We start from the raw sequence: 144,179 nt of genomic DNA, 5'->3' as shown, positions 1-144,179 counted from the left end.
TGTGGCTGCAGGCTTTAACTGTTTTATGTCTTTGAATTTTACAACTGTGCTGCAAAGTAGGCACATGTGTTTTCCTCATTTTATAGATGAGACCATGGAGCATCAGAGAGGTTAAGTTGCATCCCCAAAGTCACAGAGCTAATAAAATGCAAACGTGGGATCTGAACTCAGATCTGCCTCCAGAGTCACTTATGCTGGACACACTGTGAATTATATTTTCCATAGTCCTTCTGCTGTTTGTTTGAAACAGTTTGGTTCTCCTTTTTGACCTTATTTACTCCATCTGAGATCATTTCCACTGTTTTTTTGAGTGTTCAGGACTTATTGTCACAAACTAGTGTTCTTCAACTGCACAATTCTACTGGGGCTAACTGTCCCCATTCTCTGTGTTTCTACAATTATTGCTTTATTCCCTTCTTTCTTTAAATTAGTGGGCTGTGCTTTGGACCAGGTGGAAGTCAGATATCTATTATATCATTTAACCTCTCTGGGTTTTAGAGTTCCATTTCTAAAAGAAAAGTTTCAATATAAAATCCTTACTTAAATGATCATACAAGTTATTCCTGTTTTACCCTATTCTCTCAATGCTTATCCAAAAACCAAAAAAAAAATTATCCCTGGAAATTAGGAAAAAAATAAAGACATACATAGCAAAAGCAATTTACCTGTGAGACTTTGTATGTCCATTCTGAATAATAATTTCTCTATTTAGGCATTTCTATAATCATAAACTAAATGGTCTTGATATTTAAAGCCTCAAGATACAAAGTGTATTTCCTCCAACACTGTAGATTAGTATGATTGCCCTTATATTTTCCCTCCCCTTTAGAAATGCCAACAAATCTAACTCAGGATCTCATTTCAGGTTTAGTGACTCACTTCAATCCTATGAGAGGGGTTTTGTTCACCTTGATTTTATCTTCTTTGTTATCACAAATAAAATTACATGTTCACAAGCTTAGTTTGCACACTTTACTGATTAGCATGACACCTATCAAAACTGTTTTCCTAAAATCTTCTGTTGACACTTACTTTTGACACACTTAATTTATACAACTAAACTGTAACCAGTAATAATCTAAGAGTTTAATTCTCCTCTTTCCCTAACTCCCAAGGACTGGGATAGGGAAATCAAGGTTATAAAAAGGACTTTCAAAACTTCTCTCGGAAGTTTTATGGTTCTTTGACAGTCACCTTTTGCTGTCACCCATAAATTCTTGAGGTTCTATTGATAAGTTAGCTGGCCAGAGTTAAAAATGTATTCTAGAACTTTACAATATACTTCCCCTCCATAAGGAGATTCCTAGTTTCATTTGTCTCTTAAGAAATTCAATTAAATTGAATGCAGAAGTTCTCAAAACTTTTGATTTCAAGGTTCTTTTATGTTTTTAATAATTATTGAGGACGCTGAAGTGCTTTTGCTCATAGGCTATATTTATTAAGAATTACCATATTAGAAACTGAAGTTAAGAAAACTTAATATGCATTTATTAATTTACTCAAAACAACCAAAATAAATCATGACATGGTTACATGAATAGCACATTTTTTTAAATTAAAAAAGTAACTATATTTTCAAAAGGAAAAAATAAAAGAAGATTGACATTGTTTCACTTTTTTTTGCAAAATTCCTTAATGTCTGTTTTTATGGAAGACGGTTGGATTTTGACATCTATTTCTGCATTCAATCTGTTTGGAGCTGGCTTTATGCAGATATATAATTGGAAAGGGAAAAATATTTGAATAGTTTTTCCAGATCATTCTGAATAGTCTTCTAAGATACTACATCAAAACTCAATAAATTGTTGTTTCCTAAATGTTTGCCGTGATATGGAATCTGAAACTATATTAATAAACTCTTTACATTTGATTACATTAATTCATCTGCTTATCTTGCAATTTGACTTTTACTTATGTATGGTTTTATAACACTAGTCATTTGGAAACTATTGGCTTGATAAGTTATTCATATCTTCCAAATGATATATTTCATTATGTAATATCAAAAAATTATCGCATTTGTAAATAACACCACCAATCTAAGTCTTTAAATACTGGGAACACATCAAGCTCACAGTGATGGCTAAAAGTTTTCCAAAAATCAAATTTCTGCTTCAGAGATTGACTTTTATTATTGGCAACAAATACAGTTAGTTGTTTCCTTACAGTTACAAGTTCACTTGATTCACTTTTTTTCTTAGAGCAAGCAGGTAGAAATTTATTGAGCACACATGATAGGACATGCAGGCACTCTTGCAAAGACAGGTAAGAAAACTGAGAAACCTTGATTCATTTTTTAAAATACTCCATATCCGAGTCTGAATGGTCATAGTTTGTCTATGATTCATCCTTTCAAATAAATATGATATTCCTTTGAAAAGGGGCTCATTCAGCTGTCAACTCAAGTAATTGCATGTTTGCTTTCCCTAAAGACAAGCATTGCATTTTGATATGCAACAGGTGGTTTATGTGAAATTCCCATTAAATTACACAATGTTAAAACAACTTGTTTAAAACCATTGAGACTTTCTAAAAATATTTTTACTTTATTGATTTTATTAAAATATTTCTTGTGCTTTCATTCTGAATGAAACCAAGTTTTTCCTGCTAGTTTGTGCCATTGAAGAACACAATGACAACTAAAACAATTTGGTGCCACAGCTTTGATTTGTGGTAAGAACTTCATCCACCATTGTCTTTGCACCATCAGTGCAAATGTCAACAAAGTGAAAAAGGCAAATAATCTTTTACATTTTTATGAAAATACTTTGTCATCATGGACCAACTCAAAGTATCTTTGGGGACCACAGGTTTGTGGTCCACACTTTGAGAACTGGTCTATTGAAAAGAGCTTTAGTCAAGAGTTAGGAGGCCCATGTGGTAGACCAAGTTTTGCCAAAATTATTTTGTAATTTCATGTAAGTTTCTTAACTGGTCATATCTGTTTCTTCATCTATATAAAGTTAAGGGGTTCATGGCTAAGTTCCTCAGATAACTAAAATATTGTCATAAATATGTATATATTAATTACATGGTTCTCATTAGAACCAACTAAATGAGTGATTTACTACAGAGCCCACATAAGGAAAAAACTGAATAAATATTTCATGTGCTTAATTAATGAAGTATACCTTTATTTGCTAAAGCATGAGCATAGATATTACTGATAATTCACCCAAATTACATGAAAGTTAATAGTGTTTTTGTTATATTCAAATGGAAACTTTACATTATTTCAAATTAGTAAGTAGAAATAGGATTAGTATGTAGTACAGTGCTGCTTCTCCATCTTTTATTTAATTAAAAATTTAATGAGAATCTATTATGAGAATCTTATTTCCAAAACTGCTTAGAAAAAGTGGTAGTAGCATTTTCAAGTTAATTGAATTCTATTGCTGGATATGATTAGTATTAAGAAGTATATCTAAGACTTCAGTCTATGTTAGCAGTGTACTAGTGCACATCTCTTTTCTAGGTCTATTGTTAATCATAATTTTTCCTTTTGTAGGTGTAAAAGAAAGGGTTAACTTGGTGAGCTAAGGGATAGAATCCTGCACAATCCAAGGAAAGACTGGGCTTTAATATCTCCTGGGCTAGAATCTTTGAATCTCAGAATATGCTGCCTGAAAAGTGTCTTTGTATACCAGAGAACTTAGGCCAACCCACATAGTTTATGCTAAGAATGTGATTTATAATGAATGCCTGTTTTGCTCTCCTAAGGCAATTTATGCCTTTGTGACTGACCCTATCAAAAACACTGGATACCAAGATTCAAGTGAGCTTTCCATGGTGGACAATACTTCGTATATGTTGTTACACACTGTTGCTAGGAGAATTAAGCACTGTCTGTGCAACTCTTACCTTTTTCCTTCACTGATTTGGTCCTTTTGTGAACATCATCTTTTCTGAGTTTTGTGAGTCTTTTAGTGAATCCTCAGACATGAGTGTGGACTTTGGGACACCTGATACAGTAGGTTATTACAAAACACACAATGAGTGAGCACCATCATTTGGAACCTACATCACACTACAGAATTTATCCCACTATAGAACTTTACTCAGTATTAGTAGATGAGACTCGCTTGAATTCCCAATTATATACCTTGTGGACTTCAGAACTCTGTAATAGTTCTGTAAGTATTGTGATACTTTAGGTTTCACTTACATTTTTAAATTCTACTCTTACACATAGTATCTATTCTGTATCAAGTCAATTTCAGATATTTGTTTTAGAATCTTTATCTCTTTTAATTAAAATTCTTTTATACCTAGCATTCTTAGTATAGTAAACTACAGCAACAAAACTTCTCTTTCCATAAATTTGACATCTAAGCTAATGCAGAAAACCTCTCCTTTATTCCTAGAAACAATTAGAAACACTGAATATTGTAAATTACTCATCTGGATTCTCATGAAAGAAATGAAAACTCTCAGTCCCAGTGCCACAGAGGGTATCAAACTAGAATGTTAAGAATATAAGTTGATCCTGTGGTTAATTTGGGGCAGCAAATTGAATCTGAGACCCTCATAATAAATTTAAATCAACAGAGGGCTTCCCAGTGGATGAAAGAGGAACTAGACACATTCTTTTCATCAGAGTGGTCAAAACGTTTCCTTGCTGTGGCTTTAGGTAAAGAAAAATATCTTCCTAAGAGAAATCAGTACCTGTTATGCTAAATGAACACAACTCTATGTGCTACAGAAAGTCCTAGATTAAAGATTCCATGTAAGTTGTCTCCAGACCAGAGATATTCTTGAAAAAATGAAACACCACTCTACAATAGCCCTTTCAGATGCTGAAAGGAATTATGAAGAGCAAAGAAAAATTCACATGTCCTGAAAAAAGAGGAGCGTGCAATTTTAAAATAAATCACAGCATAGATGAATGAACAAGGTGCCATGAATAAATCATCAGTTATAATGAAAAGAATCCAAATTCTTGCATGATAGAGCTAAAATTAAAGTGATAAAACAAAACTAGTATTTTTTAATGACTGAAGTGATAAAAGAAGGCATAAAAATTATAAGGATAGGACAAAATAATATAAATATATATCATTTTGGAAAAATAGATACTTGGGAAAAGATTTGGAAAAGAGTGAAATAATTAAATTAAACTTAAAAATATAATTGAAATAAAACAAACATTCAATAAATGGGTAAGTGGTACCTCAGACTCAGCTAAAGCAATAATTAGCACTCTGAAAAGTTGTTCTAAGGGAATTATTTGTAATGACTGCACAGAAGTATAAAATAATGAAGAATTTAAGACATGGCTAAGCAATATGAAGAAAAAAAAATATTACATAAGAATTCTGAAAAGAGAGGCTAGAGAAATTCTCAGAGAGAAAACTTCCAGATATATGAGAAATGTTTTCCAGAGCTGATGAAAGGTAAGAAACCTCATTTTGAAAAACCAGACTCAAGCACCAAGCAAGAAGAATAAATATAAATTCAAATCTATACAAATCACTGTGAAACTCTAGAATGCCAAAAAGGAAGAAAAATAAAATTTTCTTTAAATTTAAAAGCAATATTAAATAAAATAAAAATTAGTCTGCGGGAGGACTTCTGAGAAGCAGCACCAGCAGCCATACAGATAACAGAATAATATTTTCAAGTTGCTGAGAGGAAATAATAGAAAACTTAGACTTTTTTACCAAATTAAGTTGGATTTCACAAATTAAGTGACAAATAAGGGTATTTTCAGCAAAGTGTGAGAGAATATGCCACCCAAATGCTCTCACAAGAGAAATTCTTAAGTATATACTGTAATAATAACCAAACTCAGGAAAGAGAAGAATTTGAATAACAATACTTAAAGAAATAATTAGTAAATATCCATATCTACATGAAAATATACTGGCTGTAAATAATAACAATACAACACCAATAATAATGTGACAAATTTTGGAGGTTTAAACAGGGTAAGATAGCATACTAGATAAAATTAAATGAGATATAAGTGTGATGAGAGCTAAAGATTGACATTGTGGTAGAGCTATTGATTCATTTTAGACTTCATTAAGTACATACATAAGCATGTAAAAAATTTTAACTGTAACCCCTATGTAAATAGAAATGACATGTATATTTCCAAATCAATAAAAATGGAATAAAGCAACGTAAGCTAAAATAAGAGAATTTAAAAAATGAGTGGGCTTAAATATATAAATAAAAAATATCTTGGTAAATAGAAATCACAAAATAAGATGCAGAAGTAAATCTGAATATATTGTTAATTATAATAAATAACAGAGGAAGAAATTTTCCAGTTACAAATCATAATTCTGAATTTGTGCTAATATGTAAAGGCATTCAGTTAAATGAAATTTTTAAAAACTAATTCAACAAATATTTCTTGAGACCCTACTATTGTGACAGACACTGTTTTAAATGCATTCAGCACATCATTGATCAAACAGACAAACATTTCTGTCCTCATGGAATGAAACTTTGAGTGTGAGAAACAATGAATTGTAAATAAATATGTTATATAAAAGGCAAAATATATTAAACATAGACCACATTTAAAAGAGAGAACACTTAAAGAAAATAATTAATGTAAAATAACATGTCGAGTAGATACTTTTCAAAAGAAATTGATATATCTGAATGAATATGAGAAACATTACTAGGGAAGAAATAAGTATTTCTACATGTATGATTTAAAAGTTTTACTAGAAGGAATAAAAATCCCACACCTCAATGAACTTAGCAACATCAAAGTTCAAACTTGCAGAGTAAAAATTAAAATAATTAAAATGAGATAATTATAATTTTTAAGTTTTTGAGATCTTAGTCTGACTATTTGAAAATTGCTAAAGCAAGGGCAGGCCACGGTGGCTCAGCAGGTAAGAATGCTTGCCTGCCAAGCCCGAGGACCTGGGTTCAATTCCCGGTGTCTGCTCATGTTAAAAGAAAAAAAAATTGCCAAAGAGGGCCACAGTGGCTCACTAGGTAAAGTTCTCACCTGCCATGCTGGAGATCCGAGTTCAATTCCCAGTGCCTGCCCATGTCAAAAAACATTATTTTAATTTGCTAAAGCAAATGATGATTTCAAGGACTATTATTTGAGGAATACAATCATGAAAACAAATTTGAGCCAATGGATATGCCCCCAACATACAGTAAAAGTGTTTTTTGTTCTTATTTTTAATGCATTTATACTAGATTTTCAAAACCTTGAGGGAACAGATAATTCCATTGTGCATAAATTTTTCTAGAAAATGGAAAAGAGAAAATTTACCAACACTATCATGAGGTTTAATATAATCTGGACAGCAAAAACAAATCAACAAAAGATTAGGAAAGGGAAAACTATAGTTCAACTTTATTTTATAAAATTTAGGGGAAAAAATCTACTTAAAATAGGAACCAGGGAAGGTATGAAAATAAAATTGCTTCTCATAATCCAGTAAATTTTAACCCAGGACTGTTATAACATTTATAAACCTATTGAAGTCTTTTTACATCTTAACTGTCAAGTAGAGGAAAACTATATGATTATTATAGTAGAGGCAGAAATTTTTTAACTAAAATTTTACACTTAATTCAAGATAAAAACCCTTAGCACACTTGGGATGTATGAGAAACTCCTCACCCTACTAGTGTATCTAACAGAAAGATGTATATACATTACACAAAGGTGAACTATTTAAAACATTTATATGTCTGCAAGGAATAAGATAAGGAAAACTACCAACGTAACCTTCTAATCAATATAGCACTGGAGGTTCTAGTTTTCACAATAGGATAAGAAAAAGAAAAGATAATTGGATGAAAGAATACTTGTCATACTCTTATAATGTGATAGTCTCTATAGAAAGGCCAAGGGATTCTACAAACAATTAGAATAAATGAAATATCGCCAAAATTCTGGTCGCAGAGTAAACATAAAAAAATTAAATGTTCCAGTGTTTGAAATGAACAACTAAACAGGTAATTTAAAATGCAGGTACCATTTGCAACACAGAATCATTAATATTCTTATGAACAAATATGAGGAAATACGTCATCACTACAGAGAAATCTACTGTTGACAAAATAAGACATGTTATCAGAGTTATCATTTGTTGTGATGTAAACACTAAACATCATGAAGATACCAATGTTCCTCAAATTAAACTACTAAGTGAATGCAAGTCTCATTAAAAATCTCTCTACATGTTCATTCATGAAATTTGATAAGCTTCTCTAAAATTCATTTGGAAGGACAAAGGGACAAGCCTGGCTTAGATAAATATGAAAATAAGAGTTACATAAGAAAAGCTTAAATATCCATATTTCTAGACTAAATGTAAATATAGTACTATAGTAATTTAAATAATATGGGTTTGAGTAGAGCTTGAGATATAAGCTAATATGTATGTATAAATATATATGTATATAAACTATATATGCATATAAGCATATGTTTATGCATATGTATGTGTGTGTATGTGTGATTGTGTGAAAAATGTAGTGGTATTACAAAACTACAAATTGATGGTGGAAAATGGATTGAGTCTTCAAGTGAAGGTAATTGGCTATATTTACAGAAATGGATGAATTTATGTTCCTTCTTCACACCACATGTGAAGCAGTATCTATATAATTAATTCCTTAAATACATAAAGTTCCTTAAAACATTTAGATGAAGACCTTTTAGGTAAAATGTCTTACACAAATAGGTTAATGAATGATTTCTTAAGGAAGGTAGAAAAATCACAATTCTTAAAAGATTATATTAGAAAGGACACTATAAAGTAAAATGATCTGACAAAGACAAGGAGGGATTTTTTCCTTTACATTTAATTGACAACGGCTTAGTATTAAAAGCATGAAAAGAATATAACTAAATGAAAAAATAGGCAAAATATATGAACAAGCAATTCACAGAAGAGGATTTTGACTGAGGAATAATCACAAACAAAGCTGTTCAACATAACTCACAATCTGAGATATCATACCACAACCATAATATTTTCAAACACTTAAAACTCTGGTCACAAGCATTGCCAAAGGTAGAAAATAGGTACGCAAACATTACTAGTGGAAGTGTATATCATTAAAATTACACCAGAGATCCATTTGATTTAATTATCACTATGATACTCATACCGTATGACATATTAATTTTGCTTTTAGATATCAGCAGTTGGTGATGTTCCAAAGATGTTTGAAGAGAAATGAGGCAGGATATTTATTGCAATGTGCTTGTGATAGTGATAAAATATAAATGGCTAATGGTATGCCAGTAGGGTAATGAATAAATATAGTATTTATATTTAAATAAATGAACTAGATTTTTATATATATAAATAAAAAATAAGAAAATATAATCTTAAGTGAAAAAATTGGTAAAATATCCCTGTAGTATAACAATTCTGTACATTCTAATTACTGTAAGCCAAATTGTGGATATAGCCATGTATAGTTAAAGTATGAAAAATATTTAGAGGAATATGCACATTAACTTCAGGATAGTGGTTCCCTGTGGGGAAGAAGGAAGAGGGAAAGAGATGAGAGTGTGTTCGGTTTTAACTATATTTGTATTTTTTTCTTTTTAATACGAGAGATATATGAAACAAATATGGACGATATGGTACTGTCTGTTATACTCAGTGTGCACACTCATACTTGTTGCATATATTCTGTATTTTCTGCATGCTTTAAATATCTATAGCATAATCCTTTGGTCGACGACTTTGCAGCCAGAGAAGAGGAAGAGTTGTTATGCAGCGCTCCCGAGCCCTCTTGACCACCTCTCCGCTGGTATTTTCTGCCGATCCCAGTTAAAATGCAGAGCAACCTACTTCTCTGGTCCTCTTGCTTCCCATCACTTCTCTGTTTCCCTTTTTTTTCTGAGGAAAAAAAGATTAAAAATATCTCTTGTTTTAATTTGGCGCTTCTGAACTATTAGGTTTTGCTGCCTGTCATCACGCTTATGCCAAGCAGCTTATTTATTGAAATATTTTTCAACACAAAGTACTTTTCCTCGAAGAGGAACTCTGGTATCATACTTCAAGATAAAGATTTTTTTAAAAACTCTTTACAGTTTTTTTAGTAAAATACTGAGAAACTTTCTTATGATTTGCTTTGCTCCTCCAAGAATTCAAATGCAGAAAAACATTACGTGGTGGTCTGACGATGAGTAAAGTGGAAGTCAGTCAAATCATTAAACGTGAATTCTATTTCCCCAGCATTCATTAGCCTCAGTGTCTAGCATTATAAAATAGTAAAAGCAATATTAGTGAAGGTGAAAATAAATCATGTGGAATAATTATATATTCTCTAATATTAGGAAAGTTTGAATATTTAAATGATAAATCTTTACATAGGGAGGCATATTATCATATTTTCATGTACTTATTTTACCTTTTTGATGTTTAAATTTGATTTGTTGATATTTTATACTACTACTTTGGGTTTGCTAACTATAATCAAATAGCTTGGGTTTCCTCATTTCAAATTACTTCCAATTGTGATAATTAAAATTTTGAGTCATTTTAGTGATGCTAATATAAGATGATAGTTTTATGTACACTGAATTCTAAAGACTTGCCAAAAGAAATACCATGAAGGAAAAGTAATAACAGGACCACTATTTTTAATTGCTTAATCTCAGTCCTTTACTGTTTCCTTGATCTAAATTTACTTTCAAAATGTATGTGAGATCATTATATTTCAGATTTACCAAGAATATTAATATATAAGTGGAAAACTTCAGAGTATGCTTGTTGATATTCATAGTCATGGATAAAGTGTTGGCTTCAGCTCCAATTTTTAAAGAAAGTTAAAAATTAGTTATCCTTTAAGATAAGATAAAATCAGATTGAAATGGCATTTATTTTTTTTTAGAGCCTGGGTTTAAATTCATTGTTTTCACAGCCTTCAATATTCCCTGTTCCTTCTTTGTAACCCTTTCAAATTCCTGCAGACTTCCTCTGGAGGACAGTATTAGCATAACTAAAGGAATTAGCTGGCTGGGAGTGAAAGGCACTGTGTATTTGTTGGTGTTAAGCACCTCATTTCAGCTCTGAGTGTTCAGCGTGACTTTACCTTTTCCATCTCCTTAGGGGAAAAATAAACTGTCTGTCCCTTTTGAGGATTATGAAAGTCATCCCCTGTCACGTTATACCCAACTTAAAAACAAACACCATTTCTACCCTCCTTTTGGCTTCTTGATAAAACATCCTGGAAAGGTAAAATGTGATTTCTGTGCAAGAAATTTTGACACAATTGCTTTAATAAAAGGAAAATTTCAGGCATGTAAGTACAGAATAGAAATCAGCTAATCATAAAATCACATCCAAACTTAATTCTCAGCATAATCCTTTACTCACTAAATGAGAGAGAATTTAAGGCAAAAACATGACAGCAGAGGTCAAAGATGTATTATGTTTCTTTTTCTTTTTTTTTTTCAAACATCAGTTTTATTTGGTAATGCTAGTGATCAATGAAAGGGAGGGATAAGGGGTCCAGAATGCTTAAATTCTTTTCTGTTTTCTTTTTATTTCTTCTTCTGATCAGATGCAAATGTTCCAAGACATGATCATGATGATCAATATGCAACCACGTGATGATCTTGTGAATTCCTCATTGTATCCACAGAACGGAATGATCGAAATAGGAATGTTTGCATTTGTTTGGTGATTTCTGAATTTTGGTTTTGAAAAAATCCAATTCCTTCTTCACACAGTTCTTCCCCTTGAACCAACTTTAAAGCTACATCTGGTTTACAGACTTGATATCCCACTGAGAGCAGGTGACTGATTTTCTCCAGCATCACATCTCTGAACAGCCTTCTCTGGGATGAATCCAGCATGACCCACTCTGCCTGAGTAAATTCTATAACTACATCTTTCAATTTCACTAACTCCAGTGGCTGCATGGTCAACAGCTCAGCTGAGAATTGTCTTCCTCTGGGTTTACACTCACAACAAGATAAGCACTAGGTAAGCAAAATGATGATACTTTCATCAAATTCTACACTCAGATGTTCTTTATCAGTTGGGAAAAGGTAAAATTTTCATGGAGGACTCTCCTTTAATGCAGCTGAAAGTGTGATCATCTGTCATGCTGGAGCCCTTGGTTCAATTCTTTGTGCATCCACGTGGCCCAAGTACTCCACGAGCTATGGGCACCTCCTCCGTGGGTCTGTATTATGTTTTTAATATGTCTTTAGAGAATACTTGTTATTTTAGGAAAGTGAGGCTGTTCGCAAAGCTGTATTTGAAGACTATAACCTTGGTAATCAGTTCATTAAATAATTTATGTGATCCCACTCAGACTTCCAATTGAAAAGGAATGCTTTTCATTGAAAGCCAATTGAGATAATTACTTCTATAAATAACACCTGGGTCACTGTACTGTGTCTTTGTAAGTGTATCTTTGAATTTTCTGAAAATTTACTTTGAATTTTACTAAAAAGTAAAACAAAAAAATATTAGGAAAGTTTATAGGTTTTTTACAGCTTTTAAATTGCAATACACCTTCAAAAGCAATTAAAATCTTTTCAAAAATAGGGCTGTGCGGTGGTGGCTCCATGGTAGAATTCTCACCTGCCCCGCAGGAAGCCTGGTTTGATTCTCAGTGCCTGCCCACGCGAAAAAAAAAAAGAAAAAAGAAGCTTTTCAAAAATATTCTTTAATTTCAATGATATTAGCATAAAAGCAATGCAACAACTATAATTTGTGATATTTAAAAATAGTTTGAGAAGGGAAGAAGAAAAAATTATAAATAAACAATTGGAAAGGGATAACATCTCTCTTAATTTTCCCAAATTATACATACTTCCTAGGTACAATCCACATCCATCTATTTTCATTTCTGAACTATTTTGCCAATATGACTTTTACATTGACTAACCTGTCCAAGTCAACCATAGCATATCGATGACATTTATGTAAAGTCAGCATTTTTTTCCTTCAAAGAGAATGATCTTTTACTGGTTCCCAGCAGATCAGACAGTTGTGTTTATCAATGGCTGATCTCAGCATGGACATTTACTCTAATTAAGATGGTTCTAGGTTCCCGGCCTGGGGAAACACGTTCTGCTTATGCAGGTTTCCTAGTAGAGCATTCTAATCAAGTGATCCCACACAGCGTGGAGTGCTTCCAGTGCCTACCTGTCCTCGTAAGAATTCAAGTCATTCTGGGTTGTACTCTATATGTAGCCATACTTTTTTCAAAAGAAAGGGAATATCCAAAACATTATGACATGTTTATCACTTACTTCAGTATTCTTGGGATTCCACTGTGAAAGCCATATTTGAGAAGCAAGGGAAAGAACAGGCATTTTTAATTCAAAACTGGTTCAGTTTATTGCTTACTGGAATTGAACCATGTACACATTATTAAATTCTCTGAACCTCAGTTCCTCCCTGTAAAATGCAGTTAATGTTAAAATTAATATTAAAGCGTAGCACCAACAAATAATATTTGTCTAATATTAATTAATATAGAATTAATATTAGACATAAATAGCAAATTTGCATAAATTTGCTATTTATGTAAAAATGGTAAAGTATTGACAATTTCTTATTGTTCAACCTAATAATAGCTCTGCCACACACACACACACACACACAAAGATAATATATATAAAGCTCCCAATAAAGTGATTGACTCACAGTAATTTAAGTTATTGTAAGGAAATTATTTAGGGCTCCATTTATGCTAATTGTATAAATAAAAATACTCTGTATAAATAAAAGATACTCTATTGGAATACACAATACAAAGTCCATTGGAATTAGATGGCAGTTCCATTTTTACTACTTAATAGCTATGAGAGGAAACATTTTCATATCATAAAAAACTAGTTAACATGGTTGTTAAAATGATTACATGAGATCATGTGTTTGGGCATGTCAGTTATGTGTACTTATTCATTAAAGAAAAAGTAAAATAGAACCAATAGGTACATGTAGAAAAAGTACAAACAAATATCATGTCAGGTTCTGTTTTAGATTTGGGAATACAGCAGTGAACAAGATAAAGTACATTCCATCTTGAAGCAAATACATTAGTAAGAGACTGATAATAAGCAGGTTGATAAATTCAAAGGTAGAAGAATTTCAGATAGAGATGAAAAAAATCTTAGCATGTAGTAGGTACATAACAGATTTTTTAAATTCAACTTTGTTTCTTTCATCATTATATATGCATGTCATTTAATCACAGCATAATTCCTTTCTTTTGGAGCTTTATTTCTATGAATATATTATAAGGGGTTCCATACATTTGGACAATCTAAAAGATTCCTAATTATTTATTAGCTTCTCTGTATAGCCTATGAAAAGCCTCTCTCTCTTTTTGTTCATTAATCCTTTGGCAATAATATTTGGATCTGGTTAAAGGAAGTAGCACAATAAAATGTCCAGGCTAAATCTAATCTAAGAAATACAGTAATTGTCACCTAGCTATCTGAATTACATTTCCCTAAACAACGAACCTTCTTAGGAGAAACGTTTTACTTCACCTTCTCTTTTTATAGCTGCATCCCTTTGGAATCTTTTATCATTTTATTGCATTTGAAGTGCTTCCTTTTTTGGGAAAAAAGAGATCACTTTGAACTTTACAAACAGACATAAATGGAAAGGAAAAAGGGGAAGGTCAGATTTTGGGTTTGCTAACCTTGGCAGTGTCCTTTGAAAATAGTCCCCAGGTAGCTTTAACTTCTGCAGGAACCTGTGAGCCTGAGATCACCCCTGGGCCCGGCCCACTTGGCAAACTGACAGAGCTCAAATTTTCACCAAAATGAACAATTTCCCAGATAAAGTGAAACTGGTACTTAAGCACAAGCTCTAATGAGCAGCCCTCTGTCTTCAGCTCCCACTTTCAAGTATCCCCAAGGTTTCCAGTACAATTTCATTTGACCTTTAGCTAAAGACCATCCATATTTTACTAGATCACTGATGCCCTCCTTTCCCTGGAGTGTGTGCCTATGTCAGCACTTAGGAAAAACCACGAACTGCACGTTATCCCTCTTTAAGAATGCCACTTTGCCTCTCACCCATTTCCCCTGATCTTCTCTCTCCTTTGAAGGAGAAGCTTTTAGATTGTTTCTTTGAATTTCCCAAACAGCACACTTTGGGTTTATATGTATTGTTCTGGGGACAATTATGGACTTTGTGAACTACTATTCTTTTTTTTTTTTTGACAATCTAAAAGATGTGTGGTCTTTCGTATGGTTATATAGTGAGCAAAGAGTATTTGTATTCTAGGAATCTCAAATAATTTATACAATTGCTCTTTTCCTACCTTGTTTCATAATTAGAATTGCATAACAAAATTAGTTGTCATATTGCTATTTGTCTGGTTGTTACTGCCTTTATCAGACAATATTAATATCAGTAAAATGAGACAAATATCATTCAACAGACATAGAATACAATTAGATTATCAGGGAGAAACCCTCAGTCCCCACTAATCATTTATCCACAGAGGGGAGGGATTTCTATTGCACTACCAAGAGGCAAAAGCTCCGAGAGACACCTTTATCTTTTCTTTACCTCACTCACTCCTGCCAAGGGAATGGGACTGAGGTATTAACTCAGTGCCTGTGGCTACTCCCCATTCAGAATCTGACTGACCCCAGGGAGCAAAGTGATCTGTTGTATGATAATCATACTGAGGCAGGCTTTGTCTCGGTGAGAATGAGCCTTGCAGTTTGGGAAAGTAGGTTCATTCTGGGGTGAAATATTAGGAAGCACATTGTAGCTGTACAAGGAAGCTCTGTCCAGCAGTCCCGTTTCTAGCACTAAGAAAGTGGAATCTTGATCTTCATCTATCTCATTTGGGCATGTCTTTCAATCAGTAGGAAATGTGGGAAAGAAAGTGAGGGTGTTATTTATCGGTGTTCTAAAGACACAACATATATAAAAATGTCCTCTAATCTGTAAAATGGTACAGATTAAGTTATCACTACCACCATTATTATTACTATTCATTCTAATCCATTTGAAATTTGTAACAACTGAGTATTCAGTTGAGTCAGGATTTAAACTGGTTATGTGTTTAGATCTGGAAATACATAAGTAATAAATGCAATTATTTGGATATTTGAAACAGATTTAAGGAAACAAATATTGTGAAAATTTTGTGACTTTTAGAATCTATACATTTATACAGCCATTGGCAATACAAATTCAAATAAAAATAACTACTGGGATTTTTCAAGGATGTGCTACGTGATACTTTTGTTACTAAATGCCTAATTAGTAGTATCTTATTTAATTTACAGAAATCTAGATAGGTAGATATTATTGTTTCTATTTCACAGCTGAACTTCAGAAATGATAGACATATTCTAAGGTTACATAGCTAGTAAATCTTAGAATTCAAATTCATGGCTAAGATGGTCAATTACAAGAACCCAGTGTGCTGATTGCTATATTTTCCTGCCTTCAGAAGGAGGAGGCATGACTTAAGCCTTGAAGGAAATGTGCCCCTCCTTTAGAATAATTTTGTCAGAAAAAGATAATTGCTATCTGACTCTTAGCTTCAGTAAAATTATATTTCATTAACATTAGAAAATATTAAAAACAGTTTAATCTTTTTCAATATTTACTAAAAAATATATTGCCAACATACATGAATTACAAATATATGATTGTTTTCTCCACATGATCCTATTAACCAAATAAGTAATTAGCTTATGCAACCAGCAATGGCAAAGCATTTCAACAATTTGGATAGATTATTTGAAGAGTTGAGATGAACCGTTTCGTCAGAGTAAAAGCAAAATTATATTTATAATATATAGGAAGAAAGACAAATTTTTGTATGGCTCCTATTTCCAGGAAGAGTTGCATTAGGATGCAGAGTCTAATGTCTAGGCAAGAGCTACTCTGGTCATAGGTTCATTCAGTTTTATTCGAGCACATTAACAGCAGGGGCACATGCCAGATGGATTTTCTACTTCCTCCATTCTATCAACAGATTATCTGCCAAAGTCATCCCATTAAAAGTAAATATTCATCCAAAAATGTGTATTTTTCCAGAACAGGAGCTCATAATTTGGTATGTAGGGTGCGGCTTTGGGAATAGAGGGTACCAAAAAAAAAATCACTAAGTACTTGGAGTTGGGGAAACAAAATGATGTTATACACACACACAGAATGTGTGAAGTTCTGTGAAAAGAAGCATGCATAGCTATGAAGCAATCTGAGGTAGAAATGAATAATTGTCTTTTTTTTGTCTGAGACTGAGGGATTTCTCTGGATTCCAGACTTTCAATGCTAGAACTGGGACAGTTCTAGACAAACCGGGACAGTTGAACAACCTAAATCAGAAAATTATTCAGTAAGAAGAGATATTTGAGGACAAAGATTTAAAAATAATGCTGACTATTACCATTGTTACTACCATTATTTCTAACACTCACTAACCTTATGGGATGTCAGACAATTTTCTAAAACAATGCATATGCCCAGTCTATGATACATGAACTGGAAGCATACGGAAATGTGCCAGGAATATATAAATATGTTTGAACCAGGACAGAGTAAGATATTTGGAAATAGTGGGACCTGAGGACATTAGAAAGTAAGAGCATGTCTAAAGTCATTAAAATGTAATTTATTCTAATGTTGTGCTTGTCCTCAACAAGTAACATTTGCAGACAGTGTCTGCTCAACAGCTACCAGTTTGAAATTCTGAGGGATCAATAGATTATTTTCCACAATGAACACAAAGGAAAACATTCCAGGGAAAGAGAAGACCATGTGCTATGGAACAGAAGTATAAATGAGACAAGTGCTGAAATGTTCAGTATGGCAGGAATATACATTTTTGGGAAAGGGGAGAAAGCAGTGGGAGTGGGGGTAGTTAATAAAATAGATTAGAATCAGATTATAAAGGAATTTCTTGTTTATGTTGCAGGCAGTGGTCATCTGACAGGTTTTGAAATAGGGGTGTGACACTATTACAGCTAGATTTTTGAAAGGTAAATTTGATGCAGCATTAACAGTAATTTGAAGAAAAGGAAAGAATCAGAAAGAGCAGTTGAAAGGTTGTGGCCATTTTCACCTAAAAATCATAATGCCCTGAACAAAGTTTGTAACAGTAGGGTTGAAGAGAAAGAATTCAAAGGATGTAGGAAGTCAAATTGAGTATCTTGGTATATGACTAATGATTATAGTAGTCAAGGAGAAACAAAGAATGAGCATGATTAGAGGTTTCTTTGCTTTAATGGGTAAATAAAATATGATTTATTAGGAGTGATTTGAAAATTCAGAAAGTGGAGCAGAATAGAACTGGGGGGAATCAGGGAATATGGTCATTTTTAGTTTAAATATGTACGTAGTTCTCTGTGCTGTAATGAAGCAATGAACTGGGAAGTTTTTTAGCATTCTTAATAATAATCCTATGTCCAACAACATTTTGATAGGAATGCTTTAAATTTGGTAGAATGAACATGACTTTAAAGCAAATAAATGTGTAGAAACTGGCAAATGGCTAAGTAGACCTCTGGCAAATATAAACTCATTTTATCCTAAGATGAAAAAAAAATTTGGGAGGGATTAGTGTACTAGCAGCCTTTATTTCTGACTTCAGAACAAGTCATCTTTCATAGTCTTATAGGATGTTATTTAGGGAATATTTCATCAGGCTAATTCATCAACATTAATTACTATTTATTACAAGTTTACAGTGCAGCACTTTTACTAAATAATTTGCTAGATAGGAAGAGATACAATTGTTTTCACCCCCCAAGGAAGTTATACTGCAAAAGATAAATGCCAAAAACCACTATCAATTATGTTAAACTTTTCAGCATAATAATTTATTGATTAAGTCCTAGTGAAGTTATAGAAACTACCACCACCAGCTCCCACTCACACAGACACGTACACAAAGTTACATACAGCAAGTGAATGGCACTACACAAACCACAAATATTTATTTTACAACTACTATGTGCAAAGCTTTGTCATAGATATTGGCTAGTGAGCAGTAATAACTAACAGCTTATCTTTTTTTGCCTCCAATGAGTATATATTCATTGACGATGGTGAAAAATTATATAGTGCTTTTGGTAACAATATGTCTTTACGCTTTGTGATAAAGAAAATTTGTTGGTTAGACAAATGAGTCAGCTTCAGAAATGAGGGGGGGTAAAAAAACAGAGAAAGGGAAAAGTGAAATTGAGATGAGTTTGTGGTCTGCAGTGGAAGTAAACCTCATCAGTGTCAGCAAGCACACAGCATTAGCTCCACATGCCCCATTCTGTTGCCCACTGCAAGCCTGTTTCTTCTATGCTGGAATTAACCTTACACTCCTATTTAAGCAGCACTGAAAGCAGTCATTATCATCAATCACAAGTGGCATTTGTCTTCATAGATTTTTGCAATAAGACAATGACAATTTAAAAGCTAAAAAATACCAATGAGGAAGTAAACAATGTTTTGTATAATAGCGTGTCTGTAGAAGGCATTCAGAACATTTATTTCTGGAATTGTTTTGAGAAGCATGTGGTCCAAACAGTGAGGAGATAATTAAAACAGTAGACCGTCACTCATGGGTTAGTAGGGAGAATGAAGGGATTTAGAACTCTAAGGAGAAGATTAGAGTAAAACTTATGAATGTGCATCAGATATGGGTCAGCCTGCCTTTTGTCCTATACAAAGGTCATACTACCTCCTCCCCTCTTCTTCCTTCCCTTCATTCAGAGAGAGACTATTTCTTTTTCCTTTGGAGAAATTGGATAGTAAGTATTACTGGACTTGTAGACGCCAAGTACTCAGATATGGTGAAAGTTAACATGAGAAATTATTAATCCCCTTGCCCCCTATTCACATCTCTACTCTCAGAGAAGAGGCAGCTGAATGCTTGCTCAACCCCTTCCTATTCCTCCTAAACCAGGAGCAATTGGAAAGGCCCTTCTCTGAAGAACCAGACTCCTCCTAAAGAAAAAAATCTCTACAACCAGCCATGATGGAGTGGCCCTGTGAACATACACCATCTATTTGCAGATTCTAAAATTAAGCTAATGAGGGAATTTGTCCAATGCTTATATGTACTCCTCCAAGCAAGGATCACTAGGGAATTCATGAATCAGCCAACAACAAAAAAGAGAAATAACAATATAAAAATGGAAAAAAATTGATTCTGAAGAAACATAGGTGAAACAGAAGAAAACTTCAAAGAAAATTTTCTCTCATACTTTCTCAGAAATAACACAAAAACTTTCATCCATAAAACAAAAGCAGGATAATACTTATAAGAAATGAGAATGAAACAACAAAAAACTCTTTCAGAAATAAAAATGAAGAACAGAAATGAAACATTCATAGAAATCTGAAAGGAGGTTATCAAAGCTAACTCCAAAAAAGTAGAAAGCAGGGCTGTGGTGGGGGGTGGGGAAAGGACTGAGGAAGGTAGGAGAAGAAAGAAAGAAAGAAAACAAAATTAGAAGATCAATTTCTGATTTTAAAGCTTCCAGAGAAAAATAACAGAAAAAGTAAAAGAAAAAATGTTAGCAAGTAAGTAAAAGAAGAAGAAAATCCTTAAAACATGAGAATTTAGCTTAAAGATACCCTCTCAATAGCCAGCCAGCTGAATGAGAAAAATATCTGTATTAACACAGAAAACCATGAATATTTAGGACTTTAAAGATTAAGGTGGATATGGTAAAAACCTAAAGCAGAAAAAGCAAGTAATATATGTAAAAAGAACGAATGATGACACTTAAAAAAAAACATGCTAGAAGACAATGGAATAATTCTTCAAAATTCTGAGTATCAATCTGTAATGCTAGACTCAGACAACTGATTACTCAATTATGTGATTAGAATAAATCTGTATACATTGAAATTTCAGAAATACACCCTTCCTCCCCTTAGACAACTACTAAGTGGGTACTATATATAAGGAAATAACAAAGAAAAAGGAAGATAAGAAGCCCAGGAAACAGATATCTAACACAAGAGAGCAATAAAGGGAAATTTCGGGCTAACAGATGTGCAGCAGGTCTTGAGAATAGTTGGAAATTAGAAGATAAGGAAAAAAGAATCAATATCTGATGAGTTTTAATATTTGGGGGAAACAGATTTGAAAAGTGTGTGCTGAATATGATTGGGCTGAATTTAGGGATAGGTTTATAGAAATGTAAGCAAGTTAAAAATTAAACAAAGTCTACATATTTAACTTTTACAATAAAGTTCTTGACAATTCGCAATTATCTTAATAGGGTAAACACTCATTAAAATTCAGATAAAATTATATTGATTGAATGAAAGAGTGGGGTATGTGTTGTAAGAGAGGTTAATTTCATCTACAGGAGAAGAAGCCAAAAGATAATATCCCAAAGAGCTAACTATATATCAAGCAATAGAAATATGAAGGCGGTAGTTAGCAGAAGTGGCTAAAGGTATTTAAAGCAATTGAGACACAGATGAAGGGTTGGACATGGTCTCTTTTTAAATATAAGCTTTTTTTCCTCACAATTCTGTCTTTAATATTTGCTCAGCAAATCATCAGCTGCACTAGGGCAGTCTAAAAGTGACTAAGGACTGGTGATGCCCTATGCTCTTCCATTTCTCCTCAGTAAGGAAACACCAAGAGACCTCTCGGTGTAATGTAGTCTCTCTCTTTTAATGCTAATGGTTATTGTGAATTTTTTCTATAGGAATTTATGGTAAATAAGATTCTTCATGTCATTATAATTTAATCTTCAATTAGCTAGACTTCTCTGGTCAGTCTTTTTAATATGACCTTACTACCATACTGCAATGCTCTTCATTTAAGATTTACTCCAATTGTTACCATTCAATTTTTTTTTCACAATCACACAGTCACAATCATTGTATAATGATTCTATATCATTATACAATCATCTTCAAAAAACATGGCTACTGGAACACAGCTCTGTTTTCAGGCAACTCCCTCCAGCCTCTCCATTACACCTTAGCTAAAAAGGTGATACCTATATAATGAGGAAGGTATAACCTCCAGGATAACCTCTTGACTGGAATCTCTCAGCCATTGACACTTTATTTTGTCTCATTTCACTCTTCCCCCTTTTGGTTGAGAGGGTTTTCCCAATCCCTTGATGCTGAGTCCCAACTCATTCTAGGATTTCTGTCCCACGTTGCCAGGAAGGTCCACACCCCTGGGAGTCATGTCCCATGTAGACAGGGGGGAGTACAGTGAGTCTGCTTGTCATGTTGGCTGAGAGAGAGAGGCCATATCTGAGCAACAAAAGAGGTCCTCTGGGGTGACTCTTAGGTCTAATTTTAAGTAGACTTAGCCTATCTTTTGTGGGGTTAAGTTTCATATGGACAAACCCCCAGATTGAGGGTTCCGCCTATTGCTTTGGTTGTCCCCACCACCTGTGAGAATATCAAGAATTCTCCACTTGGGGAAGTTGAGCTTTCCCCCTTTCTCACCATTCCCCCAAGAGGGAAATACTTTTTTATTCACTGTTCAAATCACTCTGGCAGCTGAAGGGATACCATTCAACATTTTATTACCACAAGAAGGCATTTTCTCAAGCTGTTCTCAGAAGCCTGGAATGTACTTCCTATCCCCAATATCTGCCATAATTCTCCAACTTGCTTGGACCAGCAAAGGCCGTACTTCTCTGGAGAATTTCCATGATATTTCTTCAGTAATTATTTAGTTCTTTTTTCCATAAACCCATTGTATTCTCTATAACAATTATCCCAATATACCTGGTATTATTAAAGCTAAATACAGTTTTCAGTTGTCTTTCCCACCCAGTATCTACATGCATGTTGATACACACATAAGAACAAAACACACACACTGGATTGTGAATTGTTGTATATTGAAATGACATTAATGATCTTGAATCACAAAAAGCTTTAAAAACATGTTGACCACTATTACAATATAAACTTCTTGAGAAAACATGTTATTGTAAAGTGATAACCAGATATTTGTGTGAGACTATGACATAGAATGGTTTGATGCTGGCCAGAACCCAGAGCAAATGCCACTTTGGTGAGTATCAGCTTGAGGAAGATTGACACCCAGTCACTCTGACTCTTGGCTTCAATACCTATATTTTGTTGTGAAGAAGTTCACTGTTGCTCCTGCTGCTGCACTCAGACCAGAGCCTTCCAGAATTGGCTTTAGAACCTCCACTGATGACCAATTCCTGGGACCACCCCTTACAGATGTATTTTCATTTTTGCAGCCCTTGGGCTGATGGGCTTTTGAGAAATTGGTATCCTCACTTTTAAATATATTGTGTTCCTTTGACCTGGTCATCACATATTGTTGTATTGGCAGCTTACGATTAAACAAGCCAATAGGTTGAACTGAGCATTCAAACTATAGTTAAGTGGAATCTGCTTTCAACCCCTGAATTTACTTCAATTTTGATATGCTTTCAATTTGTTTCAACAACTACATTTACACAACATTATTTCCTGCAGAATTATGAATGAATCTTATTCATCTTTGAATATCCCAAAGAATTTGTGGTGATAATATGTATTAGAAATTCAATGACTAATATCTGACTAAATTGAACTAAGGAAACCACATCATGTCTACTTCTGAGTGAAAGAAAATTAATTGATCAATATCAGGTATGTGAAAATCTGGTTCACTTTAAATTAATACAATACACAATTTCATGCAGTTTTCCAAACAATTTCTAACTAGCTTTTCATTAGTACCTTTATTTTAGCTTCCCGCTGTTAAAACAAATACCACACAATGGGTTGGCTCAAACAATGGAAGTTCATTGGCTCATGGTTTTGAAGCTGGAGCAAGTCCATAATCAAGACTTAGCAAGGCAATGCTTTTGCCCTGAAAATGGTGACCATCTGGGGCTGACTGCCAGCTATCTTTGTTGGGTTTTTTTTGTCACATAAAAATAGACATAGCAACAATGTTCTGTTCTGGGTTTTCTTCTAGAAAGCAGCTTCTGGCTGCTTCCTGTGGCCTTCTCTATAAGACCTCCAGTAACAGGATTAAGACCTATCATTGTCAATAGGGCCAGACCTTAAATGAACTAACTTCATAAATAGGTCCTATTTAAAATGATTTCATACCCACAGAATGAGTTAAGATTAAAAAGATGTTTTTGTGGGGTACACAACTTCATGCACACCTACAACAGCAAGCATTTCACAGCAGATGTCCAAAATAATTACTCTTTCCAAATCTTCCTTGCTAACCTAACCATAGATATTCTCCCCTGAAACCTGAACATCTGCTTTATGCTGATATTTTCATTAAGTAAACACAAATCTCTTTTATCATAGAGTAATTCAATTCTGATAATTGCAAGTCAAGTAATAAACCAACTCTAGAGAAGTTTAATAAAAATCTGAGAAACAAAATAATATAAAACAAAGGACTGAAGATTAATGAAAAAATATATGTCTTAATTTCAAAGGAAGGGTAGTACATAAAATGATAATAACCCAGACACTTGTGGTCACTACCCCCATAGAGCTATCTACTAATTAGAAAAGAGATGGTTGAAAAACTGAAATATTTGATGTCTCATAGGGCAATCAGTACCAGAATTAGAATACAGGGCTCATGAAGAAAGGAGGTTCCTGGTAAATTGCTCATGGATTCTGTTGGGAAACCAATTGATTACTCCCAAGAAGTCAAATTGAATCCAAAATGAGCAGTCCTCAGTTCATCTAAGTTTCTGGTTGGATTAATGTAATCCTGGATTGCTAATGCCCCTAACTTCCTGCAAAAATCAAATAAAATCTTATCTGACATAAGATGACATCATGCTTATCATTATCTGCATAGTTTTTATATAAAATGTCAAGAATCCAAAAAAGAAGCAGTAATATGAGGAAACAAGAAAAAATTCTCAAAATACAAGAGAAACATAAAATATAAAAAGTCATGTAGGGGATCTGGATTATGTAACTACATGTAGACTTTAAAACAAATGTGAAATGTGGGGCAAGATAGCAGCATATGAAGGTATAGAATTTAGTTAGTCCTCTAGAGCAGCTAGTAATTAGCCAGGAACTACCTGGAATAACTGTTTGGAGGAACATGCATGGCAGGACACACACATTATACACCAGTCCAGAACAGGTGGAAGGACTAAGATCACAGTGCAGAACTGTAAATGAAGTTCCCTAACAGCACAGTCTGGAGTCTATCCCCAAATGGCATTGCAGGCTGTGTTGGAGATACTTCTCCATAGGAAAAAGAAGCAGTCTGTACTAAGAACAAGGGAAGGTAGCTCAACCAAGTTTTAATTATGATTTAATTATAAATCAAAATATGGACTGGTGAATACAAGCTCTGAGCACAGATAAGCCTAGAGCAGCAAGAAATGAACCCTGAGATTTCTCCTAGCAGAGAGGAGGTGTGGCTGACAAAAAAAGAGGAGGCTTTTGGAGACAGCTGAGCTCAGAATATTGTGAAAGGGCTGTTCCCCAAGGAAAGGAATGCATTGAGCTAGGAGCCAACTCTGGCTCTTGACTGGTGAAACTTGGAGGCTAGGGACTGGCTCTGATAAGGGATTTCTTTTTCTTTTCTTTTCTTTTTTTTTAAAACTATTCTAAATAATTCATTAGAGAAATCCTCAGGCATTTTCAATTGTCAGCACTGAACCAGGCAAGGGTGGAGTTAAGTAGTTCTGAGAGACAAAGTAACTAGTCAAGTGAGGGAGATAATTCTCTAAAGGGCTATTTTACCCTAAGAAAAGGGTGGTGTGGGCCCAGCTCAGGTAGCATCCCTCATTCAGAGAATTCAGACCCTAGGGCTGCAAAACATAAACAACTTAAGCTTGCCTTCAGCCTTAGTTTCTGCCTCAACCATGCCCCTAGCAGAGACGGGTCTTCTGAGAATTAAAGGCTCTGCTCCACTTAATGCTGGTGGGGAGTTGCAGGGTGACAAGCACCATAGCCTGGGCAAGATAGGAAAAGCACAAAGTCTATAGACTTCAAGGAAAGTCTGACAACCTACGGGGTCTGATCATTATGAAAACTTGATATTGGTCATACCCTCTTCCTGAGACCTGGACTGTCTGGTCTGGGAAAATCTGATTGGGGTTAATCATATCTGAGGAGACCTTCCTCAAAAAGAAAAGTTTCCATATAGGCAGGGCAAGAACAAGAAAAACAAGAGCTGAAAAATTCTTTTCAGTTAAACAGAGGCCATACTAGAGGTATAGAATAAGCTGAAGTGAAATCCAAGGAATAAATAAAGGACAAAAGAAACCAACAAGAAAATCCTATGTAAAAGAGTGAAAATGACTTCCAGAATAAATTAATCAAGGAAGCCAAATGCCTAGGCACCACCAAAAATTATGAATCATACTAGGATAAGCAAATATGGCCAGTCAAAAGAACAATTTAACACTTCAAATGAGATACAGGAGTTGAAACAACTAAAAATATTTAAACAAACTTGCTAAATCAAATAAAAAGTCAAATCAATAAGTTGAAGGAAGATGTGCAAAAGAGATGAAAGACATAAAGAAGACATTGAGCAACAATAAAGAAGAACTCAAAAGCTTGCTAAAACAAATGGCAGGATTTATGGGAATGAAAGGCACAATGGAAGAGATGAAAAACATAATGGAGATGTACAACAGCAGATTTCAAGAGGCAGTAGAAAGGATTAGTGAACTAGAGGACAGGACATCTGAAATTTCACACACAAAAGAACAGATAGGGAAAAGAAAGAAAAAGTATGAGCAGGGTCTCAGGGAAATGAATGGATGGACCTAGAGAATATTATGCTGAGTGAATCCAGCCAAAAACTAAAGGACAAATACTGTATGGTCCCACTGATGTGAACGGACATTCGAGAATAAACTTGAAATATGTCATTGGTAACAGAGTTCAGCAGGAGTTAGAAACAGGGTAAGACAATGGGTAATTGAAGCTGAAGGGATACAGACTGTGCAACAGGACTAGATACAAAAACTCAAAAATGGACAGCACAATAATACCTAATTGTAAAGTAATCATGTTAAAACACTGAATGAAGCTGCATCTGAGCTATAGGTTTTTGTTTTGTTTTGTTTTGTTTTGTTTTGATTTTACTATTATTACTTTTATTTTTTTCTCTATATTAACATTCTATATCTTTTTCGGTTATGTTGCTAGTTCTTCTAAACCAATGCAAATGTACTAAGAAATGATGATCATGCATCTATGTGATGATGTTAAGAATTAATGATTGCATGTGTAGAATGGTATGATCTCTAAATGTTGGGTTAATTTCTTTTTTTCCGTTAATTAAAAAAAAAAAAAAAAAAGAGAAGGGATAATTGGAGATGAAGGGATACAGACTGTACAACGGGACTGGATATAAAAACTCAGAAATGGACAGCACAATACTACACAATTGTAATGCAATTATGTTAAAACACTGAATGAAGCTGCATGTGAGGTATAGGTTTTTTGTTTTTGTTTTTTTTGTTTTTTTTTCTTTCTATTATTGTTTTAATTCTTATTCTGTTGTCTTTTTATTTCTTTTTCTAAATTGATGCAAATGTACTAAGAAATGATGAATATGCAACTATGTGATGTTATTAAGAATTACTGATTGTACATGTAGATTGGAATGATTTCTAATTGTTTTGTTAATTCTTTTTTTAATTAATAAAAAAAAAAAAAAGAAAAAAAAAAAAAAGAAAAAAAAAAAAAAAGAACAGATAGGGAAAAGAAAGAAAAAGTATGAGCAGGGTCTCAGGGAAATGAATGACAATGTGAAGCACACAAATGTATGTATGATAAGTATCCCAGAAAGAGAAGACAATGGAAAAGGGGCAGAAAGAATATGGAGAAAATAATGACAAAATTCCCCATCTCTAATGAAAGACATAAAATTACAGCTCAAAGATGTACAACATATCCCAAACAGAATAGATCTGAATAGACTTATTCCAAGACAAATCAGATATCAAATGTCAAAGACAAAGAGATAATTCTGAAAGCATTAAGAGAAAAGCAATCCATCACATATAAGGGAAGCTAAATAAGACTGCATGTGGATTTCTCAGTAGAAACCATGGAGGTGAGAAGGCAGTGGTATGATATATTTGTTACTGAAAGAGAAAAACTGCCAATCAGGAATTCTTAATCCTTAAAGCTGTCCTTCAAAAATCAGGGAGGGTTTAAAATATTTTCAAATACATTGAGTTAATTTGTGAAGAAGAGACCTACTCTAACAGCAATAGTAAAGGGAACACTGCAGGAAAATAGGAAAAGACAGGAGAGAGAGATCTGGAGAAGACAGTAGAGATGAAAACGATCAGTAAGGGTACAAAATAAAATCATGATGCATGCAGCAATGTGGATGAAACTTGAGGACATTATTTTGCATGAAATTAGCAATAAACAAAAGAACAAATACTGTAAGATCTTCAGTAATATGAACTATCATTAATGCACAAATTTTGAGAGTTAAAGTTGAGAACACAAGTGAAAATCTTGTGTGTGGTGCTCCTTTTATCCTGGGTATGAACAGATGGGTAGAAAATTAAGGACAAAAAATAAATAAATAACAGGAGCAGATGAAGTGTAAAACATTCAGTAGATTGAAATACTAGTGGCCAAGGAGAAGGAAATTTAAGGGGTATGGGATATATTCTAGTTTGAAAGTTGCTGGAATGTGATATACAGGAATGGAATGGCTTTTAAAAGGGGGGGAATTTATTAAGTTGCAATTTTAAAGTTCTAAGGCTGTGAAGATGTCCAAATTAAGCCAAGCCTAAGAGAATGTCTAATCTAAGGCATCCAAGAAAAGATACATCAGTCCAAGAAGGCCGAAGATATTCAGGGTTTCTCCTCCATCTGGAAAGGCATGTGGCAAACATGGTGATGTCTACTAGCTTTCGCTCCAAGCTTCTTGTTTCATGAAGCTCCCCAGGGGCGTTTTCCTTCTACAATCTCAAAAAGTCTCTGGCTGTGTAGGTTCTTGTGGCTCTAAAGCTTTCTCCAAAATGGATCCCTCTTAAAGGGCTCCAGTAAGCAGCCCCACCTTGAATGGGTGGAGGCACATCTGCATTGAAACCATCTATTGAAATGTTTCCATCCACAAATGGATGGGTCACATATCCATGGGAACAATCAAAAAGCTCCCATCTAGCAATACTAAATGAGGATTAATGGACTTGGCTTTTCTGGGGTCCACCATAAATTCAAACCAGCACAGGATGTATGAGTTTTTTCTTTTTTCTTTTTCTGGAGTGATGCAAATGTTCTAAAAATTGTTCATGATGATGAATACACAACTATATGATGATATTGTGCACCATTGATTTTTATACCATGTATGAACTGTATGTACATGAAGATTTCTCAATAAAAAAATATATTTTTAAATGAGCATAGGTTTGCAGGGGATGACTTATTGTAGAGATTCCTAGACTACAAGCTCTTACAGCAGTCACATCTATTTCTAAGTGGTAACAGTTATTTCTAAATTCTGAGATGCTACGCTCTTTGTGTATAATATCCCCTGGAACTTCAGATATCTGCATGACACCTGAGACTCAGCAAGAATTCTACAGCTCTCAGAGTCAGTATTTCTCCATAAAGCAACTACTTAAAAAGCTGAAAAAGATACCAGACTTCAATCAGAAATATGAATGGAGCCAATCTAGCTAGGGCTAATGTAAATCAGATTAAATGGTAAAGGATGTTTTAAAACTTCAACTTCTTTGTGAGGCCAAAGGAAGTGATGTTTATTTGGTGCAAAATTTATATTTTCTGTAGCACATTATCTAATTTAACTTATATGATCAGTTTATCACATAGTAGGGGATGGGATCTTGTTAGTTTTTAAAGGTTTGTTTGATGCCCTGATACATACCAGAGTTATCAGGGCAGAAAATAAAGAAAGTATTTGCAAAATCCCCATTAGGGACTGGGGACAAGGGTGGAAATATTAAACTTCCCCACATGAGAAATTTCTGATGCTCTCACTAGCATAGGGAACTACTAATTCAATAGTCCAAGCAATTTATAGTTAAAAGTAAAACAAAATAGAAAATATATCTAAACACATTAGATATTTTTAATTTTCTATTTCATTGCTAAAGCCTCTTCATTCATAAATTTCCCTCTAGAAATACTTTTAAATTTAAACCATAGATGGTTGTCTAAATTACTTTATTCCAATCATTATTTTTAACTTTGCATTTACAAATCTGCTCTAATCTATTTGCTATAATTATATTCATAGTTATATAAACAATAAAAATGGGTCCACACTGACAGGACCAGCAGCTGGGACCTGACTATGCCTTTTGTGGGAGATATGATTCAATCCTTGACAACTGGTTACTGGATGAGATCTCTAATGTGAGGAAAACTGACCTTATGAATCCAACTGATTTGGTTAACTGACCGTATAAATCCAACCGATTTGATTATCTCACCTATTTGATGGTGATAGATCTAATAGGTAACTTTGTACTTGTATGCAAGTATTCAATTTTATAAGTTTACCATATGTCTTATACAATATATGATGGGGTGTCTTCTATTTCTACTTGCTTGGATTATCTTCCCAAGCAATTGACACATCTATAAGAGTCATAGGACTCAAATGAACTTATTCATCAGAGATTCTTGAAATTTGTGACTTTTACTAAATTACTTTTTTCTCTAGTGATCTATTCTCCCTGTGTTCCAGGGGAGCACAGAGTTCTTTTTTTTTTGAGCACGGAGTTCTTAAACTCTTAAATTTCAAACAGCTCTTCATTAGATTATGTAAATAAGTAGAATGGTATTCCATTAACAGAATTTATTTAAGGACTCATTCAGACATTTTATAGAATTGATGTCTCACCACTGAATGAAGACTTTATCACCCTTACCATGACTCTTAAGAGAAAAATAAAAATAAGATTATGAAAAGAACTTGCACTATTTAGGATATGAGAAGGTAAGAAGAAAAAAAAGGTATGGCAATGAAGTAGATAGCCAAAATGATATCATGAGAGTGAAAATGGTGGCTAAAAGTCTCTGGAATAGCCCAGAAATATAAAAAACAGAAAAAGGATAAGGAAGTGCTTCACAACATTTTCTTCTCAAGAACTCCCTTCAACTGAGATTTTATCCAAGAATCTACAGGCACAGACACTCTGAACTGAAAAAAATTCTCATTTATTTTTGACCGGTATAATTTTCTCATTTACTTCATAAAAATGACCATGTTTGTGTAATAAGGAAATATATTTATGTTATGTACTAATTAACGAACTATGTCATTCAAAGATGTTTCATAGTTTCACTTAATTCTGGCCCATCATAAAGTATTCACTAACATATGCATACCATGATGAGGGAATAACATTAGACTTACATCATAAAACTTGATGAGCAACACAGTTAAAGCCTTCAAGAAGCTTAAAATCCAATGGAGCAAGTAGGTGTGTTCATGTGCAATTTTGATGGAAGGTGCAGTACTACATACCCTGGAAATAGGATGGATGCCAACAGAAGTCTTGTAAGGGCTTCTGGAGAAAGGAATATCTAAGATGGGACTTGAAAGATGAGTGGAAATTAACAGGGCACAGTGGAAGTTCATATGCAAAATCGTGTTGGTAAAAGAACTGTATGGATTTCAATAGGCTTTGAACTAATATGTGACTGAATATTAGTGATGATTATGAGGGCAGTGATGATATTGGTGGTGGTGACTTGAATAAGGTAAGGGTAGTGACAGCTGGAAAGACAAATAGGAGCCAGATCACAAAGGGCTTTAAATTATAGAATTAGAATTCCTTGTTACTTTTGTCTCTGTTCTGAAGACTAGTAGAGACACTAGAGGATTATAACTCTTGAAGAGAGTTTTATCTTAGAAAGAGCATTCTGATCACCTTATAGGGAACAGATTGGCAAAGCAAGTAGAAGAAAAGAAATAACAAAGATTAAAGCCATCGTAAATGAACTGGGCAACAGAAAAACAATAGAGAGAACCAAAAGTTGGTTCTTTGAGAAAAATCAATAAAACCAACAGACCCTTAGCTAGGCTGACAAAGAAAAAAAGAGAGAGGATGCAAATAAATAAAAACAGGGGTCATTACAATGGATAATGAAGAAATTTAAAAAATCATAAGATGCTATGAACTACTATTCACCAACAAACTAGGCAATGGACAATGGACAACAAACCAGTGAAATGGACAATTTCCTAGAAACACATAAAAAAAACTATGCCGACTCAAGAAGAAATAGAAAACTGCAGCAAACCAGTCATAAGTAAAGAGAGTCAATCAATTATCAAAAACCTTCCTACAATGAAAAGCCCAGGGCCAGATGGCTGCACAGGGGAATTTTACTGAATATTCTAAAAATAATTAATACCATTCCTGCTCAAATTCTTCCAAAAAACTGAGGAAAAAGGAACACTACCTAGCACATTTTATGAAGCTAACATCCCTCTAATATCAAAACCAGATAAAGATACTACAAGAAAGGAAAACTACAGGCCAATCCCCTAATGAGTACAGATGCAAAATTCTCAACAAAAGATTTGCAACTTGAATTCCAATAACACATTAAAAGAATTATACAACATGACCAAGTGGGGTTTATCCCAGGCATACAAGGGTGGTTCAACACAAGAAAATTAATCAATGTAATACAAAACATTAACAAATCAAAGGGGAAAAATCACATGATCATCTCAATTGGCCCTGAAAAAGCATTTGGAAAAATTCAGCATAATTTTCTGATAAAAACACTTCAAAAAGTAGGAATTGAAGGAAACTTCCTCAATATGATAAAAAGCATATATGAAAAAATCACAGCCAGCATCATACTCAATGGTGAGAGACTGAAAATCTTCCCCTAAGATTGGGACTGCATCAAGGATGCTCACTTTCACCACTGTTAGTTGACATTGTGTTAGAGCAATTAGGCAAGAAAAATAGATAAAAAGCATCTAAATCAGACAGACTTCCCCTAGTCACAGCCTCACCAGCCTCTAAGGGTGTGAAATCAAGATAAACTAGGGAAGGCTGCCAGGCTGAAGTCCTGCAGTGAGAGAAGCAAAGGATGCTGAGTTTACTTACCCATACAGTTTCCTCATTTTTCTGATGAATGAGCCCACTTCTTCTAACTCTGCTTCTCTGTCTCTGTAGCTCTAGAGAAATCATTCCAGAAAACCTGTCTGCTTTCTCGCCCTGTCTCTTTTCCCTATCCCTTGCTTTGGGATGAGCAGGTAGTGGTTGGAAGCTGTTTGTGTAGGTTGGATAAGTTGAAAGCGGGGGGAAATAAAAGCCACTATAGCTCCTTTTTCCTAAAATGAGTTGTGGGCAAAGATATCATCTCACTTTTCTTCTTCCTCCTTTAACTTCAGACCTAAGAACGCTGCTGAGACAAAAGGCAATGACACAACTGGGAGACAGAAATTAAAAAGGAACAAATATAGTGGTGATGGTGGTGTTAGAATAAGGGTGGGTACACAGGGAAATAAATCAATAAGGAAGTCTAAGGGGCAGATATTATTATTATTATGTGATATTTTCATTATACCAATCCATAATTTTCTACCTTTCCCTCAATTTGGACAGTTAGACATGCAGAATCCATTGCTTCAGGGACTGGTGGCAGTAGAAAGAGGATCCCAGTTTTTAACTTTGGAATTTCAAAAGCCAAGTCCTGGTTTTAAGGACGAGGGAAGTTAGAAAAACATACGGAATAAATTCTGGACATAAACACTCGATGTGGAAGGTTGCATGATGATGGGAAAACAGGGCTTCCCTAGCCTGCTGCCTTTCCTTCTTGCCAGCTTCCAGGCCTTGGCAGCCATCCAGGGAAAGCAGCAAGACCTCTGAGATGCTCTGTGCCCAGCGAGATGTGGGTGTGGAAGGAATGTCTGCATATGGCAGTTGGATATGTGGGCCCTTAGGCACCCCCACCTCACAGGGAATGTTCCCTGTACTGGGCAGAAAGAACATGGCATAAAGTGCCAGCAGGTATGAAGTACTTTGCAGCTGGGACAAAAAAAAATACCACATGGTCCAGTGTGGCTCCACCAGGAGAGGTGGCAACAAAGACACCTTGGAGGACGCGAGTAGACAGACAGTGACATTATTGATTTCTTGGTTGTAAGTGACATAAACCAATTATGGCTATTTTAATCAAAAGTCTGATTTTTTAGAAGACAATTGAGAACTTAGCAAATCAACAAGAGACCAACTACTTGGCTTGGAAAACAGAGCAGCATAAACAGCTCATTGTTTCACCTGTGCACATTCTCCATTCTTTCTTGACAGAGGATCCTAATCTGTGGGGGCAGCAATGTGCCCAGAAGAAAGAAATTCCAAGACTCTCCTTTACCTTCCATTCTACTCAGAGTTTGGTCTCTCTAAGCCACTCCTCTAGTCATCTCACTGCTTATGGAATTACACGAGTACTAACTTCTTATTGCTGGTCACCAATTTATGGCTTCCATCCATCTTTTTAGATTTATCACCTTTCTATCATCCAATCTCAAGAACTCCCTTAGTTCCTGCCTGAATCAGTGGAGTCACAATCAACTGAGAGGAACAGAGACCTTTTTACACTGACATAAACACCTATGATTCATTTTTCTCTCAAGTATGTGAAACCCAGAAATAACCAGGCTAGGGCTGTCACAGCAGCTCTGCAAAGTTATCAGTAGTCCAGACTCCTTCTATCTTTCTGCTCTGCCTCCTTATCACATGACTTCTATTTTTAAGGTCGCCTCATGGGTACATTACAAATGCTGGAACTCCAGTCATCACACTAACATTCCAGGCATGAAAAAAGAGGAAGGTGGGAAGGACAAAAGAATCCAAGTCAGCTGAGTTGGATCCATTTTAAGGAGCTTCCCTGAAGCCCCATTCAATAACTTCTTATCCATCTTATGGGTCATAGCACAGCTCCATATGTGGCATATCAGCATAAGTGGGTCCCTTTTTCTCTCAGTTGAATAAGATTGCACTGATTTGAGGCAGGAACCAAGGGAGTTCTTGAGATTGGATCACAGGAAGAAGATGAGTCTAAAAAGAGACTGAAGCAGAAATTGGTGACCAGCATGAGGAGTTTGTACTTGCTTACTTCCTTGGGTGGTGAGATGACCAGAGAAGTGCCTCAGAGAAGCCAACCTGTGAGTAGAGAGGAAGGAGGAAGAGGACCTGGGAGGCAGTTAAAGACAGTATTTGGGGGAGATGATCATGAAGACCCCAAAAGGGCAGAAAAGGAGAGCCCTGCTTCTGGGCAGGCAGCTCAGAGGCAAGTGCCCATCTTCTGCTGCAAACCCACACATGAGTTTCCTGTGGGTGAGTCGCAGCTGCACATGTGTGTGGGAGGGCTATGGTAACCATTCGTTCAAGTTTTTCCACCATCTGGAAAAGAAAAGAAATATCCAATTTTAAATCACATGCCTGTGACTGTTTTTGGAACAACAACTTTCTGAATGATAACTGTAGTGAGAGCAGGGGCTGATCCTTGTCATCTTAGGATCTGGGACTCAATAGAGGTTTGTTGAATGACTGCGTGACTGGTCAAGGCCAAATCAGTCTCTTAGATGAAAGTTAGAGATCAATGGTTGTTCACAACCCAACCCCTTTGCCAATCCGCCCTGCCTGTGGGGCCAGTCCATCAGTTGGGTGGTGGGCACTGTTCACCCTATGTCCACCCCTCCTACTGTTCAATCACTTGACTGGCTAATTGTCCAGTGCTCTGAATGACCCATTGTTCATGCAATGTTTAACCCCTCGGGCTAGATCAGCAGGGGAGTCCCACCGTTTCTGTAAGAGCCTGAGATGTGCTGCTGGTTACTGAACCCCTTCATCCAGGAATTCCATCCAAGCAGACTCCTGCTTAGGACTCTCTGGATGGTCCGCCCTCCTCATAGCCCAGGCTGACCTCTAGGTGGGAGCAACCCTGCCTGCAGAGGGATGGATGGAGTTGTTTATCAAGGCAGGTTGTGGGAAGTATGGACTCCTATGTACACAGAGCTCTCAGGCAGAGCTTTGTGTCCACTCTTAGCCAGAGATGGAGGTGGGAGCCAGGAATTCTTTTTCTCTGGCCACCGTAAGCCACGGTGCCTTTCTGGCCCCATTCAGACCCAATCACTCAAATGGAACTCAGAATTCCTGAAAATATAAATGTGTTCAGGATTCCATGTGGGGGTTTCCTAGCTGAGACCAGCCACAGATGGAGAACAGCTTACACAACCACACACCAGCTCTTAAAGTTCTGCCTGGAGATGAGTCACGGCCCTTTCACTCACATTTCATTGGCTAGAGCATCATATGGCCAAGTACGATGTTAGTAGGACAAGGAGTTATAATCAACTATTTTGGTTTCACCATTTTTTCCTTTAATGTCTTTTTTTTTTCTGCTCCAGGGTACAATCCAGGATCCCACATTGCAGTTTGTTGTCATGTCTCCTCCAATCTGTGACAGTTCTTTCCTTGTCTTCCTGACCTTGACACTTTTGAAGAGTACTTGTTACTTTGTAAACCATTTCTTAATTTAGGCTTATCTGATGTTTTCTCATGATTAAATTGAAAGTGCATTCTTGGCAAGAATACCCCAGAAGTGAAGATATACCTTTCTCAGCACATCAAAATGGATGGTACATAATGTTGATATGTCTTATTACTGGTGATGTTAACTTTGATCACTGGGTTAATGTTTCTTTAACTCAAGAAGTATAGGACTATTGTTTTATAAAGATCAAGCTGGAAATCGTGTTATTGGGCAATCATGTGAGACTAGACCATGCTATATTCAAATGAAAATTATGTCCTTAAGTGGTGAGGTGTATTTATCCTTAAGTCATTCAGAAGGAGTCTGTCTGCAGCCATCACTGGGGGAGAGACCCACCTAGAATCACAACTGTCGCTCCCTCCCCTCCCCCCCACCATGGGATCAGAGCTCTGCCCTTCTTTCTTCATTGCCTGGGCATAGGAAAACCCTGGAAGCCACCCAGATAACGCACCATGTCAGGATTTGCAAGACATGAGCAAAAAACATGGGCCTGCACTTCTCACCATGTAGGGTAGGGGCAATTTTCTGAGAGATGGGTTGGAATGAGGGAAATACCTAAAAAGAGGTAAAATATAGGAAGGAGATGGGAAAGGACTGGGTGAAGGGGATAGAGAGAAAGACAGATAGCCTCTGAAGTCCTAATGTGAAACAAGAAAGCCTGTTAGCTAAGTAAGCCACTACTTCAAACCCTGGATGTCTGCTGCTCTGGGGGATACCCACCTAAGCCCTTCAGCAAAAGAACTGCCCACACCTCCCTGGACACAACCCACCCCCATATTCGTTTTGCCTGGAGAAGGTGGCTGGGTGGAAGGTGGGGAGGAAGCAGAGCTTTGTACATCACTAGGCAGACAGGATCATAGACTGGCCAGTGAGTCTCCAGCTAGAGCTACCAGGAGACCCCAAACTCTGACTTCCCCACAAGGGGCATGAGGTACAGCTCACCCTGCCCATGTAGAGACTGTGAGGCCAGGTTCTACCAGACAGCCTAAGGGGGGAGTTTTTCTTGAACCCAAATTTGGACCAACTAACACCTCCACAACATGTCCCTGAAAATAGCAACAACATGGTCCTTGCTCCTTACATACTCTTGCTCTTACCTCATTTTCACAAGGGAAAAAGGCATGAAGCTGGAGCATTCCACCCTCTATAGTTTGGACTGGCAAATTATTTTTTCCATTCTAGCCAAACTTACTAAACAACAGCAAAAAACGAGGTTTCCAAGCATGGGCAGGGGAAGGAAGAGTCAAGAAGGGAGGAGAAAGCAAAGGGAGCCTGGCCCCCAGGGAACATCACCCCATCAGTAACAATGTGGATGTATCACCTGTGAGGTCCTGAGGAGACACTGCCCCTGGTGTTGAAGGGCTCACATTCTGACAGGTGAGGAATGAAAGAGGAGGTACCCCAACGTGAGCCTGGTGCTGGCAGGGAAGCTGGAATAGGGCACAGGCGGGGATTCCAAAGGAAATCTGCCAGCAAGGTGGGGCAGGAAGGAAGACTACACAAAGAAGTGTCACAAAATGTGTGCAGAAGGATCAGCAGGAACATAAGCACGGGCATGGAGGGGTGAATACCATGGTACTGTTTGGGAAACGGCTGGGAATAAGGCTCAAGGTGTCAGGGGGGCAGAGAAAGAAGAAAGGACAGTAACACAGATGGATTTGCAGGTCACGACAATCGGCTAGCATGAGAATGGACTGAAACTTCTGCATTAGCCGAGGAGACATTTGAAGAGACCTTATGAAGACAGGGATAGGTATCAGAAGTGGAGTAGAGAAGGCTGACTTAGCAATTGCTAGGATTGAGATCAGGGAACAGGACCTGACACTAGGTTCCTGGCTTGGGTGGCAGAGGGTGGGGTGCCACAGCACTGGACAGGCCCCTGTAGAGGAAGAATGGGCCTTTTGCACCTTCCCTTTGCCACACTCTACCTAGCACATGCCTCCAGCTCTCACTTACCTTGGGGAATTGTGACCATAGGGTGTCAGTGTCAGGACACTTAAGACACCTATTTATGTTTCTCTCTTTATTTCCCCCTCGCCTTGGAGGTTTTTGGTTTGCCAAAGCAAAGGGAACTTGCCTGTGGGCACTTCCCACACTGGCTCTTTTGCTTCCTAAAGTTAGCTACCGAGCTTTTATGGTTTATGGGAGGGGGTCTGGAGGGTAGGATAGGGGAGAACCTCAGAGTGGGGACATGGGGCCTAAGGAAAAGCAAGCAATCATTTCTACAAGCCCTGAGCTGCAGGGCCCACACACTCTATTACAAAGCCTCAGTAGGGCTGCCTGTGAGGGCTGCATGGGTCCCCAAACTAGCCAGATTCCTGTGCCCAGGAGGGAAAGGACAATAGGGCTGGGAACAGGAGTGCGTGTCTTCACAGAATATAGTGCCTGCCACAGGGTACAGAGGCCTCCCTAGTCCTTGGAGCTGCTTGAGGCCCTAGGCTTTAGTATTGCAGGAAAGGTGGAGTCCCCCAAAACCAAAGTCAATTTCCTGCCTACCCTGTGGAATGAGAGCTAGGAGATTAGGGTACCAGGTTAACGTAAGTAAGTAAAGGGATGCACTGTCTGTCGTGCACACTTCTCTCTAATATCTGGGCGGATTCTGGCTCTTAATCATTACCACGAACCCAACGCTTTGCTGAAAGGACCTGTTGCAGGAGGGACAGATGGAGGATGAAGGTGGGGGATACTGTCACTCCCATCAAACTACTGCGCACCAGGGTGCCCATCTCTATGACCCTGGGAACTGGCAGGCTGGGTCCTACGGAGGAGATGGCCTTCTAAGGTTTCACTTTATAAAATGTTTTTAGGCCGGCAATGGTGGCACAGTGGCAGAGTTCTCGCCTGCCATGCTGGAGACCAGGGTTCCTTTCCCGGTGCCTGCCCATGAAAAAAAAGGGTAAATAAAATATATATTAAAAAAATGCTTTTAGGACATGGGAAAAGGCAGACACACCTCGGAGATACTGCTGGTTTGGTTCCAGACTGTAGCAATAAAGCAACTCACTCAAACTGTTTTGTTTCCCAGTGCACACAGGTTATATTTACACTATACTGTAACTGATTAAGTGTGCAATAGTATTATGTCTAAAAACGAACAATGTACACATCTTAATTAAAATGACAGAGACCGGAAGAGAACTCATGCTGTTGGGAAAATGGCGTTGAGAAAACTTGCTGGCCGAAGGGTTACCACAAACCTTTAATTTGTGAAAACGCGGTATTTGCAAAAGCACAATAAATCAATGCAGGGTTGCCACAAACCTTTAATTTGTGAAAATGCAGTATATGCAAAGCCCAATAAATCAGTGCAGGGTTGCCACAAACCTTCAATTTGTGAAAAAGCAGTATCTGCAAAGCACAATAACACGAGGTAGGCCTGTACAAAAGAAAGAAGGGAGAGGGCCTATCCGCAACAGCTCCGCTCGCAGGCCGATACCCAGCTATTCTGCTCCACAAATCCACTGGACCTGGCCAGCCAGCGCGGATGGGCAGAGCCAGGCCGGGCAAGAAGCACGGCGCCTGCGCAGTGCCGACTCTGAAGCCAATGGCACTCTGCAAAGTGGGCGGGGGCTGTCGGGCATCCGGGTCCCCCACCCCGCCCCCGCTTCATGAATAAGAGGCGCGGTGTCTGCCCCTTCGCGGGTGGGTTCGTCCCTTGCCGGGGTCTGCCAAGTACAGTCTACCGTTGCCGTCTCAGCCCTCTCGGTGCCGACAGAAGCTCGCCGCCCGCTGCTAGTCGCTGACTGTCCCTCACGCCCACCACCGCCACCGGCGCGCCGGAGTAAGTGAGCGAACGAGCGCGGGGAACCCGGACTGGGGCTGAGGAGTGAGGGTGGGTCCGTGATGCTGAGGAGACAGCGGGCCCGCGCCAGGCTCCCGCACCCTCTTGGACGCCTCGGTGGGCCCGCGGGGGCTCGCGGAGGAGTGGGGGCACCGGCCTGGGGCTCGGGAGGGAAGCGGAGTAAGGTCCGGCGCGGCCCGGGGGCGGATATGTCCCAAAGGGCGGCACGGGGCTGTCACCAGGCGGTCATGGAGGGGTTCCGCTCCCTCCCTTGCGCAGGCTGGGCTTGCAGGGGGCGCATCGGGCGAGCGGCCCCCCCTTGCTAGCCCGTGTCCCGGCATTGAGTTCCCTAGCGTGGGAGGCGTCTGGGATGAGGAGGGGGACGAGGATGGCGAAGACGGCTGCCTGGGTGTCGGCGAGGGGAATGCGTCTTGGGGACGCGCGGCTGTGGCAGTGTTTCCCTGGTCCTGAGCTACTCCTCCCCTTTCCTTGCGGCGCTTGTCGTGCCGGTTTGTTACCGTCGCCATGGCGGTGGTCTAGGTTGAGACCTCTCGCTTTGGCGCGCTAGTTAATAGGAGTCACGTGGGGGCCTCATCATCTGTGGGGGCGGGCGCCTGTGTTTCCACAGACCGGAGAATTAAGGACCGTCCTTTGTTTCCGGAGACCTAATAGGGTGTGTGTGTGTGTGTGTGTGTGTGTGTGTGTGTGTGTGTGTGTGTGTGTGTGTGTGTGTGTGTGTGTGTGTGTGTGTGTGTGTGTGTTGGAGGCAAATTATGTAATGAAAATCGGAGATCATCAAAGAGGGTATAAGGAAAAAGACATTGCTTCCTCAGACCTTTACCCAGTTCTATTTCTGATGTTATTTCAAACAGCAGTTTTCTGTTCCTTACTGGTAAAACCAGCGAGTTTTATTAATGAAAATATGTCTATATTGTTATATACGTGCACATCAAGAGCACTTGGCTTTGGGGGCTTAATTAATGGTAATATATATATGTACATAGGACTCCGATACATATAGGACACTGCTTTCTAGGTTTGGTTAATGATAATATAATAATGATATGTGTAAATAGATACCCATATATCCAGGACAGTATTTTCTCACTCCTCGGTACCTGCAGATTTTGTTTCTTCCCGCCTCCCTGTGATAATAACAAGGTGGTCCAGCAGGTTCTCCTTGCCTTTTTTTTTCCTTCTTCTTAATGCTTTGGCAAAAGGTTTTGTTGCATATTACCTTGGCATGGCCCTGGCTTTGATCTAAATTTTCCTGAGTTCTGTTGTCTGATGTGCAGCCCAGCTCAATGGCTCCGCTTACCAGACTACAGAAAACAGAGCACCTTTTTTTTTTCATTGTCCTTATCCCCAGAGAGAGAAGGAAGTTCTCCAGGTTCGTTATAGACTTTGGCTCAGTTGGACTGACTGACTGACTTTGCTATTTGTCTTAGTAAAGGTATGAGGTGTTAGTTGATGTAGACTAATTAAAAAGAGGTGATTGTAATAGTTGTAGCTAGCTATTTCTTTGGGGCCTTTATTTTTTAACCTATATTATGTAAGTTTCAGAAGTTACTACTTTTGGTTGCATAATGATTTTCAGTTTCTTTTTGCCCTTAAAATTTTGCAAAGAAGTGGGAAATTAGTTAAACCCCATTATAAGAAACACACCTCCAAAATATTTATTATGATCTTGTGGTTTAAAATAATGGTGGTAAAGAAATTAAGAGGTTCTTATATTGCATGTTGATACGTTTTAAGAGTCTCTTAAAGAATATTTTTTAGTCACATGTATTTTAATTTCTGAAATTTGAGTGTAAAAATGAAATGTAAACTAAACAATTTCCCATAGCATCTGTTTATGTGTATTCCTTCTGTTTCAAACATTTGCTTTTAATTTGAAGGGGAAAATTTCCATTGATTGGAACAGGATCCATTATGCTTGGCAAAGCCCTTAGCCTTACGTTACCATGGTTAAATTCTTTTTTTGCTAAAGTTGATAAAAATTGATTTTTTCAATTGGGGATGTTTTGGTTTTATGATGTAGGAATTAAATACATTTTTAATTTCAATGAATTTAACTCGGTTTAGTTCATTTAAAAACAGAGCTTCTTTAGCTAGTGTCTCTAATATCGAGGCATCCCCAATACATTTATAATCTGCGTATCTTGACTGGCTAAGACATTTTTTAGGAATCCCCTTCAAACAGACCATAAGGGGAACTCTTAGATAAACAAGAGCATAACCGGAATTATCATTGAAATAGACTTGTACTATACCACAATATTGTGGAACTTTCATTTTGCAAGAGTGACTTAGCTAATTTTTGTATCAACCAAAGGACCTAACACAACCTAACCTTTTATTCAGCTTTCTGTCAGTCAAAATCTTTACCATCTCAGCTTAGGATTTCTGTAGTATAATGAAGAAAAATTCTAAAATAACTTGTGTCATCAAAATAGATTCTATTATGTTAACTGCTATTTTATTCAATGTATTATTTACATTCATTAGAAACACTAATAATGATGTGTTAGTGATGGTAATAGCATATATGGTAATACTTTGTTAAGCAAAACAAGTTCTAATAACTAAAAGTAGAATTTTTTCCATGGAACGTTCATATCAGTAATTGTTTTTGCTTTAAATAACAGCTCAATTTTTAATTCAGTAATATAGTATTATAATTTATTAGTTTGAACCATATGAAATTGCCATTTTTTAGACTAAGAAATGGTCAAATACCAGCAGTTTCATAACCTAACAGTAGCATGTTTGAAGGACAATTACACGTAGGGTCTATGGTGCTCAGTGCCTTTTATGTTTGTTGTTTTATTTCCTTTTATCCTTTGTGAATAGGAATAGAGGTATATTCTTTATTAACCAGATAGTACAGAGATAATGTGACATATTTAAGGACATATTGATTCAAAATCAGCAGACTTAAATGTTTGATAAAATTTTTTTTCTGTTTTAACAAAGTTAATTATGTGCATAGAAGAAAAAGAGTGTACTAACAGGCTTGTAAAGAAAAAAGCATTCCCCTGTCCCATCCTTCCCCATTCCTTTTTTCCATTCCCCTTGAGGCCACCACTTTAAACTCTTAGCAATTCCTTCTGGTATTTTTACCTTCAAATTATTTTGTTTTTAATGCTTATACTGCTGTTTCTTAATTTTTCAACTTTAGATATTATCTGTGGATTTCTACTTTGGAATTTGATGACTTAGGTCTCCCACACAACCACTCCTCCATTCTCTACTCATTCATACTTTACAGTTCCCAGTTAAGGCAGTATTCAGTGTATATATGTGACTATGACTGTATACCCATTCTTCACAAATGAGCTATGCAAGATACTGTTATTTTTTAAATTTTTTGTATACTATATGCCTGGGGTCACATTTCATTCTTTTTCCATGTGAGTATCCCATTAATTGCAGCACCATTTGTTGAATTTTTGTTTGTTTCTGGAAAGTACATGGGTCAGGAATCGAACTCTGGTCTCTCGCATGGCAGGTGAGAATTCTACCACTGAACTCCCCTTGCACCCCCTATTATTACATTTCTTTTACATTACTTTTGTTTCTCATGAATTAAATAAGTGCCTCTTTTGTTGCTGGTTTTACATTTGCTTATTTTCTCTGCACACTCATTGATTCATCCTCAAACTCTATGAAAGAACTGATAATCTTTCAATATATTCAGGTAATCCCTCAGTTTCATTTCTTTTTTTCTTGGAGATGGTCCTCCTGGAACTTTCCCTCTCATACTCCAATCTGGAGTGGTTTGCTCTCTGGACTGCTACACATTTATCCTGGGACTTTCCCTTGACATCATCTTGGGAATTTTTTGTGCCTTCCTCCTTTGTTGACGCCCATTTTCTTGGATCCCATGTTTTCCATATTGTTTAGTAGTTTCCTGAGAAAAGACACATTAAAGTCTGAAACTCCATCTTGAATTCAGAAGTTTAATGTCTGGAAATAGCTTCATTTTACCCTCACACTTGAATGTGGTTTAGCTGGGTGTTGAATTCTAGATTGAAAATTAGATTCCCTCTTCAGAAGTCATTGTTCCATTAGCTTCAGGTGTTGCTGTTGAAAAGTCTGATGTCATTCTAATCCCCATTCCCTTGTGTATGACCATTTTCTCCTACTTTGGATCCTCTGTTTATCCCTGATGTTCTGACATTTCATAATTTGCCTTGATATAGATTCTTCTAGTGTGGCAGATTTTATTTTCCAAAAATGGCCATCTATATAAACATACACTATCCCACCCAAATGTTCTTCCTTATGGTGTTAACATGCCTCCATTGAGATGTGGGGTCTTTATTTCTTCCCCCTTGAATATAGGGAGAACATGCATACTCCCCAAAATGTTTTGGGTCTTCAGCCAGCATTGTGGAACATGCACCTGAATAGTGGCTTCTACTAGGTGCTAGGAGTCAATCTATGCAAGCATCTGCCTTCCCATTTGCCTTGTGACAGCTATTTGGGCATTTTGAGATTAAGCAATGTAGATATGTGTGTATTCGTGGAGGTGAGGAGCTATTTACATTTTATTTTTTGCTTTTAAATGAAATCATCACTGAAAATGTCAGTGAACATCAGAGAGTTTCTTCAAGCATGAAATGTAATCATCTCTGGAATCAACATGCAGTTTATCAGGGAACATTAAAAAAAATAATAATAAGTGACTCCTGGCACTTCATGACCAAAAAGAAACTATCTTTAATCTTCATGATTATGTCATAACTAAATATAACAAATATATTGTTTGGAAGAATTCCTTCATAGAGATATGTAGACCATGGCTTGATTCGACACTGTGGCTTTCATGTTTGTCTCATGGATATGTTGTGTTTTTTTAACTCATAATTTTTTTCCTCTATTTTCAGCTGTCTTGCCCTTTATCTGGTTTTTCTATAACTGCCCTCGAGTGGTTAAATATTGTTAGAGAACTCGAGATTCAAAGCCAAAAATTGGAAGTGGGCACTCTGTGCTGTCCAAAAGAGCTAGTGCTGATTCCTAAGAAGATTGTTTTGCCTATAACTATTTCAAACTTCTCACCACCCTGTAAACTCTTCAGCAGCCTATCCCTCTCCACTCAGTTAAGTTGGTTTCATACTTCATGAAGGGTTTAGAAGCTCTCAGAGACGTTCTGTTATTTTCCCCTCACCACATCTAGAAACCCACCTTCTTTAGGACCCAAGTTTCTTATCTTCCTTTTCTTTATAATATAGAAGTGCATCTGTTCTTCTCAGATGCCAGGTCCTTGCCCTGCCTCATATCTCTTCATATTTTCTCAAGGACTTGGCTCCTGCATTTGTGCCCTCTCTTACATCAGCAGCACCCCTCCAGCAGGTCATCTCTGTCAGCTTGTATACAGGCTCTGATATTGCTCATCTTTACAGACAATAAAAAATTACAACAAACAATTTTCCTCTGACTGCCTATCCACCCTTCTGTTTACCTTTACAGTTAAATGTCTCCAAAGGAAAATATACATTTCCTCCCTGTCTCCTCTGTAGTACCTGTCACTCTCTGAAATTCTGTTGTTGACTGGTTTTTATTTATTAATTAATTAAAAAAATATATATAACAACCAACAAACAGAAACATTCTTAACTTATGATCATTCCATTCTATATGTATAATCAGTAATTCATAATATCATTGCATAGTTGCATATTCATCATCATGATCATTTCTTAGAACATTTGTATCAATTCAGAAAAAGAAACAAAAAGATGACAGAAAAAAATTCATACATACCATACCCCTTACCCCTCCTTTCCATTGATCACTAACATTTCAATCTAAATTTATTTTAACATTTGTTCCCCTATTATTTATTTTTATTCCATATGTTCTACTCATCTGTTGATAAGGTAGATAAAAGGAGCATCAGACACAAGGTTTTCACAATCACACAGTCACATTGTGAAAACTATATCATTATACAATCATCTTCAAGAAACATGGCTACTGGAACACAGCTCTACATTTTCAGGCAGTTCCCCCCAGCCTCTCCATTACATCTTGACTAACAGGGTGATATCTAATGCATAAGAAAAACCTCCAGGATAAGCTCTCGACTCTGGAATCTCTCAGCCATTGACACCTTATTTTGTCTCATTTCTCTCTTCCCCCTTTTGGTCGAGAAGGTTTTCTCAATTCCTTGATATTGAGTCTCAGCTCATTCTAGGATTTCTGTGTTGACTGGTTTTTGTCTCTTACCCCCACTAGAAGGTTACCTCATCAGTTCTGTTCAACACTGTTCAGAAAAATTAAAAAATTGTAAAGAAAATTAATTTTCAGTTTTTTAAATTTGTTATTACTTTTTGCTGCAAAGTTGAAAATTGAATTGAAAAATTTATGAAAGCTATGTTAAATGTTGAATTTTTCTTTAGGTTACATTATGTTTCATTCTTTTATAAATAGAATTTAGTGTTGGCATCTAGCATCTAGAATTTGGATTCAAACTGCTTGGACTTGAATTCCAGCTTTTTCTCTTTATGGCATGTGACCGTGGGCAGTTTCCTAATCTCTCCATCTGTAAGATGGAAATAATAATAGTATTATTATTACCCTTTGTGTTTGTTATGTGGTCAAAGGAGACATGGCTTTGGAGTAAACTCAATAAAAATAATATAGTTATTTGTATAGACTTCTTCAATTTATAATATGTGACTGTAGTTGGTCATTGTATTTTTGTTCAGAGTGCTGATATCTCTTAGGGTATACTGGCTATGAATGGGACTCTGTTGTTTTGGTTTTTTTTTTCTGATTCTTTCCCTCTCTATTCCCCAGATCACCCAGGGATAGATTGGTGAAATGATCTACAGAAGAGGACCCTATAGAATTTCCTAGCAGTTTGGTCATTTTTATTACTTGATAACATATTTTATATCAAGCCAAGTCCTTGGTATCATCTGATAGCTAGACCGTGTTCATGTTTGTCCTTGCTCCAAGAATATGTTTTTTTACAGATGATTTGTTCACATCGGGATTGAGGTCCACAGATCACATTTGGTCATTTTATGCCTTATGTCTATGTTAATCTAGGGCAGTTCCTCACTCCCCTCCCTTCCCTCGCCTGTGTGTATGTGTGTGTGTGTGTGTGTGTGTGTGAGAGAGAGAGAGAGAGAGAGAGAGAGAGAGAGAGAGATGGACTAGTTGCAGGAACTGGGTCACGTATCTTATGTACTTACTTACATTTGGGCTTTGTTTACTTCATTTTGGTGTCGATTTGTTGCTCTGTTCTCTGTATTTCCTATAAGTGGAAGTTAGTTCTAGAGGCTTGTCATGGTTAGGGACATGTGTCAACTTGGCCAAGTTGTGGTAGCTGTTTATCTGATTGGGCAAGTACTGGCCTGTCTGTTGCAGTGAGGACATTTCATAGGATTAGGTCATGATCACATCAGCTGCATCCACAGCTGATTCCATTTGTAATCAGCCAAAGGGGAGTGTCTTCTACAATTAGTGATGCTAAATCTAATCACGGGAAGTCTTTTAAGGAGGACTCAGAAGAGACAGGCCCCATTCCTGCTTCTGCTGGTGAGCCTCTCCTGCGGAGTTCATCCAGACCCTCCATTGGAGTTGTAGGCTTCACAGCCTGCCCTGTGGATTTGGACTCTGCATTCCTGTGGTCACGTGAGACACTTTTATAAATTTTATATTTGCAAGTGTTCCCTGTTGATTCTGTTTCTCTAGAGAACCCTAACTAATACAAGGCCTGATTAAAATCAGACTTAAGAATTAAGGTTTCTGATAAGACTGCTTACTAGTGCTTAATACTGTATCTTATTCAGAGGCCCACTATGGCTGACTACCCTACTTCTAGTGATGCTAAAAGATCCCACTGTTGATAATGTCAGTATCAGTGATTTCATTTGTGGTGGCAAAATGGTGATTATCTTATTGTGTCATCTCTTCCGTATTTATTGGCAAGAATTCTATAAAGAAGACCTTTATCAACTAGGACTGTTTGGGTCTACCCTGAAATACAGTTTTATGAGAGACTGCCAAGTAATTTTATACTATTCTCCTTGATAAAGATAGTAAATTTGAATCAGAATAAAAGGAATTGAGTTCATCTTTAGTTGCAATGAGTATTACAGTGAAATTCTGAGTACTATAGCAAAATGTGAGTGATTGCTTTTCTTTTACAATTGAGATAGGTACTCCAAAGTATCTGAAATTTGAAGGTGGAGATATCTGAAAACCTTTTAATAACTAGAGTCAAGCAATGGAGAAAAAAGAGTACTAGATAAGGATAAAAAGTCAGAGGATTTTCAGGACCAATTTGGCCCAGCCCTTATTCCTTAAATGGAACTGCATTTTTAGTTCATTCTTTGTAGACTAGAGGCTCTGGCAAGATAATACCACTAAATTCCTATGGAGGTCCTGAGTCTGGATTCAAAGAAAATATTTATTTATTAAAGAAATAAATGCTGCAAAAAACTCACATTGTTTTAAAATTTATTTCCTTAGTAAGATGAAAATGAAAATAGTGATGATCCATATTGGAATATTTTCTAAATCAGTTTATTTCTCAAGCAAAATATTATTTTGAGCGAGCTAATCCTTTGATCTGAAGTCTGTTTAGATTACAAACAGAATTGCCCTCCACACTCCACCCCTGCTCCCATCTTCTGGGGATCACTGAAATAAGAAAAACATGTACTCAAGGAACTTACCTTTGTGTCTGATGCTCCTGCTATCTATGGTATAGACAGGTGAGTGGGGAAAAATGGATAAAAAATAAATAATAAGGGGAACAAAGGTTAAAATTAATTGAGTAGATTGAAATACTAGTGGTCAATAAAAGGGAGTGTTAAGGGGTATGACATGTATGAGTCTTTTTCTTTTTTCTTTCTTTTTCTGGAGAGATATAAATGTTCAAAAAAATGGTCATTGTGATGAATACACAACTATGTGATGATGTATGCTCCTTTGATTGTAACCATGTCAAGAATGTTGGTTATGTCAGTTCATTGTATATAATAAAAATATTTAAAAAAAAGAATCTTACATGCTCAACTTTTATGATTTCTCAGAAGTATTACCTATTAATTACCAAATTCTTAAATTATTCTAGGACTTATACTTTTGGGGCCTACTAATATGAATACATTCTAATCTTTTAGTTTCTCTTTAGTTATTTCTTCATTTTAATCTGTCTTTAAATCCTTCCAGCAGAAGAGGCTTAACTCTAGACAGATCCATGGGGCAGTGTCTTCTACATCTGTAAAGACACTGTAATATCATCTATAAGACAGAAGTGAGGACCATAGGACAAGCTCTGTTGTCGTTTTTTTCCTTAAACTTTTTATTGATAAAATCTTCACACAAATACAGTTCATACATGGTGTAAATCAGTGGCTCACAATATCATCATATAGTTGTGTATTCATCACCATGATAATTTTTGGAATATTTGCATCACTCCAGAAAAATAAAAAACTAAAAAAAATACTCATATATACCATACATCCCTTTCATTGACCACTAGTATTTCAGTCTACTCAATTTATTTTACCCCTTATCCCCCCTCTTATTTATTTTTTTATCCATTTTTTTTTTACTCATCTCTTTATTCCCTGGATAAAAAGAGCAGCAGGCACAAGGATTTCACAGTCACACAGTCACATTGTAAAAGCTATGTCATTACATAACCGTCTTCAAGAATCAAGGCTACTGGAACACAGCACAGCAGGTACTTCCCTCCAGCCACTCCAATGCACCATAAACTAAAAAGGGATAGCTATATAATGCATAAAAATAATCTCCAGGATGACCTCTCAACTGTTTGAAATCTCTCAGCCACTGAAACTTTGTCTCATTTCTCTCCTTCTTCTTTTGGTCAAGAAGACTTTCTCAGTCTGGTAATACCGGGTCCTGGCTCATCCTGGGTGTTCTGTTCCATGTTGCCAGGGAGATTTATGTCCCTGGGAGTTATGTCACACGTAGTGGGGAGGACAATGAGTTCACCTGCTGAGTTGGTTTAGAGAGACAGGCCACCTCTGAGCAACAGAAGAAGTTCTATAGGGGTGACTCTTTGGCGTAAGTATAAGTAGCAAGCTCTGCTTTTAAAATGTTTTTCTTGAACTGGTTCTTTCGCTCCAGCAGTTACCAGGATTTTCTTACATGTGTTTGTGTCCCTAAAATAAGGTCAGTGTTTTTATGAAATTGTATATAAACCAAAGAAATGAAGGTTTGTGTATTTTAGAAGTTAATGGTTAAAAGCAGGGAGAATTCTTCATTGGCTATCATTTTATTTAATTGTACTTTAACGGAGAGAGTCCCTTGATCACCATTTCTTATAATACCTCTTGTTTAACTTTACAGTTTTTCACATTCTAGCAGAGGATAGAAAAGAGAGCATACAAGCTTTGTGGCCTCTAAAGAGCAGAGCTTCAATCCCCTGATCACCATTTTCTAGCCTTAGAAATATGTTGTAATATTACTTGACGAGAGAAGAAGCAGTGTAAAGACTGGATGGTGGGTCAATAGTCCCAGTGAAATTCTGGCCTTTCTGTTTGTCAGAAGCCAGGGTGGTGGTGTTTTTTTTTCCTTTCAAGAACATTTCTGTTATTTCATCCAGGATGCTGCTTTCATTTAACATCTTGTCCTCATTCATGTCAATAAATATTATCTATTAAACATCAACAACTGTTCACACTGGATTTCCAGAATCCAGCATTTTGTGTTAAGAAATACTCTGTGAATAAAAACTACATCTAAATAAGTTAAGCAATAGTAGCTTCTGAATTTATTAGACCTGAGACTGCCATCTTAATCTTTTTCTGACACTTTAAATATGACTTTCTGATACCTACAAAGCTGAAAAAAAACTGCCTCCTCCTGAGGAATTTCAATAATACTTTCTTCTGCCCAACTTCCCACAAGTGTAATAAAATCACTGGAGCCTACATTTAGATTTTATTCAGACTAACTTCCACCTCTTTTAAAAACTTAAGCATGTGTCTTTGCATAGTAAATTGCAAGTTTATTTTCTAGTAAAGGCACAAAAGAAGTAGGGTACTCTAGTGAAAAGCATGCAGAATTTGAGTAAATAGTGGCCCTACAATTTGTTGACTGTGACCTTGGCTAAATTGCTTACTTCTCTTAGCCTCAACTGGAAGTAATTGTAAATTGAATACCTCAGACTTATTGTGAGTATAATCTCTCTCCTTTAATAAAGTGCCCTCCTAATGATTACTTTTGTTAGGTAAGTGTTGATACAATGGAAAGAGTGGACATAAGAACAAACAGTCTGTGCTACATTTCATTTCTTTCCTTTTAACAAATGTGAGATCAGTCATGCTGCCAGCTTAACCTGGCTGCAAGGTGTTCTAATTAGAGATTTCATTCCAGTGGTCTTCAGATGATGTGAAAAAGTACACTTAAGTGCACTATATACTTTCTACACTTCTTAGGAGATGCTGGATCTCTCATTTCTGATGATGTATTAAGCCAATTCTACCTCCTTCTAATTTTTTAAAATAATTTTTCATAAATAATTTTTTATTTTATTTTATTTAAATACCAAAAAACTCCAAATAAACACAAACATTCCTATTTTGATCATTCCATTCTACATATATAATCAGTAATTCACAATATCATCACATAGTTGCATATTCATCATCATGATCATTTCTTGGAACATTTGCATCTATTCAGAAAAATAAAAAGAAAACAGAAAAGAATTCATACATACCATACCCGTTACCCCTCCATCTCATTGATCACTAGCATTTCAAACTAAATTTATTTTAACACTTGTTCCCCCTATTATTTATTTTTATTCCATATGTTCTACTCATCTGTTGAAAAGGAGCATCAGACAAAAGGTTTACACAATCACACAGTCACATTGTGAAAGCTATATCATTATTCAGTCATCAAGAAACATGGCTACTGGAACACAGCTCTACATTTTCAGGCAGTTCCTTCCAGCCTCTCCATTACATCTTGAATAACAAGGTGATATCTACTTAATGTGTAAGAATAACCTCCAGGATAACCTCTCCACTCTGTTTGGAATCTCTCAGCCATTGATACTTTGTCTCATTTCACTCTTCCCCCTTTTGTTCAAGAAGGTTTTCTCAATCCCTTGATGCTGAGTCTTGGCTCATTCTAGGGTTTTTCTCAATCCCTTGATGCTGAGTGTCGGCTCTTTCTGGGATTTCTGTCCCACGTTGCCAGGAAGATCCACATCCCTGGGAGTCATGTCCCACATAGACAGGGGGAGGGTGGTGAGTTTGCTTTTGTGTTGGCTGGAGAGAGAGGCCACATCTGAGCAACAAAAGAGGTTCTCTTGGGGGTGACTCCCAGGCCTGATTTCAAGTGGACTTGACCTAGCCCTTGCGGGGTTAAGTTCTACATGAACAAACCCCAAGACTGGGGGTTCGTCCTGTAGCTGTGGTTGTCCACACTGTTTCTGAGAATCAAGAATTCAACTTGGGGGAAGTTGAATTTTCCCCCTTTCTCACCATTCCCCAAAGGGGACTTTGCAAATACTTTTTTATTCACTGATCAAATCACTCTGGGATTTATCAGGGCATCACTCTGGACAAACCAACAAAATCTCATGTCCTACTCAAGATTCCATGTACTTATGGTGTTCAGTTAAGCTTTCTTCATAAATTATATTAGGAAATGCACTAGTCAAAATATAAATTTTTTACAAATAAACATTTTTTTGCTTTAGTCTCACACATAAGTTGAAATTTTAAAATATTAATTACCATCTATTTCCAGCACCCTGCAGTAATGACATTCTTTGTTCTTCCTCATGCAAAAACATTTTTAAAATTTGCACATATAGCACTATCATTATACACTCTAGGCATTCCTATATTATACCATCTCAGTCTTTATCATCTTTCTTTCTGATTTCGTTTGTGCCCCCAGACCTCCTCCCTCTATCATTTTCACATTCAGCTTCATTCAGTGTTTTAACATAATTGTATTACAGTTAGGTAGTATTGTGCTGTACATTTCTGAGCTTTTACATTCAGTCCTGTTGCACAATCTATATCCCTTCAGTTCCAATTACCCAATATCTGACCCTGTTTCTATCTCCTGATGGTCTCTGTTACCAATGAAATTCTCCAAGTTTATTCACTAATGTCAGTTCATATCAGTGAGACCACACAGTATTTGTCCTTTTGTTTCTGGCTGATCTCACTCAGCATAATGTTGTTACATACTTCATAACTTTATTCTGTCTTACAGCTGCATAATATTTCATTGTATGTATATAACACAGTTTGTTTCACCACTCATCTGTTGATAGGCATTTTGGCTGTTTCCATCTCTTTGCAATTGTAAATAATGCTGCGGTAAACGTTGGTGTGCAAATGTCCATTTGTGTCCTTGCCCTCATGTCTTCTGAGTAGATACCTAGCAATGTTATTGCCAGATCATATGGCAATTCTATATTTAGCTTTTTGAGGAACCACCAAAATGCCTTCCACCGTGGTTGTACCATTTGACATTCCCACTAACAGTGGATAAGTGTGCCTCTTTCTCCACATCCTCTCCAGCACTTGTCATTTTCTGTTTTATTGATAATGGCCATTCTGGTGGGTGTGAGATGATATCTCATTGTGGTTTTGATTTGCATTTCTCTAATAGCCAGGGAAGTTGAGCATCTATTCATGTGCCTTTTAGCCATTTGTATTTCCTCTTCTGAGAAGTGTCTGTTCAAGTCTTTTGCCCATTTTGTAATTGGGTTGGCTGTCTTTTTGTTGTTGAGTTGAACAATCTCTTTACAAATTCTGGATACTAGACCTTTATCTGATACTTTGTTTCCAAATATTGTCTACCATTGTGTAGGCTTTTTTACTTTCTTGGTGAAGTTCTTTGATGCACAAAAGTGTTTAATTTTGAGGAGTTCGCATTTATTCCTTTTTTTCTTCAATGCTCTTGCTTTGGGTGTAAAGCCTAGAAAACCACCTCCAAGTATAAGATTTATAAGATATTTCCCTACATTTTCCTCTAACAGTTTTATGGTCTTAGATCTAATGTTTAGGTCTTTGATCCATTTTGAGTTAATTTTTGTATAGGGTGTGAGATTTGGGTCCTCTTTCATTCTTTTGCATATGGATATCCAGTTCTCTAGTTACCATTTATTGAAGAGACTGTTCTGTCCCAGGTGAGTTGGCTTGACTGCCTTCTCAAAGATCAGTTGTCCAAGGATGAGAGGGTCTATGTCTGAACACTCTATTTGATTCCATTGGTCAATATATCGATATTTAAGCCAGTTCCATGTTGTTTTGACTACTGTAGCTTCATAATACGCCTTAAAGTCAGGTAGTGTGAGACCTCTGACTTCATTTTTTTCCCTCAGGATACTTTTAGCTGTTTGGGGCACCCTGCCCTTCCAAATAAATTTGGTTATTGGTTTTTCTATTTCTGAAAAATAAGTTTTTGGATTTTAATTGGTATTGCTTTGCATCTGTAAATCAGTTTAGGTAGAATTGACATCTTAACTATGTTTAGTCTTCCAATCTATGAACACAGTATGCCCTTCCATCTATTTAGGTCTTCTGTGATTTCTTTGAACAATTTCTTGTAGTTTTTGTTGTATAGGTCTTTTGCCTCTTTAGTTAAATTTATTCCTAAATATTTTATTCTTTTGGTTGCAATTGTAAATGGAATTCTTTTCTTGATTTCCCCCTCAGATTGTTCATTACTAGTGTGTAGAAACACTACAGATTTTTGAGTATTGCTCTTGTAGCCTGCCACTTTGCTGTACTCATTTATTAGCTCTAGTAGTTTTGCTGTGGCTTTTTCAGGGTTTTTGACATATAATATCATATTCTGCAAGCAGTGAGAGTTTTACTTCTTCCATTCCAATTTTATTGCCTTGTATTTCTTTTCCTTGTCTAATTGCTCTGACTAGAACTTCCAACACAATGTTGAATAACAGTGTTCATAGTGGACATCCTTGACTTGTTCCTGATTTTAGGGGGAAAGTTTTCAGTTTCTCCCCATTGAGGATGATGTTAGCTATGGATTTTTCATATATTCCCTTTATCATGCTGAGGAAATTCCCTTCTCTTCCTATCCTTTGAAGTGTTTTCAACAGGAAAGAATGTTGAATTTTTTCAAATGCCTTTTCTGCATCAATCCAGATAATCACAGTTTTTCTGCTTTGATTTGTTGATCTGGTGTATTACATTAATTGCTTTTCTTAAGTTGAACCATCCTTGCATACCTGGGATGAATCCTACTTGGTCATGATGTATAATTCTTTTAATGTGTTGCTGGATTTGATTTGCTAGAATTTTGTTGAGGATTTTTGCATCTATATTCATTAGAGAGATTGGGCTGTAGTTTTCTTTTTTTGTAATATCTTTGTTTGGCTTTGGTATGAGGGTGATGTTGGCCTCATAGAATGAGTTAGGTAGCTTTCCCTCCTGTCATGGTTAGGGACAGGTGTCAACTTGGCCAAGTTGTGGTACCTGTTCATCTGATTGGGCAAGCGCTGGCCTGTCTGTTGCAATGAGGACATTTCATAGGATTAGGTCATGATCACGTCAGCTACATCCACAGCTGATTCCATTTGTAATCAGCCAAAGGGGAGTGTCTTCTGCAATTAGTGATGCTAAATCCAATCATGGGAAGCCTTTTAAGGAGGACTCAGAGGAGACAGGTTGCATTCCTGCTTTGGCTGGTGAGCCTCTCCTGTGGAGTTCATCCAGGCCATCCATTGGAGTCATCGGCTTTGGAGCCTGCCCTGTGGATTTTGGACTCTGCGTTCCTACGGTCACGTGAGACACTTTCATAAATTTTATATTTGCAAGTGTTCCCTGTTGATTCTGTTTCTCTAGAGAACCCTAACTAATACATCTTGGTACCAGGAGTGGTTCTTAAGGAACAGAATCTTAAAAATGGGTTTTTATGAATGGTTTTCTACTCTGACTGGGCTCAGAGACACTAAGGACTCTGATTCCCGTAATCAGAATGACACTCCCAATCCATGGAGTGAGTTGGCAAAGGAGATAGTCAAAATATCATCATTCGATTCTCCTAATGCTTCGCTTGTACGAAGCCAGACTCTGGGGGATAATGTTTTTGACACCTTTACAGAGTTTTGTAGAAATAAGAGTTATAGAGATGTTGGTTGGTTGTTGTTAGATACACTGTCTACATTAAAGGGTGAAAGGGATGGGCTTAAGGCTTCAAGCAAGAAGCTTAAGCACCGTCTGAAAGATGTAGAGGTTTCTATGAGTATCCTGAAGGAAAATTTTATTTCCTGTAGCCGTAGACTTGAGATCTCTGAAAATCAGACTCAGAATCTTATTGTTAGAGTAGCAACTTTACAACGTAAACTGAAATCTCAGTCTTGCATGGTGTCTGCCGTTAAAGTGAGGGCATTGATTGGAAAGGAGTGGGACCCTGAAAAATGGGATGGTGACATATGGATTGATAATGATGTTGGGGGTGAGGCTGAAACCTTAGACCATGCTGAGCCTTCTTTAGATAACCCTGTAATAGTCTGCCCTGAGGACATAGCCGCCCCACCTCCAGCCTGCCTTGAGGAACTGGCCACCCAACCTCCTCCTGAAGGGATTAGCCCTAGAGTTATTAATCCTGTTTCACCAGATGAAACTGCAAATGAAAGCCCTGAAGCAAATGGCTTGGAAGATATTTCTAATTCTTTTCATGACCCACCCCCACCACCCCTCATTTCTTCTAGACCTATAACTAGACTAAAGTCCCAACAGGCCCCTAAAGGTGAGGTACAAAGTATCACACATGAGGAGGTACGTTATACTCCAAAAGAACTGTGTGAGTTTTCCAATTTATATAGACAGAAATCAGGGGAATATGTGTGGCAATGGATTTTAAGAGTGTGGGATAATGGTGGAAGGAATATAAGGCTGGATCAGGCTGAATTTATTGATATGGGCCCACTAAGCAGAGATTCTGCATTCAATGTTATAGCTAGAGAAGTTAGAAAAGGTGTTAACAGCTTGTTTGGGTGGTTGGTTGAAACATGGATCAAAAGTGGCCAACATTACCTGAGGTTGAAATGCCAGAACTACCCTGGTATAATGTAGATGAGGGGATCCAGAGGCTTAGAGAGATTGGGATGTTAGAGTGGATTTATCATGCAAAGCCTGCTCTTACACCCCAGGAATGTCCAGAGGATGTACCTTTTACCAGAACAGTGAGAAATAAATTTGTGAGACTAGCACCATCATCCCTCAAGAGCTCTGTGGTTGCACTTCTCTGTAGGTCAGATATTACTGTAGGAACTGCTGTCACTGAGCTGGAATCCTTAAACACAATGGGGATGACAGGATCCCGAATTTGCAGAAGCCAGGTGGCAGCACTTAATCACCAAAGACAGGGTAGACGTGGGTATTATAATAGCCAACAAACTCAAAGGAGGCATCAAAATTATATGACACGCAGAGATTTGTGGCATTGGCTAGTAAATCATGGGGTGCCTAGAAATACAATAGAAGGGCAGTCTACTAAATTCTTGTTGGAGCTGTATAAACAAAAGAGTTCTAGGTCAAGGGAACAGAAGTCTAACCTGAATTACAAAAACACAGAGTCACGGCCCCTTAACCAATTTCCAGACTTGAAACAGTTTACAGACCCTGAGCCCCTTGAATGGAGGGGAGGCCAGGTCCCTATGGGGGAGAAACCTGTTACACTGCCACAAATTTATACTGTTAATCTTCCTCTAAGTCTTCCCCAAGGAGACCGACGGCCTTTTACCAGGGTAACTGTGCATTGGGGAAAAGGAAATGATCAGATATTTCGGGGATTATTAGACACTGGTTCAGAAGTGACATTAATTCCAGGGGACCCAAAACGTCACTCTGGACCACCAGTCAGAGTGGGGGCTTATGGAGGCCAGGTGATCAATGGAGTTTTAGCTCAGGTCCGTCTCACAGTGGGTCCAGTGGGCCCCCGGATCCATCCTGTAGTTATTTCCCCAGTTCCAGAATGTATAATTGGCATAGACATACTGAGCAACTGGCAGAATCCCCACGTTGGTTCTCTAACTCGTGCAGTAAGGGCTATTATGGTGGGAAAGGCCAAGTGGAAGCCACTAGAACTGCCCCTACCAAGCAAAATAGTAAATCAAAAGCAATACCGTATTCCTGGAGGGATTGCAGAGATTACTGCCACTCTTAAGGACTTGAAAGATGCAGGGGTGGTGATTCCCACCACATCCCCATTCAACTCTCCTATTTGGCCTGTGCAGAAAACAGATGGGTCTTGGAGAATGACAGTGGATTATCGTAAACTCAACCAGGTGGTAACTCCAATTGCAGCTGCTGTTCCAGCTGTAGTATCATTGCTTGAGCAAATCAATACATCCCCTGGTACCTGGTATGCAGCTATTGATCTGGCAAATGCTTTTTTCTCAATAGCTATTAGTAAGGACCACCAGAAACAGTTTGCTTTCAGCTGGCAAGGTCAGCAATATACTTTCACTGTCCTACCTCAGGGGTATATCAACTCTCCAGCCCTATGTCATAATCTTGTTCGCAGAGACCTTGATCATTTCTGCCTCCCACAAGACATCACACTGGTCCATTATATTGATGATATCATGTTGATTGGACCTAGTGAGCAAGAAGTCGCAACTACTCTAGATTTACTGGTAAGGCATCTGCATGTGAGAGGATAGGAGATAAATCCAACAAAAATACATGGGCCTTCCACCTCGGTGACATTTCTAGGTGTCCAGTGGTGTTGGGCATGTCAAGATATCCCTTCTAAGGTGAAGGATAAGTTGCTGCATCTGGCCCCTTCTACAACCAAAAAAGCGGCACAACACCTAGTTGGTCTTTTTGGATTTTGGCAACAACATATTCCTCATTTGGGTGTGCTACTCCAGCCCATTTATCAAGTGATCAGAAAAGCTGCTAATTTTGAGTGGGGACCTGAACAAGAGGAGGCGCTGCGACAGGTCCAGGCTGCTGTACAAGCTGCTTTCCCACTTGGGCCATATGATCCAGCAGATCCAATGGTGCTGGAAGTGTCAGCGGCAAATAGAGATGCTGTCTGGATCCTTTGGCAGGCCCCTATAGGAGAATCACAACGCAGACCCTTAGGATTTTGGAGCAAAGCCTAACCATCTGCTGCAGATAACTACTCTCCTTTTGAGAAATAGCTTTTGGCGTGCTACTGGGCCTTAGTAGAGACTGAACGCTTAACCATGGGCCACCAAGTTACCATGAGACCTGAGTTGCCTATCATGAGTTGGGTGTTGTCTGACCCACCAAGCCATAAAGTTGGGCGTTCACGGCAGCACTCTGTTGTAAAATGGAAATGGTATATACGAGATAGAGCCAGAGCAGGTCCTGAAGGCACAAGTAAGTTACATGAAGAAATGGCACAAATGCCCATGGTTTCCACTCCTGCTGCCACATTACCTTCTCTTTCCCAGACCAGAGCTATGGCCTCTTGGGGAGTTCCTTACAGTGAATTGACTGAGGAAGAGAAAACTCGGGCCTGGTTTACAGATGGTTCAGCATGATATGCAGGTACCACCGAAAGTGAACAGCTGCAGCATTACAACCCCTTTCTGGGGTGTCCTTGAAGGACAGTGGTGAGAGGAAATCCTCCCAGTGGGCAGAACTTCGAGCAGTGCACCTGGTTGTTCATTTTGCTTGGAAGGAAAACTGGCCAGAGGTACATTTGTATACTGACTCATGGGCTGTTGCTAATGGTTTGGCCGGATAGTCAGGGACTTGGAAAGACCATAATTGGAAAATTGGTGAGAAAGAGGTCTGGGGAAGAAATACGTGGATAGACCTTTCTGAGTGGGCTAAAAACATGAAGATATTTGTGTCCCATGTGAATGCACACCAGAGGGTGACTTCAGCAGAGGAAGATTTTAATAATCAAGTGGATAAGATGACCCGTTCTGTGGATACCAGTCAGCCTCTTTCCCCAGCAACTCCTATCATTGCCCAATGTGCTCCTGAACAAAGTGGTGATGGTAGTAGGGATGGACATTATGCTTGGGCTCAGCAACATGGTCTTCCACTCACCAAGGCTGACCTGGCTATAGCCACTGTTGTGCACCCAATCTGCCAGCAGCAGAGACCCACACTCAGCCCCCAATATGGCACCATTCCCCGAGGTGACCAGCCAGCTACATGGTGGCAGGTTGATTACATTGGACCACTCCCTTCATGGAAGGGGCAGCGATTTGTTCTAACTGGAATAGACACATACTCTGGATATGGGTTTGCTTTCCCTGCATGCAATGCTTCTGCCAAGACTACCATCTGTGGGCTTACAGAATGCCTTATCCATCATCATGGTATTCCGCATAGCATTGCTTTGGATCAAAGAACACACTTCACAGCAAATGAAGTGCGGGAATGGGCACATGCTCATGGAATTCTCTGGTCTTACCATGTTCCCCATCATCCAGAAGCAGCTGGATTGAAAGAACGGTGGATGGCCTTTTGAAAACTCAGTTATGGTGCCAACAAGGTGGCAATACCTTGAAAGGCTGGGGTAATGTTCTCCAGGAAGCTGTATATGCTCTGAATCAGTGTCCGCTGTATGGTGCTGTTTCTCCTATAGCCAGGATCCATGGGTCCAGGAATCAAGGGGTGGAAATGGATGTGGTACCACTCACTATTACCCCTAGTGATCCACTATGAAAATTTTGGCTTCCTCTCCCTGCTATCCTGAGTTCTGCTGGAGAAACAACAATGATTCCACTGAACTGGAAGTTAAGACTGCCACCTGGTCACTTTGGCTACTTATGCCACTGGATCAACAAGCCAATAAGGGGATTACATTATTGCCTGGGGTAATTGACCCTGACTATCAGAAGGAAGTAGGACTGCAACTACATAATGGAGGTAAAGAAGAGTTTTCTTGGAATATAGGAGATCCCCTGGGGCATCTATTAGTACTACCATGCCCTGTGATTAAAATCAATGGAAAACTGCAACAACACAATCCAGGCAGGACTACTAATGGCTCTGAAACTTCAGGAATGAAGGTTTGGGTCACCCCACCAGGCAAAGAACCATGGCCAGCTGAAGTGCTTGCTGAGGGTAAAGGGAACATGGAATGGGTAGTGGAAGAAGGTAGTGATAAGTATGAACTTCGACCACGTGATCAGTTACAGAAATGAAGACTAATGCTGTTTGGTTCATGTTCTACTGTTTAAGTTGTAAGAATGAATGTTGCCCAAGGATTTGCACCCTTATTCTAGAGAGATTTAATGTGTTTCCAGTTATATGCAGGACAGTTGAGTATTGTCAGGTAAAAGAAAAAAAATGTGTGTTTAGTTGTTTTCATTTGGAAATTAAGTATGGTTTAAGGCGATATATATATAGGTGCCAGGTTGACAAGGGGTGGACTGTCATGGTTATGGACATGTGTCAACTTGGCCAAGTTGTGGTACCTGTTTATCTGATTGGGCAAGTGCTGGCCTGTCTGTTGCAATGAGGACATTTCATAGGATTAGGTCATGATCACATCAGCTGCATCCACAGCTGATTCCATTTGTAATCAGCCAAAGGGGAGTGTCTTCTACACTGATGTGATCATCTAATCTAAATCTAATCACAGGAAGCCTTTTAAGGAGGAGTCAGAGGAGACAGGTTCCATTCCTGCTTCAGCTGGTGAGCCTCTCCTGCGGAGTTCATCCAGACCCTCCATCGGAGTCATCGGCTTCACACCCTGCCCTGTGGATTTTGGACTCTGCATTCCTGCAGTCACATAAGACACTCTTATAGATTTTATATTTGCAAGTGTTCCCTGTTGATTCTGTTTCTCTAGAGAACCCTAACTAATACACCCTGCCACCTTTTTATACCCATACATATTTAGTTTGAAATGTTCTATTTTAGAAAATACATATGTTTCTATAATCCTTTGAGAAATGAAGTAAGTTCTCAAGAATGGGTTGGTCATCTCTACTAGAGGCAATGATTTTATTTTCTGAAAAACAGAATATTGTAAAAGATTAAATGAATCACTGTATACCAAGGAATTAAAGGGTGAAAGTATGCTGAAAGCAAGGAAGCTAGTTATGAGATAATTTATGGATAATCTATGATAAGTTTTCAATAGGAAAGTGATTGAATAAAAAGTAAACTTGGGCTAAGGATGCTAAGGCAGTGCATCCTTAGTGGAAGAAAGTGGAAGAAAGAATAGTCTTTTTTCACAAATGGTCTTGGTACATCTGTTTATATGGAATTGCAGAACTACTTTATCCTTCTACCTCACACCATATATAAAAATTAACTCAGGATGGATTATGGACCAAACTGAAAGAGCTAAAACTATAAAACTCTTAGAAGAAAACACAGGAATAAATCTTTGTACATTGGTAGGCAGTGGCTTCTTAGTTATGACACCAAAAGCAAAATTCGTAAATTGGACTTCATCAGAGCTAAAATCTTTTGTACTTCAAAGAACACAGAGGGCAACCAGTAAAATGGGAGAAAATAGATGCAGGTCATAGAGCCATAAGGGACTTGTATCCAGAATATATAAAAAACTTTATAAGTCAACAACAAAAAAAGAAGTAACGTGATTGGAAAATGGGCAGAGGATTCGAATAGACATTTTTTGATAATGACCATTCTAGTATGAGATGATATCTCATTGTGATAAGTGCTGGAGAGGTTGTGGAGAAAGAGGCACACTTATTCCCTATTGGTGGGATTGTAGAACCATGTGACCATTCTGGAAAGCAGTTTGGCGTGTCCTCAGAAAGCAAGTATAGAATTGCTGTAGGATCCAGCAGTCCCATTATTAGGAACTGAAGGCAAGGATGCAAAGGGACATTTGCACACTGCTGTTTATAGTGGCATTATTCATGATTGCCAAGAGATGGTAATAGTCCAAATGTCCATCAATGGATGAGTGGCTAAACAAGCTGTGGTGTATACATATGATGGAATATTATGCAACTGTAGTACAGAATAAAGTCATAAAGCATGTAATAATATGAATGAACCTTGAAGACATTATACTATATGAAATTAAAGAAACAAAAGGACAAATACTGTAATGGTCTCACTAACATGAATTAACATTAATGAGTGAACTTTGAGAGTTAAAATAAAGAACACATATTATCAGGAGATAGAAAGAGAGTAGAGATCGGGCATTTGGTACTGAAGGAGTACAGATTGTGTGTGCCACAGGCTTGATTGGAAAAATTCAGAAATATAGTACCATACTTTCTCATGGAAACAATAATTTCAGTGAATTAAGCTGAATGTGAGTAGGATCAAGGCATGCTATGGTCTGTAGTTAACAGTAACACTGCAATATGCTTCTATTGAATGTAGCAAAGGCAGTGTGCCAAAACTGAATGTCAATAAGTGGGGGATATGGGGAAGGGGTATGGGATTCATTGTGGAAAAGGAAATTTCCTCATACAGATTGTGGTGGCAAAGGCATAGCTGTGTGTTTATACCAGGAACCATTAATTTCTTACTTAAGTTGTATTCTTTGATGTGTCGGTCTGGAGAAAATGTGGAGAAAAAGATGTACTGTTTATTTACCCTTGGTAGGGACATAGAGTGGTATAGCCTTTTGGAAAGCAGTGTGGTGGTTCCACAGGAGGCTAGGGTTGGGATTGCCATATGATCCTGCAACCTGTTACTAAGTATATACGTGGAGAAACTTAGAGTGGGGACATGAATGGACATTTGCACACTGGTGTTTATGGCAGCAGTGTTTGTGATTTGCAATCGATGGAGATGACCTAAGGGTACATTGACTGAGGAATGATGGGGGAACTGTGGTATATGCATATAACAGATTACTAAGTGGCTGCTGCAAGAAGGAAGGAAGTTGTGAGGCATGCAACTAGGTGAATAAACCTTGAGAGTGGATAGTATGTTGAACGAAATGTCAGAAACAAAAAGACAAATAGCATTCCTCACTCATACAGAATAACTAACATACAAACTCAGAGATTTGAAGTTGAGAGTATGGGTTATCAGACTGGGGCCTGTTGTAAAGGTTCTTAGATTGTAAGCTCTTACAGAAGTCACATCTGTTCTGGGATTGAACTGTTACTCCTGAATTGTGTTCTGCTCAGCTTTTTGTCTATAACCTGGTCGTTTCTGGAACTTTGGGTATTTGTGTGACACCTGAGACTCAGATTTAGAGCTCTGAATCTGTGAAGTCAGCATTACTGTATAAAGCAGCTGTTTAAAAAGTTGAAAAAATTATCACATGTCCACTAGAGATATGAAAGAAGCTGATCTGGATAGGACTAAGGTAAATCAGAATACAGGGTAAAGGATGATAATGACTATTTTAAAACTTCAACTTCTGTGTGAGATTAAAGGAAGAGATGTTTCTTTGATGCAAAATTTTTATTTTTGGTAGCGCATTTTCTAATTTAATGCCTGGTCAGTTTATTCAAAATTAAAGGAAGAGATGTTTCTTTGATGCAAAATTTTTATTTTTGGTAGCGCATTCTCTAATTTAATGCCTGGTCAGTTTATTCAAACACTATAATTACATGGAATCTTGAAAAGTGTGTGAAATCTTGCTGGTTTGTACATAGTGCAATGCCCCAATGCATCCCAGAGTAGTTTGGGCAGAGAATAAAAAAATATTTGTGAAGTTCCCTTGGAGGACTGGGGAAAAAGGAGGAAATATTATATAAACTTTTGCATCTGGGATATTCCTCATATTCTGGCAATCATTAGGGATAACCAATTCAATAGGCTGAGCCCTAGATCTTATTCTTGCAAAGGAGAAGCTAAGTCTACTTTTGACTATGACTAAGTGTCACCCTCAGGGAACCTTTTTTGTTGCTTAGATGTGGCCTCCCTAAGCCATCATGGCAGATGATCTCACTGCCCTCCTCTCTATGTGGGGCATGACTCTCAGGGGTGTAGATCTCTGTGGCAATGTGGGACAGGACTCCCAGAGATGAGTGGGGATCTGGCATCAAGGAATTGAGAATGCTTTCTTGACCAGAAGGGGGAAGAGGAAAATGAGATAAAAGTTTCAGTGACTGAGAGAACTCCAATAGAGTTGAAAGGTTATCTTCAAGGTTATTCTTATGCCTTATATAGATAACCCTTCTCAGTTTTTGGTGTATTGGAGTGGCAAGAGGAAGTACCTGAAACTGTTGAACTGTATTCTAGTAGCCTTGATTTGTGAAGACAGTCGTGTAACCATATAGCTTTTACAGTGTGACTTGGAAATGGTGTAAGCCTTGTGCCTGATGCACCTTTTATTATGGGCAGATGAGTAAACAAATAAGGATAAAAAGAAAATAAATAATGGGAGGGACTAAAGGGCTAAAAAAATAATTTGGGTAGAGATTGCAATACTAGTGTATTTTAGTTCTTAAAGAATATTAATTTAATTAACAATTTTTAATATTTCATTATTCCCAGTAATTTTTTTATTAAAGCATACATTCTGTCCAGGGATGGATAATCCTTCTATGTAACCATATAAGTGAATAAGTGCATGAAGACATAGTAAGATTGTAAGTTTATATTTTAACTGCTCTAGATTGTATAATATAAAACAATGGACAATTATCATACTTAGTATCAACTCTCATTATTACTTTAGGCTCCTGGATTTGGATTTGGAATTGTAATATCTGGTGGAAGAGATAATCCTCATTTTCAGAGTGGGGAAACCTCAGTAGTAATTTCAGAGGTTCTGAAAGGAGGCCCAGCGGGAGGACAGCTGCAGTGAGCACACTTCTTCTCTCGGTGCCTTTGTTACCAGCACCATTCCTAACTTCCCATCGCTGACACATCTTTTCAGTGGTTTTGCCATATTCATATAGTGCCTATGCTATGAATTATTTGATAGTTTTCCTTGAATTAAAGCACATTTATATTTATTTAAGAAGGAAGCTTTATAAATGTAAAGCTAGTATCACTTGCCATAAATAGAAAGTAACTGAAAGTAAAAATAGTGAAAAGAAAACCTGTTACTCAGTTCTGGTTAGAATCTTGCCATCAGGAGCCTGTCTCCCTGAGTCTGGCTTTTTTTAAAATTTTTGCATGGGCAGGCACTGGACACCGAACCCAGGTCTCTAGCATGGCAGGCCAGAACTCTGTCTGCTGAGCCATTGTGGCCTGCCCAGAGTCTGGCTTTTTTTATTAAGCAGATTGGCAAGATAAGAGAAGCAAAAGTCATATTAACAAGAGTGACTGTAATCTGAAGAATTAAAATGTAACTGAAAGGAAAGGAAAATGTCTTTTTATTTTTGAAACAGAATACTTCCAGCTTTCTAAGTATTATTCAGTATACTGTAGTTGTATCACTAGAAATCATTTTGTGTATTATAATCCCTGCTGAATCCTTTGTGTGTGTTGAGGGTGGGGGGGACACTGTGTTAGTAGCTGAAAAGCTGGGTGATTGGTTAATTACTTACTAAATGTTCTTGTGATAGATTTGAAAGTAAATGTTTTGACATTACCAGTGATTTGACAACACACAGATTAATAGCCCTATAATTAAGAATACTTTCTTGAAGTACCCATTTTTACAATGTCTTCACCAGCTTATCTGTGTGTTTTTCTCTAACATGTTACTTTGGTACCGTCTTTATCCCCTAGGGAGAATGACCGAGTTGCAATGGTTAATAGGGTTTCAATGAATAATGTTGAACATGCTTTTGCTGTTCAACAACTAAGGAAAAGTGGGAAAAATGCAAAAATTTTAAGTATCTTTTTAACCAAGTAATCTGATAGGCACTAACTTTATTGTTGATACATTTCTGGTATTTGAATTCATCCTTTCCCTTTAAGATAATGAAAATTCCAAAATTAGATGAATGAAAGTAAGAATGGTCCTTCAAATGTTTATGTTGTGTCTCATCATTCAGGTGTGCATTTTCTTAACATTGAAATATAAGGATTTTTCTCAGTTGGAAAGAAATGTTGGAGGCATTTTTTATCTGATTATCTCTTTATGACTTAAAATTTCCTTCCCTTTTAAGTATTTCTATCAAACTGGATCTTGATAGGTAGTCAGTTTGAAATATGTAGGCTGTTTTCTGTTTTAAGGTTTGTGTAATGGGCAAATTATACATTTCTGTTGAACACTTACATTATCAGCTACTTTTCTGGATATTGTGGTGTAGTTTAAAGAAAGAGAAAGTTATAAGATTTTCATGGTAGAGGCGGTTAGAGGACATTAAATGATAGGTTTTACAATAGATAAATCTCCATGCTTGTCTTTTTTTCTAAGTAATGGAAGAGAAATTCAGTTAATGCTCCATAATTGGCCTGAAATCACAGTTAAAACCTGATAAGTCTGCACAGAATGGATTTGATCTAAAAGTCCTATTTAAAATCATTTCTACATTTAGAAGTACTTAAGCCGTTCCACCCACTTTGCTCTTCCCCTGTTTCTGTCCCACCTTAAGGGTCTAAGTCACTGCTTGAGACTTTGGGTCGTAGCTCAGGCGTACAGAGCAGGAGGAGAAGACCACAGAGCTAGATGGTTTGTCCTGCTTTGTCCATTGAGAACCTTTCTACTTTCCAGCAGAAGCTCAGAACCATAGTTGACCCAGCAGAAAGAATAGGGATTGGGTGAGGGGGACCTGTATTGAGTTTTGGCCTCGGGGAGCTCTGTGAGAGCTAGAGGAGGGTGCCCAGAGACTGTGCACTTGTACTTGCTAGGCCCTCTCACCCTCTCTAGGCCTTTATGCTCTACGGCTGTTCTCTGAACCAGTGTTATCACTGGGAGATTAGAGTTTTCTCGTATTGTGGTAAAGCCAGTGTTTGGTTAATGGCATAGTTTCAAATGACAGGCATCTTCTATTTTGTCTATATTTCCACTACTTCTTTGTATTTGTACAGGTGTAATGGCATTTTTAAATTATGGTTAATAAGCTGCATAGTGGATAACATTTTAAAACAGTTTTTATAACATGAGATTATAGTGTTTGCGTAAGCCAATCGCTAATTTTATGATGACCAATTTTATTGGGTTTTGTGATTTTAATAAACTTGAGCTTTCTTGCCTTAGCTGCTGATCCTGGACATTATCATTATTACTTTTCATAGTGTTTTTCATATGCGTCTCTGCACATTCCAAGGTGAGCACCTTATGTAAATTGAGTTTTTCTCCTGTAGTGGAGGTTGTGAGCTTAACCCATACCTACAATTTTTTAAACCCACTGTTCCTCTCAAAAGTTGAGTTCTTTATTTTGTTTTATTTTCTCTATGCAAAATATTAAGCATGCATATCCCACATAGACAGTACATCCAAGAAAGTTGTGTTGCTGCATTCTAGACTTTTCTCTAGAGAAATGATTTTATAGGAAATAGACTCAAAACCTGTAATGTGTCTGAAGAAGTACATGACTGTGACTTAACTATATCACTTGGAAAGCCAGAATTCCAGAAGCTTGGGCAAGCATTTTTGCTCAGTGGGAAACAGTTGTAGGTGGTTGAGAGGAGTGTTTAATCAACAAAAAGCAGTTGTTCATTTCTGAATTTGAACAGACTGGATCTTGTCTCTTTAGTTTACTTTAAATCTTTCATAGTCTAACCATTTCCAAAATAAAATCCCAGTGTCTTAGAATGTAAGGTGTCTTTCTTACCTCTTTCCCAGCCATAACTTCAAGGTGATTATATATGTTTTTGCCCTGTTCTGAATAACCAACCCCTCCTCCCTTCTTTAACATCCCTCAAAATATACTCATCTTTGTCTTCTCTTCTGTGTTTTTATATTATTGTGATTGTTTTTATGATTATCTTTCTAGACTAAGAGCCCTTCAGGGAAAGAGGCTTTGTTTTAGTCATCTTTTTTTTTTACCTCAACCCAGTACTTGCATTAGGCTCAATAAATGCTTTCTTTTCCTTTTAATCATAATGTTAGAACTCTTTTGACAACACAGCTACCACAAATATGCTTAATTCTATTTAACTATAAGTGAAGGAAAATAGAAATGGCTTAGTTCATAACACAGGAGCATATACAATTTTTACTAAAAACAAAAAGCATTATGAAGCAAATGAAGGGGCAAAACCCCCTTCCCAGAGATAACTCACTCTATGAACATTTCAGTATATATCCACATGGCTGTATAGTGTTCCACTGTATGTACTTAGTTAACCAGCTCATTTACTGATGGGTGTATCAGTGTCCAGTTTCCACAAGTAATAGGAAAACATGCTGTGGTAAAGATGATTGTGTTTCTGCCTACTTGTTCACTTATCATTTAAAAATAATTTTGTAGGAGTGGATTTTCAGAGTCAGAGGGCATGAATGACTTTAAGACTTTTGATGTATTACCAATTTGCCCTTTAGAAAACCAGGAGAATCCATTTTTCATCAGCTGTTTTTTATCCTCACCAAATTGATAGACTAAACATAATATTTCAAATCAAATATCATTTTAAATTACAAGTGCTTTTACTGCTCATTTATATTTCTTCTTTTCATGTTCATGTCCCTTGCCTTTCTGTAGTGTCATGTTCATACTAAGGTTGATAGCCTTTTGTCAAATAGACTGCACCTGTTGTTTCCCTGTTTGTGTGTGTGCGTGCATATGTGTGTATGGGTTCGTGCTGGTGTTTTGTTTGTCTTTACATGTTTCTGCATGAAAATGTTTTTTTTGTATTGTCGTACTTGTCAGACTTTCACTTTATTGGTTCCTTTTGTGCCATGTTTACAAAAGCCTTACCAGAATTATAAAAGTATATGGTCTCTGTTTTTCTAGTACTTGCTTGATTTCATTTTATTTTATTTAGTTTGAATCTTTAATCCAGCTAAACTATTTTGAAGTAGGCATATTCCCTCACCATTTCTGTAGTGTTCAAATGAAGTATAATTGTCAAACCTGCTAAATATTATTCATGTGAGTTTGTAACTGTTAACTCATAAATGGAGAATCATACCATCTTAAGATATTTTTCAATAAATTAAACATCTTCTAGGTGTAAATATTTCAATTATATGTGCAGTTAAATGCATGACAAGGACCTTCTTGCCAAGGAGCTTGAATCTTAGTAGGTTGGTGGATAAGCATAACAATAACCATAATGCATCTCAATGTCAGATTAAAGTTGTTCAAGAATAGTAGAATTCCAAACAGGTGACATACTAATAGGATGGATGGGGAAATCCTGGAATGCTCAACTGGGTACTTTGTTTTTGTTTTTTCATTAATAAAGAGGCCCTGAAAATTAAAGCAGTTGTAAAGTATTGCTTCTAAGTATAGTGTGTTTAGACCTTGAAATAGAGGTGAGACTAAAAGTCAGGGATACCAGATAGGAATTGTTTACAGTTGTGATATTTGGTAGAGACCTCACCTGTGGTGGCACTGAGATGGAAGGACAGCCTTTTTTCAGTTCTTAACTTTACATTGGTTGGCCTCTGGCCAACATTTGTCTTCAGTGGGTTTCTTCAGAAAGGCCTTCTCTGACACTCTAGGTGGAAGCAGCAAAATATTTAGTGAGGAGCTACACTCTGAAGAATTTCAGCCACAAAGAGAAGAGATAAGATGATAACATGTAGGTGAGTAGCAAGACTAGATTAATTCAATAAATAGATTATTTGAATATATTAGATTGGAGGTAGAAAGGTAAAGTTTAAAATTGATGGAGCAACTTGGTGGATAGTAACTGATGATGAAAGATCTTGAAGGTAGATAGGGATAAGAATAAAAACTCAAATGTGAGGGATTGGTTCATAGAGGAAGAGGCTCCACTTGGTCTCTGAGACTGGAAGGAAGACGGACCAAAGATAAGAGATATGGAAATATTTAGGAGTAGAGTGGATGTGAAGTGGTCTTGATCTCTAAATCAGGCTGAGGGATTTGGTTACTTTTATTAGCAAATTCCATACAGAGAGAAGAGGTGGATAAAGGGATTGTGGAACAAGAGTGAGAATTCTGTCAAGTGAAACAAATTTATAGAGGACATAATTGCAAAGTGTGGAAATGAAGTGATAAGAAGGTGAAGAAAGTTACAGGCCTGGGAGTATGTCATGGCAGAGGATTGAGGGGTCAGGAGAGTCTAGAAAGTCATTTAAATATTAGAGCATGGTGTGTCATACAAATGTGGGAGGAAGGCAGTTGGAACTAGGAAGGAATTGACAGCTGAGAGAACAGGAGAGAATGGAGATAGTCAGAAATAAGATGGATGGTGAAAGGTATCCTTGGTTGAGTGTTTGAGGAAAGAATGCCATCAGAAGGAGTTTGCACCTACAACAGAAGTTATAGATTACAGAGATATAGAGACTGAAAGCAGTGTGTATGTGGTGAAGAATAACTGAGATAATGCTCCAGCATACTAAGTTGAATGTCAATGTGGCATTACAATAAATTATCTCTCAGAGATCTGACAGGGTAATCATGGGGCTTGATACTGATGAATTCTGAAATTTTTAAGGAATCAAGTTGAACTTCTAAGTTTGCTATGGTTTTGGTATAAGTATAGTTTTTTTTTTTATTGCATTAGATGGGGTGCTCCTATTCTTTTCAAACCATAGTTACTAGATTCCCTTTAAAGCTTGTGATTATGATACCCTGATCTTTCTGAAGTAACTATTAAGCCTACTATTCCTCATTAGGTGTTTGATCAGATTTATCAGGAAAACAGAATGCACACCCACAGCTAATATCATCCTCAATGGAGAAAAAAAAAAGAAAAAAAAAAAACAAAACAGAATGCACAGCCATTATGGAAATGTGTTCTTTAATAATTCCTTGTCATTGTTTGTATATTATATAGCTCTGATTCCTATTTAAATTAATAGTAGGTAAAAGGAAATGTACTGTTTCTTCCTCTTAGAAACTGAAAGAGCATGTGTGAAAATCAAGAGATTACTTAATCATAGTATTTTATTTGTAGACCATTGGAAGGAAGAAGAAAGTTCAGACACCAGTAACTCGTCCTGGTCCTGAACCAGTATTGGATAATGAAGAAGATAGTTATGATGAGGAAGTGCATGACCCGAGAAGTGTCCATAGTGGTAGGAATGGGGAGAGTTGGGTGAGGGATAGAAGTGTGAGTAGAGAGAGGAGTTAGTCTCCATGATCAGATCGATGATCTTTGACTTCTAGTCAACCTTCCAAACCAACCAAAGCCACATTGGTGAAGTCTTGGAAAAATGAAGGTATTCTCTACTCATTCCTTTTTTTGCATGGCAGGCACCAGGAATTGAACCCAGGTCTCTGGCATGGCAGGTGAGAACTGCCTACTGAGCGACCGTGGCCTACCCTCTACTCTTTTATCATTATTTTCCCATAAAAATGTTAAGATTAATCTTTATGAGAAATAAAACTGCTGTCTCTTCTTATCTTTGCTTTTGTCTTCTTGTTCATATTCTATTGCTGTAAGTTGCATCCAGTTTTGGCATACACAGGGTCATGCACTTTCTCTGTCTCAGTCATTTTCTTGAGCAGGTAGCACTTCAAATAGTTTTTCTAGTGGTTGAATCTTAGATTTGTTTTTGCAGTCAGAACAGCCAGATACAATTTATGCTAACAAGAAGTATCACACTGTCACCAGATTGAAATTCACTGTTTTACTTAGCTGTCCTTAGGGTCAGTTGTAGTATAACCATGGGGAGAGATCTTGGAATTTATTAGGGTTTTTTTGGAAAATATTTATTAAATAAGGACTGGAGAAAGGTGCTCTTATAGAGCAGGACTTTAAAAAATTTTTTTGAAACTGAAGTCCAGTTGCCTTGTCTTACTCCTAATCAAACTTAAAAAAAAAAGAATTTCATTGAGGCTTTTTCCTACTTTGGACATGTCTCTCAAATGCGGAAAAACCTTAATGACTGATTATTTTGATAGAAGGGTATTATGTAAAATATTACAAACTCTCACTTTGATCTGTTTTACAAGCTGACACATCTTCTGGTTCTTGCCCCCCACTCAAGACTTCTCGTTCAACTTCTCATTCAAGTTATCTATACTTGCTGTATTTCTACTTCATTTTACCGCTCTTCATCCCTTTCTGGTCTTGGTATCTCTTCTCTGTCCCCAAGATTACTGGCACTAAATCCAGTGGAAACTTTTCAGCTTTTGTATTAACTTTCCTTCTCAGTACCATTTAACATCATTAACCACTCCCTCCCGCACACCTGCCTTTGATTTTTTAAAAATGTTTTTTAGGTTCTGTAACACTGTAACCTTCTGGATGCCTCCCCTTTTCAGTATCCTTTGTAAGCTCATTCTCCTCATTCTACCCTTTAATATTCTTTAGGTTTCTGTCCTGGAATCTCTTCCCACATAACATAACCTCATTAGGCAATCTTATCTATTCCCGTTGCTCAAGTAGCTGCTCTTGATGACTAAAACTTGTATGTCCAGTTCAGATCTGTATACTTTTGTGCTCCAAGCCATATATATACAGATGACTCTTAGGTATATATAGGTCCTTCAAAGTTAGCACATCTCAACAGAAACTCATCATCTCCAGCTTAATATTTTTTCATGTTTTCTTAATGAAATATCCCAGTGAATGTATCAGTCCAGCTTCCAGTGCACATGTAAACTGGCGGTCCAGTTCCTTGCCTAGACACCTGTTCTAGTTTGCTAGCTGCCAAAATGCAATATACCAGAAATGGAATGGCTTTTAAAAAGGGAATTTAATAAGTTGCTAGTTTACAGTTCTAAGGCTGAGAAAATGTCTCCATTAAAGCAAGTCTATAGAAACATCCAATTTAAGGCATCCAGGGAAAGATACCTCGATTCAAGAGGGCCAGTGAAGTTCAAGGTTTCTCTGTCAAGGGGAAAGGTATGTGGCAAACACAGTCAGGATTTCTCTCTCAGCTGGAAGGGCACATGGTGAACATAATATGATCTGCTATTTTCCTTTCCAGCTCCCTGGGAGGTGTTTTCCTTCTTCATTTCCAAAAGTCGCTGGCCAGTGAACTCTCTGCTTTGTGATTCTTCAGCATTCTGTCATCCCTCTGTTGTCTCTCTGAATCTCCCCTGGCTTTCTCTCTTGTTGTTCTCTAGCTTTTTCCAAAGAGCTTCTTTTTTAAAGGATTCCAGTAAAACCAATCAAGACCTATCTAGAAGGGATGGAGACATGTCTCTGCCTAATCCAGTTTGACAACCACTCTTGACTGAGTCACATCTCTAACGAGATAATCTAAGTAGTGTTTCAAACATACAGTGCTGAATAGGGATTAGAGGAAATGGCTGCCTTTACAAAATGGAATTAGAATTATAACATGGTTTTTCTAGGGTACATACATCCTTTCAAACTGGCACAATACCCTAAAGTCTTTTTTGTTTGTTTGTTTGTTATCCTGGTGGCATTCCTGCTTGTGAACACTCTTTATACTTGCATTAGGTTAAATTTTCACTCAGATGCACCTTTTAATTACTTGAGCAGCAGATCTCCTAACATACCCCATATTAAAAACATTTTTTGTGTTGCTTCTTTTTTCTTCTATACAATAAGACTTGGAGTCCTTCTCTGTCTCCCAACAGAATGAGAGGGACACTCCTTGTCCTGTTGACATTGTACTGATAGCCATTCATCTAGTTTTTAAAGAAGTATGGCTATAGCTGTTGCAGGCAACTGGGCCTTTGATTCCACTTGGTAACTGTGCTATTATTTTACCAATTCCCTCATATATAAATACAAGTTAATGTTTCCTTACTCTTGGGTACTTGGTTGGTTGGAAAGGAAGGGATTTCTCCTGCCCATGCCTGCCTGACTGGTTGTGATCCTGTATTTGCATGATTATGGAGTAATTTACATGGGTGCTCTGGGTGTGTCTTTCCATGGTCAAAGGTGCATAGGATCAGAAATATTTTTGCTTTAGGAGCTGGGAAATACAAAAATAGTATGTGCTTGGTAACACAAGGCATCATTAAAATCATTAACCTTTCCAAGATTTTTCAAGATCTCAAGCAATTTACTTTTTAGAATTATAATCATTCAAATTCTAAGAAGGTAGCAAGTATATCAGTACAGCATAGCCAGAAAGAAATGGTTTTCTCTTCAGGGCTTTCTCCCTTTCATTAAATAGAAACAGCACATGGCAGTCATCTGAGTCACACACTTCCACTTTGCTTCACATTGACATTGTGAATTTTTTGACGATTAGAGGAAATTTCTTGTTTGTGGGGATAGTCAACAATAATTTCTTTAAATTTTATTTTAAAACTATCTTCATGCAGTGATTTTTACTTTTAAAATCTAATGTCTTAGGATTTTACACTGAAGATATTTAAATATATATTATTTCAGAATATGGTCTTCGATTGGCCAGCCATATATTTGTAAAGGAAATTTCACAAGATAGTTTGGCAGCAAGAGATGGAAATATTCAAGAAGGTGATGTTGTTTTGAAGGTATAGTTGTATTCTTAAATTTTAATAAAATGAAATAGAAAATGAGTTCTAGTTTGACCATGCAGTCACTGCGTATGTTTGAAGCAAGTTTGCCAAAAATAATTGAAAATAAATTTTTGGGAGAGGGGGAGCTGATTTTTCAGTGTCCATTTTTACATGTCAACACTGGTGCTTTAGATGTGGAATCATCCTGAGAAAATCAACCTCTAGAAATATATGTCATTCACCAGCAGAAGTTACTTTGTGGATAGGTGTGTATTCTTCCACAATAAGTGGTTTTGATAATTGTTCCACATTGTCGGAATTTTTTGACTATTATCTTGCTTATAAGTACTTGAAAAGTGATAAGCTTTTAGCGAATAAGAGTGTGCTAATTTGGGTGGTGGTGTTTTGTTGTTCTTTTGACAAAGCAACCGTGTAGCAAAAATTTTTCATTATTTCAGAAAGGGAGAATACTTTGATAATTTACAAAAATGTAAAAGAAATATTTTGATTCCTACAAATCAAGGAGTAGTTTGAATATTCCTATTCTAACTGAACTAATTTAACGTCTGTATTTTTGTTATTTATTTTCAGCTCTCTTTCTTTTCTGTTGCGGGTAAATGGTACTGTGACAGAAAATATGTCATTGACAGATGCAGAGACATTGATAGAAAAGTCTAAAGGCAAGTTAAAAATGGTAGTTCAGAGAGATGGATGGGCTACCCTGTTGAATGTGCCTGATCTTTCTGACAGCATCCATTCTGCTAATGCCTCAGAGAAAGATGGTGAGTATGGTTCTCTGTAGAGGGTCCCTTGAAAGAGACCTATACTTCCTAAATTCTAGAAAGCAGGTCACCACAATTAATTTGATCATTGGCTGATGACGTTAATGCTCAAATCAGCTACTTTATATGAAATTATATTTTGTAACTTGCTGCCATTATCATTGGAGTACCTTATATGTTAGTATAATCATTTCATGGGAAGATAAATAGCACCCTTTAATTTAAATAGACATTTCAGAAATTCAGTCACTGGCTTCAGATCATTCCAGTCGGTCACATGACTGGCCCCACCCAAGCCGGTCCCACTCTTCTGACCAAAGGTCAGAGCCTTCTGATCATTCCAGACACTCTCCACAGCATCCCAGCAATGGCAGGTAATAACACTATTGTGTTTAAAATAGAACAGTTATGTTTGCTTGAAATGTGTATTTGATAATGTAAATGATTGAATTAGGAAGTAGATTTACCTTTTGCCATTTAAGATTAGAGTTCTTTTTCCTTTTCAAATTTAGGAATTTCTATGTAGACTACAAGGAGTCAGCCTTTTTCTTGAACAGCCAGATATAAAATATTTTTTGCATGCAGGCCACACAGTCTCTGTCACAACTACTCAACTCTGTCTTTTGTAGCACAAATGAGTGGAAGTAGCTATGTTCCAATAAAATTTTTTTTTATAAAAACAGCCCACTGCCTTAGTTTGCCAACTCCTGAATTAGAAGATGCTAGGAAGCTTCAGAAATTTGCTTTGCTATTTGGGAAAATGAATTAGAGTCGAAGTCCTCTACTATATAAATTAGCCTGGACTGCCTTTTCCTATTAAAAAAATATACTATCTGGTACTTATGTCAGAGACTATGGTAGGCTAGCAGTAGGTGACCTGCCTGAATTTATATTGTCTTTGGGGTCACTTCTACCTTTAAGAATCTGAAGGAAATTATGGCCCTTCTTTCCAGAAAAATGCACATGTGCAAATAAATGCAATGTTTTGCATTTAGTTTCTGAAGGTTCCCAGAACTCTGCAGACCAACTCATCTAGCTTACAGTTAACAACAGGAGGGACTGGGAAATGGGGGTTCAGAGCTGGAGACTGTTTAGTATTAAAGAGGTTGATTTGGGATTTATCTGCATAGAAATAGTAGCTGAAGCCAGGGAAATTACTGCAATTGTTAGGAGAAATAGTATATTATGAGAAGGCTGAAAACAGGACCACAGGGAGCACATTCCCTTAGAATTGTGAGTAGATGAGCAGGGAGATAGATGGAGAGAGGAAGGAGTACCTAGCCAGAAAAAAACTTTTCAAATTTGTTGAGAACTATAAATGATACAGTTGTTAAGTGTGTATATTGGTGAAGATGTTTGGCTTTTAACTAAAATAGGAACTAATAGTTAAAAAAAATGACTAGTAACAGCTATGACTGTCATTGTTATTATTGCATATTATGTCCCTTATAGTTTTTAGATATTAGTGAAGTTGATTGTCTCCAAATTTCAAATTTTAGGTTTATAAATTATGTCAAGTCTGATCTTTATTTTAAAGTGGAAGTATTTTTTCAAAATGAATGTTATTGGATGTCAAATGTAAAACTTGCTAATTTTTTTTATAACTGATGATTATTTTTAACTACTCTGGTTAATATATTAATCATGAAAATCTCCCTGTGTATCATAGATGTTGTCAGGAAAAGGTTTACTGGACCACACATAAACAGTAATATAACTAATATCTTTGATGATTTGTGGGGAGCAGCTATGATTTTAATATGTCTCTGACCTGGAAACCATGCTGATATCAAACAATTAGAACATGATTTTCCTTAAAAAAAAAAGCATATACATCAAAATTTCAAAATGTTAGCCATTTGTTTTGATTATGAGCAGATTCTGTATCTTAGAAACTTTCTGCTTTTTCATTTAGATTTCCTAACACTTAATCTTAAATTAAAATAAACTGCCTTCATGTAGAGGTTTTTTACTTCTCCTGGGAACCTTAAGTATTCTGTAAGTTATGTGGGGAGCTTTTAAAAATACAGGTTCCTGTGTCCTGCTTTCAATTCTTCTGAGATAGGGTCACATAGTGTTTTTTCCTTTTTTAAGCTCCTTGGATGATCCTATTCTGTAAGTGTCTAGATTTGGGAAATACTGGCTAGCTTGGGTAGCATATACTAAAGACAATCCTTTGAATTACAGAAGGGTGCAAAAGCTTTTCAGGTTTTTCAAATTTTTGTGTTAATTCCTGAAAATTCAGTAATTTTCCAGTCAAGATGTGAAATAGAACCAATTGTTAAAGGTTTCAATTCACTTCTACTCTGAAATTAGTGCTAAAATATAAGTAATTATAGAGTTCTTATTTAGTTAATTTAGAGGGTGTCCTCCATCTTGAGAAACACTTTAGATACATAATAAGAGTAAAATCCTAGTATCAAAAAATTCTCTGGGATTGCTATATAATCCTTCTGTTTTTATAATTTAATATTATTTGCACAAATGTCTTTGTCTTTGTTTTACAAATGCTATTTAAATTTTGTCTGATCAAGAATTGAAAGAAAATTTACGAGATCTTCTCTGTTAGAAAAGTTTTGATTTAGTTCATAAAGTGACCTGCCTTGGTAAACCTCAGCAGTGCTCTGTTTCCTTTCTAGATTTCTCAGTAATTTTGTATATTTCCTAGGTAATGAAATTATCTGGTGAGAATACTAGCATCTTCATTTAATCAGAGGAAATAGCATGTAGTGATTTATTTGGGCTTAGGAGCCAGATTCTAGGGTTTAACTCTCATACTGCCACGCTTTGAAACCTCTGGTGCTTTCAGCTTCCTCCTCTGCTGTGACGTGCAGGTGGTAATTTGCGACAAAGTTGTTGAGAGATTTAAATTAGTTACTACAATACCTGGCATAAATGTTAAGAGTAGTAATGAGTTAAATTTTCTGAATGTGCCTTGACAGCTGCTCTTAAACCCTTTCTGAGATGATTTCCTCATTCTTTAGGTAAGCAAACTAAAGCTTAGAAATTGTGATGAAAAACCTAGGTTACACATTACAAGGGATTGAGGTTAGGATTGAAAAAACTCTTGGCCATTTGAATCACGTTTCTGACCTTACTGGTGTGTAGAGCAAGAAGAAAAGTGCAAGGTTATCTTCAGGGAACAAAAATCTTCCGAGGTCTGTTGTTGACATAACCTATTTATGTTCATCTGTGAGATGTTCTTAGAAAGCCAATGTTATATGAACAGTGTTTTTTTAAAAAATGCTTGCATGTGTTTCTTCATTACAACAAGATGAGCAAAGTATCCTCACTGCTGTCTAGGATAGGGGTTGGCAAACCGGCCCATGGGCCAAATCCATTCTGCTACCTTTCAGAATACACCCTCCAGTAGCATAATTGAGAAGTTAAAACAGAGACTGTGTGGCCCACAAAGCTTGTACAGAAAGAGTGTGTCAGCCTCTGATCTAAATTGATAGTTGTTGGCCTTTTTTTTAACTTATTAAAATTTTTTTTTTTAGTTTTTGTTGTTTAAATTTAAATAAACTGTATATAAAGAAGGAATTATTACAGTGATTTTCTTATACATAGATGTTTGTAGCTGGTTTTGCCTTGTTTTGTTTTTTATTTGTTTCATATTTTATTCAGTATTGTTTCAGAGCATACTAAGGGCCAAGACAATAACTGTGGGAGCTGGGAATACTGAGATTGTCCACAATTGATGGTGGCTCTCTTTCATAGACAATACTGAGTGGATATCACTGAAAAGGTTACTTCAGTGATATTACTGTAGTCTACATGAATGAAGAGTATTTGATTTTCTGGATATGTTTTAAGCCTCTGCTAGGTTATATTGTGTTCTCTTCCTTATTTATAGTTATTACAACAGACCCATTTATGACTTTTCCCTTGAGGGAACAGCATGCTTACCTTTTTTGCTCTGTCCTATAAACTATTGTACAAAAATCACGTGATTCTCCTGATTAACTATAAGCAAATGCAATGTTGACAAAATTCTTTCATATACAGTAAAAGCCTCAGACTAATTAGGATATAGTCTAGTTGTGAGAAATTTGGATTGTAAAGATTTACATTTTTTATTACTTATACCCATTTATTCTATCAAACTAACAAAGTTCAGTTAAGGCTCAAGATGCTATCTGAAGATTTTAGGGAAGGTGGTCTAGCTAATAGGAAAAAAAGGTGTAATTTATATTTAGCACTTTTCAAATGAAAAGAGATTGCTTTGGAAGTCCTTGAAAGTTTGTAAGTATTCTCTTTTATTCATTGTTTGTTCCTCTTGAGAGAAATGCCACCACTGAATTCTGAATTTAGTGGTGTCAACATTGATAAGGCTTATAGGAAATACAGAACAGTAAAATTGAATTCTTTTTTTTTTTTGGCATGGGCAGGGTCTGGGAATTGAATGCTAAAATTGAATTTTATGAGTAAGAAATTTCTAGCTTAAATCAAAGTATTGAGCAAAGTTAAGATCATATATTTGGGTTCAAAACCTCTTACCTATATATTCCACCCTTATTACCAAACTTTTTTACTATGCGGAATTGAATTCAAGCTCATGACCTTGTTTTCCAAGAGGCAAGTCCTAGTATATATGCAAGTAGGGTATATAATGTATCTCCTTAAAAACCTTAGAGAAGTCTTGGCTTTTAAATAAGGCATCTAGTTTTTTTTATTTACGCACCTTACTTCCTTCTTCCTGTCACCCTCCAGATTGTTTTCTTTGATATCAGAGAGTTATATTTTAGTTTTGCATCCCCATATATGTAATTTCTGTTATATTTTGCTTAGATCTCTCTGGAACATACACAGTAACTTTGCAAGTAGGCTAAAAACTATTGTTGAAATAGCCATGTATATCAATTGAACATTTCTTTGTATTGTTACAAAGTGTGGAGAAGTGACCATTTTCTTTTTATGGATCTTCCTTCTTAGTGTGCTGTGTCTTTATCAAAAAGGCCTCATTACCTCCCAGTTGGTAGCACCTTACTCAAACAAAAACTGTATATAATGGCAGTAATTCACTCAGTGTAGGTACTGCTACATTTCTATTTTCATAAACACTGTAAAGCCTTGCAGCTTTGTTTTTTGTGGTTTCCCTTCATCTGTGAAAGACAGAAACAGCCATATAGAAGGACAGGGTACTTTGATGATGTTTGTCCCATGGTTCCGGTGCTTTACAACTGGACTAAAGCAATTGGCTTGAGTGATAAACAGGAAGCACAGTGAATTTTCTGTTTACTGTTTTCAGTCCTTCAGAATTTTAGGTTACCAGATTTAAATTCTAGTCTGAGGTTTTGTTTCTGATATGCCTTGTCAGGGGCCAGGGTGAGGAGAGACCAGAGTTGACACATTTTTCACATGAATGGAAACTCAAGTGTAGTAATGATGTATTCACTGATTGTGGATGGGTTTTAACCTTTAAGAGGAGATCATGGATCTTAGGGTAGACAGGCAAGCTTAAATATTGTATCTTACACCAACTTTTTAATTTTTTAGTTTATTTATTTTTTGTATGCTGTGTAGTGGGGGGTCACATTTCATTCATTTTCCATGTGACTACCCCATTATTGCAGCACCATTTGTTGATTTGGTGTGGGTGGGATGGAGAGTGCATCGGCCAGGAATTGAACCTGGATCTCCCGCAGGGCTGGTGAGGATTCTCCTACTAACTACCCTTGCACCCCCCAACTTTTAATTGTGAAAATAACATGCAAAACAATAAATTTCAAAGCACACTGCAATAATTAGTTGTAGAATAGATTTCAGAGTCTGGTATTGGTTACAATTCCCCAATTTTAGATTTTTACTTCTAGCTGCTCCAAGATGCTGGAGACTAAAAGAAATATCAGCATAATGATTCAGCAATCATACTCATTTGTTAAATCCTATTTTCTTATTAATAACTCTACCTTATCCTTTGATCTTTAGGAGTGTTTTAGCTATGCCCATTTAAACTTTGTCATGTTGGAAACAGGTGTTGATAAGGAGGATAAAACTAGTTGATGTCTGAGGAGGCTGACCCCTTTGGGTTTCAAGACTTACCTGGCCTAGGAAGCCATCTGGAGGTTGTAGGTTTCTGGAAAGTAATTGTTAGGGTTCTCTAGAGAAACACAACCAACAGGAGAGATCTGTATTTATGAGATTTATAAAGGTATCTCACACAACTGTGGGAGTGGAAGAGTCCAAAACCCATAGGTCATGCTGTGAAGCTGGAAGCACCAATAAAGGGTCTAGATGAATCCATAGGAGAGGTTCATTGGCTGAAGAAGTAGTAAAAAAGTCTCTCTTCCTTAAAAGTCATCAGCTGATTAGATTATCTCATTAGGGTAGGCATGCCTTAGTTGATCATGGATGTAATCAGCCACAGATGCAGTCACCTGACTGATGACTTAATATACCAGTCTTCCAGTTTTATCAACCAGCTATGAAATATCCTTGCAGCAACAGTTAGGCCATTGCTTGCCTGACCTGTCAACTGGGCATAATCATTTGGCCAAGTTGACACCAGAACCTAACCATCACAGTAACTGGTGCATACAACCTTTGTAGACTCTCACATAACACTCAAGGTGTTTTTTAGGGTTGGCAGGAATGGTTTTGGTTGGGATTTGGCAAACCATAATGACTAGCAATGTCTGGCTGAAGCTTGTGTGAGAGTAGCCTCCAGAGTAGCCTCTCGAGTCTCTTTGAACTCTCTCAGCCACTGATACTCTATTTGTTAGAATTCTTTTCCCCATTTTGGTCAGGAAGGCATTGTTGATCTCATGGTGCCAAGGCCAGGATCATCCCTGGGAGTCATTTCTGATGTTGCCAGGGAGACTTTCACCCTTGCATGTCTTGTTACACATAGGGGGTAGGGTAGTGATTTCACTTGCAGAGCTGGACTTCGAGAGAGAGAGAGGCTGCATCTGAGCAACAAAAGAGGTCTTCTGGAAGTAACTCTTAGGGATAACTATAGGTAGGCTAAGCTTCTCTGCTTCATAAATAAACTTTTCAAGAGGAAGCTTCATGTTCAAGGACTTGACCTATTGGCTTGGGGATCCCTAACATTTGAGACAGTATCAGAGGTTTCCCCAGTGGTAAAGTTTAATAGTTCCCTATTTTTGCTCCTGTCCCTCAGGGACTTGGCCAGTATTTTTTAATTATCTGCCCAAGATACTTTGAGATGTATCAGGGCATTATGTTAAGCTATATAGAATTACAAGCCTTCATTCCCATTCTGAGTTCCCTGTGTTTGAGTTGTTTAAATGATCTATCCAGACAGGTTGAGTTAGATTATGTGCTACAGAAAATGTAGGTTCTGGACAAAAGAAGCCTTTCTTCCCTTGGTCTCATAAGTTCTAAAATACAATGTTTTCTTTACCCCTGTTCTGATTTTCCTTAGTCCCAACCTGATTGGCTTCATTCTTACCTCTAATTGAAGCCTGATCTCTTTTTAAGTTTCTTTAAGAGTTGTTGTATGTGGCAATGCTGACCTTCAGAACTGGAGAACTCCTACTCTGAGTCTTAGATGTCACACCTACTCTGGGTCTTGGATGTCACACAGGTACCCAAAGTTCCAGAGAAATACCAGGTTATACATTTACAGCACAGCCTCTCAAAATCTAGAAATAGCATGTTTCCACTCCAGACTAAATGTGACTGCTATTGCTAGAGTTTATAATCTAGACCCCAATTTTCTTACAAGTATTTTCTAAATGGGAACATACAGTATTGGCTCTTTTGTTTCTGTCTTATTTTGCAGCACATAATATCCCACAAGTTCATTCACAACATTGCACATCTCACAACTTCATTCCTTTCTATAGCAGTGCAATATTCGATCATATATACCCCACAGTTTGCCATTCTGCTTCTCAGTGTATCCTTCAGCCACCTCCATCCTTTGGGCATGATGTGTCATGTCCAAAGTCAACAGTCCATCAACACTATCAATTTTAGACAATTTTCATTGCTCCCAAGAGAAAAAAACTGATAAATACACCCTCACCAAATAGATAATCCAAACCTCCCTTCAACTCTTGTTCCTCCCCCAATATCAACTGTTTAAAAAAGTATAAATTTTATTCATTCCACCAACTGAAAACCCTTTTCTTGTACAAATATAAAATGTAAAATAAGTTAAAAAAAACTGTTTCACTTATTAATATGACTAAAAGCAGTAAATGTATGAAAAGTCTTATTTCCAGTTTTAAATGATGTAGGATGATTCTGCATTGCCTTTAAGAAGTCTTCATAAAAAGGAACAGGGTACTGGGGCATTGTTTTCCTACTGTGAAAGTCAACTCAAAACCACCAGACAAGAAGGGGCTATTTTACTCTAAATGTAAATTGAAGTGCAGAGTTATTATAATACCACCCTTATCCCTTAGGTAAGAAAATGGCCATCCTTAGTCTTTCCTCATTTTTTTTTTAAATTGTTCATTTCTACAAAAGTTAATTTTTAAACAAATCTTTTATTCTAATTTGGGTAGACTAGATTAGTTACAATAAGTGAACATGCAAGCTAAGAAACTAGAAAACAAGCTTTATAAAAACTTATATCTAGATAATTATCTGAAAACTATTTGTGAAAATAGCAGTATTCTCAGATTTTTTTCAAATGCATACATACACATAAATTTATAGGAAATAGATTACTTGGAATGAATTTATATTGTGAGAAATTAGCTTGCTAACATGATTATGTGGATATCAGGTAATTATGCTCCCTGTCTTTTCAGTGTACTTCCTGAGCAACTCTTTTTCACTTCTGTGCCTGGCCCAAAAGCTTTATACCTTTCTGACTTTCTCTTTGTGCCAGTGCAGAAATAGGAAAATGATTTTTAATTGCAATAAAGGAGGAACTTCATTGAGTCAATGTATTTGTTTCCATGTAAGATTTAGAGGATTAACCTAGGTTTGCAACATTCTAAAGTAGTCAGAGTGTGCCTTAAATTTTTCTTCTTTCTGTGTAGTAGAGCCCTCCAAACTGAGCTCTTCCTGTCAGTGGAAAAAAGCTTTGAAGTACAGTTAATTCAGTGTCTTTGAAATATCTTTATTGTTAATTGTGGCTGAAATAGTCTAAAAGCCTTTAAAGATTAGTACCTAGTTTTTGTTTTCAACCTAAGCTGTGTAGGTCTTGCCTATATTTATGCAATAAATAAGTTTCTGAAAAGTATATAAGTTGGTTTTGTAGGATAAATCATTTAGTATATAACAAGGCGTTGAGTTGGATTTATAAAAGAATTCTTTACTTAGAGTAAATACTCAGCTTTATTTCATTTTCTTTATAAAGGTATTTTACAAATGAAGCATAGTCAGTCCTTTGGAACAATGTTTGAGTGACAGAAATGAGGGAAGGCTTTATGAGGAATGGGAGTCCTGATATATTAGTCAGGAAACAATCAGGAGTCAGAAATAAGGAGCATCAATTTGTACAGATTTTCTATGGGCGTTTTATGATTTTTAATACTGTTGTTGGCATATTTTTTCCTGTTTATTTCCATCTGTTGATGTTATTGAGAAAAATCTTTAGTTTTTAATGTAATTACAATTCTCTTAATTCAAATAGTTTTTGAGTAGTCTTTCATAATCACTAAATATTTTTTTGATATTTTGTACCCATTATCTCATGATTACATCACCTAAATCTTCAAATTAGTGGTAACAGTGGTGTTAGCAGGTGTCTCCGTCCTGTTCACTGTTTTAGTATAAAAATCCATTCAGCTTTTAACATTTAATAGTGTATTTGCCCTAAGTTTTGGAAAATGCTGTTTTTAATAATTATACCCTTTATCTCTTTCATTTTTTATTTTTAATAAGAATGCTGAATTTCTCATGTCTCTTTGACCAATATTGACATTTTTTCTTAATATTTAGATATAATGAATTCTTTTGATAGATTTCCTAATACTGAACTGACCTTACACTATTGAAATACCCTTCTTGTGGTTTATCTTCTAATACACTGCTGTATTCTCTTAGCTAGTATTTTATTTGGAATTTTTTTCCTTCACTTATACTTTGAAATGTCTTGTTTTCTCAAATTTTACTGTAATTATCAAAGTTTATGTGTTAAGTTTATGTTAGTTTCAGATTAGATGGCTGATCAGCAAAATGTTGTTAATTACTAAAATTGTTATAAAAAATTGTTAAATTGATAAATGGTACAAAGGGTTTCTCTTACCATTCTCTCTGTTACTTATGTTTGGAAATTTCCATAATTTTAAATTATAGAAAATAAAATTGTAAAGATTTTTAAAATTAAATTAGAGAGCTTTTTATATTTTTAGTAGTCTGGAATAATATTTGAAACAATTTATTTTGTTACTTAGAGGTTGGGAGATATTCAGCTGTAAAACAATCTATACCTTTTGGGAAGGTAGATCTTGAATTGAATTGTCTTATGTCAGGTTGACTGATTGGCCATTTCCTTTAAAAAAATGTGTATATATTGTCTTGTATCAAACTTTATAATTTGTTTTTCTGAGAAGACTGTTGGACATTTAGTTTTTGTTGTTTTATTTGTTGATATTAAAATGGAATTTGAAATTAGCATACTTATAAATGTCTTCTTTCTCACCTATGTAAAGATTCTCTAGGATAAATCTAGAAGTAGAATTATTCAATATTACCTATTTGCATTTTTTGTTTTGATGAATAGCTTACGCTTTGCCTTCAAATAGTTGTAATGGTTTATACTCATTTTTACCATCATTGTATGAATGTCTTTCCCCATATCCTTTACTCATTGGTATTGTTGCCATCTAAACATTCTCATGGGTTATAAGAAGATATGTAGTTATTTTAATTTACATTTCCCCAGTTGCCAATAAGGGTGAACATGATTTCATGTGCTTATTGAATATTTATGTATCCTTTTGGTGAATTATCTATTCTTTACATTTGTTTTCTTTTGAGTTTTTTTTTAACTGAATTTTAGTTCTTTATATATTCTAAATACTGATTTCTGTTTATATCTGTGGGTCAACATATTCTTAATATTGGACTCTTATGTGTTTTATGTCAAACTGTATGCAATGCTAATATTCTGTTTTTAATTAGAAATAAAAACAGCATTTTAAAATTTGTATATAATCACATTTGTCAATACTTAGGCTTTTATGTAAGAAGCCTTCCCTACTCTTGATATAAACTTTTAAAAATATATTTCATATTCAGACCTTTATTTTATCTAGAATTAATTTATTTTTGTCACTGATATTCATTTGGATCTAACTTTTCTAAGTTTGTGGACCATTGTCTCAGCACCATTTATTAAATACTGTCTTTTTTATGACAGTTTTAGAATGCCACTTCCATAATAAACTTGATTATAGTATATGTATTTCTTCATTTTCAGTTTTGTCACTTTGATCTATTTTTTTCTGTGGCAGTACCACTCTGGTTTTAACTACTAGGTTTTTATCATGTTTTGATAGCTGGTAGAATACAAATTCTTTCTCATTGTTTTTCAAAGTGTCTTTGTAGCTTTTCTTACAATGGATTTTCAGAATCCTTATGCTCCTGATTTTTTTATTTTAATAATATATAGTCTCTGGAGCAGAGAAGAAGAGAGAATTTCCAAACCTGGGAGTGCCTCAAGTCTTGTAAAGTTTTTTTGGCTTTTTTGAGGGGTGGGGGATGTGCTGTCCTGTGGCATATTTAGCTGCATTTCTGGCTTCTACCCAGTAGGTGCCAGTAGCGCCCTTCTAATTGTGACAACCAGAAATGTCTCAGGGTTTTACCAATTGTCCCATGGGAGTAAAATTGCTCCTGGTTGACAGCCACTATTCTAGATTAGTTAGCAACTCAAAAGAAAGTTTTTAGTGTTCTACACCTTTATTACCTTATATTTTATACTTGATGAAATTGGGATATAAATTGTGTAACCACATTTCAAACCATGATGATTATCACATTAGATTTTTGTTGCCTCTGTAATGGAAGGGGCATAATGTGGGTAATTGAAAATTATCAAATTTCCTCAGGTAAGTTAGATTTGTAGTTACATGTCTTTTCTCTGCTAAACAAAATTCGTTTGTTACTTTAGTTCAGCTATGTAGAAAGAAATAGCTCCTGAGAAGAATGTGTATCACAGAAGTTTTAAATGTATGTATTGTTAATATTAGGTAACTGGTAAATTAGTATTTTATAAATTGTGAAGGAATATTTCCTTTCTTGACAATTATTTGCCTCTTTAAGGTTTAGAAATACTTTAATACTAAGATTTCAGAGTACTATTGCTACTAGCAGGGGCCATGAGAAACAAATATTAAAGAGTATTTGAGGATGAGTGCAGGATTAGTAGCTGAACCAGGAAATGTAGATTGCATGTAAGCAGAAGGAATTAATAAGTCTACTTTTTATTATTGGAAATAACTGATGCAGTGCAGATAGGGCAAAATATAAAATGTCTGTCACCTAGGAACACACCAAAGTTGGTAAGATTTAACCTGCAGCTGTCCTCTAACAGTAGTTTAAAAAACCCAGATCTTACTAAAGGGTAAGGACAGCAGTCAACCATTTTTATTTTTTCAGGCACTCTAGATTAAGAAGAGAAACTCTACGGGCATAGTGTCTTAAGAACTTTAAGGAAATGTTTTTAAACATCTGGTTTAGGGGAGGTAACTGTGAGAAGTCTTTGGACCAAGGTGGAGGAAGAAGGAGGATACCAGTACAATCAAGGGACTCAGACCCCCTGTGTTAAAGTTGGTAAATGGTTTCAGGGAGGGCCAAGGATACCACCACCACCCCCCCGCAGCAGTAAGTGCTTCATCTAACCTACAGGTTCTTACTTGTGTGTCTAGTTAGTATTAAGTCCAGTTGAGGAACCTGCTGGGTCAAGAGTGAATACCTTATAAATTTTAAAAGCTAAAACTTTCTCTGATTAGTTTAACAGGGCTAAATATTTCTCTTCTCCCAACTCATTCATTCATTTACTTTGGTGTTTTTTAGTTATTTTCTATTAGTTTGTTAATAACTTGCTCGTTATTATTCATGAATTATTTTTCTACACCCCATGTCAAAATAGGTAAAATAATTAGTGTGTTGTCTTAGTCAGGAATGTGGACCAGTGATGGGACTCTAGAAGAGTAATATAAAGGTCATTTGTAATTGTGACCTGTTTCTGCCCAGTCATTCTTCTAAGCATCCTTGAGGAATTTCACAAGGTTTCAGCACTACACTGATAATAGAAGGTTGTGCATACATTGATTCCTTTCCATTCTTTCACTACCAAGAACGTTGGAGATTTCTTTTAGATACAAGGCTAATCCAGAAAAACTCACTGAATTTTGAGTAAATGGACCAAACTGGCCTAAGAAAATTTGACCTAATTGTAGGACTGTGGGATTGAGTACAGGTGTTGAAAAGGTTTCAGCAACTGATTTAAAAATGCAAGTTTAACAGAAATATGGTGTGTATTTCCCACCCTCCTTGGAAATGGACTTTCTATTATTTATCCAAATAATAGTGTTATAAGATTTATGTTTTAAAATTCAAAGGGAAGGGCAGCCCACAGTGGCTCAGCAGGCAGAGATCTCACCTGCCATGCCGGAAACCTGGGTTCAATTCCTGGTGCCTGCCCATACAAAAAATAAAAATTCAAAGGGGAAGCAGAATAAGTGATCTATGTGAACACCTGAAAGAATCCACCAACTGCCATATTTAAAAACCACACATTAGTGGATATAGAGGTTATGATGCTTGGAGCCTGGTTTTGACTCTGTTTTGCCTTTATAAAATGAGACTTTCAAGTTATTCAATAGATATGATATGGTGTGAATTGGAGTAGAAAAAATCAGGGATTTTTATAGCCACTAGGAAATCACCATATATATCCAAGACTCTGGAAGTTAGGGGAGATGTTATTTTTATAAAGCAATTTTATAAATAAGTTATGTATAGCAGTTCTTGCATATTAAATATTTATTTCACTTGGATAGCTCAAAACATATTTCGTTAATGAAGAGATAAAAGGAAGTGCTACTAAATCTGGTTTTGAATTCTACCACTAAATTTTATTCAGTAAACTAGTGGTGTATGAGAAATTTTAAAAATGAAAGAAGAACCTTTATTTCATTCTGAATATGGTTTCCATGATAGCACTTTGCTATAACTTTCTGAGCTTCTCCTGTTTCAAATGAAATAAATCTATTTTAACAGGCCCAGCATGAAATTGGTAAAATTAAGAAAAGGAGACAGTGTGGGTTTGCGGCTTGCTGGTGGCAATGATGTTGGAATATCTGTAGCTGGAGTTCTAGAAGATAACCCTGCAGCCAAAGAAGGCTTGGACGAAGGTGATCAAATTCTCAGGGTATGTCAGTATATTAACTCACGTGGGTTTGAAAGTTCTTGCATCTCTAGAAAACATGCAAACCAAGTATTGTACTATAATCTGTGTTAGTCTATTGAGCCAACCAAACATTCAAATTAAGGATCCATCAAGTCTTGCTTGTGCTGCATATATTACTTTCCATTCCTGCATTTGCTCTTGTTTACTGCTTTGTTATGTGTTACTACACAGTATGATGCTTTGGTTTTGTTTTAGTCTGTAAGCTGCCAAAATGTGATATACCAGAAACAGAACGGCTTTTAAAAAGAGAATTTATTAAATTGCACATTTACTGTTCTAAGCCCATGAAAATGTCCAAATTAAGGCATCCAGAAAAAGATACTTTAACTCCAAAGAAAGGGCCGATGAAGTTTGGGGTTTCTCTCTTGCTGGGAAGGTGACATCTGCTAGCTTTCTCTCTTCATTTCATAAGGTTTCCCTGGGGGCTCATTCTTTCTGCATCACCAAAGGTCTTTGACTATGTGAGTTCTGTTGGCTCTAAAAATTTTCCAAAATGGTTTCCTCTTAAAAGGCTCCAGTAAGCAACACTACCTTGAACAGGTGGAGACACATCTTCATGGAAAACATCTAATCAAAAGTTATCACCCACAATTGGGTGGGACATATCTTCATGGAAACAAATCAAAGATCCTACAGGGTATTGAATGAGGATTAAATGACACAGCTTTTCTGGAGTACATAATAGCTTCACAAGAGCACATTCCACCATATGGACCCCCAAAAGATATGTACTTTACAAATGCAAAATATGTTCATTCCATAACACTATCAGAAAGTATGCTGGTTTCAATCTGTTGTGTATCCCAGAAACGCCAGGTTCTTTAATCCTCATTCAGTATTGCTGGGTGGGAGCTTTTTGATGGTTTCCATGGAGATGTGACCCACCCAATTGTGGGTGGTAACTTTTTTTCATATTGTAAACAACAAACAAACATGCATTCTTTTTTTTTTTTTTTTAGGAGAGAAAGCAACATAACATCAGGACTATGAAACAGGTTTAACAAACATGCATTCTTGACATGGTTGCAATCAATGGCTCACAGTATCATCACATAGTTGTGTATTCATCACCATGATCATTTTTTTAATGATCTCTCCAGCAAAAGAAAAAAGAATAAACTCATACATGCCATACCCCTTACCCTACCCTCTCATTGACACTAATATTTCAATCTACTCAATTTATTTTAACCTTTGTTCCACCTATTATTTGTTTGTTTCTTATCCATTTTTTTACTCATCTGTCTATACCATAGATAAAAGGAGAATCAGACACAAGGTTTTCACAATCACACAGTCACATTGCAAAAGCTATATCATGCAGTCATCTTCAAGAAACATGGCTACATGGAACATGGTTCTACAGTTTTAGGTACTTCCCTCTAGCCACTCTAATACACCATAAACTAAAAAGGGAATATCTTTGTAATAAGAAGAGCCTCCAGGATAACCTCTGTACTCTGAAAAATCTCATCGCCACTGACACTTTATTTTTGTCTCATTTCTCTCTTCCCTCTTTTAGTTGAGAAGGTTTTCTCAATCCCATGGTGCTGAGTCCTAGCACATCCTAAGATTTCTCACTCACCACCACGCAGGCCACCAACCCCCCCGCCAGGCTGGTGGCGGCCTGTCCCAGGGGCCCGCGGGCGCCTGCCTCCTACTCCCCCAGGGGCGCGTGTCTGGGGTTCCTGCGACTTCATAGACCGTGCACCTGGGACGGAGGGGAGCTCAGGACGGTCCCAGGAAATCAGGGTGTTTCGGGGGGCCGGTGTCCGTGCTGCCACTGCCTTGCCTGGCGGTCCCTGGGGGTCTCCGTCTCCCCACGGGAGGGGGGCGTTCCTGGTCCCAGCAGAGAGCCATGCGCGGTTGGGGAGCAGTTGGGGGAGTGCCTTGAAGCAGCCACAGGGGCTGCCTCCCCACCCCGCCCCGCTCCCAGGCCCGGGCTGCCCCCCCCCCCACCCCGGGCATCTCTCTGCCTGCCCACCGCGCTCTGGGTCCCAGGTTTCCCCGGCTCTGGAACAGAACGGGGCGCAGCAGCCCCATCTCGGCCGTCCTCCCTCTGTCCCTCTGCACTGCTGGCCGGCCCAGGCAGCAGGGCCCGGGGTCCAGAGAGGGAGGGAGTGCACCCCAAGGGGCCCCATTTCCTGGAATTGAAGTGTTGGGGTGAGAATCCCATGGCCATCCACAGCTCGAGGAAAACGGCACAGGCGGGAGGGGCCCCATGGGGAGAGGGCCTGCAGGGAGGGGTTCATGGGGAGGGGTGCCCACAGGGAGGGCATGGGCCTGTACCTGCCCAGTGAAGGCCTGGGTGCTGACTGCCTCCCCCAGGTCGAGGCTCCTGCTTGCAGGACTGTTGCTGCCCCCACCCCACACACAGCACCAGGGAAGCTGCTGGGTCTGCCCCGCAGGCCCCAGGTGTGCACAGTCCCTGCTGCTGCTCCATCCCTCTGAAGGGCCCACGGACACCCCCACCCCCCCACACCTTGTGGGGTCCCTGGTGGGCCAGCGTGCTGGGAGCTGTCATGGGAATGTCGGGGGCCTGGCCTCTTCACCACTGTGGGCCCCCCTTGGCAGGGTGCAGCAGTGGCGCCCACTCATCTGTGACTCCCAGACCTGCTCGGCCACCTCTGTGCTGCGCAGCCACCCCGAAACTCCCCACTGCCCCTCCTGGCCGAGCCCTGCGCCCCTAGACACACAAACCTGGACTTGGGCACCAAGGGCTCAGAACCCCAATCCTGAACCCCGGAAAGCACAGTCAGTGCCTGGGGCAGCCCGGACTGGGGTCCCTGGGAGGGGCGGCTGGAGGGGCTTCCGGGGCTGTGGCAGAGGTGAGTGGAACTGGTGCCCCCCGCCCAGCGCCAGCCAGGTGGGACCGTGCTCTGGTTTCTTGTTGCAGGGCCTGGGCCTGTCTCGAGGAGTCCCCGGGGGTCCCAGCACCCTGTACCCCTGGCACCAGGTGCCCAGGCGTGTGCGGAGAGCCTGGGTCATCCCCACCATCAGCGTGTCTGAAAACTACAAGCGCATCCCTTACACCCTGGTGCAGGTGAGGGGCAGGGGGCACAGGGCGGGACGTGCAGGGCAGGAGCTGAGGTGTCCTCTTCGTCCCTCAAAGGTCTGCATGGAGGCTCTGTCCACCCCCACCCCACCCCCACTCCTGTTCCCAAATGTCTTCTGGGAACCCTGGGCCCAGCTCCCCCCGTCTCCCCCAGGGCTTTCTTGTTCTGGGCTGAAAGCAGGGCTCAGACCTCCCCACAACCAGGGCCACGCGCCCCTGCACTCCCTCTGCCCCAAGGGTGTTCCCCCGTGGGCACGCTCCTGTGACACACTCCCCCTCCGTACATGCTCCCTCCTCCCTGTGCACATGCTCCCCCTGCATACACCCTCCCCTGTGCACACCCTCCCCTGTGCACACACTCCCCCTCCCCGTGCACACGCTCCCCCATGCACACTCTCCCCACCCCCGCACACACTTCCCTGTGGACCCACAGATTTGGGTGAGGCCCTAGAGACAAGGGCCCATGTCCGCCCAGGCTGTGTCCTGGGGGAGGCTTCAGGACTCCCCTGTGCCAGCACCACTCTGGATTGGGGTTGAGGCGTCCCCACCCCTAGGCCCAGGGTGCCTGCATCTCCCCTGCCCTCAGCATGGAGGGGCTCCCAACCCTCCCCTTGCCTGTCTCCCCACGCAGATCAAGTCTGACAAGCAGCAGCTGGGCAGCATCATCTACAGCATCCAGGGCCCCGGTGTGGATGAGGAGCCCCGGCCACGCAGGTAGAAGGAGACACCAGCCTCACCCACGTGGCCCAAGCCAGGCCAAGGCCCGCGCAGCTTGGGGAGAGGTGCCCGGAGGCCAGGGCTGCACCCGGCACCCAGAGCCGACCACTGCCAGCAGTATGGGCCCCCAGGCCCCACGACCCCCTGAGCTTGGCCCCGGCACCTCCTGCCCCCACGCACCCCCTGCTCTTCTCAGGCACCTTCGTGACCCGGGCCGAGGCCATGGACGCCGACGACCCCGAAATGGACAACGCGGCGCTGCGGTACTCCATCATGGCACAGGGGGGCCCCAAGCTCTTCAGCATCGACGAGCTCACAGAAGAGATCTGCACCGTGCAAGTGGAGCTGGACCGCGAGGTGAGCCCCCCACAACCAGCCATGCAGTCTGCCCACCTGTGGATGCGGCCCTCCAGGCACCTCTCCCGTGTGTGCCTCTGTCCAGAGTCCCCCCCAGGGCCCCCAGCCCCAGTTCAGCCTCGTCTTAACTGGATGACATCTGCAAAGACCCTCTTTCCAAACAAGGCCACCCCCATGGCACCTGGGGTGAGGACGCAGACCTGTCTTTTGGAGGGACACTGTCCCCCCTCACCCCCCAAGATGCTGCAAATGCCCGGCCACTGGCTGTGGACTCATACCCAGCCCAGTCAGAGTCTGGTCTGGCCATGTGCTGCCCTCAGTGGGGACAGTGACCAGGGGAAGAGCCCAAGTCCTAGTGGAGTGTGTCTTCCCATCCGCCTGCTGAGCACATGACAGGCCCCCTCCCTTCCTGCATGGCACACTCTGGAGTGACTAATTTCTTTCTGCCCGTCTGTCTGTCTGTCCTTTGTGCATCTCTACCTCCTATTGGGACACCTACTGCTCCTGCTGCCTGAAGATTCCTCTTGGGAAACCCTCCTGAGACCTGGCCCAGCCTCAGTTTACCCACAGCTGCCCAGCATGGAGCTCTGTCTGGTCACTTGCTGTCTGTGTGAGCCTTGTCCATTTCTTTTGGCCCCTGCCACAAAATCATGGTCCCCAGGGGCAGGGACCAGTGTGTCAGTGCTGGCCTGTCCCAGCCCATGGACCATGTCCATGATTCTACCCAGCATGGCCCCTGGGCTCCGAATCAGCAGCTGACAGCGTGTCATTGCCTGGCCCCTGCCTGGACACAGGGCAGGACGCTCAGACTTGGGGGCCTCAGGACGCTTGTAGGGCTGCCCTGGAGGGACTGACCCCCCCATCCTGAAGGGCCCCCAGCACCCTCTCATGCCACCACCCATCCCCCAGGTGGTCACCGTGGACAACCTGACCCTGCAGGTGGCCGACATGTTTGGGTACAGCCTCACTGCCATGGCCTGTGCCCTCATCACCTTCGACGACATCAATGACCACGTTCCTGAGTTCACCAGGGACGAGGTGACCCCCCCAGGGCTGCCCCGTGGGAGGCACAGAGTCCCAGTGTGGGGCCAAAGTTGAGAGACTGGAGGGGTGCCTGGGAGCCCCGGGGGCTGGGAGGAGGGGCTGGTTTTCCCCAGGCCCCTGCTGTGGGGTTGGGTGTCCTGCCTCCCGGGAGTAGGGAGCTCCCCAGCATCTGCATACACAGAGGCTCACGGGGCTTCCCGGGGGCGTGGAGAAGGTGAGGAAGCAGTTAGGGCATCTTTCCTGCAGCGTGGGGGTGCAGAGGGGAGCTGGGAGAAGGGGGTCCAGACCGAGGTGAGTGATCCCTGGCACCCAGGCTGTGGGAGGCCCCCACTCTGTAATCCTGCAGGTAACCAGGACGCTTTCCTCAGTTTTTCTTGGAGGCAGTGGAGGCTGTGAGTGGCATGGACGTTGGCTCGAGGTGCAGCGTGTGGACCTGCCAGGCTCCCCCAACTGCGTGGCCAGCTTCTCCATCCTGGAGGGTGACCCCGACGGCCGCTTCACCATCCACACAGACCCCGGGACCAACACGGGCATCCTGTCTGTGGCAAAGGTAGGGGGCACCCCATCATGTGTGGTGTGGAGGGCAGGGGGCGGCAGGGACCCCCATTTCTGAGTTGCCAGCACTGACGCGAGGAAAGGACTCGGGTACAGATTCTGGGTGTGTCCTCAGGAGGGGGGAGAAGGTGCAGCCCCAGGACCTGCTCCCCCCACCGTTCTGCGTGTGTGCCAGGCGGAATCAACATAGGTGGGCCATGCGGCGCACCTCTGCAAGCAGGGCTCGGCCCGAGGCACAGCCAGGGGTGGCTATGTGGGTGTGTGTACACACACATGCGCAGACACACATGGACACATAAGTGCACACACATAAAGGGATTTTCTGTGGGGAATGGGCCTCGCGATGGCAGGGGGCAGGCACGGCTGGGGTGCAGGCTGGGCTCTACCTGCGAGGTGGTGACTGCTCAGAGCCTCAGCGCACCTGCTCAGCCGCCCACCCACGGAGCTGATCTTGTGGCACCCAGCAAACTTGGTTGGGGTGGTGGCTACCTGTCCTATTATTTTTACCTTTGTGCACACTTTTTATTTTTCAAGGTTAGAAAGGGAAGGAGAGAGTGCAGGGCTCTCAGCACAAGTCCGGAAGCTGTTGCCCTGGGCCTTGGCCATCTCGGGCCTGCCCCGGGATAGGGTGGGTGCCCGCGTGCCAGGCAGACGCCATCAGCCCTGCTCCTCCCACAGCCCCTGGACCATGAGACCTGCGCGCTCCACCAGCTCTGCGTGGCAGTGCAGAACGAGGCCCCGCTGCATGTGGCCACCCTGAAAGTCAGGTGGGGCCAGGCCGTTATCAGCGTGCAGGTGCAGGATGCCAACGAGGCCCCCAGTTCCTGGAGAACGCACTTCGGACCAGCCTGGCTGAGGGGGCGGCCCCGGGGACCCACGTGGCCATCTTCTCTGCCTGAGACTCTGATACCCAACACCTACAGAGGCTCAGGTTGGGGCATCTGCATTTGTTGGGGTGAGGCAGTGGGGGGTGCAGACGGCTTCACCCCTCCTTCCCGGCCAGGCCTGGGGCCAGGTGCTTGGGCAGTGGGGGGCATGTGGAGTGCCCTGGAGTCCCTGAGCAGGACGGGCTCCGTCCACAGGGGCCGCCTTGGCCAGTCAGTTCCCATCAGCCAGACTGCCTGAGCTGTGTGGGCACCCACCTGGGGGTCCTGGCTGCCCCCCACCCCCCACCCCCACCCCCACCCCCACCTCCCCAGGGGTACCAGCGCCAGCTGAGGGCCGAGGGGGCCAGCCTGGGGAGGTGCCGAAGACCCCGGGTGGGGGAGACTCAGACCCACCCCACCCGCCCCCAGCTACCCCAAGGACTATGACCCTGAGGACTGGCTGCAGGTGGATGGAGCCACGGGCCGGATCCAGACCCGGCGGGTGCTCAGCCCTGCCTCGCCCTTCCTCAAGAGCGGCTGGTACCGGGCCATCATCCTGGCCAGCGACGACGGTGAGTGGCCGCGCGGGTGGGGCGCCGCTGGGACACCCCCTCAGGGTGGGGGCACACCGAGCCCAGCCAGTGCCCCCGCCCGCAGCCCCCCGCTGCGCACGGCCACCGGCACCCTGTCCATCCAGATCCAGGAGGTGAACGACGCCCGTGCTGAGCCCGCTGGCCGGCAGCCTGTGCGGCGACCCCAGCCGGGGCCCCGGCTTCCTGCTCGGGGCCACGGACGAGGACCTACCCCGCACGTGGCCCTCTTCCACTTCCAGCTGAGCCCCGGGGTCCCCGAGCTCGCCCGCAACTGGAGCGTCACTCAGGTTAACGGTGAGGCCCGGGATCCGCGGGCCCGCCATCCGCTGACGGCGCCCCCCCCACCCCGCAGCGAGCCATGCGCGGCTGCGGTCGCGGCTCTGGGTCGCCAAGGGGCTGCTCCGCCTCAGCTTGCTGCTCCGGGACTCAGGACAGCCGCTCTGGCAGCGCGAGCAGTCCCTGAACGTGACCCTGTGCCGCTGCGCCCAGGACGGCGCCTGCCTGCCCGCCAACACTGCGCGCCAGGCCGCGGGAGCCGGCCTCAGCCTCGGGGCCCTGCTCCTTGCGCTGGCCGGCGCCACCCTGCTGCTGCATGAGCCCTGCCTCGCCCTCCCGCCGGCCTCAGCCTCCGGGCCCTGGTCGCTGGGCTGGCCAGCTCCGCCCTGCTGCTGCGTGAGCCCCGCCCCGCCCTCCCACCGGCCTCAGCCTCCCGGCCCTGCTCACTGCACTGGGGCCAGCGCCGACCTACTTCTGCGTGAGCCCCGCCCCACCCCGCCCCGTCCCCGACAGCTCCACCACCTCCCCTCCCGGCCCCGCCCTCCTGCCGGTCTCAGCCTCCGGGCGCAGCTCCTCGAGCGGGCCAACGCCGCCCTGCTGCTGCGTGAGCCCCACCCTGCCCCTCTCCTTCAGGCACCGCCCCCTCCCCCTCCCGCCGGCCCCAGCCTCCCGCCTCTTCCCCGCCCAGTGCTCTTTATCCTGGCTGCCCTCCTTGGGAGGTTTCCCCGGCAGCCTCTGGACAAGACCCTTCTGCACAGGCCACTGGACGACGACCCACGGGACAACGTCCTGGACTATCACGACCTGGGGGATGTGAAGGAAGACCAGGTGAGGGACAGGGTGGCATGGGTGCTGAGCCTGAGGAAGGGCTGCCTCGAGCTGGCCAGGAGCCCCAGGCCAGTCCTTTCCTGGAGCCCATTTGGGCTTCCCAGAGATTCAGCATGGGCACCTCCCCCTGTGGCCCAGGGTTTGCTCCCCTCGCTCCCCGTAGGACACCTATGACAAACCAGCTGCACCACCCAACAGGGCTGAGGGCCCCGGGTGTCCCTCTGGGGCAGCCAATCCTGTGCTGTGACGCCCCGTTCAGCCACAGACCCCCCCCCCGCAGCCACCCCGAGGGCTGCCTAGCAGCCCCGTCAACATCACCGACTTCATCTGTGAGGTAGGTGCTCCTGGGAGCCATGTGCACACACACTCACAGTGCACTCAAATATCGACATGCACACTCACACATGCATACACACTGACACATGCTTCTGAGAGTCCTCTGTGTGCCTGGCCAGGAAACAAGAGCCCATACCCTGTCGGTCAGAAGGGAAGGGGGGACACAGAGGCAGGGCAGAGTGTGGCCTTGGGTGGCCTCCGAGGATGTGAGGGTTCCAGAGCAGCAGCCAGCCAGACTGGAGGGGGAGCAGCCCCGTGGGGGAGAGCAGGGCAGGGCTGCCCTCTGCCCGACACTGACAGAGGGGACGGATTGTCACAGTTGGGTGTGGCATGGGCAGCTAGACACCCAGGGCAGGCCTGGTCTGGGACCCGGCATCGGCCGTAGACTCCCACCTCTACCTTGGAGGCCCATCAAGGAGTAGATGCGCATGGGTGGCCGTGCCATGCTGGTGCTGGGTGCCACCCAAGCTCCCAGGGCTGTTTTGAGGTCCTCACTCGCTGTCAGCAGGAGCCCGGCATCTGGGTGGCTCCTCTGGGCACCACGAGGCTGACTCCCCACCCCTGGCCGGGAGATGTCCCGAACAACGTGGGAAACCAAATGCTGGGGGCAGGGGGCCACCCACGGGCCTCCTCTCCCTGCGAGGGGCAGGCAGGGTTGCAGGCCCTTGGACCAGCTGGGAGGCTGGGGAGATGCAGGGGTGGAGTGGGGGCAGGTTTTCTGGCTGGAGTGGGCATGGGGCTGAGCTCAGTCCCGTCTCATGGTGAGGCACCAAGGGTCTGGGGAGGAAGAAGAGCTGCCCAAGTGAATCTGAGTCCCTAGCAGGCATTCCTGACAGTGGTGCAGTACCCTGTGCCCCAGCCACCTCTTGATGCCCCATCGGGCAGTGCCCATGCCCCTGGCTGACTTGGAGAAGGGGCCCTGCCACCTCGCCTGAGTGGCTGCAGTGTGGGAAGATGGTGCAGGGCCAGCCAGGGCCTGAGCTCTCTGGGGCCTTTCTGTAGGGCCTAGAGGCTGCAGATGGTGACCCCAGCGTCCCCTCCTACGACACAGCCCTCATCTATAACTATGAAGGGGACGGCTCTGTGGTGGGGAAGCTGCGCTCCATCCTGTCCAGCCTGGGTGACGAAGACCAGGGTTGCGACTACCTTCTGGACTGGGGTCCCCGCGTCACTCGGCTGGCATACATGTATGCCCATTCGTGACAGGCCAGGGGACAGCCACTGGCCACAGTCTTCCCAGGCCGGGGAGGCAGGAGGCTGCCTCCTGTGTGCACCTGAACCCACCTGCCCAAAGCCAAAGAGCCAGGAGCACCGTCCCCCCGAACCAGGGGCACATGTGACCATGGGGGATCCTGGCTGGGGCAGGTGGACCAGGTCCCAGTGTCAGAACCAGAAATGTGGGCATAGAGCAGCCAGGGTGGGAGTGCAGCACTTCCAGGGCCAAGCAGTCCCACTCCCAGCTGCCCCGCTAGGGGCACAGCCCCCCACTGTCCCCTTTGCCTCACCACTCTCGCAGCCCCCGTCTGCCTCTGAAAGGACGACCCGTCCTTTTTGCCGAATTTGAAGAAAAAACCTGATAGTCTCTATGAGGTGGACCCTGGCCTCCAGCGCCACAATGCCCCCAAGCGGGGCTTCCAGGGGTCAGCCTGGAGGGGAGCTCCCAGCCTCACACCATCCCAAGGTGCCCCAACTCGGGGATCAGCGCCAAAGTCAGGTCGTGAGCCTGGGGAGCGTGGGGGGCTCAGCGTGGCGGGGTGGGGGGCTGTGGCCACGGCGGAGGAAGGAGCAGGGAGAGCCCTTGCAGAACCACTTTTTTCCCCTCACATGAACAGCGTGGCTGGGAGGAGAGACCCCGCCCGCCCTGCGCTGTCCCCAGCGTGCCACCCTGACTGCGGGGACACGGGCACCCAGTGGGGGCCCTCCCAGGCCGGGGCGCCGGGATGCTCAGCTGGGCACCCCTTCCTGGTGCGGGGGCTCCGCCAGGCCGGAGTAGTTCTGCCGAGGGTCGCAGGCGGCCGCGCGGGGGCTGGGGGGCGGCAGCAGGGGCTGGTGGTCCTGGGGGCGCGGGCGGCCGGGGAAGAGCGGGCCGCGGCGGAGGCGCTCGGCGTCGGGCAGGCGCGGGGGCAACGGGCGCCCGCGGCTCTCAGGCAGCAGCGGGACACAGACGAGCCGTGGACGGCGGAGAGGGGCGCGGCCACCTGGCCCAGGAAGCCCGCGGCCAGCACCAGGCCCAGGCCCGCGCCCCTGCCGACAGACGGACAGACGGACGCCCGCCTGCGTCAACCCCCGGTGACCCGCCCCGGGGCGCGGCCAGCCCTTAGAGATCAAGGCGCCCAGAAATTAGGAATAAATGAGGGGTTTGGGCAAGAGCTGCTCCCCGCCCTGGGAAGAGCTTTGCTCTGTAGTGAGGAAAATGGCACCAACTTGCCCCTCAACTGCTACGCCTGTGAGGCTTTCCCGTCTCTTCCCCCACTCGGCCTACATCGCACCGGGGCCCTCTTTGAGCAGGTCCCCACCCCCCACCCAGGAGGAGGGCTGGGAGGAGTGCATAAGCCTGGGGGTGTCCTCCCGGCCCCTCCCCTGCCTGGGGGCTCCCCATGCCGGGGCGCTCACCAGGTCACCCTGGGCAGGAGCTCCGCCGCGTAGAGGCAGCTGAGCTCGGACAGGGCCGGGGAGGCCACGAGACCCAGCGCAGCGGGCGGCAGCAGGGCCCAGCCGGGCAGGTCTGGAGGTGGAGGGCACAGGCACCCGCTCAGGCCCAGCTCCCTCCCACCCGTTGCCAGCCTTCTCCAGCTTCCTGACCTTTGAAGGGTCCTGTCACACAGCAGGGCTCTCCCACCGCGCCCCCCACTGCACCCTGTTCTGGTCTCCGCACGGTGGGGCAACTGCAGCCCATCCCCACCTGTGGTGGCTCCTGCCCCCACCCTGTGCCCTGTCTGGTCCGCATCCTGATATTTATCCTTGTCAAGTAGCAGCCTTCTTTGGGCCTTAGTTTCCCCAAGCACACAACACACTAGATAGTTGGGATAAAAGGAATGACGGCCACCCAGTCACCTCCCCTGGGCCGCCAGCCGGGGCTCACAATGGGACCCTGCGAGCAGCAGCAGGGATGCTAGGCCAGTGGCCATGGTGGTCAGCAGCAGGACCGGCTGGCGTCCCCAGGGATCTGCTGTCAGGAGCAGTGTGGTCACCGCCTCCAGGCCAGCATCCAGGAAGTAGGGCAGGTAGATGGATGGCTCTCGTGGGGCCAGAGCGCCCTGGAAGCAGGGCATGATACCCCGGCCAATCAACCTGAGAGGGAGGGCTGTGCTGGGGGCCCGGCAGACCCCAGAGCTCAGGGACCAAACCTTCGCCCCCAACTCCACCGCTGCCCCCTTTCCCCTCCTTATGAACAGAATCCCAGGATAAACCTGTTCCGCCAGGTGACTTGGCTGTGCAGGAGCGCAAGGACAGGGTGGGGCTGGGGCTAGGGGTTCTCTGCAGACGGCAGGACCAGCTCTGTAGCCACGGGGATGTGAGGGGCGGGGGCAGAGGTCAGGCGCCTCTCTGAGCCGGCCTGGCCCGTGCCCCTCCTGCCTTCTCAAGTACCTGGGTGCCCCTCCCCAGGGGGTACTCCACCTGCTGTCAGGGAGCTCCCTTCCGGCGAGGCACTGGCCTCCGGGTCCACACCACTGGCCTCTGCAAAGTGCCACAGGATCTTCCCGGCTCTGGCCAGCTGCCCCATGGCCAGCAGCCAGCAGGGGGACTCAGGGAACAGGGCTGGGAGACTGCGAAGGGGGTGAGGGTGGCTCGCAGCACCCAAGCTGCACCTCCTGCTCCCACAGGGGCAGAGATCAGCCGCTCCCCAGACCCAGAGGGCAGGACACCTAGCCTGGGCTTTCTATGACCTGTCCCTGCTACACGGTGGCCCTGGTCCCACTCTTGACACTCACCCCCAAAAGAGCAGCAGGAGCCCAGTCCCCTGGGCATTCAGCCCCTGCAGGATGCACCAGTCCTGGGCAAGCGCCTCCAGCCCGGGCAGCAGTAGCATGCCTGCCAGAGAGAAGAGGCCCATGCCCATGGAGAAGGCCAAGTGATGTAGGGGGTCACAGAGCTCCAGGCCTGGGGTGGACACCGACAGACTGAGCTGAGGCCCCCACCCCAGGGGCTGCCCATGAACCCCAGGGCTTGCAGAGCAGTTAGATACCTGGCACCCCCTCCTGAGGTGGGGGACCCGAGAACCCATTCGACTAGGTAGGGCCACTCCCAGAGGTGCCCCCAGATCCCCCCCTGGTACTCATGAGCCACGTAGAGCGCAAGGAAGGTGCCTGCCAGGGCAGACCCCAGCAGCAGCCACAGGGCTAGCAGCGTGGGGAAGCTGGCAGCCAGTGCTGCGCTGGTGCCCAGGACCATGGCCAGCACCAGGGACCCCACAAACACAGGCCGGTGGCCAAACCTGCAGGGTGGCGAGGGACACAGAGGCCACCTCAGAGTCCAGAAGTGTTGCTTCTTCCCCCAAGGGGCCTGGGCCGGGCTGTGGGGGGCCCCATCTCACTGGTCACAGATGGCCCCCAGGAGGACACAGCCCAGCAGCTAGCCCAGGAGGTGACTCATCTGCTCCAGTGGCCCCCTCCAGGCATCCTCACACACAAGGTCCCACTGCAGGAGGCCACCTGTCACCTGTAAGCCAGCCCAGGCCCCTGGGACCAGGCCTCTCTCTTTCCCCTAGCTGGGACAGAGAGATGTAAGGAATCCCAGCTTGCCAGGCTGGAAGGGGCTCCAGAGGTTCTGCTCCACCCCCATCCCCAGAGAGAAGGGGAAACTGAGGCTCAGATATGGTGAGGGGCCTAGGCGAGGTCATGCAGTGGGGCCTCCTGACTGGTGCTCTAAGGCCCCCAGGTGACCTGGTTCCCAGGAAACCTGGATGTCAGCTCCAAGTCTGACTGGAGCATCGAGGTGGGCCCTCCACCCGATGGTTTCTGCTTTTCTCTAGCCAGGGTCTCACTCTTCCTGCTGCCCGCCCCCCACCCCACCCCCCACCTGCTGCTCTGACCATAATTTCTACCTGTTGTTCCCAGAGAGCAGGCCGCACAGGGCCTGGGGCTTTATAACACGGCACACCCACCCCCCAGCCCAGGGGCTTGGCTCTAAGTGAAGACTAAGAAGTGCGTGTACTAGGGGTCCCTCTACTGTTCTGCCTGGTTGGGCCCTGTGGGTTTCAAGAGGGACTCTGGGAGTGACCCTGAGAGCGCTCAGCCTTTTCCAGCCGAGATCCCCCAAGCTCAACTGTGCCCCTCCCTGCCTGAGTTCCCATCTATTTTCTCCAATCTGAACATGCTGTTTTTGGTGGTGCTACGCTAGCCTGCATTTCAAAATCAGATCACTTGGCAAAGCTTCTGCTGCACCAACTGATCCACACACCAAACAGGAGGGCGGGTTTAGGTGGACTAGAAGGGGGAGGGGGAGGAGAGAGGTCCAGCAGGTTTCGGGGCCCCAGATGGGCTGTAGCATGACATGTGGCAACCCTGCTCCAGTTTTCACACTAAGGACCGATCCTCCCAGGGGAGGGGTAAGGGGCTGTGGGGTAAAGGCCGCCAGAGGGAGGAGGACAGGTCTTAGCCAAAGGGCAGGCAGGGAGCCAAGCCTGGGAGTCACCAGACAGTGGGTTGCCCCTTGCAGCAGCTCTGCCTCCAGCCAGGCCTCCACACTTCCTCCCAGGTACAAGGTCAACCTTTCTCAGCTTTGAAGGTCCACCTGCTTCCCTGAACTCAAAGCCTGGGGGTGGATTCCAGACTGCTACTGGTGCAGGCCAAAGCCCAGCCTTAGACCATTCCAGACTCAGCTGCTGGCCCTGCCGTGGCATCCACCACTTTCTGCTTTCGGATCAGCTGACCACCCCCATCCCTCCTCCCCCCACCCCCATGGCTGCCTGTCACTTGACCACAGGCTCTGTATTAGGCCTTCCCCAGGACACCCACTCTTTCAAGCCCAGGGACTGGGACCCTTGTCCTTCAACTAGAGAGCTGGCCTGTGGCTTACATACTGGAAAGCCAGCTGCCCCTCCAGCTCACTACAGGGCCCGGGTGTCCACGGTGAAGTCAGGAGGGGCCAGGAAGTCCCATCTGCCAGCGGCTATGCCAGGAAGGCGCTAACCCCTCAAATGAAAGCCCCGCTGGACCATGGTGAGACGAGCACGAAGGAGGTCGGGCGACACTGGCGCAGCCCCTGTGGACGCGGTTCCCTGGGGACGTCCCGGGCGCAGCCTCTGTGGCCGCGGCTCCCTGGGGGCAAGCCAGGCGCGGCCTGGACGTCGGGCGGCCCCGCGCACCTGCTGCTCCCGGCAGTGGCTCCTGCGCGCCTGCGGCTGGACCTCTGCCTTCTGTCTTCTTTCCAGAGTTTCGAGTTGGGTGGTGGGATTACCCTGCAAGAGGAGCGTGGCCGCTGCGGGTCAGCCTGGCGTGGCGCCGAGTGTGAGCCCGCATTCGCGGAGCCGCTTCTCTGGCCCGTCCGAGGACAAGGTGCGTTGCGGTCCCTTGTGCGCTCCGCGCCAGCCTCGCCGGGCCCTGCTGGGGCTCCTTCCGGATCCCCAGCTTCCTGCGCCCCTTGAACGGGCTCCGTGTCTGCCTCGCGTTGTTCCAACTGGCTTTTTTTTCCTTTTCCTGTTTTTTTGGCATTTAAAAAAAGCGACTGATTTTTGTACAGTTGGTTCACTTGGGGATTTTGTGCCTAATATCATACGATGTGCAAGTAAAACCTTTGCCTCATTGCTTTCCAAACGGATGCTTTCGAAGGAGGTTCATTTCTTCTCGAACTGCAGTGGTCACTTCTTTCAGAGTGTCGGTAACGCACATGGGTGGTTGGGGCACCTGTTCCTCCTCAGATGGGATGTTTGTCCGGTCACCATTGAGCATAGTACTCACTGCTGTTTATTCAGGTGTGTACTTTGTCATGTTAAAGATTTTCTTCTTGAGAATTTCACTTAGTCACGTTTAATTATTGCATTAGTGGATCATATCTGATAGAATTTTATTTTTGAGTAACCAGCTCTTGATCTAATTTATCAATTATACTTTCCTTCTGTTTTCAAATTCATTCATTTGTTTCTTTCTTTCTTAACTCCAGCCTTGTGTTTTCTTCTGGCTTAATTTATACTTTTATAGGTTTCATTTACACTTTTAAACTTGAATTGACTATTTAAATGCTTTCTTTTAATTTTTCTTGTTTAGTAATGAAAATGCTTAGGGCTATAAATTTTCCTCTCAGCACAGCTTTAGACGTGCCTCTTAAGTTTTAATGTATAATTTTTAATTTCCAGTTTAACCTAATAATTGTTAAGGAGGGAGTTTTAGAATTTCTAAGTGGATAGGTTGTTCCTGGTGTATTTCTTTTTAGTTCTGTTATTTCCAATTTTCTTTCAATGTGACCAGATGCAAGTGTCTGTACTGTTTGTACATTTTGGGATCCATGAGGTTTTCTCTGTGATCTGACAAACCATCCATTTTTGAAAATCCCAGGAACTTGAAAATCTATTCTATATGGTGTACAGCTTGAGATTTAATAAATCCATTTTACTAACATTAGAGTTCCTCTGTCCATTTACCTCTGTATTTGAAACATTGTTCATATATTTGGTATGTTGCATATATTCCTTTGTAAATTATGAGACATTATAAGCCACGAGTGAACACAGTATGCAGAAGTATAACACAGCTATTGATTCTCCTTATGCTCTCTTCTGCCTCAACCCCGAGCTCTAGGACTGATCCAAGCTCTTTTGTGGAGTTGGAGTTAGTTTGTACTGAATTGTATGCTGCTTTTGAGAGCGTGTACTACCATTTATGTTTCCATTCTTCTGACAGACATATTTCTCGTATTTCTCTTTTGGCACTCAGGCAGCTTTGTATGTTCTTGCATATGGCTTCTGCTGCTCACATGCTAAAGTTGCTCTAGAAAAGTTGTTCACAACTGTTTGATCTCAAGAACCCCTTATGCTCTTAAAAATTGAGACCCTCAAAGAGCTTTTATTGATGTGGGTTGTATCTGTTGGTAATTGCTGCCTTAGAAATTGAAACTGAGAAATTTAAAATGAATATATGTATAATAATGCATTTCAAAATAATAAACAAATTACATATTAATATAAATAACTTTTTAAATGAAATATGGTTTTCCAAACAAATGCATTTAGTGAGAAAGGTACCTCATTTGACATTTTTGTAAACCTCTCAATGTCTGGCTTATAGAAGTCACTTGGATTCTCCTGTCTGCCTCTGCATTCAGTTTCCTGTGGTATCATGTGTCATGTGACCCCTGGAAAGGGCCACTGTACACTGATCAATGAGAGTTTAAAAACCAAATAACACCTTAGTATAATTATGAAAATAGTTTTAATTTCATGAACTCTCCTAAAAGGTCACAAGGACCTCCAGAGACCATCTGACCACACACTGAGAAGTGTTGTTCCAAGGAAACAACATGGAACTGCAGAGCTGTGGGTGTGACCCCCGTTGCTGTGCAGGGTGCTCCCAAACTTCTCCAAGGTGGCTGGACACTCCAGCGCTGTGCTCCCTCCACCCACTAAGGTTTAGATGTGAATTTTCCATTTCTAAGGTTTAGATGTGAATTTTCCCTAAGTCTTCATAAAGACTATCTCTTAGAAGTCTGAAATCCAGGCAAGTCCTACAGATATCTTCTAATGTCACTGATTTCTCATTTTGATTTGGTGGTTTTATTTTGATAATCTGAAAAAATAGTAAAAGCATATTCTGGATGAGGACAGAATCGTTGTCAGTGCCTAGAGTCCCATTCGTATTCCTGAACGTGTTGGCCCCAAGGAGGAAGGCCTAGTTCAGCCGTCTCAGGTCCCTGAGGAAGAGGACTGGGTGAGCTGGCCCCTGGGTTAAGTCCAGTCCAGTGGGCCCTGGGGCCACACCGCAGGACAAGGGCTCTGCAGTGGGTCCAGTTGAGGGGAGGAGAAGGACCACGTCTGCACAGAGCACGTGGGCATAGAAGTGTGGGACTCAGAAGGGCTGAGCATCTGACCCCTGCTGGAGGTGGGACAGTCAGTCTCAGCAGAGCGTCCTCTGTCACAGCAAAGTGATGCTACCAACTTGAAGGTTACTGAGTGCACCTTTCTTTGTGTTTCACTCATAAATTTGTTTTGATTTTACAGGTGTACACTATAGTATAAGGAATTTATACTTAATATTATGTTGGTATATATACATATTATAACTTTTTATTGGTATATAATAGTCACAGAGAAAAGTGCATGTATTTTTCACAAACTGAATGTATCTAAATAACAAGCCATCAATCAAGAAACAGAACATTAATTGTTAATGGAAAAAAATAATTTACACTGATACTTGAGGCCTTTATGAAGCTTTTTCTTTAAAGGGGCCATATATTGTCTAGGGTTTTGGGTTAATTACATCGACTTTATTTTATTTTTAGTTATTTATTTGTAATTGTAGTAAAATACACAAAGCATAAAAATCATTTAAAGTGTCCATTTTAGTGGGCAATTCTTTGACATTAAGTGCAGCGACAATACTATGTACCTTCCACCACAATTTCCACACTATTTTATCATCCCAAACCAAAATGCATACTCATCTAGCAGTAACTCCCCACTCTTCTCTCCCCCCAATCCATGATAGCAACTGTTTTTCTTTCTGTCTCTATGGATTTGCTTGTTCTAAGTGTTTCATATAGGAGTAGTCATACAATATTTTCCCTTTGTGTCTGGCTTATTTCACTCAATAATGATGTCTTCAAGGTTTGTCCCTGTTATAGCATGTATCAGTACTTCACTTCTTTTTATGGCTGAACAATACTCCATAATAGCCACATTTTATTTATCCTTTTATCTGTTGATGGACATTTGGGTTGCTTTTCCCTCTTGGCTGTTATGTATAATGCCATGATGAACACTGATGAACAGATATCTGTCCAAGTTCCTGCTTTGACATCTTTGGATATATACTTAAGAATGGAATGGACAGGTCATATGGTAATTCTTGTCACTTTCTGAGGAACCGTCAAACTGTTTCCACAACAGCTGCACCATTTTAAATTCCCACAAACAATGTACAATATTCCTATTTATTCTCATTCTTACCAACACTTGTTATTGTCAGTTTTAATAATAGCCATCCTGTTGGGTGTGAACTGGTATCTCATTGTAGTTTCAATTTAGATTTCTCTACTGGCTAATGACTTTGAGCATCTTTTCTTTTTTTTTTTTTTTTTTTTTTTTTTTGTATGACCAATTCAATTTAGTTTTTTTTTTTTTTTTTATTATTAACGGAAAGAAAAAAAAGAAATTAACACAACATTTAGAAATCATACCATTCTACATATGTACTCAGTAATTCTTAACATCATCACATAGATGCATGATCATTGTTTCTTAGTACATTTGCATCAGTTTAGAGGAACTAGCAACACAACAGAAAAAGATATAAAATGTTAATATAAAGAAAAGAAATAAAAGTAGTAGTAATAGTAAAAAACAACAACAACAAACAAACCAACAAGCAAACAAAAACAAAAAAAAACCCTATAGCTCAGATGCAGCTTCATTCAGTATTTTAACATGATTACTTTACAATTAGGTATTATTGTGCTGTCCATTTTTGAGTTTTTGTATCTAGTCCTGTTGCACAATCTGTATCCCTTCAGCTTCAATTACCCATTGTCTTACCCTGTTTCTAACTCCTGCTGAACTCTGTTACCAATGACATATTTCAAGTTTATTCTCGAATGTCCGTTCACAACAGTGGGACCATACAGTATTTGTCCTTTAGTTTTTGGCTGGATTCACTCAGCATAATATTCTCTAGGTCCATCCATGTTATTACATGGTTCACAAGTTTATCTTGTCTTAAAGCTGCATAATATTCCATCGTATGTATATACCACAGTTTGTTTAGCCACTCTTCTGTTGATGGAGATTTTGGCTGTTTCCATCTCTTTGCAATTGTAAATAACGCTGCTATAAACATTGGTGTGCAAATGTCCGTTTGTGTCTTTGCCCTTAAGTCCTTTGAGTAGATACCTAGCAATGGTATTGCTGGGTCGTATGGCAATTCTATATTCAGCTTTTTGAGGAACCGCCAAACTGCCTTCCACAGTGGTTGCACCCTTTGACATTCCCACCAACAGTGAATAAGTGTGCCTCTTTCTCCGCATCCTCTCCAGCACTTGTCGTTTTCTGTTTTGTTGATAATGGCCATTCTGGTGGGTGTGAGATGATATCTCATTGTGGTTTTGATTTGCATTTCTCTAATGGCCAGGGACATTGAGCATCTCTTCATGTGCCTCTTGGCCATCCGTATTTCTTCTTCTGGTAGGTGTCTGTTTAAGTCTTTTTCCCATTTTGTAATTGGGTTGGCTGTCTTTTTGTTGTTGAGTTGAATAATCTCTTTATAAATTCTGGATACTAGACCCTTATCTGATATGTCATTTCCAAATATTGTCTCCCATTGTGTAGGCTGTCTTTCTACTTTCTTGATGAAGTTCTCTGATGCACAAAAGTGTTTAATTTTGAGAAGCTCCCATTTATTTATTTCCTTCTTCAGTGTTCTTGCTTTAGGTTTAAGGTCCATAAAACCACCTCCAGTTGTAAGATCCATAAGATATCTCCCAACATTTTCCTCTAACTGTTTTATGGTCTTAGACCTAATGTTTAGATCTTTGATCCATTTTGAGTTAACTTTTGTATAGGGTGTGAGAGATGGGTCTTCTTTCATTCTTTTGCATATGGATATCCAGTTCTCTAGGCACCATTTATTGAAGAGACTGTTCTGTCCCAGGTGAGTTGGCTTGACTGCCTTATCAAAGATCAAATGTCCATAGATGAGAGGGTCTATATCTGAGCACTCTATTCGATTCCATTGGTCGATATATCTATCTTTATGCCAATACCATGCTGTTTTGACCACTGTGGCTTCATAATATGCCTTAAAGTCAGGCAGCGCGAGACCTCCAGCTTCGTTTTTTTTCCTCAAGATGTTTTTAGCAATTCGGGGTACCCTGCCCTTCCAGATAAATTTGCTTATTGGTTTTTCTATTTCTGAAAAATATGTTGTTGGGATTTTGATTGGTATTGCATTGAATCTGTAAATCAATTTAGGTAGGATTGACATCTTAACTATATTTAGTCTTCCAATCCATGAACACGGTACGCCCTTCCATCTATTTAGGTCTTCTGTGATTTCTTTTAACAGTTTTTTGTAGTTTTCTTTATATAGGTTTTTTGTCTCTTTGGTTAAATTTATTCCTAGGTATTTTATTCTTTTAGTTGCGATTGTGAATGGGATTCGTTTCTTGATTTCTACCTCAGCTTGTTCATTACTAGTGTATATAAAAGCTACAGATTTTTGAATGTTGATCTTGTAGCCTGCTACTTTGCTGTACTCATTTATTAGCTCTAGTAATTTTGTTGTGGATTTTTCTGGGTTTTCTACATATAGTATCATATCGTCTGCAAACAGTGATAGTTTTACTTCTTCCTTTCCAATTTTGATGCCTTGTATTTCTTTTTCTTGCCTAATTGCTCTGGCTAGAACTTCCAACACAATGTTGAATAATAGTGGTGATAATGGACATCCTTGTCTTGTTCCTGATCTTAGGGGGAAAGTTTTCAATTTTTCCCCATTGAGGATGATATTAGCTGTGGGTTTTTCATATATTCCCTCTATCATTTTAAGGAAGTTCCCTTGTATTCCTATCTTTTGAAGTGTTTTCAGCAGGAAAGGATGTTGAATCTTGTCAAATGCCTTCTCTGCATCAATTGAGATGATCATGTGATTTTTCTGCTTTGATTTGTTGATATGGTGTATTACATTAATTGATTTTCTTATGTTGAACCATCCTTGCATACCTGGGATGAATCCTACTTGGTCATGATGTATAATTCTTTTAATGTGTTGTTGGATACGATTTGCTAGAATTTTATTGAGGATTTTTGCATCTGTATTCATTAGAGAGATTGGTCTGTAGTTTTCTTTTTTTGTAATATCTTTGCCTGGTTTTGGTATGAGGGTGATGTTGGCTTCATAGAATGAATTAGGTAGTTTTCCCTCCACTTCGATTATGTTGAAGAGTTTGAGGAGAGTAGGTACTAATTCTTTCTGGAATGTTTGATAGAATTCACATGTGAAGCCGTCTGGTCCTGGACTTTTCTTTTTAGGGAGGTTTTGAATAACTAATTCAATCTCTTTACTTGTGATTGGTTTGTTGAGGTCGTCTATTTCTTCTTGAGTCAAAGTTGGTTGTTCCTGTCTTTCCAGGAACCTGTCCATTTCTTCTAAATTGTTGTATTTATTAGCGTAAATTTGTTCATAGTATCCTGTTATTACCTCCTTTATTTCTGTGAGGTCAGTAGTTATGTCTCCTCTTTCATTTCTAATCTTATTTATTTGCATCCTCTCTCTTCTTCTTTTTGTCAATCTTGCTAAGGGCCCATCAATCTTGTTGATTTTCTCATAGAACCAACTTCTGGTCTTATTGATTTTCTCTATTGTTTTCATGTTTTCAATTTCATTTATTTCTGCTCTAATCTTTGTTATTTCTTTCCTTTTGCTTGCTTTGGGATTAGTTTGCTGTTCTTTCTCCAGTTCTTCCAAGTGGACAGTTAATTCCTGCATTTTTGCCTTTTCTTCTTTTCTGATAAAGGCATTTAGGGCAATAAATTTCCCTCTTAGCACTGCCTTTGCTGCGTCCCATAAGTTTTGATATGTTGTGTCTTCATTTTCATTTGCCTCTAGGTATTTACTAATTTCTCTTGCAATTTCTTCTTTGACCCACTTGTTGTTTAAGAGTGTGTTGTTGAGCCTCCATGTATTCATGAATTTTCTGGCACTCCGCCTATTATTGATTTCCAACTTCATTCCTTTATGATCCGAGAAAGTGTTGTGTATGATTTCAATCTTTTTAAATTTGTTAAGACTTGCTTTGTGACCCAGCATATGGTCTATCTTTGAGAATGATCCATGAGCACTTGAAAAAAAGGTGTATCCTGCTGTTGTGGGATGTAATGTCCTATAAATGTCTGTTAAGTCGAGTTCATTTATAGTAATATTCAGGTTCTCTATTTCTTTATTGATCTTCTGTGTAGATGTTCTGTCCATTGATGAGAGTGGTGAATTGAAGTCTCCAACTATTATGGTATATGTGTCTATTTCCCTTTTCAGTGTTTGCAGTGTATTCCTCACGTATTTTGGGGCATTCTGGTTCGGTGCGTAAATATTTATGATTGTTATGTCTTCTTGTTTAATTGTTCCTTTTATTAGTATATAGTGTCCTTCTTTGTCTCTTTTAACTGCTTTACATTTGAAGTCTAATTTGTTGGATATTAGTATAGCCACTCCTGCTCTTTTCTGGTTGTTGTTTGCATGAAATATCTTTTCCCAACCTTTCACTTTCAACCTATATTTATCTTTGGGTCTAAGATGTGTTTCCTGTAGACAGCATATAGAAGGATCCTGTTTTTTAATCCATTCTGCCAGTCTATGTCTTTTAATTGGGGAATTCAGTCCATTGACATTTAGAGTTATTACTGTTTGGATAATATTTTCCTCTACCATTTTGCCTTTTGTATTATATATATCATATCTGTCTTTCCTTCTTTCTACACTTTTCTCCATGTCTCTCTCTTCTGTCTTTTTGTATCTGACTCTAGTGCTTCCTTTAGTATTTCTTGCAAAGCTGGTCTCTTGGTCACAAATTCTCTCAGTGACTTTTTGTCTGAGAATGTTTTAATTTCTCCCTCATTTTTGAAGGACAATTTTGCTGGATATAGGAGTCTTGGCTGGCAGTTTTTCTCTTTTAGTAACTTAAATATATCATCCCACTGTCTTCTAGCTTCCATGGTTTCTGCCGAGAAATCTACACATAGTCTTATTGGGTTTCCCTTGTATGTGACGGATTGTTTTTCTCTCGCTGCCTTCAAGATCCTCTCTTTCTCTTTGACCTCTGACATTCTAACTAGTAAGTGTCTTGGGGAACGCCTATTTGTGTCTAATCTCTTTGGGGTGCGCTGCACTTCTTGGATCCGTAATTTTAGGTCTTTCATAAGAGTTGGGAAATTTTCAGTGATAATTTCTTCCATTAGTTTTTCTCCTCCTTTTCCCTTCTCTTCTCCTTCTGGGATACCCACTACACGTATATTTGTACGGTTCACATTGTCCTTGAGTTCCCTGATACCTTGTTCAAATTTTTCCATTCTTTTCCGGATAGTTTCTGTTTCTTTTTGGAGTTCAGATGTTTCATCCTCCAAATCACTAATTCTATCTTCTGTTTCTTTAAATCTGTCATTGTAGGTATCCATTGTTTTTTCCATCTTTTCTACTTTATCTTTCACTTCCATAAGTTCTGTGATTTGTTTTTTCAGTTTTTCTATTTCTTCTTTATGTTCAGCCCATGTCTTCTTCATGTCCTCCCTCAATTTATCGATTTCGTTTTTGAAGAGGTTTTCCATTTCTGTTCGTATATTCAGCATTAGTTGTTTCAGCTCCTGTATCTCATTTGAACTATTGGTTTCTTCGTTTGACTGGGCCATATGTTCAATTTTCTGAGCGTGATCCGTTATCTTCTGCTGGCGTCTGGGCATTTAGTCAGATTTCCCCGGGTGTTCGACCCCACAGGTTGAAAGATTTTTCTGCGCAGTCTCTCGGTTCTGTTCTTTCTATCCTGCCCAGTAGGTGGCGCACGTGGCACACGCCTGTCTGTGGGTTCCACCAGCGAAAGTTGCTGTGGGTCCCTCAACTCTGGAAAACTCTCGCCGTAGGGGAGGTTCGGCAACCGAAGCGTCTTGGAAGAATGCCAGCCGGCCCGGGGTTCCAAACGCGGGGAGGGTCGCCGGCTGTCGCAGCACAGGAGAGCGTCCGGCCAAATTAGCTAGTCGGCCCGGGGCACCAAGCGTGGCGGGAGGGCGCCAGCTGTCGCAGCCCGGGAGAGTGCACTGTTCCCAGCCGACGGGGGAGTCACGTGTTTGGAAGGGATCCCCCGGTCACTGTTCTCCGCAGTCTGGGGATTTCCGACCCAACTATCTCAGTTGTTCCGGGGGGCCTCGTGTGGTGGGGGCACCAGCCGCCGCGGCCTAAGGGGACCGCCTGTCCAATTCTACCAGCTGGCCTGGGAAGGTGGAAGGGAGGGACTCCGGTCGCTTGCTGTCCCACCCAGGAAAGCCCGTGCCCCTTGGTGATCTCACCGGAGCTGGTTCTCCCAGATAGTCAGCCGTTCCAGGATGGGGTACGCTGTCCCTTTAATCTCCCTCGTGGCTCCGGGAGCTGCTCTGTATTATCTCCACTTCCCCAGTAGTTGTTCTGGAGGAGGAAAGGTGAGGGCGGCAAGGCTGTCGAGGCTGGTGGCGGAGGAGCACGGTGAAGGTGGGGGAAGAGGGCACCGTGTTGGTTGGAGAGCAGCCGGAGCAGGAGGGGGAGGAGGGGGGTAGGGAGGTCGGGCGGCTCGGCTGCTGCGGGGCGCGTGCGCCGCGCGGCGGGCCGGCGGAGAAAGAGAGGGGGTAGGGAGGTCGGGCGGCTCGGCTGCTGCGGGCCGGCGGGGAAAGAGAGGGGGTAGGGAGGTCGGGCGGCTCGGCTGCTGCGGGCCGGCGGGGAAAGAGAGGGGGTAGGGAGGTCGGGCGGCTCGGCTGCTGCGGGCCGGCGGGGAAAGAGAGGGGGTAGGGAGGTCGGGCGGCTCGGCTGCTGCGGGGCGGCGGGGAAAGAGAGGGGGTAGGGAGGTCGGGCGGCTCGGCTGCTGCGGGGCGGCGGGGAAAGAGAGGGGGTAGGGAGGTCGGGCGGCTCGGCTGCTGCGGGGCGGCGGGGAAAGAGAGGGGGTAGGGAGGTCGGGCGGCTCGGCTGCTGCGGGCCGGCGGAGAAAGAGAGGGGGTAGGGAGGTCGGGCGGCTCGGCTGCTGCGGGCCGGCGGAGAAAGTTGAGCATCTTTTCATATGCATATTGATTATCTGAATATCTTGTTTGGAGAAATATATATTCAAATCCTTGGCCTTCTTTTTAATTGTTTTTCTTTTTGTTCTTAAGTTATAGGAGTTCTTTATATATTCTGGTAGTTAAGCTCTTATCAGATACATGGTTACCAAATATTTTTCCCATTCTAAAGGTTGTCTTTTTGTTTTCTCAATAATACCATTTGATGCACAAAGTTTTTATTTTTGATAAAGTCTATTTATCCATTTTCTCTTTTGTTGCTTGTGCTTTGGGTGTGAAATCTAAAAATCTATTCCTACTACAAGGCTATGAAGATACTCCTCTACATTGTTTTTTAAGAGTTTTATAATGTTAGCTCTTATATTTAGACCTTTGATCTCTTTTGAATTAATTTTTGTATATGGTGAGAGGTAGGGCCCACATTCATTCTTTTGCGTGTGGATTTCTAGGTGTCCCAGCACCATTTGTTGAAGACACTAGTCTTTCCACATTGAATGGACTTGGTACTGCTGTCAAAAATCAGCTGGCTATAGATGTATGGATTTATCTCTGGACTCTCAATTCTATTCCATGGGCCTGTGGTTGTTCTAGTTTGCAAGCTGCCTGAATGTGATATACCAGAAATGGAATGGCCTTTAAAAAGGGGGAATTTATTAAGTTGCATGCTTACAGTTCTAAGGTCATGAAAATGTCCAACATTAAAGCAAGGCTATAGAAATGTCTAGTCTAAGACATCCAGGAAACGATACCTTGATTCAGGAAGGCCAATGACGTTCTGGGTTACTCTTTCAACTGAAAGGGCACATGTTGGACATGGTGATGTTTGCTAGCTTTCTCCCCAGGTTTCATGCTTCATGAAGCTATCCCCAGGGTGGGGGGGGGAGGTTCTTTCTTCATCTCCAAAGGTCTCTGGCTGCATGAGATCTCATGGCTCTAAAGCTTTTTCCAAAATGGTTTCCTCTTAAAGGGCTCCAGTAAGAAACCCCACCTCGAATGGGTGGAGACACATCTCCATGGAACCTATCTAATCAAAAGTTACCACCCACAATTGGGTGGATCACATCACCATGGATAATCAATAGCTTCTATCTAGCAATATTGTATGAGAATTAAAGGACATGGCTTTTCTGGGGTACACCACAGATTCAAACCAGCACAATGGCTATTGTTACACCTATACCACATTTTAAAAATTATTGAAGTTTTGCAATATGTTTTAAAATCAAGAAGTGTGAGTCCTCTAATTTTGTTCTTTCTCAAGTTTGTTTTGGCTATTTGGGACCCCTTGCAGTTCCATATGATGTTGAGATAACCTCTTCCATTTCTGCAGAAAAGGTTGCTGGAATGTTTATGGGAATTGCATTAAATTAATAGATTGCTTTAGGCAAAATTGATATCTTGACAGTGCTAAATATTCCAATCCATAACACAAGATGTCTTTGCATTTATTTAGGTCATTTTATTTCTTTCAGCATCATTTATAGTTTTCAGTGTAGAAGTCTTTTACCTCCTTGGTTAAGTTTATTCCTAGCTCTTTTATTCTTTTAGATGCTGTTGCAAATTAGAATTGACATCAGTTTTATTTTGATGCCTTTTTTAGTTCATCTCTGAGAGCACTTTTTCCTAAATCTGACCCTGAATCCTCAGTGCACTGACTTCCCTCATATTAGTTCCAATTTTGGAAAAAATATTAGGCCATCTGTATACTAAATTTTTTTCTTACTGAGGTATCAGTCTTAGTTCTAGTTCTGCTTTTTAGAGCTATAAGAAATACCTGGAATTTCCTTCATCCTTTACAACCTTCAAATTTGATGACAGATTCTTTGCTACCTTGGAATCTCCTCTGGGAGATACATGAGCCAGCCCTCATTTGACTGACCATATGATCCATCACAGCCTGACTGTCTCCTCTGAGCTGGCCACCGGGTGCCTTGGAGGTGTGCAGCCCTGAAAGGAACATGCATGCCACAGGATGTTTGACCAGCAAGAGAGGGATTCTCAAAACTCTGCTGTAGATACCATACTTTTGTTAACATAGCCGAAGATCATTCAAATTTCGTAAAATAGTTTTTTCTGTGTTATTACAAAAGTCATACATGTTGTTATAAAACATTTTTGGGGGGGTTCATGGTCATAAAACATTTTTTAAATATAGAAAATTCAAAAGAAGAAAATGGAGATGGCTCTTACTCCTGCCCTCTGGAGATAAATCCTGAAAGTATACACCTTAACAGTGCTTTAAAAAAAGTACCCTAAATATTTTCTCTGTGTGCATTTTCATGTAAATAAGGCCAGTATATCACACAGAACTTTCCACACAGCTCATCTCATTCTTTTTCGGTTGCATATGTTCCACAGTATTGACAGATCATATTTTTATAAGCATTTCCTTATGATGGACATTTAGGCTATTTTGCCTCTTTTCTAATGTTTCAGGTTGACTCCTGAGTTTATTTTCGGTCACATGGCTGTGAGAGGTGTGCTGGGCCCTCCCACCCTGCTCCTCTCAGTCTCTCCCAGTTTTCCCAACTAGTTCTGGTTCCTTTCCTTCAGCGCAGTGTGTTCAGGACCAGAAGCCTCTTTCGTGGTGATTGTATCTTAGTGGAGTATTCCTCGTTTTCCCCCATCCTTAACCAAGTAATAAGGACATTCCAGCTTTCTTTTTAAATATTTGCCTATTATTTCTTGGTCTTTTTCATCCTTTCTGTTTCATTTGTAATCAATATATAAATGGATTTTCTGAGAGTCTGTTAATAAAAAAAGTTTTTATGTTGAAAATTTTCAAATGCAAACATCTAGAGGGAACAGAACAAGGAACCCACATTAATTCCTTTTCATCGATTATCCACCCATCCTGCTGCAGCCTTCCCCACTTTTCTCCCCAGGTGACTCAGGATGCCCCAGACACCACACCACTCACAGGTGATGGGAAATCTCACCAATTTGTACTTGTGGTAACTAATATGCTTAGTCTCAATCCTAACATTTTATATTTTCTATTTGTTTTGTTTTCCTTGCTCTTTTTTTTTAAGTTTACCTTGTTCCACTTTTACTCTAATAGTTTGGAAGTTGCATAGCCTTTTTCTGTTTCAGTAGTTCCCCATAATATTTTAACAAAAATATTTAAACATTGTTTTCTACCAAATTCAAGAGTAGATCAGTTTTTATTCTACTACTTCTGTCCTACCCCACAATCTATCATTTTATTGGTATTTTCCTCCCTTTCTTTGGAATCACCAAACAGTTGCTTCCAAAAACAGGGAGGAACAGTTGATTTAACTTTTACAGCTGCTGGGTTTACTTAGAGGTAACTGTGTTTTTACAGAGTTCCTTCCCGATTATCATTTCTTATTTTCCATCATTTTTTCCACACATTTATTTCTCATTTTGCTAAAGTATTTCATCACATAATTCATTAAGAAAGGAAATGTGGGTTGTGCATTTTCTAAGTGTTTGTATGTCTTAAAATATCTTTATTTTCCGTGACAGAGTTTTCCACAACCATCACCCCTGAGACTTTTGAAGATGAAGATGACACATCATGCTCCTTCTATGTACATTTTTTTAAGAACAAGGAAATTCACTTCTGTAACCACCTGAAATGCAGTTGTCAAGTTCAAGAAATTTAACATCAATGTAAAGTCTATGTGCCATTTAAAAAATATATCCCAATAATGTTCTTTTGACCCTTTTCTTCTCCATCATTAGATCTTGTCCAGGATCATGTATTGCCTTTAATTGTCATTGTCTCTTTAACTGCTCTTTAAAAAAAAAAAATTGTGGGACATATATACAACATAAATTTCCCTATCTCAACCAGTCCTAAGTGTACTATTCAGTGGTGTCACTCATTTTACACTACTGCAGTGCTCTAGCCACCTTCCATTACTAGAACTTTCCCATCTCCCCAGAAGGAAACCCTACACCCATTTTGCCTTAACTTCCCATTCCCCCTGCCTTCCTCCCTTGGCACCCTATATTCTGTCTTAATGAGCTTGCATAGTCTCCAGTACTTTTTGGAGTTATCATGGGGTTTGAATTTAATATCCTACATTTATAACAGTCTCATTTGCTTTGACCCCAACTTCAATAGTATACACACACTACAGTCCTATTCCCTTCCACCCACCACATTTATGTAGCACTTATCATAGGTTACATGTTTACACATTATGAGTCCAAAACCACTATTTGTCATTACATTTTATGCATTTGCCTTTTAGATCTTATAGAAAGTAAAAAAAAAAAAGTGGAGTTGAAAACCAAAAGCACTATGGCACTGGCCTTTATATCTACTCACATCATACTCATTACCAGAGATCTTTATTTATTTATGTTTCTTTGATCTTTTGTCTATTGTCCTTTCTTTTTAACCTACAGAACTCTCTTTAGCATTTCTTGTAGGGCTGGTTTAGAAGTAATGAACTTCATCAGTTTTTGTTTATTTTCTAATGCCTTAATCTCTCCCTCATTTTTAATAGACAGTTTTGCCAGGTACAGAAATCTTGGCTGGCAGATTTTGCTTCCAGCACTTTAAATATATCATCCCACCGCCTTCTTGCCTCCATGGTTTCTGATGGGAAACTGGCACTAAATCATATCAAGGCCCCCTTGTACATGACATATTGTGCAACATTCAGAATTCTCCATGGCTTCAACAGTTTGATTATAAATATGTTGCAGTATGTGTTTGTTTCAGTGAATCCTGTTTGGAGTTCGTTGAATTTATATATATCTGTCTTTTGTTAAATTGGGGGGCTTTCAGTCATTATTTCTTTGAATATTCTCTCTGCCCCTTTCTCTCATCTGGGATTCCCACAGTGCATGCATTGGTTTGGTTGATGGTGTCCCACAGGTTCCTAAGGCTCTGTTCACATTTCCTCATTCTTTTTTTCTTTCTGCTCCTCAGACTGAATTTCAGTCATCTTATCTTCAACTTCACTAATTCTTTCTTCTGCTTGCTCCAATCTGTAATTGAAACCTTCTAGGGAATTTTTTTAATATTTGATACTGCAGTTTTCAGCTTTGCTTGGTTCATTTTCATAATTTCTTTCTATTTATTTATATTCTTTTTGTGTTCATCTTTCATTTTCTTGATTTCCTTTAGTTCTTTGTTCATTTTTTCCTGGAGCTCTCTGAGCATATTTAGGACCATTTTAAAAGTCTTTGTCTGGCATGTCCTAGGTCTGGTCCTCCTTGCTGATGGTTTCTAATGCTTTAATCTTCCCTTTCCATGTGCCAATGCTGCCTGTTTCCTTAGATGTTTCATAATCTTTTGTTGCTACCTGGACATTTGGTATTTTTAACGTGTTATCTCTGGAACTTAGAATCTGTGGCATTTGTTCCTTAAGCTTGTATCCAGTTAGTGTCATGACAGAGCTTTCCTTGAATGCTAGGAAATAACAGCAACAGCAACAGAAAAAAAACACTTTTCCCAACCTTTGCAGAATGGCCTGTTGGAGTGCTCTCCTTCACAGCTTAACCATAGAGTCAGTTTAGAGAACAGCTGAGGCAAAAGCATAGGTCCTCCCCAGTCCTTTCTGGGCATTTGTCTTGTCCTAGGCATGTGCTTGTAGCCTCAGGAATTCCCTCATTGACATGGGTCAGTATGTTCCTTCTTCCCTTGGAAACAGGTTAAACCATTAGGGTCCTGGGCACTACACTGCATATTCCACAGCCAGCAATTCCTTACCTCAGACAGCCACAACTTGATTTTTTTCTGAAGCCTTCTGTCCGAGAGCTCCATGCACTGCTTCCACACACAGGACAAGTTTTGTGTGAGCGAGCCTGTGACACGTGTCCTGTTTCAGCCCTTTAGGCTGCCACCAAACAGATTAGAACAGATATACATACTCAGAGGTTACTTCACTCCCGAAGGGACCTGCAGTGGAAACACAGGTCAGTTCTGCACTAAGCTTGTGAGGGAATGAGGGAAGGCCAGTGAGGGTGCCATCATATCCTGCCCCTTTTAAGTAGCCTTTTCTGATTCAGTGCTTTCTCTGTTACTGCACTCTTCTGTTTTCCAGAGCTTTCAGAAAGCTGTTTCTGGGGTTGTACTTGTTATTTTTGGATTTTGAAAACAGCAACAATTCTAGAGGTTATAAATTTTATTTTATGGTGGTTTTTATTTGCATTTCCTTAATGCCTAATGATGTTGAGCATGTTTTACGTGCTTGCTGGCTATTTGTGTAATTTCTCTGGATAAATGTTTGTTCATCTTTTGCCCATTATTAAATTGGGTGGTTTCTGTTTTTGTTGTTGTTGTTGTTGTTGAGTTGTAGGAGTTCTTTATATACTCTGGATATTAAGACCTTATTGCTATATGATTTCTACATATTTTCTCCCATTCTGTCTGGCTTATTTCAGTAAGCATTATGTCCTCAAGGTTCATCCATCTTGTCATATGCTTCAGGACGTCATTTCATCTTACTGCTGCATAATATTCCATTGTGTGTATATGTCACAGTTTGTTTATCCACTCATCTGTTGATGGGCACTGGGATTGTTTCCCTCTTTTGGCAATTGTGAATACAGCTGCTGTGAACATCGGTGTACAATGTCTGTGCCACTATTTTCTGGGTATATACCAAGTAGTGGTATTGCTGGGTCGTGGGGCAACTGGGAATTTAGTTTTCTGAGGAACTGTCAAACCATCTTCCACAGTGGCTGTACCATTATACATTCTCACCAGCAGTGAATAAGTGTTTCAGTTTCTCTACATCCTCTCCAACATTTATAGTTTCCTGTTTAATATCAGCTATTCTTATAAGTGTGAGGTGATATCTCATGGCAGTCTTTTTGTTGTTGTTGTTGTTACATACTTCATAACTTTATTCTGTCTTACAGCTGCATAATATTCCATCGTATGTATATGCCACAGTTTGTTTAGCTACTCGTCTGTTGATGGACATTTTGGCTGTTTCCATCTCTTGGTAATTGTAAATAATGCTGCTATAAATATTGGTGTGCAAATGTCCATTTGTGTCCTTGCCCTCATGTCCTTTGAGTAGAGACAGCATATAGATGGGTCCTGTTTTTTCATCCATTCTGCCAGTTTGTCTTTTTATTGGGGGGGGTTAATCCATTAACATTTAGTGTTATTACTGCATGGGTAGTACTTTCTTCTACTATTTTGCCTTCTGGATTTTATATGTCATATCTAATTTTCCTTCTTTTTACCTTTACTCATAGTCTTCCTTTCTACACTCTTCTCCACACCTCTCTCTTCTGTCTTTTTGCATGTCTCTAGTGCTCCCTTTAGTATTTCTTGCAGAGCTGGTCTCTTGGTCACAAATTCTCTCAGTGATTTTTTGTCTGAAAAGGTTTTAATTTTTCCCTCATTTTTGAATGACAATTTTGCTGGATATAGAATTCTTAGTTGGCAGTTTTTCTCTTTTAATAATTTGAATTTATTATCCCACTGTCTTCTCGCCTCCAGAGTTTCTGCTGAGAGATCTACACAAAGTCTTATTGGGTTTCCCTTGTACGTGATGGATTTCTTTTCTCTTGCTGCTTTCAAGATTCTCTCTTTCTCTTTGACCTCTGACATTCTGAATAGTAAATGTCTTGGAGTACATCTATTTGGATCTATTCTCTTTGGAGTATGCTGCACTTCTTGGATCTGTAATTTTAAGTCTTTCATAAGAGTTGGTAAATTTTCAGTGATAATTTCTTCCATTAGTTTTTCTCCTTCTTTTCCCTTCTCTTCTCCTTCTGGGACACCCACAACATGTATATTCATGCGCTTCATATTGTCTTTCAATTCCCTGAGTCCCTGCTCATATTTTTCCAGTTTTCTTTATATTTTCTTTTTCTCGCCAGATTTCAGATGTTCCATCCTCCAGTTCAGTAATCCTATGTTCTGTCTTTTGAAAGCTACCATTGTAGGTTTCCACTGTTTTTTTCATCTCTTCTACCATGCCTTTCATCCCTATAAGTCTGTGATTTGTTTTTTCAGAGTTTTGATTTCTTCTTTTTGTTCATTCCTTGTCTTTATATCCTCCCTCAATTCACTCATTTGATTTTTGATGAGGTTTTCCATGTCTGTTCGAACATTCTGAATTAATTGTTTGAACTCCTGTATCTCATTTGAATTGTTGGTCTGTTCCTTTGACTGGGCCATATCTTTAATTTACCTAGTGTGTTTCGTTATTTTTTGCTGGCATCTAGACATTCAATTACCTTAATTAGTTTATTCTGGAGATTGCTTTCACTTCTTTTACCTAGGGTTTTCTTGCTGGATGAATTTGTTGTCTATCTGTTCTTTGACATTCAGTTCAGCTTATTCTGGACCTCTAGCTTAGATTTTGTTTAGCACATCAGCATTTTTCAGTTCTTGTTTTCTTGTTTCTTGCCCTGCCTGTATGGTGTCTTCCCCTCCCCCTGGCCCTTAAGAGTGTCTACTTAAGAATTATAGACCCCAGCCAGATTTTCCCAGACCAGACTGGCCTCCTGTCAAGAGGAAAGAGTCACCTGTGTCAGTTTTCCCCAAGGGTGAGACCCAGCAGGTTCAAAGACTTTCCTGTGAAGTCTCTGGGCTCTGTTTTTCTTATCCTGCCCAGTATGTGGTGCTTGTCTGCCTGTGGGCAGCATAGCAGTACCTTTAACTTCAGCAGACTCTCCCATCTGGGGCATGGTTGAGACAGAGGAGAGGTTGTAGGCTGGCTTTAATCACTTCAGTTTTCCAGACCCTGGGGTCTGAATTCCTTGAGAGAGGGACTCCACCTGAGCTGGGCCCCACCCCTCTCCTGGGGAAGGCAGAGCCTCCAGACAAGCTCTCAGACAAGCTTAGCTCTGCCCTTGCCTGGGGCAGTTGCAGCCTGAGAAGGCTTGCAGTTGTATCCAAAGACTAGTCAAGCTGTAGAAACACAGCCACAAAAATGAAAAGAAAAAAATCCTTTTCATAACAGGGCCCCCATTCTTGGGTTTGCCAGTCAAGAGCTTAAGTTGGTACATTGCTCTGTGTATCTCCAGGTCCTATGTGCCCCCTCCTTTCCTTCAGGGCCCAGCCCCTTTCTAGTATTCTGTGCTGTCTGAGCCAAGAAACCTTTGGTTTCACTTTTTTTTTCTTTTTCTGTCAGCCCTGCCCCTTCTACACCAGGGCAAAACACAGCAACCTCAGCTTTTACTTGAGGTTCAGCTGAGCTGGGGGCCTATTTTTAGTTGTCAGAATTTGTGAATTAATTCCACAATTGGCATTTGGTTGGGCTCAACCCCTGCTGTTAGTAAAGTCCCTTTCTTTTCCCCTCTGGGAAGCAGCCTTAGGGGAGGGGTGCTGGCTGTCATGGCTTGGAGGACTCGGGGTTCTGGGTGGGCTTGCAGCCAGTCCAGCTTGTCCAGACTGGTGTATGCTGTGTGTCTGGTCACTGATGTGGCCCCAGCAGTCGTTCTGTCCTGTTCCTGGCTATTTACTAGCTAGCTTCTCTGGTGGACCAACTAAATCCCATACCTCACTAAGCTGCCATCTTGGCCCCTTCCAAATATACCATCTTATCCTTTGGTTTTTATTTGTCAGATCTATATGTCTTTTCCCTCTCTCTTTACCTGCTAAGTCTCCTTACTTGCACTCTTCAGTTTTGTGCCCTCCTCCAGATCTCCCGCTCCTGTCTTTATTTTTTCACTGACAAAACTCCCTTTAGTATTCCTTATAGGGCAGGACTCTTGTTGACAAATTCTCTCAGCCTTGTTTGTGAAAATTTAACTCTCTCCTTCACTTATGAAGGGCAGCTTAGTTGGAGAAAGAATTCTTGGCTGGAAGTCTTTTTCTTTCAGGATCTTAAATATATCATACCAACTGCCTTCTCACCTCCAGCCTCTGCTGCTCTCGGGCCACCTCTTCCCCTGTGACGTGCCTCTCCCAACCTGCAGCAGCCAGCGACCCAGTACAGTTCTAGCCGGGTCCACTAGTACATGCTGGAAGCCACCAACCCCAGGTCTGCGGGGAGAACATCAGTGGAGATTCTTCTTGTGAGCCTGATGAGTCTGACAGCCCCCCGGCTCCCACTTGGAATGACCTTGGGATGCTGGGCTGGGTATTTCAGTTGTCCCTGCCCTGTGCCAACCTGGAAATGCCTTTCAGTGTGGGACACGGGGTGCTCAACTTCCTCATCCCTGCCCCTCCATATACTCCTGTGAGGCAACCTCTGTGGGGAAAGAGGAGTGGGAGGCACTGTGCACTGGCACGGTGGGCTCTGTGCACAAGGAAAGCAAGTCTGCTGGCTTCTGGGTTCCCCACAGGTGCTCCTGGTTGCAGAACTGTGAGGGAAGATCTTCCAAGCTGGCTGCAGGGGCAGGCAGGAGTGCAGGAGTGCATTGGTCCCTCAGGACATGCACCCTCCTGTGCTCTGCCTCGTTCCCCCAGTGGAGTCATGACTGTGGCCACTCACCTGTTCTCTCCATCAGCATTCCTCTGCTTTTTCATCCAGGGGCCCCTCTCTGGTCACTTGCACCCTGAAACTGCTGTCCTGGTCATTTTCCTGTCACTTCTCTACTTGTTCCACACAGCAGGGGTGAACTCAGCCTCTTTTATTCTGCCATTTTCCCAGAAGCTATTTCCTTTTTATAATGCCTATCATTTCATTTCTTCAGGGTTCTAATATCCTTCAGCTCTTTGTCAATGCATTATTTTCCCTAGTTGGACATATTTAAGAACCACAGCATTTTGATTACTCTAGATTTGTAGTAAGTTTTGAAATTGGGAAGTATGAGTTTTCTAACTTTGTTTTACTTTTTTAAGACTGTTTTGGCTATTTGGGGTCTCTTGCAGATCCATATGATTTGAGAAATGGCTTTTCCATTTCTTAAAAAGGGTTGTGCTGAATGTGTAGATTGCTTTGTGAAGTATTGCCATGTTAATAACTTTAAATATTCCAATTTATGAACATAGAATGTCTTTTCACTGTTCAGTTTTCCTTAATTTTATTCAGCAATGTTTTTTAGTGCTCAATGTACAGGTATTTCACTTCCTTGGTTAAAATTATCCCTAGGCATTTTTTTATTTTGGCATATTATAAATGGAATTGTGTTCTTCAATTCTTTTTTGTATTGTTCTTGGCATATAGAAACACAATTTGTCTGTGTTGATCTTTTACACTGCAACTTTGCCAAATTTGCTTAATGACACTAATAGTGTTTTCAAAAATTGCTGTTAATTGTTTGTTTGTTTTGGGGTGCATGGTCCAGGAATGGATCCTGGGTCTCCTGCATGGAAGGCGAGCATCATACCACTGAACCACCCATGCACCCCTGTTATTGCTTTTATATAGAGAAAATACACATAACATACAATTAACCATTTTAAAACGTACACTCCAGTGGTATTTAGTGTACTCACACTGTTTTGCAACCATGGCTGTCTCTAGTTTCAAAACTTTTCAATCACTCCATAAAAACACCCTACACCTATTAAAAAATCCTTTCTCTTTTTCCCTACTCTGGGTCCCTAATAACCTCTAATTTGCTTTCTGTATTTATGGGTTTCCTTATTCTGGAAATTCCATAAAAAAGGAATCATACAATGTGTGGTCTTTTTTGTCTAGCTTCTTTTACTTTATATAAGGTTTTGAGTCATCCAAGGTGAGGCATGTTGTCAGTACACAGTTACTTCTTAGAGCTGGATAACTGTAAGCATATACAAAGGTATGCATGTACCACAATTTATTTAACTATTATGTTGGTGAACATTGTGTTGTTTTACCTTTTGGCTGTTATGAATACTGCTGCTAAAAACACTCATGTACAAGTTTCGGTTGGACATATGTTTTCATTTCTTGGATATATACCTAGGAGTAGAATTACTAATTCATACAGTAATTCCATGTCTAACTTTTGAGGAGTGGGGCAACAGCTGTGCCATTTAATGTGCCCATCAGCAATGTAAATGGGTTCTAGTTTCTCCACAACTTATTATCACATCCTAGTGGGTATGAAGTAATATTTCATTGTGGTGTATGTGTTTAAACTTACACACATAAGTTTATGTGTGTTAAAGTATATATACAACCTAAAAAGTGTTATTTTCACCATTTTTAAGTGCCATATAATAAAGTGGCTTTAATTATATTTACAATGCTGTGCCATTATCATTCAAAATCCAATTTTTTTCATCACCCTAAACACAAGACTTTCTACCCATTAAGCAATATCTCCACCTCCCTCTGCTACCACCACGGCTCCCTGCGCCCTCTTATCTACACTCTGTCTCTATGAATTTGCCTAGTGTAGATGCCTCATATCAGTAGAATCAGACAATATTTGTCCTTTTCTGTCTGGATTATTTCACTTTCCATATACCCTAAAAGCAGCCTGGGAGTGAGAGAAGCACCACAAAGGGCCACACAGTGTGCAGTTCCTTTATATGAAAGGCCCAGAAGAGGCAAATCTACAGAGACAGAAAATAAATTCGTGGTTGCCAGGGGTTGGGGAGGCAAGGGGAGCTTGCAGGGAGTGGGTAACAGTGAAGGCTTGTGATGTGTCTTTTTGGGGTGATGAAAATGTCCTACAAGTGATTGTGCTGATGGTTGCACAACTCTGTGAAGATACCAAAAGCCAGTGGATTGTCCACTATCAATGGGTGAACTGTCTGGTTTCTGGTATCTAAATTCTGCTCAATAAAGCTGTTTGGTTTTTTGTTTGTTTTGTTTTAAATAAAGCAATCTGGTGTTGGAAGTTTCTGCTCTAGTGGCTACTCTTGGGGGCTGGGAGGTGCCTGGAAGGGTTACCAGGGGGCTTTCTGGGAGGCTGGCCATGCCTTATTTCTCAGTGCTGGTCGCACGTGTTCACTTTGTGAAAACCTAGTCTCTGTAGTTGTGCTAATGCACTCCTCTCCGTGGGGGAGTTACACATCACTAAGAAGTTTTTTAAAACCCACCACCCCAGCTTAATGTAAGACATCAAGGGGGACCCCGGCCAACAACCCATGGCAGAAATCAAAGAGCAGGGCCGGCAGGCCAGCTGTGGCATGGAGCAGCCTCGATGACTGGGAGGAAGCGCTGGAGGGACTCTGGCCATTGTCTTCCCAGCCCACCCGCCAGCCAGAGGCAGGGACGCAGCCCACTGGGCCTTTCCAACTCCTGAGAGTGTAGGCTGCTGAGAGTGAGGGAAGCCGGGGTGGCCGGCGGGGGCACAGTCAGGATGCCCAGGCAGCAGGCAAGCCCTGACCATCAGCCTCCCGGGCGGGACCCAGGGAGGGACAAGGACACCTTTATTTGGGAAGGAGCAGGGAGGCTGGCCACAGCAGGGCGGGTGAGAGCTCGGCACAGGGGCTAGGCCACCCAGATGCCAATCCAGCTCACCACCTCCCAGCTCTGTGACTTGGGGATCCCATTCCCAGCCTCAGTGTCCCATCTTGTGGAGCTGGACATCAGCTCCTAGTTTTCTATCTCTAGGAAGAGCCCAAGGAGATGACGATGTGAAGGTGTCACCTACCATCTGTGTGGCATCCTTTAAACATCAGCTGCAACTATTATGGGCTGGAGGACGGGGATTGCTTCCTGCCCCAAAGGCAGCCGAGGGCACCCTGCCACCGCACTCCTTGGTTTCCATCCCCCACCACCACCACCTTAGGTCCCACCTTCCCCTGAAGTCTCCTGGCTTGGAAGTTTGGGATCTAACCACACAAACGGTTCCTGTGGATTTCGGGCTGCAACTCAGAGGTCTGTGGAGAAGCCAGCAGCAAGGCAGCCTTTGAGTGCATTCGAGATTTATGGGGAGTGTTTCTCCCATCAGCCCCAGTGGCAAGTCAGCCCCCATGTTCATCAAAGGGCTTTTACGAGGCCCCTAAGTCTGCTGCGGATCCTTGGATTTTGAGATGGGGAGGGCGGGCAAGAGTGTCAACTGGAGAGGAGAATGGTCTATTCTCCTCTGTTTGTTTGTTTTCATCCCAGCTTAAAAGGAGCCAGGCCAGGCTGGGAGCCACCTGATCCTCACAGAATCAGTACCCTGTGCCCTGGTCCTTGACTGCACAATGCAAGCTGTGATTTTTTTTTTTTACAAAGCAGTTTGCAGCTTCCACATACATTGTCTCATGCCATCTAACCCAAGACCCCAAGATGGAAAAAGGTCCACCTCTTCCACTTCCTGAAGCAACTGTGTGTTAAAAAATGAAGGAATGCTAAGGCAAGGTCACCCCTGCATGCTGTTTATTTTTAATGTTTACATTTTACAAATTAGCACAGCGAATGCATACCATTTACAATGCCATTTCACCAGCCAGGGCACCAGGAACTTATCCTGGCTCCAGGAACGGTGGCCCTGATTTGTGGAGCCTCAGTTTCCCCATCTCTAAAATGGAGCCAGTGCTACCTGCCTTGCTTCCTCTGTGTGTCACACGGATGCAAATGGATGTGAAATGGTTTGTGAGCCCAAGGCCTCCACAAATCCCAGGGCTTTTTTTTTTAATGGCTATTTATTTTTACTGTTACCCTTTTTCCTTCTAAGAAGAAGGATGTATTTTTGCCTGTGGTCTTCCATATCTGAATCTCTTTCTGAGGATAGCAGAGAAGTGCTTGCTTCATTCCTAAGGAAAAAAAAAAGGAAGAAGGGAAAAATAGGGCAGTCAGATGATAAATTTTGTTTATCTGGGCCCCAGGAAGCCAGAGGCCAAATGCACACAGGACACATTACCTCTAAAAGAGCAAAGACGTGCGGCCTGAGCAGGTAGAAGGGTCCAGGGAGGGAGGCCGAGGGAACGGGTGGTGGAGAGGGCGGAGGCAAAGGGCAAAGGCCCTGGAGAGAAGGGAAGTCGGGTGACGGGGTCAGAAGGAGCCAGGGGCACATGGCTGAGCTCTTGCTGACTGCTGGCACTCGGGTGAAAGGAAGGCAGAGAAGTCAGAGCCTGCAGGGGCAGCAGAGCTGTTCTGCAGTGATGAGGGCACTGTGGGGTTGTGGATGCAGGGTCATCTCTCTCTGGTTCATCCATCGATTGGGCCACCACCAGGTGCCCGGCCTTGAGGGACAGCATGTGGGAAACTGACCCCCCGTGGATCTGGCTCGGTGGGAGAGGCCGGCGCAAAGACAAATACAAAAAAATAATGTACTTGCGGAGGCTGGACACCAGCTCCCCAGGGTGGGGCTGAGGGCAGATTCCTGCAGTTTTGGGGCTAAGACAACCTAAAGGGAGCTGCAAATGGGAGCTGTGCCCAGATACTCTGTGCTGACCACAGCCTTGGGTCTCCTGCAAAATTGGGGGGTGGGGTATGGGGTGTGGGACATTTTTTCCACTGTTGCCAAATGCCAGTTGGCCTGTGAGCATTTGTCTTTGCTTTGTCAAGTCCCTACATGAGAGTCTGGGGAATTGGAGATGGAGCGAGCCAGGGCTGTGGCCTTATGGGGTTCGAGGGGGCCCCAGCATGGTCTCTGTGCTGCTGAAGGTTCTAGTGCTCAGAGAATGGTGAGAAGTTCTGCTCGGGACACGTTGGCTGTGGGCTCGGCTGCCCTCGGCAGGGATGGCTGGATGAGGTTGGGCCTTTTTCACTTTCCCTTTAGAAATAGGCCCCTTGGGGCCCTTTTGGCAGGAGGGGTTAATGCAAAGGAGCCCTGGCTTGTTCTCACCTTTCCTACACATCCTCAGCCTTTTCCATGTCTAGACATGGAGCTGCCAGGGCCTCAGTTTCCTCAGGCGTGAAACTAGGGACATGGGCGAGAAGTGGGAGGATGGGCCTTCCTGGGCCATACCTGGCCCAGCAGCTGGCATCTCTGGATGTAGGGTAAGGCTCATCTCAGCAGCGAACCTAGCAAGGGGGTGACAGAGACACCCTGCCTGGGATCAAACCCAAAAACATTGGCTGCATGGCTTTGGCCAGTAACTTCCCTCCTTTGTGCCTCAGTCTACATATCTATACACTGGGCATATTAACAGAATCTAGCGCAGGCTCGATGCCAAGACTTGGGGAGTCTGCACCTGTAGACTCAGGTCCTGGGGTGTGATGAGGATCTGACTTGGGTACACAAACACCGTGGTAATTCCTCTGTTAAGAGGCAGTGCTTTTCCTTGGTGGTCTCCAGTCATCCTCCCGCAGCTCTTGGAGTTCTGCAGTATTGTTGTCTCTGTCTCACAGATGGGAAACTGAACTCAGCATGGGGGGTGGTTAAGGAACCAGGCACAGCCACAGGGCTAGTCAGTGGGAGTCTGATGAGTCAAGCCCTGCCCCCGTGGCACCCACCCACGGGTGAACACCCACCTTCACCCGCCTTCCTTTTCAGATTTGTGCTTACCTGCTCCCAGGATCCTGACACATGGGAGAGAGGACGTTCCTGAGTCATTGGGTCCTTGTGGGAATATCCAGCTGGGCCTCCACCCTGGGCTGCTTTACACACACACACACGAACCATGTGTGCACATATGTACACACACATACCTATACATGCACATGTATATGCACTGTTGCACACTTGCACATACCTATACATGTATACATATACACACCCCTGCACACACACATACCTATACATGCATACCTATATACATGCACACACACGTACCTATATATGCACATGTATATACACGTGCACACACACACACATACCTATACACACACACATTATATATATGTATGCACACACACATACCTATACACACACACATGCACATACCTATACACGCACATGTATATACACATGCCCACATGTATGGCACACTCAGGAAGTTTTCCTGACCCTCCAGTTTAGCTGAGGAGACCCCACATCCCTCCATTTGGGCCCTCCTTGCTCCACCTTGTGTGCCACCCCCACACAGCCCACTGCCTCCCAGAGTGTGGCCAGGCAGCGGCAGAACCTCCCCAGCCCCTGGATCGCACCGGGAAGGGCCAAGCAGCAGCACCCGCTCTGGGCCAGGGCCCCTGCCCAGCGCCTCACTCACCCTCACTGCAGCCGCGCAAAATGTCTGTGAGGTGGGGTCCACTGCCCCCTGCCAGAGCAGAAACCTGAGGCTTTCTCATGGGGTTTGAGGGTCTGCCCAAGGCTCAGGGGGGACAGAACAGGAGTGGGACAGGTCGGGGTGCTGGGCAGGCCCCGGACTCACAGTGAGCAGGTCAGACCTGGCTCTGCCCTCGGGGAGGAGAGGCAGGAGTGAGCCCGACAGGGAGCAAGAGACAGAAAAACAAAACCAAATTCCTCTGCCAGGTGCTGAGATGGAGAAGGACGAAGGGAAGGCCTGGAGCCTGGGGGGCGGGGGGGGCCGGCGGCACTGGGAGCCCCTCTGGGATGACATCTCAGCTGCTGGAGCCCGAAAAGCATTGTAGGAGGAAAGGGCAACACGTGCCAAGCCCTAAGGGGCCCAGGTGCTCCTCGATGGCCCACCTGGATCTGCTAAGCCCAGGTGCTGCTTCACCAGCACCCCACCGGGGTGTGCATATGTGTGTGTGTGGGGGGCTAGACAGTCCCCCCTAGCTGGGCTGAGACACAGTGAAATAGACTTGCCCCTTTACAGTTTTCCTAATGAGCCCCCTCCTCTCGCCAGGTATTAAAAAACCAGGAGCCAGGCTCCACCCTCCTGCCCTGCCCCCATGTCTCTGGGACAGTTTTCCTGACACAGCATTTTTCCCGGCCTGGGTGAGGGATGGCAGTGCCAGCATTTTGGCAACAATGTTCCCTTTAACCCCTGGACTGTGACCCCTGGAATATCCACCAGGGACCCCAAAGAGGTGGCCATTTCCTCTTGTCTATTTATTTATTATTTTTTTTAATTTTTATTAATTAAAAAAATTAACAAACAAAAACATTAACATATCATTCCATTCTACATATATAATCAGTAATTCTTAATATCATCACATAGTTGCATACTCATTATTTCTTAGAACATTTGCATCAACTCAGAAAAAGAAATAAAAAGACAACAGAAAAGAAATGAGATGATAACAGAAAAAAAATGATTATACATACCATATCCCTTACCCCTTGCTTTCATTGATCACTAGCATTTCAAACTAAATTTATTTTAACATTTGTTCCCCTATTATTTATTTTTATTCCATATGTTCTACTCATCTGTTGACAAAGTAGATAAAAGGAGCATCAGACACAAGGTTTTCACAACCACACAGTCACATTATGAAAGCCATATCATTGTTCGATCATCCTCAAGAAACATGGCTACTAGAACACAGCTCTACATTTTCAGGCAGTTCCCTCCAGCCTCTCCATTACATCTTGGATAACAAGGTGATAGCTACTTAATGTGTAAGAATAACCTCCAGGATAACCTCTTGACTCTGTTTGAAATCTCTCAGCCATTGTCATTTAGTCTCATTTCACTCTTCCCCCTTTTGGTCGAGAAGGTTCTCTCAATCCCTTGATGTTAAGTCTCAGCTCATTCTAGGGTTTTCCTCAATCCCTTGATGCTGAGTCTCAGCTCATTCCAGGATCTCTGTCCCACGTTGCCAGGAAGGCCCACACCCCTGGAGTCATGTCCCATGCAGAGAGGGAGAGAGTGGTAAGACTGCTCGTCATGTTGGCTGGAGGGAGAGGCCACATCTGAGCTACAAAAGAGGCTCTCTTGGGGGTGAATCTTAGGCCTAAATTTTTTTTTTTGCCATGTTTCATATTTAATAAGATTTTTCCATTTTAATGCAGAAAATCTTGAAATCAGTTTCAAATTACAAGCATCAGGAAAAGTCTGTTAGAAACAATCAGAATAAAAGCTAATATTCTATTTTATATTCAAAGCACTTGAGAAAGCATTTTTGACAATTACAAAAGTTTAACAAAAATGTTAATATTAAGAATGTACAAGACCCAATTATTATATCACAGTAAAAAAAGGCCTTTTGGGGAGGGGACACGTGGAAGCAATTGATTTCTCTGCTGAACACAACCATTCCTTATACTCGTTCCAAGGCCTCTAACATGATGATGCTATTTCCTCGTATTACCACCATTCCAGTATTGTTCTGTTGTCCACTAGCTGCCATCGCCACACATTCATCAATCACGAGATTCATAAAGGGATCAAATCCTCGCAATATCCCTTAGACACGTCTGCCACCAGTTAACTTCAACGATAACTTCTTGTCCATAAATTTTTTCAACTCTGGCGGATGAGCTTTGCTCATGGCGTCTACTCTGCAGGTTCGATGCTGCCTCGAGTGGGTATTCGTGGCCGCCCTCTCCCTAAATTTTAAGTAGACTTGACCTATCCTTTGTGGGGTTAAGTTTCATATGAACAAACCTCAAGACTGGGGGCTCAGCCTATAGCTTTGGTTGTCCACACTGCTTGTGAGATATCAAGAATTCAACTTGGGGAAGTTGAATTTCTCCCCGTTCTCATTATTCCCCGAAGGAGGCTTTGCAAATACTTTTCCACTTACTGATTGAATCACTCTGGGATTCATTAGGGCATCACTCTGGACAAACCAACAAAATCTCATGTCCTACCTGAGATTCCAAGTACTTATGATGTTCAATCAAACTATCTACATGAGTTATATTAGGAAATGCACTAGTCAAAACATAAATTTTGTAACAAATAAACATTTTTTGCTTTAGTCTCACACATAAGTTGACCTTTTAAAATGTCCGTTTATTTTTAATGCATGGTCCTCCTCCTTGCCAAGAGGAAGCCCAGTTTTATTTACAAGTCATCGCCCCAGAGGATGGAGGGGCCAACCTGGCACCTTTGTCACCAGGCCGCCTTCCCAGCTCCAGCTGGCAGGTTGGGACAGCTGTCACTGCTCAGAAATCAGAGACTCCTTAGAATTTTGAGGCTGAAATGGGCATCATTTCACAGATGGGAAATGTGAGGCCCAGAGAAGCTGAAATTGCCTAATTGCCTGGCTGGGTCCGTTCACCCCCCCCCCCGCCCCCGCACCCCCCCCCCCCACCCCCCCCCCCCCCCGACATGGAGGTCTCTGGCCCAGCAGAGTGGGGGAGAGGCGGCCCAGCCAGTTGGCTGGGACCAGACCTGGAGCCCACTCCCTGGGTTTGAATCCCCGCTCTGACCCTTCTAAAAGCAAGAACCTTCAGTGCCTCATCTCTCCCACCCGGAAAGTGGGGCTGATGACAGCGGCTCAGAGTTATTAGGAGGAGCAACTACCATGCGAGTTAAACTCCTCGAACAGTGCCCAGCACCAGTGAAGTCTCCATGTGTTTGCTAAATACAACATATTTATATACATAGACAAGAAATACATGGGGACAGTTCATCTCAGCTGCAGCTCCTGTTGACAAGAGAAGGAAAGAGTCCCAGAGAGATTGAGTCACTAGCCCAGAGACACACAGGGCCTTTTTGTTCCTGTCGGTGACCCCAGTGCCCTCTGGCCAGCAGGGGGAAGGCATGTGCCGGGCCAAGGATTCTGCCCCCATGGACAGGGACCATGGGGACGGTTCTTTTCTCTGCCTCCAAAATGAGGGCAGTGGCCCCTGACACTGCATGTCCCCTCTAGAATGGGGTCAGGGCCAGGTTCCCTGGCCGGGATACCCCCCGACCGGATGGTCTGCCTTCAGCGGCCCCTCCCGAGGCCTGCCCTTCATGGGATGGTGGCTGGGTCTCCAGGGGTCGCTGTGTCCTTACCTGGTTCCCCCTGCGTCACGGTTGACCTTTAACTAAAGACCAGCTCCGGCCGCCGCGGGGCTGCGGTGGGTCCCTGAGGAGTCCCCTCAGACGGCCTTGGCCAAGCGGGCTGGAGCGAGCCCCTAATTGGGGCCATGAATCATTGTGCGCGGCTCCGGGGCTGGACACAAAATAGACAGAGGAGCCGCGAGCTACTGTGCGCAGTTTGGGACACGGGAGGAGGGGAGGCGGCCGGAGGGAGGGGGAAGGGGGAGGGAGGGCTTCCCCCACCCACCCGCGCGCCCGGCCTCTGGCTCTCCCTCTCCCCCTCCCCGCCCGCCCGCCCGCCTCCCTCCTCCCCAATTAAATGGCCCAAGGCTTAGGCAGGCGCCGAAGCTCACACGTGCGGCTGCCGCTCCAGACGCCCGGGGCCCGCCGCCGCCGCCTCTGCCGGGCGCTCTCACCGGCACTCTCATGGGCGCTCTCATGGGCGCGCTGGGCGAGGGGGCGGCGGGCGGCGGCGGTCCGGGCGCGGTGCTCTCTTGCTTCATCTGCGGCGGCGGCGGCGGCGGCGGGCGCGGGGGCCCCGGCGCAGCCCTTCTTCCCGTTCCTGCAGCAGCAGGAGCCGGCGCCCGGCGGGCGGGAGCTGTCCCCTGCCGACGGCTGCGTGCGGGTGTGCGCCGTGGGCCGCTGCTTCTTGGGCGAGCAGTGGGCGGCCTGCGAGCGCGCCCGCACGCCGGTGGACCAGCGCATGTACTGGCTCAAGCGGCCCCTCCAGTGCGACGCGGGCGCCGGGGCCCCCTCAAGTGGAACGTCACCTACGCGCTGGGCGCCGCCGCGGGCGACAGCGACGACCTCCAGCGCTCAGAGTCCAGAGCGGCCGCCGACGAGGCACGTGGTTCCGAGCTGTCCGAGCTGTCCGACACCGACCACTTCTCTGAGCCCAAGCCGACCGCGCGCAACGCCGCCAGTCCCTTCCAGGACGGGGCGCCCCCGCCGCGGACCACCCCGGGGACCGGCCCCCGCGGGGATCACGACCAGGAGTGGAGGCCAGTGCCAGGGCCCCCTCCGGGACAGGGTGTCAGGCCGGCCGCCCCCGGGCACGTGGAGGAGGGGATCCCCTCGAATGCCCACGTGGGCACAGAGTCCAGGGCCAGAGGCAGGCGCAGGTGGAAGGGGGCTGAGAGACTGTGGGTCCCCGAGGCCCAGGCCGGCGTCGTGAGGGGCATTCAGGACATTTGGCAAGGCCCTCCCGGGCAAGCGCCCACCGCAGAGGGCAGGAAAGGGGCTCCATCCCCCAGGGCCACCAAGACTCGGGAGAGCAGGCCACTAGGGGAGACACGCGGAGTCTGCTTCTCCTCCGAGGACAGTGACATCAACATCACCAGCAAGGAAGAGGATTGCAAGGAGCAGCCTTTCCTGGGCCGCAGGGGCCCCCAAGAGAAGGAAAATGGTGGCCGTGTCCCTTGGGTTCCCCCAGAGAGCCGGCCTGGGCCACCACCGGAGGGCCTGTGCTGCTACATCTGTGGATTGCCACTGTCCCCGGCCTCCCAGCACCAGATCCACGTGCAGAAGCAGGAGAGGCTGGCCCAGGCCCCCTTCTTCCCCTTCCTGGGGCTGCACAGCCTGCCCCCGCCCCGGGGGCGCAGCCCATCGGCCAGGGCGGCCGCACCCTGGTGTGCGCCTTCTGTTTGGCCTCCCTCATGCAGCAATGGCCGATGTCCCCGTCCTGCAGCGAATGTACGTGGTGCCCCTGAACTGCCACACTCCGGCCTGGCCTCCCAGGGGCCCAGAGCCCCGAAGGAAGAGGACCTGCCCCCCAGGCCCCCGCGGGAGGACTGCACCCAGGATGCCCGAGCAGTGCCCTCCTGGGCAGTGGCAGTGCCAGGAGCACCATGCACTTCCCCTTCCTGGGCCTCCTCCCCTGCCCCCCCAACACCCATGCCCCCAACAAGCACTGTGAGGTCCACAGCAGCCCCAAGTGCCTCAGTGTCCTGGAGGACGTGTGGGCCCTGTACCGCGCCTGCCAGAACGAGGAGCTCCTCACCTCCGTGCAGGGCTTCCTGGGCAGGTACCACCAGGCCTTCTCCGACCCTGCCATCTCCAAGCCACCTGCGTCGGTCCAGGGCAGCCCGGCGTCCATCTGCTATGTCTGCCAAGCCGAGTTGGGCCCCAGCAAGGAGTTTCAGCTCCACGTGAACCCCTCCAGCCGGCTGGGCGAGAAAGAGCCCTTCTTCCCCTTCCTCACCATGTATCCGCCCACCCCGTGCCAGGCCCACAGATGCCACTGGCCTGGTGACCACCTGTGTGCTCTGCTACCACGACCTGCTGGACCAGTGGCCGCAGTGCAAGGCCCGAGGCGCCCACCACGCTGTCAGTGCCTGGTCACAGCATACCACGTGGACACGTCCATGTGCTTCCTCTGCCAGCAGGAGAAGAAGCGCTGTCTCGGGTTGAGGGCTGTTCAGGTGGCCCGGCTGCCCCTGTTCCTATACACCTTGCAAACTAGCCACAGCCTGCCGGTGGACAACGGGTGACAGCTCATCATTGGTGCCTGTGTGGAGTGCAGGACCCTGGTGTGTGCTGGCCATGGACTCAACCGCCAGGGACCCATAGGCTGGAGCTCCCCAGTGGCAGCGGCAATGAAGGTAAGCAGTGCGTCCCGGCTTGCCTCAGACTCTTCCTCTGAAATCTGTGCAGGGATGGGTGAGACCAGTTTCCATTTCCCTGTGGGCAGGAATGTGCAGTGGCTCTGGGCGGCATGTCTCAGCAGGAGGTGTCCTCTTGGGTCACTGGGCTGGCTCCTGGTGGGTGCCTTGGGCTGGCTGAGGTCAGAGATATGAAACAGGAGGTCAGAAGACTTGGAGAGCCAGGAGCGGGCTTGTAGGAGAACAGGGCGCTGCTGAAAATGGTCGGTATGGAGCTGAACTTGAATGTGTTTGCTGAAGCGAGGCAGGTCTCCACACTTACCCTGTTTACAGCACATCAGAGGTGAATATGCCTCTCGGCTCTAACTCCCCCCATAGCTAAGCTTTTCCAGAGTTTTCCAGCAGCAAGTCCACATTTTTCCTTTGAGATACTCTGCTGGCATGGAGGAGCCAGGCAGTCTCCTAAGGCAGGAGGTGCCTGCTGGGAATGGAGGAGAAATAAGGTTTGGGAAGACCCAGAGGCCTTGAGAGTCAGGGCCTGGAGGTCAGGCTCCAAGCTGTTGGTCCAGGGGGGCAAGGAAGCATTCCTGAGAGGAGGCGTGGACGGGGCGAGAAGACGATCCACCCAGGGCTGGACCGTGCTGAGAGCCAGCGGGCAGAGGGCCATCAGGTCAGGCCTGGGTGCAGTGAGGGCAGCAGAGCGGGTGTCGGGCTGGATTTGACTGAAGGAGAAGAGAAGCATCCACCCAGGACTGCCGGGCAGTGAAGCGCAGCCCCTTCCTCCCCACCCCCACCCCGTGGTCATTCGACGGACATTCAGTGGGGCGCCTGCTCTGTGCTGGGTGCTGTTCCGGACACTGGGGAGCTGGTGAGCCCAGAGCCCACCCTCCCTAAAGCAAGCCCTATCAGTCAGAGGGAAGTGCTGGGAAGTGAACCAAGCAGGGTGAGGTCAGCACCTAGCCCCAGGACGGCCATGGGGCTGGGAGTGACAGGATGAGTTTGCAGGGCTGGAAGTAAAATGAAGGGATTCCCAGCAGGGAACCCCAGGGGGGGAGGCAGCGTCTGAGCTACCTGGGGAAGGCAAGGGGCGTTCAGGGGACCCCTTCCTAATGCTGGCCCCGGGGTTCCCGATTCCCACACACATATTCCGTTTCTTTTTTTAGTGTGCGGTTTGAGAGTTTGGGTGGGAGTGGCTGGGAGTATTGGAAGGTAGCTGCCAGGAAGCCATTTAACTGGGACGGCATGTTCTAGAACCTCTGTGCCACCTCCTGTGACTCCTCAGTCGTTTCCTGTGAAATGTTCATTCATTAGTGAATCAACTTTAAAACAGGAAGAAAGGAAATTTAAAAAAAAAAAAGCAAGAAAGAAAGGAAAGTAGGAGGGGTGTCACCTCTGATTTGACTGTGTGGCTTTTCTCTCCAGCTGGCTCCGGGTCCCCTGGACAGCCCTTTGCTCTATAGGTGCCAAATACCCATTCCCAGCTTGGATAGGATGTGTCCGGGCTTGGCTGGGGAGGGCTGTAGCCCACCCTCTCCAGAGCCTGGTCCCCCTTCCCCAAGGAAGAATCACAGCACCTGGGAAGCCCTATGCAGCCTTGGAGAGACCCTGGGTTGGCCCGAAGTCTGGCTGGTTTGAATGTTCATTCTGAGGGAGCTGGCTGTGCGACCTGGATAAGGCTCTCGCCCTCTCTGAGCCTCAGCTGCCATGCCTGAGAAGTGGGTGTGACATTCCCTCTGGAAGGCTTGTGCTGGGAACTGAGTGAGATGGCCTCACTGAAAGCTCTTGGTGCCATACTAATTTTTTCCCATCTCCCTGAGGTGCTCCCAAACTGGCATTTGGTCTCTTGCTGGCACCCACAAGCTCTGAGGTTGGAGCCTCTGTCCCCCTCTCTGATTTCTTTTGGAGGTGACATTTGGGGGATGTGATAATAACAACAGTGTCTTTGTAGAGTGCTGTCCACATGCCAGGCTGTGCCGCGCTTTCCCTTGTATTCATATGTCTTCAACCCTCACTGCCGCCCTGTGGGGAAGGTGCCCTTGGTCCCACTTCACAGATGAATCAGCAAACCCAGAGAGGTTAAGTAATTTGTCCCAGGTCACACAGCCAGTAATGGCAGGGCCAGCATTGGATCCAGGCAGTCAGGCTTGTGGTCTGTGCGCCACCCTCAACCCTGTCCTGCCTTTCTGCCTGCTCTGTGCTCCAGCTGTGATCATGGCAGGGCCTGCAGGATGGCCATGGCCCTCCTCACCTCCCCCCCAATACCCCAGTGCAGCTTGTGGCAGAAGTTAGTTTGCATGGGGCAGAGGCCCCAGGAAGCCCCCACTGACTGGCTCTGCCTTCCCCTGTTTCTCGGCCCAGCCACAAGCAGCGTCCTCTGCCTTTGTACCCTTCAGCATGGCTCAGCTGTTCAGATGTCAGCACAGATCTTCCTTCTGCTGTTGGGGGAAGCCTGCCTCCCGTCAGAGATGCGTGTGCGCCATCCGGTTTCTTGCCTGGTGAGCCGGTTGGCAGCTAGGCCGTCCTCCCCTCGTCTCGGGCGCTGTCCGGGGAGGCTTCGGGTGGATGGAGCATGCAGCTGTTTACCTAACGGCGCCCCGGCCTCTTGCTGTGGGGATGTCCTGGCCAAGCCCCGAGCATGGCCACCGAGCCCAGAACAGGTGTTGCCGTGCAGCCACCCTGCTTTTCTGCACACCAGCATCTGAGGTCTGTCACCATCGCCCATCAGGGGCAGCTCCACACATCTGTTTCCTGTGTTTCCTGGTTATGTGTGCCCATTCAGTGCCCCACTCTTCAGAAAGGCCCCAGCAGCTGCAGCTCCCCAGGCTCACGGGGCACCTGGTCGATGCTGATGGCATGGGGGAACCTTCCAGAAGGTGCCAGGGTACGCGGCCTGGCTGGGGCTGACGTTGGCGTCTTCTCCCTGGCAGCAGCTGGAAAGTGACCTGAGCTTGAGGCCTTTCTCCAGCTCTCGCCAACTCTTCCGCAGGGCGCCATGCTGGGCTTGCCCTGGCAGGTTGGGAGCCATCTGCCCGGAGGAGTAAACTTGCCAGACGCTGCCCTGTCCTAAGCCCCAGGGGTGACTGGGGAAAACTGGGAAGGAGGAGGAAGTAAAAGCAAAAGCTCTTCAAAACTTGGAAGGGGAAGGTGTGAAGGGGCAGGGCTGGAGGCTTGGAGAGGACTGCAAAACATTCTGGTCCCTTTTCTGCTTAAATCTGTCTAGATTTCACGTTTGTATGACCCTGTGCCTATCTCTGGAGAGGTGAGTTTGCCTGTTTGAGTGTTTTTCTTGAGAACCTGCTCTCTTGATTCACCCCCTGCCAATTCAAGAATGTGGCTGGGGAAGAAGCTGCAGTTCAGATTTGTCTCCTGCCCCTGTGGCACGGTGGAAGTGGACAATATTTCTGCCCTCCAAGGAAGTGCATTTCAGGTCTTGGCTTCTGTTTTCCATTTAGCTCCAAGGGCAGTTGTGAAAGGATCCTCCATGCATCCACTCACACCTCCCACTCAAACTGGGACCTCAGTTTCCCCATCTGTCAGAATGAAAAGATTAGCATTCTGGGGTCTCAGGTGGTTTGCATTTCACATAGGAAGTCTGTCTGGTAGAACTGTGTTGAGAAAGATTCTGAGGCTGGGTCTGGACTTGCTGGATTTATTGGCAGTCTCTGCTGAGGAGGCAGGAATGGAAACTGGTTCCCTCTTGTGGTGTGGGGGTGGAGGGTGGGGTCCTAGGTTTTAAATTCATTGTGTGTGGACCCTTAAACACAGGCTCCTCTGTCCTGTGGGTGGTAACTTGTTAGGTTTGGAGAAGGTGTCGGGGTCACTGTTTTTCTGCATAAGGACTGACAAAGCCATGACTCAACAGCACTTTTGACCATTTGTTTTTTCAGGAAAACAAGCTAATTAGATGTATAAATTTTCAAAGAAGTTCTAGCAGCCGGTTGCCAGGGACACAGCTGCAGTTCTACCTTCTGTCCCTTGTCCAAGGTTGCATGGATGCACATATTCTAACCATTAGCTCGATTCATGTTTGCGTGCCTGTGGTATACCAGGTGCCCTGTAAGCACCTGGCACCCCAGGGATGTGGTGTGAAATCAGATAGCCTCAGACCTGACCATCCTTGGAGGTTAGAGCACCTGGCTGTGACCATGTCGTGTGTTGAGTTCCAGCTGTACTGGGGACAGGGTGAGAGCCCATAGGAGGGTAGGAAATGGGGGTGATCTTGAAAGACTCCCTGGAGGAGGTGACATCTAAGCTGAGTCCTAAAGACTGAAAAGGGCTGGTTTGGACTCCCTGGCTTGACATTCAAATCAGCTGGGACCTTTCAAAAATCCTGGTGACTCAGCCCCACCCCAGCCTGTCAAATCAAGATCCCTGAGGCGTTCTTGGAACCAGTGCTTCTTCCAGCCTCCAGGTGATTCCGGAGGGAGCTGGGGTGAGAGCTGCTGATAAAGGGCCCGGCAGCCCAGCCCAGGAGTTTGGGGCTTTCATCTCCAAAATGAGGGTGGCTGTGAAAAGGATTCTCTTTACTCCTCGGGGCCTGGGGAATAGGAGAGCCTTCTGTGTCCCAGGCCCAGTTCTAGGCACCGAGGCCCAGCAGTGAGCAGAACAGACAGCGTTCAAGGCACTTCCCGGGCAGTGGGGACAGTCAAGGGCTGTGCCGATGGTCTGTGGGGTGGCAGGAGAGAAATAGGGGGTGCCACTGGGTGTGAGGAGGTCTGCGCAGATGCCCCAATGGGGTCTGTGGAACAGCAAGGAAGCAGGAGTGGCTGGGAGGGTGAGGCTGGGTAAGGACAGCAGGCCTGACCTGGAGGAGCCATCTTCACACTCGTCATACTCTATTAAAGTAGACAGCCCAGGG

General features: G+C 42.1%; 1 protein-coding gene, 1 long non-coding RNA gene and 1 pseudogene across 2 annotated transcripts; 2 read left to right on the top strand and 1 right to left on the bottom strand.

Moving 5' to 3' along the window:
* Positions 1-40,051: 40,051 nt before the first annotated feature.
* Positions 40,052-98,699, top strand: LOC143657503 (cadherin-15-like). Its single transcript, XM_077129985.1, is given in 14 exon segments — positions 40,052-50,283; positions 75,417-76,287; positions 90,439-90,589; positions 93,525-93,671; positions 94,315-94,395; positions 94,398-94,757; positions 95,667-95,795; positions 96,170-96,212; positions 96,215-96,351; positions 97,035-97,173; positions 97,176-97,287; positions 97,652-98,109; positions 98,168-98,569; positions 98,662-98,699. Coding segments are annotated over 12 exon segments (2,190 nt in total). The 5' UTR covers positions 40,052-50,283; positions 75,417-76,287; positions 90,439-90,445.
* Positions 98,700-101,437: 2,738 nt separating this feature from the next.
* LOC143673987 (uncharacterized) lies at positions 101,438-121,172 on the top strand. The gene is made up of 3 exons (XR_013170809.1): positions 101,438-105,416; positions 105,629-105,752; positions 119,678-121,172. It is a non-coding gene; the product is annotated as an uncharacterized LOC143673987 (long non-coding RNA).
* Positions 121,173-134,750: 13,578 nt separating this feature from the next.
* On the bottom strand, positions 134,751-135,571 carry LOC143662334 (small nuclear ribonucleoprotein G pseudogene; annotated as a pseudogene).
* Positions 135,572-144,179: the final 8,608 nt, after the last annotated feature.

The sequence above is a fragment of the Tamandua tetradactyla genome, chromosome 2, assembly GCF_023851605.1.
Source record: "Tamandua tetradactyla isolate mTamTet1 chromosome 2, mTamTet1.pri, whole genome shotgun sequence".
NCBI classification, from domain to species: Eukaryota; Metazoa; Chordata; class Mammalia; order Pilosa; family Myrmecophagidae; genus Tamandua; species Tamandua tetradactyla.
Note: the sequence above shows the minus strand (reverse complement) of the source record. Positions and strands in the feature narration are given on the sequence as shown.